At 35.6% G+C, this 144,179-nt stretch overlaps 4 protein-coding genes across 4 annotated transcripts; 2 read left to right on the top strand and 2 right to left on the bottom strand.

Moving 5' to 3' along the window:
* Positions 1 to 38,172: 38,172 nt before the first annotated feature.
* TM9SF3_13 (Transmembrane 9 super member 3) lies at positions 38,173 to 66,679 on the bottom strand. Its single transcript, XM_051217551.1, has 8 exons — positions 66,404 to 66,679; positions 66,230 to 66,365; positions 62,811 to 62,952; positions 57,512 to 57,705; positions 53,849 to 54,306; positions 48,541 to 49,942; positions 43,550 to 43,632; positions 38,173 to 38,257 (listed from the first exon to the last, which is right to left on the bottom strand). The coding sequence occupies exons 1-6, from the start codon at positions 66,574 to 66,576 to the stop codon at positions 49,489 to 49,491; spliced, it is 1,557 nt and encodes a 518-aa protein (XP_051064966.1). The 5' UTR covers positions 66,577 to 66,679; the 3' UTR covers positions 38,173 to 38,257; positions 43,550 to 43,632; positions 48,541 to 49,488.
* Positions 66,680 to 71,189: 4,510 nt separating this feature from the next.
* COX10 (Protoheme IX farnesyltransferase, mitochondrial) lies at positions 71,190 to 87,649 on the top strand. The gene is made up of 8 exons (XM_051217550.1): positions 71,190 to 71,422; positions 71,452 to 71,575; positions 74,712 to 75,309; positions 77,710 to 77,782; positions 79,146 to 79,543; positions 81,565 to 81,635; positions 83,298 to 83,530; positions 86,095 to 87,649. The coding sequence occupies exons 3-8, from the start codon at positions 75,121 to 75,123 to the stop codon at positions 86,520 to 86,522; spliced, it is 1,392 nt and encodes a 463-aa protein (XP_051064965.1). The 5' UTR covers positions 71,190 to 71,422; positions 71,452 to 71,575; positions 74,712 to 75,120; the 3' UTR covers positions 86,523 to 87,649.
* A 3,428-nt stretch (positions 87,650 to 91,077) lies between these two features.
* On the bottom strand, positions 91,078 to 99,421 carry MS3_00009212 (uncharacterized protein; the record flags this gene model as incomplete). The annotated part of the gene is made up of 2 exons (XM_012940697.3): positions 91,078 to 94,167; positions 99,311 to 99,421. The coding sequence occupies 2 exons, from the start codon at positions 99,419 to 99,421 to the stop codon at positions 93,859 to 93,861; spliced, it is 420 nt and encodes a 139-aa protein (XP_012796151.2). The 3' UTR covers positions 91,078 to 93,858.
* A 14,679-nt stretch (positions 99,422 to 114,100) lies between these two features.
* STXBP6 (Syntaxin-binding protein 6) lies at positions 114,101 to 136,542 on the top strand. Its single transcript, XM_051217549.1, has 11 exons — positions 114,101 to 114,315; positions 114,348 to 114,445; positions 114,479 to 114,557; positions 114,593 to 115,908; positions 116,605 to 120,845; positions 121,118 to 121,305; positions 121,928 to 122,194; positions 123,439 to 125,730; positions 128,322 to 128,766; positions 128,887 to 132,225; positions 132,372 to 136,542. The coding sequence occupies exons 8-10, from the start codon at positions 125,553 to 125,555 to the stop codon at positions 129,299 to 129,301; spliced, it is 1,038 nt and encodes a 345-aa protein (XP_051064964.1). The 5' UTR covers positions 114,101 to 114,315; positions 114,348 to 114,445; positions 114,479 to 114,557; positions 114,593 to 115,908; positions 116,605 to 120,845; positions 121,118 to 121,305; positions 121,928 to 122,194; positions 123,439 to 125,552; the 3' UTR covers positions 129,302 to 132,225; positions 132,372 to 136,542.
* The last annotated feature ends 7,637 nt before the right edge of the window (positions 136,543 to 144,179 follow it).

Raw genomic sequence — 144,179 nt, 5'->3', positions numbered from 1 at the left:
ATAGTTGAGATTATGAATCAATTTGAAGCTAGATCACCATGGAAAACCTGGAAGCACTGGACGACCATTTCGTCCCATTGTAGGACTAGCTTCAATTGACTCATGATCTCAACTATTGAAATTACTACAATCTTTACAAAACCCCTTCTGATACTAATCTATAGACATTTTATCTCAACAATTTCAGGTCTATTACATTGACTTTAACTATATATAACTTGTCATTATGAAACGAGGTAAACAACCGAGATTTAAACAAAATAAAACATCATATCTCCACCATCTCAATATCATACTACTGTTTATGTATATAGTTACTATCACATTGTAAATGATAAAGAGAATGTCTAATCAATAAATTTATGATATTTTCTTGTAAAATTATAAAAGTATAATACACAAAAATACTAATGTATTGCAAAACGACGAAAACAACCAACTGGTTTTCTAACCATATCGCAAATGATTGAATGAATGCATTTCTAATGAAATTCGTTGATATTCCTCGTTTCTTTTTGTGTTTACATGAGAAAACCAATGTTATCTGTATTGAGGATGCTAGACCTCCAGAAATTATTAGATAAAACGTCATATTTTTTTGTAATTTTCATTTGAACATTTAAATTTCTCATGTTCATGCCAAAAGCGCTCATTTTTATCTTCCGATTGTATTTCCCACTTGAAAGGACCTTAACTGTCTTTAGTTTGTTTCATCTTCATGTGACGTTTTCCAAGGACATTTTTATACTGTATATATACGTCCGAATTGTGTGCTTGAGGAATATATTTTCCCTCGTCTGAATCTTGTCTTCTTTCTCTAGTTATCAGGGCTGAGGTGCAGTGAGTAGTTTAGCTTGTCCTGTTGTTGTGTTGCTAACTTTCATTCCGTTCACCGGTTTTAGCTGATCTTGTAATCTCTTCAAACGTGACAACATGTCAAATAATTATTTGAAGTAGAACAATTACTGAAATACAGCCGTTCATTAAAGATTTATCTGATAAAATGGTCTGACAGTAAGAAAAACTTGAAACTTAACTTTTTATTTCTTGAAATCCCTCTAGGACACTTCAAATAAGTCTTCAGAAGCTAGAAGCATATTGCAAATGTTTGAATTAGTTAGAGGTGCTCAGAAAATTTCCACATAATTTTATGCAGTGACAGATTATGCTTCCATCATACTAAGTAAACACATTTCACATATTTTCCAGAAGTGTTTATAATTCCAGGGTTACAAACTTTTACATAGTTTTTTTATTTCCTATACATGAAACAACCTTCAAAATAATGCTCCCTTCATAAATCCCGCCGTTTAACTTTTTGTTCAGAGTTCGAGTGTAAAAGATTCCAGGTGGCTGACAAACGGTTACAAATTCACTTTTAAACGCTCAGGTTTCATTGATAATCAAATAAAGCATAAAAATTATTACTAGTTTCTTTAAGGTAGCGTCTACACATGTATGCAATACACTGGAAGATGGTTGAAGTAAATTATAGCGCTAGATACCTGTATTATTATTATCAATTACTTACGAAAACATTCACAGAACTGTAAATCATTCCAACTTATTGCTTTCTAATTCATGACCAATAACCCTTGTGATTATAAATATCATTTGTTGATGGAGTTTTGTTCTCTGAGCTGGGTGGTTTAGTCGTGGGGCTTTCATCGTTCTTCTGAACGACAACATCAGAACAAACTTCAGGTAGAGGTGAGGTGTTCTAATTTTTCCACATATAGTTTAGAGCTTGTCCTGTAGACATCGATTTTTATTGGTTGACCTTAAACGTGTCGAAAAATATCAGCCAAACGTATCATCAGAAACAAAGTCAAGTACAGAAACCAACAAACACCTTAACCTACTATATATACAAGGCATATCAGAAACTACAATGAGATTATCAAAGGCTTTCGGAATATGTGTAGCACACAAGCCAACAAAATCACTACAATCAATCCTATTGAGACCAAGGGACGAAATGACAAAAGAAGAAAAACCGAGCATCATCTAGAAAACAAATTGTGCCAACTGTGAAAAAACTACATTGGACAAAGCGGACGCCCTCTTCATCTTCGTCTGCATGAATATCAAGTAGCGGTCAGACGCCATGACATATCCCCACCTATATCAATGCATGCGGACAACTGCGGACACACATTCGACTGGAAAAATGTGGAGATCTTCAATAGAAGCAATTCTAAAAACAGAAAATTTTCAAAAGCTTATCACTCAGATCAATTAGAAATCAACAAGCACATTGAAATAGACCTAATTTATCAACTAAACAAAAAAATTATGAACAAACATAGGACCAAAAATCAAACCAATAGGAGATACAGACGAAATAAAGAATGACAGGTTTAAGGTCAATAATAACCAATAAAGATCGAGTTCTACAGGACAAGCTCTAAACTATATGTGGAGAAATTAGAACACTTCACCTCTACCTGAAGTTTGTTCTGATGTTGTCGCTCAGAAGAACGATGAAAGCCCCACGATCAAACCACCCAGCTCACAGAACAGACCTTCATCAAAATCATTCACCTGAGCCCCAAATCTTCACCACCATCTCAACATTACTTGTTAATATAACGAATCAGTAATTAAGTAAAAGAACTTCAGTTACACAGTAACACTTTTCTTTCAGATTATAAAATAGTGTTTAGAGAAATTTAGATTTATTTACAAAGTGATAAATGAAACTGGTTACTGACTACTTGGTTAGTAACAAAACAATGAACAAAATAACTCTTTTACATCTCAATGTTTTGTTGTCTGATATCAATTTGTTGATTCAGAAAACTAAGATTGTATGTCTTATTAACCAACAATAAAATTATTGTTGATATATTAATAAACTTTTAAATCACAACACTGCTGTATGATTACGTAGTAGAAACTTATAGATATGAATAATTAAAAGTTATAGAAGACTACTGATCAATTGACCATACTCATGAAATATCTTCTCTTCAGTCAAACAAATAATTTTGTAACGCCAATACTATTCGTAGCAGCGTTACTATCTATTTTCATAAACTCAATAAGATGACCTTTGTATCGTGAACCTTCTATTGGATATTTGGCTTGATAGTATTAAGCTATGAGAAATTATGGTGAGACTATACTCTATGGACGACCTTTGAGAAACGCTAAAATGACCTTGAAAATGCCCATCTACTTACTAGGGTCAAATGACGGTTATAAATTAATGCGAGGAACTACGATTAGGATTTACAGTTGAATGTTAAGTTTAGAAATTATATTCAATGTTTTCATCACGAACTGATGATGCTGAATTGATATTTAGCCAAATGAGTGTATGAATCTCGTGCCAAAATGTAAGACCTGCTACCTTAAATCTGATATGGTTTATCCATAAATTATAGTCTCGCCCTTTCTTGTCCAATTAACTACCTATAATAATTCATGTTATCAGTTCATTCCATTCAAATGAATAAGAATGTCTAATTTTTTTAAATAAATAATTTCAATGTACCAGTAAATGATATGAAATCTTAAATTTTATGGTCATTCTGTCTTTTAAAACAAAAAGCACATTATTTAGCTCAGTAATTTAGATATTAAAATTCGTCATGAATACACTGTATGTTATATCCCGATGAGAATAATGAATGGTAACTGCTGGAATCTATTTCTAGGCTAATACTATACGTATACTTCTATTGTATAATTGTTAAGTAACTAAACTATTCATACTCGTGTTTCTCTTATCATAAGCTTTATTTTGACTTATGAACTATTATTATACGATTTACCATTCATGAATCATTTCCTGTCTGTTAATCTCTAGCTCCCTCATTCACAGCCAAATCTGGCTAATTCTTGTGCAAATGTTGTTTCATATTTTATTGGTACGTTATGGTCGGTTTGATTGGTATATAAACTCAGTATGCTTGAAATATAATGATACATATCTCAGAGGCTGAGACTTGTGTTCTGGACTTAACAGGCAGGGTTAGGCAGGAAGCAGGACCGTTAAAGACACTAGACTGGTCCCATCGATAAATCACTGTTCTCTAATTGGCGGTATCATTATGTTTTACATTAACAGGACATAGGGGACAAGTTATAACACTATTTCTAACAAAATAGTTTGATTGTTTAATGATGTATTGTTATACTCATGAAATACTTTTAAGTAGTATTTCTGTTTTTCAGACCTTTTTTCAGATTAAAAAGAGTGTGAAAGCGTCAAATTATGTACACTTATGATCTCATACAAAGTATAATAATAACAATCTACAACTAGACAAATAAAAATTGACAACCATAAAAGGGTTAGAAGTGATTCTGTTACTTCTGACATGACACTTAAGTGGCTGACAGAATTATAGCGAATTCAGTTATCAATCCTAATGACTCTTAAGTGACGAAAAAGCTGGTTAGCAACGCGAAATGAGTTATCTTCAACAAGAAATTGTAAAGCGGATTTAGTAATTTCGACTATACGAAACAATGAGCGCTTCGGAAACAAACTGTCCATTCACATGACACTAAACTTTGTTAAATAAATGCAGTCACTACTTTTCGAGATTTATCTGAAACGTTTAAACTACATCGTAAGTAATTCATTATGATTTATGGTGATTTATTATTATTATTAGCTTTATTCAATATTATATTTTTGGTACGATATAGAATTCTCAGCGTAAAGTATCTCAACAAGTTTCCGTTTCTTTCTTCTTGGTCGGTCCTGGCGATAAATATTGAGTGATCGCCAGTTAAATGTTAGCAGTCCAGAAATGAACATCTGAATAATGTACATTCTTTTCGTTGTATATCTGATCTACCTGTTCCTACCATCTACATATTTCAACAAGTTATCTATTTCCTATATATAGTATATATGGTAATCTGGAAGACTCATCAATATGAATAAAAACGTAGCCTAAATATTCTTATAGTAAATGACGTCAGTTATCGAATACAACGGTAAAGATTCATACACTCATTTGGCTAAATATCAATTCAGCATCATCAGTTCGTGATGAAAACATTGAATATAATTTCTAAACTTAACATTCAACTGTAAATCCTAATCGTAGTTCCTCGCATTAATTTATAACCGTCATTTGACCCTAGTAAGTAGATGGGTATTTTCAAGGTCATTTTGGCGTTTCTCAAAAGTCATCCTTAAACTATACTATAAACTGGCTTTGATATTGAGAAAGTTTAAGAGATATTCAATAAACTATTGGATGCTGGCTCAGTGAGTTAAGCGTTCGCGCACGAGACTGAAGTCCCTGGGTTCGAATCACGCGAGGAGGATCGTGGATGCACACTGCTAAAGAGTCCCACGATAGGACGAAACGGCCGTCTAGTGCTTCCAAGTTCCTAACATCAATCGGTTCATGATCTCAATCGAAAACTTAATATTTTCCGCAACCGCTATACTGGTAAACATTTAATTGTCAATACCTTTTTTCATATTTCAATTCATTCACTTTATATATGACGCAAATTGTTTGTCATCTCCCTTTTTTTATATCGAAAACAAAGTTTTAATATCAATCAAAGAACACAGATTTAATACTTTCCTTAAAAGATGAAATATGAGTTACTATACGAGTAAATGATAAATTTTAAAGTTAAAACTGTATACGGTAATGGTTTTTCTATGTGAATTAACATTCAAATTATGTAATGAGTTGAATTTATGGTGACCCACATATATCTGACAACTAACAATAGCAGGTAGTAAAAATTTATAAGCTAATAGCCATATTGAAACAATGAAGTCAGTATAATTGTTTGTTAGTTAACTAGAAATATATATACCTTCGTTATGGGATATACAAGCAATAAGAGAAAATTGGGGTATCAAGCACAATGTACTTAAATATATTTAGTTCGTTAATGCGAAATAATCCCAGTAAATATCGCTTCCATAACTAGAAAGTCGTTTGTTACGTTAAACTGATCAATATTAAATTTTCAATGGTTGAGATCATGAGCGAATTGAAGCGAGACCACCATGGAGAACCTGGAAGTACTTGTTGGCCGTTTCGTCCTAGTATGAGACTTTTCAGTAGTGTGAAACCACGATCTCGCTCCCAGCGAGATTTGAACTCAGGACATATCAGTCTTGGTCAGAAGCGCTCAACCATTATACCACTGAGCTGGTCAGCATCCAATAGTGTTAATGTCTAACTTCAACCAGTCCACGTAATTGAGCGACACATCCACCATTGTCATCAATGAGTTACTATCTCATAACTGACCCGGTTGAACTCCACTGGTCACTGCTTTTTACTAGAACTCTAGGAAATACCTCTTGAAGCCATTCACTAGTGAGCATATGTTGATTCATATCAGAAGGGCTTTTGTGGATATCATGACTCATGGTCTCAACCATTGAAATTACTATGATATCCACAAAAACCCCTCTGATATCAATCTTAAATTGCATGGAATGAATATTTCTGCCTTTATTGCTATTCGTTATTCAACATATTAGAAAATATTAAACAATCTCAATGTCTAGGTGTCCATTAAAGGATGGAGATTGGTCAACTAAGTACTGAATGGGGACGACTGAGAAGTAGAATGCACAATTGTCAGTTTGATATATCTGTATAACTACTTATCGAAACTCAGAATGCTTTTACTTCGATATAACTCTCGGTCTCTCTCTCTCTCTCTACTGTCATTCTAAATATCAAGTAATTTAAGTAGAAAATAAAGTTATTATGATCACTGGATAAAGAATAAATTCTGATTAAACGGTCAGATGAGAGACCAGTATGTTATGAATCTAATATCAATAGTTTAGTTTAATGTTTAACAGATGGTTTGGTAACCATTTGATATATAAAATCAAATGAGTTCGCATTTGTTTAACACAGCGTTCTACAAATTTTCGTCAATAATGTTTTTTTTTAATGCATGGATCACAAATTCTGAGACAAGATAACTCACAATGATTTATAGTACTTTAGGAAACTAGATGAAAATTTCCATTACAATTTGTCTAAATATTGTTCAAATCGTGAAAAAGAAATATAAGTTGTTTGGGTAGATCTGTTTTGATTCCTGGCATAATAATAATAAATGAAATCCTACCTCCACAGAATATCTTCGGGGTCTTTGACAGACATATCATATTTATTATATTTATAGATAAATAGTTATTTTTAAGACAACTGCAAATATATATTTTTCTAAATATTCAATATGTATTTTAAACCTTATCTACTATTGAATCCCGAATATTTAGTAACTAAGCTCTTCTTTTAAGGTATTAATCTTTGATATTATATCACATATTCCAATAAATACAATAAATATAAGAAACGTGTTTTTGTGAATATTCTAGTAATTTAATAGTTAAGTTTATGAGTTAATTGAAGCTAAACCAACATAGAAAACCTGCAAATACTTGATGGCCGTTCTGTCCTATTGTAGGACGTCCATGATCTTGCCTATAGGACTCGAATCCGAAATCTGTCGGTCTCGTGCGCAAATGCTTAACCTCTAAACCACTGAGCTGGCATCCAGTGGTATTAATATCTAACTTCAACTAATCCACTTAATAATTTGAAAATATTATAAGATTGTGGAGGAGTTATCTTCATAAACACATTATGTCCACAAAGTACATTCTGTTCTAATTTCTGTATATTGTAGTTAAATTATACAGTAAATCATGTGGATTTATTTGGTACTGTAAATGACAACATAAGAAAAGAATCCATATTTAATTTACTTAACTTATAATAGATCAATGAAGTGTATATTAACGGAGTATTCTCAGATTATGATTGTATTTCTTGGAAAAGCTAACACAGAACTGTAATTATAGCATAAATATTTTTCATAAACCAAATTTGATGGCATTCAAATTGTAGCTCTTTCAGTGAGTATTTTATTTTATAGTGTTGAGCTAAGAGATATTGTTTAAAAGCATATATTTAGTCATTTTAATTGTTGAGTCGGCTTTCCGAGAACTGCAACGGAACCTCCAGAGGCCCTAAAGGAGCCGAAGAGTACTAGCCAATCATAGCATGATAGAGCTCTCTAGAATATCAACGTGGCCTGCTACTACTGGTAAGTAGCATAATATGTCTTTCAGCGGATTTGCCAAAATGTGATGTTGATCTAACAAATGTTAATACCTTTGGAGTAAAGTGCTTTTCGCTTAATTTGCGCCTTTTCTCTCCTGTTCAGGTTGTTGCATGGTTCTAGCTTGCGGGTTACCAGAATAGCTTAGGAATCGAATAAAGCGTTCAAATTAGCAAGACTTATCAGTAATCCTATACCATGAAAACATACCTATGCTGATCGATGAAAAGTAAATTGGTAAACAAAATGTTTTTTATTGGATCACATGTGTTTTTCATCGTGGACAACTGTGCTATCAAAGCAGCAATATTTAGCGTGATATTGAACAATAATAATTAGACTATTACTAAGTTGAAGCTGTAGAAATTGTAATCTTATTATATTCTACGAATACCACAAATAAATGTGCAAATACCAGTAGAAATTCTTAGAAAAATCAACCACACAATAAGACTGAAAGTGATCAACAGATCTCATCATACAGTTATGTACTGCTGTCAACTTTCATTCCACAGAGGGTGATACAGTGTTGATGTAGTATCAACCAGCACAAATTACAAAAGTAAAGCCGTCAAATTCTTTCGTTTATTTCATTGTTGAGTTCCCGAATACAAGTGATTATTATTTAGAGCGATTCTCTAAACTCAAATTTCTGTAGATTGTTTAAATTACTTTCCGGTTAGTAACATTCTTAACACGCGGATCTAAAATTTAATGAAGTACTTACTTACTTACGCCTGTTACTCCTCGTGAAGGAGCATAGGCCGCTCACCAGCATTCTCCATCCAACCCTGTCCTGGGCAATCCTTTCCAGCTCATTCCAGTTGTAATTCATCCTTTTCATATCTGATTCAATTATCCGACGTAATGTGTTCTTAGGCCTTCCTCTTTTCCGCTTCCCTTCAGGATTCCAAGTTAGGGCTTGTCTCGTGATGCAGTTTGACGATTTGCGTAATGTATGTCCTATCCATTTCCATCGTCTTTTCCCAATTTCTTCTTCAGCTGGGAGTTGGTTTGTTCTCTCCCACAGAAGGCTATTGCTGATGTTGAGTATCTTGCGTAGACAGCTATTTATAAATACTTGTACTTTCTTGATTGTGGTTGTTGTAGTTCTCCAAGTTTCAGCTCCGTACAGTAGAACTGCCTTGACGTTCGTATTGAAGATTCTCACTTTGATATTGGTTGAAAGTTGTTTTGAGTCCCATATGTTCTTCAATTGTAGGAATGAGACCCTTGCTTTGCCAATCCTCGCCTTTACGTCTGCATCGGATCCTCCTTGTTCATCGATGATGCTTCCTAGGTATGTGAAGGACTCTACATCTTCCAGAGTTTCGCCATCAAGAGTGATTGGATTGGTGTTTTCCGCTTTGAATTTGAGGACCTTGGTTTTCCCTTTGTGTATGCTGAGGCCTACTGATGCAGAGACTGCTGCTACACTGGCTGTCTTCATCTGCATTTGTTCGTGTGTACGCGATAGGAGGGCTAGGTCATCTGCGAAGTCCAAATAATCTAATTGATTCTGAGCTGTCCATTGTATTCTGTGTTTTCCCTCAGATGTCGAGGTCCTCATAATCCAGTCGACCACTAGAAGAAAAAGGAAGGGAGAGAGTAAACAGCCTTGTCTGACTCCGGTCCTTACTTGGAATGCATCTGTCAGCTGTCCTCCATGCATGACTTTGCATTGTAGTCCTTCGTATGAGTTCCGGATAATATTGACAATCTTCTCAGGAACTCCGTAGTGTCGAAGAAGTTTCCATAACGTCCTCCTATCTACACTGCCTTTTCATAATCAATGAAGTTGATGTACAGTGACGAGATCCACTCAACTGATTGTTCGACGATGATCCGTAGTGTTGCAATTTGGTCTGTGCACGACCGATCCTTACGGAATCCAGCTTGTTGATCTCGAAGTTGGGAGTCTGCTGCATCTTTCATCCGGTTCAGCAACACTCTGTTAAAGACTTTCCCTGGTATTGACAGTAGTGTAATGCCTCTGTAGTTTTCACATTTGCTCAGATCTCCTTTCTTTGGAATCTTGACGAGGTGTCCTTCTTTCCAGTCCATCGGCACTTGTTCCTCCTCCCAAATCTTTTTGAATAGAAGGTGAAGCATGTTTGTAGTCACTTCGATGTCTGACTTCAGTGCTTCAGCTGGTATGGTGTCCGGTCCCGCTGCTTTCCCGTTCTTGATTTGTCTGACGGCCATTCTGACTTATTCCTTCGTTGGTGGGTTGACGTCTATGGGAAGATCTGTGTGTGCTGTTTCGATGTTCGGTGGATTCATTGGAGCCGGCCTATTCAGGAGTTCCTCGAAATATTCTATCCATCTGTTTCGCTGTTGTTGAATTTCAGTGATTAGCTTGCCTTCTTTGTCTTTGACTAGTCTCTCTGGTTTACTGTATTTCCCTACTATTTTCTTCGTTGTATCGTAAAGCTGTTTCATATTTCCTTCTCTAGCAGCTTTTTCTGCCGTCGTTGCTAATTCTTCCACGTATTTCTTCCTGTCGGCTCTAATGCTCCTCTTCACTTGCTTGTTTGCTTCTGTGTATTCAGCTTGTGCTTGGACTTTCTCTGTTCGTGTTCGGTTGTTGTTAATTGCTGTCTTCTTGTTCTTCCTTTCTTTGATCTTGTCCAGTGTTTCTATAGTGATCCACTCCTTATGATGGTGTTTCTTCAGGCCCAGAACCTCTTGACACGTTGAAGTTAATGCTTCTTTGATGCCTCTCCAGTTGTCCTCCATAGTAGTTTCTTCTTCTTTCAGTAGATCCTGTAATGCTTGGAACTTGTTGTTGAGAGCTATCTTGAATTCGTTGATTTTGTTAGTATCTCGAAGGAAGGCTGTATTGAACCTTTGTAGTACTGTTTGTCCAGTTGTCCAGTTCTTCTTTAGCTTCAGTTTTAAATTGGCCACAACTAGATGGTGATCTGAAGCTACGTCAGCTCCTCTCCTGGTTCTCACATCTTCTATTGTCCTTCAGAATTTTTTGTTGATGCAAATATGATCTATTTGGTTTTCTGTGGTATGGTCCGGTGAGATCCATGTAGCCTTGTGTATACGTTTGTGTGGAAATATTGTGCCCCCTATGACCGATTTGTTGAATGCACACAAATTTGCAAATCTTTCTCCATTTTCGTTTCTCTGTCCCAGTCCATATCGTCCCATAATATCTTCATATCCAGTGTTGTCTATTCCAACTTTGGCATTTAGATCTCCCATTAGAATGGTGAGGTGCTTTCTTGGGCATTTCCCTATGATTGACTGCAGCCGCTCGTAGAATTGATCTTTAATGTCGTCGTTGCTATCATTGGTGGGTGCATAACATTGGATAATATTCATTGTGATCCTCTCCTTCTTTGTTTTGAATGGTGCTTTGGTGATTGTGGATCCGTGAGATTCCCATCCTACAAGTGCATTTCGTACTACTTTGGACAGCATTAGAGCGACCCCCTGAGTGTGTGGAGCATTTTCATCTTCGTGACCGGAGTATAGCAGCATCTCTCCCGTAGCTAGCCTTTTCTGTCCAGCTTGGGTCCAGTGGGTTTTTCTGATTCCCAGTATTGCCAAATTGTATCTCCTCATTTCCGTTGCTATTTGACTAATCTTCCCAGTCTCCCACATTGTTCGGACGTTCCATGTACCTAGAAAAATTTTTGCTCTTGTTGTTAGAAGGGGCCGAAGGAACTCGACTTTCACCATGAAGCGTCATAATTCTTCTAAATGAAGACCTTCTAACTCCCAGGGCAGAGTTAAAATGGTTTGAATTATTTTTTCTGGTAAGCGTTTTTTTAGCGAGTTAGTTTTCTACGGGATGGGGACGCTAACCCCATGCCCAACCCTCCTCCTTTAACCGGGCTTGGGACCGGCAGTAACTCTAGAAGAGCTACAGGCGGAGTTAAAATTTAATGAAGTAATCAGCTAATATTAAATAAACTTCTAGTACAAATTTTCAATCGATGTCTATGATATCTGAGGTTGAATCATACAACCAATTCTATTTCCACTACAATTTCTCTTTTAAATACATTGTTTTATGTGATCCAGAATGCGCGTTTAGTCCTAGTGGAGACCACTCCTCTTTTTACTTTGATCTGTAAAACGAATTACAACTAAATTATGATCGCACTGTGTAAATAGTAAATAGTATACAAATAACCCAACATTCTATACGATCACTTCTGTGTAGAAACTCAAACAAAACAATAGTAGAGTTCATGGATACTTAGTGTAATTCTGTCTCGACGTGATTTAATGTGACCGAAGGAATCATCAATCTTAATCTTGACCATCGTATTCTATCAGCAACACTACTCACCATAATAATATATAAGTCAAATTTTTGATTGAAGTAATGAGCTTTCTTAAATGTCGTGCACTCAATCACTATAAATGATTATGCATTACATACTATGTCTTTTACACGTTTCATCTAAATCTGCAAATGTAGGTGACTGAATTCATTTGTTAAATATAACACTATGTGAATCGACTACAATTCTGTCGAAACATTATGAATGATGACTTTATTCAATAAGACTCCATCTGTTGCCTGAAGGCTTTCAATTCGATTCTATTTGCGTGCAGTAACCCCATTCAACTACTGTTCATTGTAATTTACACTTACTCCACTATGTAATTTTCTGTGTGAGTCTAATTGAGCACAAATGAGTTAGAAAACTCATTTGTACTTTTGAATTCATCGAGCACATAAAAGAAGCCAATGTAAGTGACAAAATTATGCTATCTCTGGATATAGAATCATTATTCACTAATGTTCCACTCACAGAGACCATCAATTTTATCTGTAAGTACATAAAAAACGATGAGATAAACATTGGGATACCTGAGGTTTATTTGAAGGAACTATTACTACATTGCACTTGCAATGTACAGTTCACATTCAACGATGTAATTCATAAACAGAAGAATAGTATAGCAATGGGATCCCCGCTTGGTCCATTACTGGCAGATTGCTTCATGGCCAGTTTAGAAAACAACCAACTCAAAAGAATTATAGAAAACCTCCACTTGTATAAAAGGTATGTGGATGATATCTTTATCATTTGTGACAACAAATGTAACTTAAGTGATCTCCCAGAGACATCTAATAATTGTCACCCATCAATAAAATTCACACTTGAAGTTGAAAGCAAACAAAATATTCACTTCCTTGATGTAGATATGACAAGAAAACAAGATGGTACTTTAAAAAGATCTATCTACAGGAAACCCATGTGGAATGGCCAACGACCACATTTCCACAGTTGAGTTCCCATCAGCCAAGAAAACAAACTTAATAATAACTCTCGCCACAAGAATACGAAGAATCTGTAGCCCCAAGGTCGTAGGGGAAGAATTGAGCCTTTTAAAAGAGATACTTATCAAAAACGGATATACTTCTATATTCATTGATAAGAACATGAAGCCGAAAATGCCAAAACCATAAACAAATACAGTAGAAAAGAAAATTTTATACATGAACATCGACTTCAAAGATGATAGAGCCACATATATCTTAAAGAGGAGAATTTCGGATTTCTTAAAAAGAACATTCTTCGCAGCAACATTGCGAATATTATTCTCCACCCGATCACTGTTCGCCAATAATCTGAAAGATAAATAATCGCATCTGACCAACTCAATGTGCATTTACCAAATTACCTACTCTTGTGAAGCTAGGTATATAGGTCGTTCGATGCGTACTTTGTCCAAAAGAATTCAAGAACATTGTTCGGCGTGGCTAAAAAGAGGAGGCAACGGCTCAATAAGAAGTTCTGTAATCGAACACCCTGTGAACACAGGTCACTCAGTCAAGACAGACTCTGCGTTCAAAGTCATCTACAAGGTAAGTAGAAGCCTTCCTAAGACAATTAGACTGCATCTTCTTTGCATTGCCGAGGCAATAGCCATACATTTTGAAAAACCAGAATTATGTGTACAAAAGAGACTGGTACAACCTCTTCTTCTACCATGGTCTTAATGTATTAAAATTTTTCTCTTTCTTCATACTCTTGTTTTCTTACAGTCACTTGCTTCACCTTCCATCTTCCCTTCAAATCTTCTATCCCCAATCGGTTTGTTTTTATTTTCACGATCATTCCGATTACAAATCATCTCTGTTTCAACATTTTATTTTATCATGCTGAGCCATCCTTACCCGATGAATATTTAAGCCATTAACTATCAAACGATTATTAAACTTTCCTTTTTTCTAAAAAAATTTTTCTAATACCTTTGTTTATTTAACCTCACTGTCACCATGTATAACAGGAGTTTATTATCAGTATTATTATCACCCTGTAAAAATAAGTATATATATTTGCGATTGTACAGCTTTGAAAATGAATTCGCCGAAAAGAGAACTTTTCGCTGAACTAATCTTTCTTTCTTATATTTTGTTTCTCGTCAACTCTATTCATAGATTCCTCACCAAATGCACATACACTCCCACTTCTTTGTTACATATATCAACATCATCAAAAGGAGGTTTTGTGTAAATTATAGTAATTTAATAATTGGATTCACGAGTCAAATTAAGCTAGAACATCATGGAAAACCCGCAACCACTAGAAGACCGTCTCGTCCTAGTTTGGGACTCCTCAGCAGTGTGCATCCACAATCTCACCCGCGGGGTTTGAATCCAGAACTCATCGGTTTCGCGCGCGAACGCCTATCCTCTAAACCACTGAGCCTTCATACAACGATGTCGATGTCTAATTTCAACCAATCAACGATATTGCGCGACCACTGGTCACGGCTTCTCACTCGAACTTCAGCAAATACCTCTTAAAATCAGTCACTAGTGAGCACATAATCATTATTATGGTATTCTTACGTTTCATGAAAAAAAATCTTAAAATCACATGATACTACTATGTAATTGGTAAATAGTATTAAAAAGAAAACCACCACATTAATTTTAATTAGTTTTTTTCATAAAGTTCCATATGGTGATAGGACTAGTGGACAATTTTAAATTAACTTCATAATTCTCATCCAATGAAATTAACGGGAAAATTAATGATCAGGAAACTTAAATCTAATCATTGTTTTCAAATGGAGTTAATGAATGGATTTTATTAACTGTTGTTTCAGAAATCGATAGTATCATCACTGTGCAAAGGATCATTATAAATTCGTAACTTGACGTTTTAACGTTTCACCAGAATACGTTTTACAATCATATTCAAACATTTTTCTTACCAGACATTTCATAATGAACATCCCAATTACATGCAAATATTCAATCAAATCTGTGTTACATTACATTCAGGTTTTCACACAACTTACTGCTGATTCGATGGGTTTTAAAGTTACTGACTTTTTTCCCCATTAGATTAATGACTGCTTAAATTGGTAGTGTTCAACAAAACGTTACATTTCTGAAATATGTGTTCAGTAATTACGGTAAAACGACTTGAAAAAGTGTAATATTTATTTTTTAGGTAGGTTCATACATAACATCAACAAATTGTCATGCGTTATTTAAATCACTGGATATTGTAAGGGAAACATTTAAATGGCCTCCTCACATGTTGCAATGATCCAATATATTTACAGTGTATAATAAATTTCCCATACTAATGAAAATATTTTGACAAAGTTAATGTTTTTGAACCGTCATTATGTTAAGTGAAATATGACCTATATGAAAATCGTGAACTGAATGACATTCTTCTGGATGAATTTTTCATATTGGAGCCGAATATGAATGAAATTTCGAAGAGATAGTGTATAGTATATATGGAAGATGAAATCGGTGATACACTGACGTGATCAATTACAATCCTACATATCAATGTGAAGATTCAAAAAACCAATATAAAAATGAATGGTATTTTAATTAGTTTCCCATCGCATCTCTACACTATTATACATATATATTTTCAAAGTTGAATTCACCTGTCGATCTAATCTAGATCATCACTGAACACCAGCAAGCACCGAACGGTCTGAAAATCGAAGTTTTCGCGATCCATTGTTATGTTTCAAAATAATACCAGGATTATATGAGAGTACCCATATAATTTGTAAGTAGTGTGAACACAATCTTATTTTTAAGTACAATTAGTTTCCTTCACAAAATTGATCGAAGTGACTGACATACTATTGGGATAAGTGAACAATTGTAAATAAATATCATAATCCTTACCTACCTAAACTTGAGTTGAATGAAGAGATCAATGAATTGAAATATGATCAGTGCATTTAAAAGGAGCTAATTACCGAATTTTATTGATTTCTGATAAGGAAATGGATAGTACTGATAGTACTGATCCAGGTGATAGGTCCCAGATAGGACGAAACGCACATCCTCAAATTCCACTGCTAGCCTCCATTCATCTCTTATTAAAATGTATGCGATTTATGTGCTCACATTTTTTTAATACGATGATGAAATATTCGTGACTACATCTCGAAGCACTTTATCATAATGTGTTCTTCAAACTATTTTTCATGTTGTTTATCAAACATATCTCTAATATTCCATAACTATGTTTCCACAACTCGCGAAAATTCTGTCGAATATGAACTAAACTATGTCTAATCTCCAAGTAATTCCTTATTGATTGATTGAGTCACATTGAGACAACATTTGATTCTCTTAGTCGATGATACCTTAACTCAAAGTGCTCCAGAGAACGTCGCATTATTGAAATGTGTGTTTATTAACCAAAATATTGAGCGGCGATGCAAAAGTAGAGACGTTTCTTAAGGTATGGTAACAGTCCGCTTAGTAGGCTTCTTCCTGAAATCTAAATGTAAACTTCGTTTATTATTTACATGTGGCGGTAGAGAATTTTGTTAAAAAGTGTCATGTTTCGAAATGTTTTAATTTGTTTACGTTGTATATCTAGAGTAGCAATGAATTTCATGTGCTACGAGAACAGGTTTGAAAGTTTCGTGCATATTTATCGTTTACTTGCAAGCTGGTTGAATAATAAATACAACGGTTCGCCTTTCGGACTAGCCTTTTTGTTCTGGTTCTGAATGTATGTAGAGTATCAAAGATGTATTTGTCAATCAAAGTGTTAATTAAACAAGTTAACCTACTAATGCAGTTACATAGAATTCGTGAATATTGCAGCTCGGTGAAAGATGAAGTCAGACTATAAAATGTTATTTATTTCCGAAAGTTATAGTTCCTAATATTTGCTTCATCCATCGAGGTCTAAAACTTGTTGACTGACAATTATATATTTAAATTGATTTCGCGAGCTTGCTAATGACTATCTGAGAAAAGCTATCTGCACAGTTTCAGAAAGAAACCGTCAACAGTTCAAATCAACCGTAGCATGTATGCAGAAGGTGTGAACTGAAGACAATAAGAGAAGATCGCACGACATTGCAGATTGATCGAAGTTAGACTGGTACACCATTAGATCACTGCTCATTAATCTAGAGCTTAAACGTTCACGCGCTCGATTGAAGGTCCAGTGGTTCAAACGCTGTTCAGTTATCATATGCCTGTTTATCAAAATGCTATTGATCACAGAAATGGCCTATAAAGAGCAGGCTATGAAGTGTTTGTTTTAGTCAGAGTAGTTCTACCTAACTTATCATCTACCCTTGAAGAACATAAAGTCTAATATTACAAACAGTAAGGTGTAATCTAAAGACAGTGTATTAACATTAAATGTAAATGTGTGAAATAAAGAGTGTCTGTTATAGAAGACAACAGGATTGAAGAATTCAGCAAGATTGTTTTTAATTTCTATGTTATGCAAGAAATGAAAACACGATTACATGTAGTGTTTTTATTAGTAATTCACGAAAGAAACTATTGATGACGGAAGTGAAGTGGGATACATAAAGACGAAGATCAACCAGTAGACGGTTACGAAATCATTTCACTTTTATAGCACTGTGTAAATTAGGAATAAAATAATAGTTTTTCAAATGAAATAATATTATAAATTGATTAGAAGTAATTCAATATAATTGGGTATTAGTTAGTTTGTTTCCAACATACTTTTCAATATATAAAATTAAGCTTTTTAATACAACATGGAAACATTCTACAGATCACTTCAGTTCTTATTTTAATGTTGACATTTAACATGATTTCCGCATTACTTTTTCACATCCTAATTTACATACCTGGTAATCCAGGCCCATCAGCTAGTGAAACTGGAAGAAGATGTAATAAATACCAAACCACAATTGATTAGTCTCATTTAAACAGTAAGAAAACTTCTTGAAAATTGAAAAGAAGCATGTAATCAATTGTTACTACTATAAATTTTCAAGGTGCTTCTATGTAGTAAATCATTTACGATTGGTGAGATGAATGGATCGAATGGATGCTTTGTAATAATCTATAGAAATTAATACCTGACAGTGAAGGATGAAAGAGAGATAACAAATATTGACAAACGAATAGAAATTTGACATGTAATAATGAAGATCTATTTGAAGGTTAAATTTCGAATGATATGAACTTACGATTTCTTAAACTAGAAAAAAAAAGAATTTCACATGGTCAGTCTATACACAGTTGTATATAAATAAACTGTGAACCTCAAGCTCTAATCTAAGATTTACATTTTCAACAGTAAACTGAGGTTGAATAGTACTCAATCAATGTAGGACAGTTCAAATTTACCACTTTTTTTCCTTTTGAGGAAATGGAGAACATTTTCGCACATCTGAAAACGACCATACGATACTATAAAATAAACATTCCTAGACGGTTATTACATAACTTGTAGAGGTTATGTCTATTTGAAATCCTTGAAATTGTACGTTTGTTTTCTTGGTTATTGGTCGATTGACGATTCATGAACATCATTCCTCAATTAAATTGTTTATTGGTTAACTAAGTTGATATTTATTTTTCAATTTCACTGTATCTCTGATCTTTGATGTTGTCATTTTCTGATAAACAGTGGAGTGAGAGATCATGATCACCAAAATATTGAACAGATATTTTGAAAACAACCTATCCGTCGTGTCAGTCAGTAGTATAACCACGGACAATGTTATAAGGATTTGAGAAATGAAATTTGACAGAAATATTCATCACCTACTGAGGTTAATAAGAGAATTATTGGAAATCATATTTCAAATTAAATTTCATGTAAATGATTAACAAACGAAGGTTTCCAAAGTATCTTCACAGAGAATGATTTACAGAATCATAAGTTATATTAATGATTGAATATAATGGTGATTAATTACAAAAGTAGCTTACAGCTGTAAAGTTTGGTAGACTAATCAAGTATGTAAAAGAAAACATTATCCTTATAATGAGTATCACTGAAGAAGGAATTTCCAACACCAAATATGCAGTATTCAAATGAATTTCGATTCAACATTCACTCGAATCACAATTGTTTATAAATAAAACTTATATGTATTTCTTTTTTCAGGTATTCAGTATTTGCACCTATTCTCAGTGATGATGTTTAAATACCAAACCTGTGCTCTAAACCTGCGAGCGAGATCATGGATGCACACTGTTGAGGAGTCGCATACTAAGACTAGACCGTCATTCAGGACTTCCAGATCACCCATGGTTGTCTAGCTTTAATCGACTCAATAATTCAGCTTTCAAATTACTACGATCTCCCTCCACAAAACCCCCTTTCTGATGATAAATTTTGATTAGTGGGAATTGATATTTCAGTGTAAAACGTCTACAATGTGGTTTCATACAATTAATATTTTTAGGCTTATCGAAGTGTCCACCAGGGAAATTTTCCAGAAATGTGATTTTTTACACTAGTTTTTCCTATGCTCATCCTCATATACTAAGCATCTGAACTAAATATTTTCACAGTAAAATTCTATCTCATGTTGGATACTGTGAAACTGAACTGCCTTATTCACCAAATTAATAAATGATACCGAAAAATTATGATATAGAAAAAAAAATTCTGAATAATGAGTGACTAATGAAATCAACATACATTGGCAAAGTGAATTATTTTTTCCGAATAAACCTATAAATACACAAAACCAACATTCATTTTTAATTTGAAAGCTTCTAAGAAATAGATGTTAACGTTGTTTCCTGGAACATTTACATATGAAAAACATTTCTAAAATCAAATTTCAGCGTAATTTCCAGTTTGATGAAAGAATGCTACCAGTTTAACGTTTGTCTATACGTGTCCTCAAGGGACATCCTGTATCTGGAGTTTATCATTAGTTTGTAATTTATGGCAGTTTATAATATACTAATGAGATGATAGGGAATACTTCTAGTTAATGATGAGAATATTGAAGTTATTGTTGTCGCCGATCACAACAATATACCACTCTGAAAAGTATCGATTATCAGTTATACATATATGTTTACTGTTTTCTGTGAGTAGGATGCTTTGAACACTCCAGATGATCATAATCATAATGAAACATTTCTACAAACATTAATTAAGATACACTGTTTAATAGTAACATAATCGAAGACCCTGTTGTATGTGATAATATGCATGATTAGAGATTGAATTGGCAGTTATCATTTACTTTTCACATCCCTTATTCTGATAAACAACAAATCAGTGTTTATGTATTGAATCGAACAGCAAGATGTAACCAATCTGAGGCAGTTGAAGAGGATCAAAAATCAATGATTTCCCACCATAATATTGTTTTCACTTTTAGTACATGTTTCATGTTTCATTTGTTCTTCAGTAAAACATTCACCTGGTTGCTAATTAGCATTGAAACGTTATTACATTTTGCCACCCTATTCACACATTCAAATAGTAAATGAAGATAAATGGGTTGATTACAAACCATTTGAATCACAGAGAATTACAAACATCGAGAAACAATCATTCATACACTTACAGAAAATTTTTAGCAAGAATGATGCTTCAGTTGTGTGCAAGTACACCAGATCTGAAAAATCAATTATGTTATTTATATTGAGAAGGAATGTTCCATAAAAACGCAGTCTTTCAATAGTATAAATGAAATAGGGAGGCATCGGTAATACAGATAGATGGATTACGGTGTTAAACCAGATGTATATAAATTTATCTTGGTGGCCCCTATATCTGACTCCAATTGCATTGTATGCTGATTGTCATCAAAATACACCATGTCGGTTATCCTCCAATATTTCGACTTAAAACGCGTTGGTCAATAACGGAATTAAATAAATCTAATACGAGAATGGATTTCTGAATAGATATAATTTGTACACTGACTGATCTGGACAGGCAATCAGAGGAATGAAGTGAATAGAAGCGAGCGAAGCGAAATGACGCTCAGTGGAGAAGGCGTGTGAGCCAACCCGATTTAATCAACCATTAATCGATATGAAGAACTCAACAAAAATTGGTTACAGATATGTAATGAATAAGATAGGAAGCGAACACCGAATAACACTAATACGAAGACAGTCAGGGTTCATAAGTGAACAGTTAGCATGGTCAAAACATGACTTCACAAGAATGGATAAATTGGCCTGTGAAGAAGCTAGAATAAGGTATATGCGCTTAGCATAGTAACCGACACTACAATATTACTGTAATCAATCACTAAGATACTTTCACAAAAAATGAAACAATTTAAAAGCATATTTATAATCAGTAAATTTTAATCTCTTACTTAGAACAACCAATAAAGCTGTCAAATGCAAAACATTCATTGCGCTTGTTACCTTGGAGTACAGACTCCAATATTCCTGTTTTATTTATATACCCTTTTCTCATTCCATATCTAACATTGGTCCAGTAAACAAAGTCAACATTTCTCATAAACATCCAAGTTTGAATACAATACTGCTCAAGCAAACATAAGTAAACACAATTTATTTACAAACACTTTGTGCTTAACGAGAAATAGGAATTTGAAATAACACTTGTGATTGAAGAGATATTGTATCTACTGAATGGATTTGCATTACACGTATCCTTGATATAAACATGAAAATGTTTATCCGACAATAAAGATACAATCTTATTATGTGAATGGAATGATTGCATGTGTTCTAATGTGTGTGTGTGTATGGTAATATTATTATTATTACTATTACTCTTAGCATTACATTGTTGTTACAATTGTGACAAGTGTTCATGGTACATGTTTATGTATCATGTAGATGTATAGAAGATTGTTACATTTTAGCTTACTATTATATCACAAATTATTCACCTGTAATCTTCAATCATCACACCATGTTCTCTTTGATAATCACAAGGAAACTAAATTATTGAAAATACAAACACATACTACTTATAAATATGGTGAAAATAAGAACATAGTGTGATAGATTTCATGTCCATAAGATAGGTAATTCAGATGTGTTTTATGAGGGATATTTGAGAAGTGACCAACCCATTTATTCATATGAATTTCAACAAGAGATTTTGAAGATCCTGTAAACTTTCAGGAAATTGAGTATTACATAGTTCTAAAGCAGAGGGTATACTGTGTGATCAGTAAAACGTGTCGAACATTGTGACATTGTTGGTAGAAAAGTTTAGAAATTTATGCACATTCAGAGTACCTGTTTATAGGAAATTATGTTTCTTCTAATTAACTTGCTTGTTCTGAATTCTGGAAGAAACCATACCATATTGAGAGTACTGATGTACTGTGTAGGATTTGAACTATCTCTAATTACCCTGGATATCATCATAATGCACTTGGTATTGAGTTATGTTTACTAGTGGCCACGTTGCAACTCAACCGATAAAATGTGATCAGTGCTAAGGGACTACACAAGCGTAGAACTAATCACCGTTTAGTGATCAATTGATGTAAGTAATTGGTCTCTGAAGAATGTTGGCCGCAATATGAATACCTCAGTGTTAGTATTTCATACTATACTACAGAGTGACTTTGGTTCCAGTCCACCACAGAACATTAGTTTGTTAAGATATCAGGTATGCCTTGCTGACGCTTGTCAATTATTGTTTCCTGAAGATTACATCTAACCAACTAATAATATCACCCACATCAGCTCCAATGACTGTCCAAGTCACACTTACTTGTCCTAACTCTCCTTAAATAAAAATATTTCAATACGGCCAATTAAAAAATATCATATTGTTGAACATACAAAATGTGGTGTTGGTTTATTTTAATGGTAAAAAGGTACTTGTGGTTGTAAACACCTTGATTGATGAACAAATATGTTTACAGTGATAAAAATCAAACTGACAATGCACTGATTTTATGTTTTGAAATGCTTGTCAGAAAACCACAAATATTGTTCAAGTCAGTCTGTTAAAAGTGGGGTTCAATTGTAAGTGATTGAAAGGTCTAAATTCAACATTTCATTAATTAGTTTTGACCATGTCATTTGTCAAACATTTCTACAACCTTCAGTACCATTATTACTCGTAAACATTCTTTCATTAGATCTTTATTATTATGCAGTTTATTGCTAATTCGATACATAAATATGCTTGTGATTTCTCAGTTAGTTAGGATCTTTTGCAGTCATTATGTGAGTAGTAGAAATGAGTAAGAAATTCGTCACAGTGGGATACGGTCGACTCAGGAAACTATCATTCATTAAACGTGGCGGACACTACTTGTCATAAGGATAATATCAGTTACGTGGGTAAATTACTTGATAGTTGATTTTATGGGTCAATTGAAGCTTGACCAACATGGAAATCGTAGAAGCACTGGACGGCCGTTTCGTCCTCGTATGCGACTCCTCAGCAGTGCGCATCCACGACCTCGCCCCCTGCGAGATTCGAACCCAGGACCTACTGGTTTCGCGCGCGAGCACTTAACCACTAGATCACTGAGCCGGCATCCAACGGTGTTAATGTCTAACTACATTTGTATAGAAAGTTTGTCTTTCACACAGACAAACTGAATAATGTCAAAAGTTTGGATCATTTTTATTTAGCTGTTTCATTATGATAACTAACGCCATACATCAAAATGTTACTACATTCAACATTACATATAGATTACATAAGATTCCATTGTCATATATCATTTAAAATATTTAACAAACTTTTGATTATCATAGACTCTTTTTCATTACTAATTTTACACGTTTCAGGATGTACTAATGATACTGTTAAATGAAGATAATTATTTTATTCATTTCTATGGATGTTCATAATTATGTTCTCTTATTAAGGTCGTTTAACATTAATGTACACTTGTGTTTACTGATAACATTCAATATAATATGATTATTATTCTATTATTTATCATTTAAGTCTCTCTAACTCATATAGGAAAACAGAAAACACATCTCGATTTCAGGATAGTAATGTAAGTATGATAGAGAGGATTTGCAACTCAGGTGGGTGTGTTTTGATGTTGACAAGTTATCGGAATCGGATGATTCCTTTAGTTAAATTGTCCTTCTGAACAGAAATTAAACCAACAAAAGTAATTGGTCACAAATGAGGCTACCAGAGAAAACTGATTTTAGACTCACGAAATAATTAAGAGCTTTAATTCTAATGAAGTAAGAACTATTAATCTTATCCTCAATGGAAATATAAACTGTTCAATTAAACCCTTTGCCTCAGGGAATTGAACGACACTAAAAGCTACAAATTTTCATTACAATCTATCGAGAATAGTTAGAACAACAAATTCTGTAATATTTATGATTGCTCAGTAAGCCTGTGACTACAAATGCGGATAATCATTTTAACAAAAACTGGAGATTAGATTTCGATTATTATTATTATCGTTATTTTTATTAGTTTTATTCAATATTATATTTTTGGTACAACATAGAATTCTCAGCACAAAGTAGTTCAACATGTTTCCGTTTCTTACTTCTTCGTCGATCCTGATGATAAATACTGATTGATCGCCAGTTAGATGTTAACAGTCCAGTCAATCGATATCTAAATAATGTACATTCTTTTCATTGTATATTTCCAGCAACCACGATATCTCTGATTAAACTTTTTGTAACTTGTACAACGAAAGGTTACACACTTTTCATAAACGCACTTGAATAGGTTATGCGATTAATAGACATAATGATGTATTAAAAGAAGCATAACTAGATAACTTGTTGAAATATCTAGATGGCAGGAACAGGTAGCCCCGATGTTCAAGCACGCCGCCATACGTGACTAGGTTGCTTCTATAAACTGACATAAAATGATTAGTTTAAATCTGAATAACTGTATTCAAATAATAAATTAGTCATTTCCCAATTCAATGTAACAGTGCTATTGTTCAAACTTCCTCACATAACCATAATCAATGTTGGGTAAGTTAGTATGTACATACAAATATTACTTTACTAAAGACTTAGTGAATGAAATCTATTCTGTTTGTAATGTTTTAAAACAATGAACAAAGGAACGCATTTATCTGCTGAATACAAGATTATTATCAACAAACAAACATTACTTCAAATCACGTTTCTTATTGATATTCAACAGGTCAAACCACAGGCGAACAGTTTTATGATAAAGTATCTAGACATGCATTTCCTGATTTCATGGTCACTGATATGTGCTTTGCCTTGGTAGTTTCCAACGAACCTGTCAGAAGAGTGTTAATTTCATCATTTTAATTTTTTGTTATTTGACGATTTCTCATTCAGACTAGTTTAACTGAATATAATCTTATTACTTTACTGATAAAATAATAACCGTTGAAACCTATGGTAAATACCACTAAGTCAACGTACATGCAGTCCAGCACGAAGCCAGGTGCATGCTTCATTCTATATTTTTGGGTCATGATAATGATCCTTCCGCAGGTTCACCTACGGAAACCTTGTTACGACCTTTACTTTCTCTAAATATTCAAATGAGGTCATCTTCTCAGCATCAGTCGAGCAGAAAAGCCACTAAAACGACAACAATCCAATGACCTTATTAAACCATTCAATCGGTAGTAGCGACGGGTGGTGATATAAGAACCTTTCATTAGATTCAAACACAATAATATTTCATTCTTAAAGTTAAGATATAGATGGATTTTATGTTTATAGACGCCATCAATTGTTGTATCTGAATGGATAAATAATTAGTGTTTTTCCACAAACTGTACAAGAAAAATATTTGGAAGCAACAAAATAAATAATAAGCTTATCATAGTCAACTACATTTGATCCTGACTTTATTTACATAAGCACATCCACACACAAATGAATGATTAAAAATATCCCTACATTGAATAAACAGTAAATTTGTTGTGTGGTGTGTGCTACTTATATCGACATAAGTGGTATATGACGCTGGACAGGAGCAGAATGTCTGGCAGCAGAAGGTCAAGAAGATCGAGGAGGAAAGAACGGGAACAGAAAGCAATTGGTATGGAAATGCAGGAACAATGAAGTCTGAGACAATTAATGAACATTTTGCAAATGAAGTATTCACTGTATGGTTCTTAGATTTTACTAAGATGTTGTGTAATTTTGTGTTCGAATTCATTCGATTGTCCATACTTGTGTTTTTATTCACTACAGTTGCATAGGAAATATTAATTAAGATTGCTCTACTTAAACACATATTATTACAGTCAAATCAGCTTTATTACTTATCCATTTAATCTCAGAGCTGATCGAAAATAAAACTCAAAAAATTGACACTACATTTCTTGTAGCTGTTTAGAACTCTTTAGTGTGTACTTCCTTAAATCCTAAACAGTATGATTATGAAAGCTTCTTAATTGTTACCAATCGTTTACAATAATGTTTACTTATCCAGTGTGATATGATTGCTTAAATATCTGTCATAAATAGCGAAACATTTAGCAGGATGACGTTTCTTTCGTATTGGGAAACGAATAGAAAGCACAAGTGAAAATGTTATATTTATTGAATAGAAAGAAAAATTCAGCGAATAAAATCTTCTTTTCGACGAAATCATTTACTTAAGCTGCACATTTGTATTCTCAGTTGTTTGGTAAATATATAGAACTATAGAAAGTTATAAAAGATTTTTAATATTAAACAGGGTTTCATAATTATCTTGGGGGTTAGAGAAGAACAAGAGGTGGAAAATAATTTAAGACATGCTTCTATAAATTTATTTGCTCTTGTGGGGCGGGTTATATGGGCCACACAAGCTATCACTTTCCAAAGCTCTTTGAAGCAAATGGTGTAGGATCCGAATCCCATAGTGGAAATCAACTTTGGGATGCAAGTACATCTAGCTAACAAGTTTTAAATAGGATGAAACGTGCGTCCTGGATTCTACTGCTAGTAACCATCCATCTATCAATATTACGCAGATATTTTAAAATGTCACATTTTATCCAAGTACAGTACATACAAGTACTACATACACATACACTGAAGAAAGTAAATCATAATTCTAATTCCTCACACAAGTTTATAACCCTCATTTGGTCCTAGTTATTAGGTGGACACCCTCAAGATCACTGTAGCGTCGCTCGAAGGTCGTCTATAAATTATAGTCTTACCTATTCACCCACCCAGTTTGTTTACATTTATTTAAAATGAATAACAGCCTACAACCTTAGTAAACTTTAAAATATATGATTTATTGAAGTATACATGATTTATGAGCTGAATGAAACAAATTGATGTTTCGCAATAGCATCAAGATATTCCTATCTAACTTATAAACATTAATGACTGACAAAAAAGTGATAAAACATGTGTAAACATATGGTCATTTAACCTGTAATATTCAGGGTTCATTTTGATGTGAAAATCAAAATAATGTCAATCTAATTGATTATAAAATAATCAGAAAGAGAATTTCACAAAGTCAATACAACATGGAACATTTAATGATTGAATTCATGAGTTAATTAAAGCTAGACCATTATGGAAAACCTGGAAGCACTGGACGGCAGTTTCATCCTAGTATAGGAATCCTCGGCAGTGCGCACCCACGATCCCGCTCGTGGGATTCGAACCTAGGATCTATCGGTTTCGTGCGCGAACGCTCAACCCATAAACTTCAAACAAACCACGAAATTGCGTGACCATCTTTCATTGTCTGAGGTAGATTTCTGTCTCTACCTGACATAGATTAGCCCCACTGGTTACAGCTTCCCACTAGAATTCCGAGAATTCCCTCACGAAGCTAGTCAATAATGAGTACATAGTACTTATGGGGTTGTGAAAATTGTTAAGTTTTTGATTGAGATCATGAATTGATTGATGTAAGACTACCACTGAAAACCCGGAAGCACTGAACGGCCGTTTCGTCCTGATATAACACTAATATCAGACTACCACTTATATTCATTTTATTGGCTCATTCTCAAATCCCATCCATCTAAATTAAATGTTCCCCATGGGAATTAAAATGATGCATAAACACAAGGTACGTACATTTAACCATACACGTCACACACACTTCTGAGTTTAAAATCAACTTATTTTGCTCATAAATCCGTAGATAATGTCGTAACATTATCTCAAAACAAAGAATTATTTTAAATTCACTTTGTGTTGTTTCCTTGTATCTTCCCATTGTTATTTAGGACTGCAATTCATCAGTCTCATGTTAGAATATATGCATCCTATGCGGATTGCTCTGATATTGCCTTAAGTCATAAGCTTTATAAGCAAATATGGGTGTTGGCTATCAGTGGAATCCAGTACGCGTGTTTCGTCCTATTTAGGACTCGTCAGTAGGTGGCTGTCAAGAATCAATACCTAAGGGGATAACGTAATGGCGTTTGAAGCGAACGGTACTGGGTTCAAGTCCCAGTGTGAACATCAACTCTGAGATGCAGGTACATCCAGTTGACGAGTCCCAAATAGGACGAGCTACGCGTATCCTGGATTCCACTGCTAACCACTATTCATTTTTGTTTATAGGAAAGCATTTTATTTACATCAATATTGTTTATATCAATATACTTATGCTAAAACATTTAAAAACCTAATATACCTATTGGAATAACAAAACTTTAGTTATCTAGATCTAATTTTTTGACATAATGAAGTTTGATAAACTGTCGTTTAATATTAAATTAGATATCTAAATATTGGACAAGTATCTATAAACAACAAATTTAATTATACTTTTTCAATCTAACTCTCAAAGATTCTACTATATCAGTATCATAAAGGTAAATTAGCTTCGAAAAAGAATTCTTACCAATCTATAGTTTATGATATGGTAATAAAAAAGTTCACAAACTTTTAGGTCCCGATAAACATAATGAATGGTAACTTACGCGATCCATTTATGGGTCAATACTATGCGTATATTTTTATCGTATAATTGTTAAATAACTAAACTATTCATATTCATATTATTATTATTATAAACTTGATTTTATCCTGTGAACCATTATTATACGTCTAACCATTCTTGAATTATGCCCTGTCTATTAGTCACTGCCTCACACATTCACAGCCACATTTGGTCAAATTTTGTACAAATGTTATTTTCTATTTTATGGTACGATGTGGTCTGTTCGATTGGTATATAAACTCAGTATGTTTGAAATATAGTGACTCATATCACAGAGGCTGAGACTGGTGTTCTGGAATAAAGTGGCTGGGCTAGGCGGAAAGCAGGACCAATCAGAAATCTAGGCTGCTCGCACATGTTTTACGCGTCCTTGGTCCGATCGATAATTCGCTGCTTCTGATTGGCGGCTTTGGGCTATAACACAAACATATTACCTTTTAAATGTAGTAATTGTTTTATTTGAATATAAGTATGTTGATATTATTGATAATTCGAATCATGTTTAACAAATCGCCTCCACCCCACTCCCCACAAGTAAAAACTTTTAATTGTTATACTCTTTAAAAAATCACGTAATCAAGATTTGTATTGTATATGTAGACATCTAGAAATAAAATTGATTCATTATAAACTGAACTAAATATTTATTTATCTTTATGAAGTCTGATGCTCATGAGTAATGATCCATTTTGATGGAGTTTTGTTCTCTGAGCTGAATGGTTTGTTCGTGGAGCTTTCATCGTTCTTCTGAACGACATCATCAGCACAAGAATGATGAAAGCTCACGACCAAATCATTCAGCTCAGAGAACAAAACTCCATCAAAATCATCCACCTGAGCTACAAATCTTCTCCATCATCTCAGCAATGATCCATTGTTAATGTATATATTCAAATGATCCGAATCAATCCATTTATCAACTATCTTGTCAAGAACAATTCAGATTGACGTTTACCAGTATGATCTTAATATTTCTTTGTAAGATTTTTACTCACTAGATATTCTATACTGAAATCTTACTTTCAGAAAACGTTTTTATGCTAACTGATATTTAACGTAAGAAATATAACTGAGGTTTCAGTTATTAGTAAATAAGTAAAATCTTCAAAAAAAATCAAATTGGTTAAGAGGCCTACTGATGCAGAGACTGCTGCTACACTGGCTGCCTTTATCTTCATTTGTTCATGTGTATGCGATAGGAGGGCTAGGTCATCTGTGAAGTCCAAATCGTTTAGTTGGTTCCAAGCTGTCCACTGTATCCCGTGTTTCCCCTCAGATATCGAGGCCTTCATAATCCAGTCGACCACCAGAAGAAAGAGGAAGAGAAAGAGCAGACAGCCTTGTCTGAATCCGGTCCTTACTTGCAATGCGTCTGTCAGCTGTCCCCCATGCATGAACTTGCATTGTAGTCCGTCGTATGAGTTCCAGATAATGTTTACAATCTTCTCAGGAACTCCATAGTGTCGAAGAAGTTTCCATAACGTCTATCTACACCGTCAAATGCCTTTTCATAATCAATGAAGTTAATGTACAGTGACGAGTTCCACTCAACTGACTGTTCGACGATCAGTGTGTGTGCAATCGTTTTTATAGCGGTAGTGGATGAGTACTGCTGAGGAGTCCCACAATATGACGAAACGGATGCCCAATGCTTCCAGGTTTTCCACGGTGGTTTAGCTTCAATTGACTCATGATCTCAACTATTGAAATATATATGTCTTTAAAAAAAAAAAAAACTAAATCACAATATTTCAAGATTGCAAATATCACTAGAAGATTATGTGTGTAACAGTCTACATATTGTGATAAGGCAGTATGATAAAAGTAATTTACAAATCAGAAATATTAGAGATTGTTGATAACTTGACAGGTTGGAAGAAGAAATAAAAAATGTGGAGGTGATAATTACAACTGTATAATAATTCTGAAAAACTGTCAAGTAGTTGTAATCACTATTTTTTGATCAGAAGATATGTCAGTTTCATAGCAGAATGATAGGTTATACCTACTGTTATACTCAGACTTCAAACTGCCACTGTAGTGTTTATATTTTGATTCATGCTCTTTGGGCTTCAAACTGTTTATGTAAGTGGATTATTTTCAATGATAATTCTGATCTGCCAACATAAACAGAATGAATGAGATGTTCCTGTATTGAACTGTAAACTGCTTATCACTCTCTTTTTAAAATCAAGCTAATTAATGTTCTAGGATGCGTTGAGAAAACGTTCATCATTTCAAAAAATTTTAGTTGTCTGTATTAAAAAGTAATACTTTATGAAGATGAATTTCTGATACTGGATTGAACAAACACACAGGAAAGGACAACCAATTAATTATTGAACATAAAATTACAGAGTCCCTTCATAAATTGTGAAAACCATACATTAAATACTTCATTTGCAAATCCTCCATCAATTATCTCACTCATCATTGCTATTACAATTACTCTCTATTACCGTTCTCTTCGATTCTATCTTCTTAACCTTCTGCTTCCAGGCATTTCACCTTTGATTGTTGTTATGCACTATAGTTATGTCTGTCGACATGAATAGCATACATCACAATACCAGTAAAATATAGAGGTGTCAACAAAACAATCCGATGAAATAACTTGTTTAATTAAACATCACACTAAATTTATTAACCCATATTCTTCCACAGTTCAAAAATATATCCTGGTTAGTAAATTATATTCTTTAATGATTGAATTCGTGAGTCAACTGAAGCAAGACCACCATGGAAATCCTAAAAGCAGTAGATGGCCGTTTCATTCTAGTATGCGACTCCTTAGCAGTGCGCATCCACGATCCCGCCCCGCGAGATTCGAACCCAGGATTCCCATGGTGGTCTAGCTTCAATTGACTTATGAATTCAATCATTAAATTACTACACTCTCCACAAAAACCCCTCTGATTAAAATTATATTCCCTTACTTTAAATGAACATCCGACTCACACGTCCGCGTCGTGCCTCTTGGATAGTGGGACGGATGATCCATGAACTAACGTGAGCGGTAACCCGGGTGGTAGAGGTCGAGCTAATCACCCACTCTACCGATACCCTCAAACCGATTACGAACTCCACAAAGAAACACAGCACAATTACTCCTGGATGGAAAAACGATTTTAAAAAATTGACAAAAGTGGTGCATGTAATGTACGGGGTTGCTCCTTACAGGGCAAACTCCAACTGGTTGCAAAAACAGCTATTCTAGTCCCAGTAGTTGTGCCGTGCTTCGATGTGGCCTGTTTCTCTCCAGAAGAACCTACTAGGCTTCACCAACTTGTTTGGCTGGAAGGGGGAGGCAACTTTAAATGAACAGTTTAGGCATAAACTAGAAAATTCATGTTTGATTCATATAAACCGAATTAGTCTATACTAAGTAAACAATATTTTACACAAACATCAATGCTCAAGTATATTTTCTCTTGAAAAATATAAAAACATATTCTGTTTATAACGTAATTTGTTTTAAACTCAATTGAATGTAAATAAAAATTTGAAATTTCACGTTTTTAAAGTTGTGAATCCGAGATTTAAGAAACTAAACATCTTGTAGTGTCGGCTACCATGTTAAGCCCATATAACTTATCCCAGCTTTCGGACAGGCCACTTTAACCATTCTTCTTGTGTCATATGTTGATCTTGTTAATTTATTCACTTATCAACCTTGATTGTTTTGAATGAGCATATGTGTGTGTACATCTTATCCTGCTCATTACTGTATGTAGCTTATTTTTGTTCGGCTATTAATATCGTGTAAAGCTTGATTAAATCAAGTTAGCTCACACGCCTTCTCCACTGCGCGTCATTTTTCTTCGCTTCGTCCATCTGATTGTTTGTATAAATGAATCAGTATACAACATATACGTATTCAAACATCACTTCAATCTACATAACTAAGGAAAATTCAACTCCATTTCTACATCATAGGAAAGAAATGTGATTTCACATTTTATCTCAATCTCTATTTACAATCAAGTGTATAGTATAGCAGTCGAATACGATTGATACGTCTTTTTTATTCTAGAATTTACAACTTCATACTAAATGTGGATGGAACAGTCTGACAGAATGTTTTTTATTTAAATAAAATTCAAATGTAAATTTCCACATCCATTCATATCAGTTTGAGCTAAACTGACTTTAACTAATCAAATTACAACAATGCACTATTGACAGCCAATTAACGGACTGTTAAAAACGTCTCAATACTCATTAGCTTCAAGATGTGTTTCTTAGAGTTCTAGTGAATAGATGTGACTAGTGAAGTCAAACCATGTCATTTGTGAGGCAGTTACTCACTGAAGACAATGGTGAACGGTCGTTCAATGTTGTGAATTGGCTGAAGTTACTACATTAACATCACTGGATGCCGACTCAGTGGTCTAGAGATTAAGCGTTCGAGCGCGAGACCGAAGATTCTGAGTTCGAATCCCACGTGCAGGATCGTGGATACTCATTGCTTAGGAGTCTCATATGTGGACGAAACGGCCATCCAGTGCTTCTAGGTTTCCAACGATGGTCTAGCTTAAATCAACTTATGAATTCAAACATTAAAAAGATATATGACTTAATGAAATAAATGAGATGAAAACACGTGGTCACCGAAATGTTCATATGCTCTAATTGCTATTCAAGCTACCTTATTATTATTAAATATTTACTGAGTTGAATCCTATCACATTTATTTGTAATATAAACAATAAAGAGTTTATAGAACAATAATAAAAAACAACCCATCTGTTTTGTTGTCTAGATAGAAATATTACATTTGGTTAAGTGAATATTAGCAGAATACATTCTATTGAATTGTTGTTACATATATGTTAAAATTTTATAGCCTATGTATCAAACATTTTAGCTAACTAATGTTACCACAACTTGTTTACTTGTAATTTTCATTATTTACAACATCAAGTACCCTTTGATCATAGTAAATAAATTAAATTCATTAATAAATATTATTCAACATATACTTACTAGTGACTGACTTCAAGAGGTATTTCTTGAAGTTCTAGTGAGAAGCAGTGACCAGTGGGGTTCAATTGGGTCTGTTGTGAGATAATAACTCACTGATGATAACAGTAGATTGTGGCGCAACTTTTTGAATTGGTTGAAGTTAAATATTAACATCGTTGAATGCTGGCTGTTACAGTGGTCTAGTGGTTAAGGGTTCGCACGCGAGACTGATAGGTCCTGTGTTCGAATCTTGTGGGAGGCGAGATCGTGGATGCTCACTAATAAGGAGTCGGCTAATGGGGTAAAACGGCCATCCAGTGTTTCCGAGTTTTCCATGGTAATCTGGCTTCAACTGACTCATGATCTCAACTATTGAAATAAAGACAACACAAATTATTTGAATCATATGCGAAATTGAAATCACATCATAATAATTTAGTTTAAATGAGAGCAATGTACAGATTTAATGTCTCTATGATATGTCGTTGTGAATATCGTTCTTTTTTTGAGAGAAATCTGAAAACAAATAGAGTTAGGCAATCTTTAAGAGGAAATATCTAGAAAGTCCTTAATGGAATATCGTATGTTCATAATGGTTGAATTTATGACACAGTGTAATTATCATAATTTTGAGGAAATATCCCTCATTTAGTTATCGTTTCATTATAAAATATTAGATAAAAACGAATACTTACCTATATGAAACTATGTTTTGAGAAGTGATCAAAATAGACAACAAAAATAAGTGATATTCTGTTGAGTCGGCTTCCGGAGAACTTCAATGGAGCCTCCAGAGGCCCAAAAGGAGCCGAAGAGTCCTAGCCAATCAGAGTATGATGGAACATTCGAGAATTCCAACGTGGTGTGCTACTATTGGTCGGTAGCATAATATGTCGTTAACGGATTGGCTGAAATATGATGTTGATTTAATAGACGCCAACATCTATAAATACCTATGATTTTCTGTCCATGATGGACCTGGGGATAAAGTATTTCCTTTCACACTTGCGTCTTCTCTCCGGTGTTCAAGTCGCTATGTGGTTCTAGCGTGTGGGCCATCGGAATAGCTTAGGAAATAAATATAGCGTTCAATCGACAAGACTTATCATATTCAGTTTCGGGGTTGTGGAGATTGTTGAATATCATTAAAATCATGAACTGATTTATGATAGGCCATCATTGGAAACCTGGGAGCACTAGAGGGCCATTTCGTTCTAGTATTTGACTCCTCAGAAGTGCACATCTGCATTTGAAATCCGAACCCAGGACCCTTGATCTCGCACGTGAACGATTAAACTATAGATCATTGATCCGGCATCCAACGATGTTAATAGTTAACCAAGTAAAAATGAGAATTTCCCTGATCTTTACTGATTACATCATTGTTTCATTTACTTCACAACAACAAAAATAGAGAATGCAAAGTTGAAAAAATATTTACTATGTTTTCAGGGTACTTATATCATGAAAAATATTTGTAACATAATGATGCTATCGGAATAAGCTGTTTAAAGAGGTAAACCATATTCATAAAGAGAATTCACTTAGTGTTGTTTCCTTGTATCTTCCCATTGTTATTTAAGACTGCAATTGATCAGTCTCATGTTGGCATATATGCATCCTATGCGGATTGCCTCGATATTGCCTTAAGTCACAAGCTTTTTAAGCAAAGATGGATAGTGACTAGCAGTGGAATCCGGGATGCGCGTTTCGTCCTATTTAGGACTCATCAACTGCAGACTGATCAATTCCAGTCTTAAATAACAATGGGAAGATACAAGTAGAACAACACCAAGTGAATTTAAACTTCACCTCATTGCACAAGCAGGTGGCTAATAGGACTCAGTAGGTAAGTGGATAAAATGATGGCGTTTGAAGCGAACGGTACGGAGTTCGAGTCCCAGTGTAAACATCAACTCTGAGATGCAGGTACATCCAGTTGACGAGTCCCAAATAGGACGAGTTACACGTCCTGGTTTCCACTGTTAACCACTATCCATCTCCGCTTAGAATATCTATATTCCCGTGATCGTTTTTGTGCTTGTTACAAATGATTAGTTTATTTTGACATCAATAGCAGTCAACTACAAGCCCATAAAAATAAAATCCGTACCTGTTGTACAAGGCAATGGCTATCGTGATTTATTAGCTCAGTGGGGAACATGCTAGGCGTCTGAAATGTAAGACACTGAATTTGGAGTTTTTGTACGAATATCATTCGCGTACAGTTAATGAATTTCAAATAAGATGGGAGATGTCTTCTTGATTACATGGTTTGTCAAGCTCCAAATTTAGTAGAAACACTCAGTGTTTGAGAATAATTTATTGAAGCCAAATATATGGATAGTGACTGATAAACTTTCCACATGCAAAACATCCTAAGAAAATTCATCCAGGTTTCTTATTCAATGACGTAGAAATGTTTTAAAGCAATAAAAACGTGACAGAAGTCAAAATTTTACTTTCAAAACAGTCAGAGATGGTTATAGATGACTGATCACTTGATAGTGTTTAATGTTACATTTTTATGGTCTTTTAGTTATGATCAAAATTCTATCAATGTAGTTGCTATGTGGCAACTGTTTTAAATTATTCGACATTACTTGCACTGTGTTGAGATGTTATGTGTTAGGAGTTAGTTTACAAGAGATTCTTAGACCTAGGTTTTGTACTATTTGGTACTCATCAACAAGGTATGCCTGTGATCTCGGAAAAACTGACTCTTCCTGTAGGGTGCGAACTATATCCAAGCTTACTTACTTACTTACGCCTGTTACTCCTAATGGAGCATAGGCCGCCGATCAGCATTCTCCAACCCACTCTGTCCTGGGCCTTCTTTTTCAGTTCCATCCAATTCTTGTTCATTTTTCTCATGTCTATTTCTATATCCAAGCACCCAATACTTAAACATAATGCAGTCACCGTTGCGTAGTTAAAACTAGTAGCCACATTGCAACAAGATCAATAGAACTTGATCATCACTAAAAGACTAGACAAGAATGAGATTATTTTCTAATCAGTAATCGGTCAACGCAAACGTCTGCTTTCTACAGAAAATCATCCATAGCATGAATACCCCAGTTGTAATGTTATAGACTAGGTGACCAGAGTGAACCCTGAGATCATCAGTTTCCCCAAGAAATCACGTATGTCTTGTTGTCGTTTATGGAGTTGAAAATCCACTTTTGTCAATGGGTTTTACAAACCATTTTCTCTAGAAATAGCAGTCAAGCAGCCTTTAAATCAAACTTCTAGATTCCGTGCGAAATTGTTGGTAGGCCAAAGGATACATATTCGAGTACAATCAGTGTGATGAATTAGCTAAATAATTCCCCAGGAAAGTAATAAATCAAATTCCTAGGTTCTGAAAAGAAAGACTTGTTTTTATAGTCTATCAATAATTTTACATGCATAGAACATCACTCATGGCCCCTGGTTCACCAGTGACAGTCGGATTTTAGAACCTCGATAGATCCATCGGTTTGGGTCACCAAACAAAACGTGGTAATTTTATCTGACATATACATCAGTATTCCAACTGCATACATCCAGGTTAGTTTTATTGCCATCATGAAAAAAATTTTTTCACAAAGTTGACATTTTAAATTATTATGTTTCTGTTAGGTTCGTTAAGCTTGAATGATACTACTGACTCGGCTTATTCGGAACGGAACAAAAGATCAGTATTCAGAAATTCCACAGGCTATTCTAGTCCGTTGTCCCCAACTCAGCTAACCCGATCAAGAAGTCTTGGTAAGACGTAGAAGTGTATTCTACAGGCAACCAGCAGATACCAGGTCAGGTCAGGTCAATCAGACACACAAGTCAAGCTTATTTATACAAATATTTATAATCGATATTGTCATGGTAAAATGTTTTTAAACATTAATCAATAAGTTCATCAATCGACAGCCATTCAAATATTTAAACATTTGATCGATAAGTTAATCGATAAGATAAAATTACAAAATATGAGTTTTAGGGATCTATCGTCCTCAACAGTTTCTATCAGTAACTGAAGAGCAGTATAAAATGATCAAACAGTAGTCACATCTGACCAATTAATTTCCGTATCGATAGGGGGTTGAAGCTGAAAACTGCGATGATAAAATATGATCGTACTATATAATAAGTAAGTAGTATAATATATAATCTGAATTTATTGACGTGAAGTAGGAAATAGAACAAAACTATGAGTGCATCCGTTGTTTATCAACTTTGACGAAATGAACTTATTTATAGGTATATACTAAAGCAGGTACATAGGAATAAAGGAGTGACTAGTGTCTATATGGTTTGAATGGTTTTTTTCTGGTTAGCGTTTCTTAGCGAGTTAGTTTTCTACGGGATGAGGTCGCTAACCCCATGCTCAACCCTTCTCCTTTATTCGAGCTTGGGACCGGCAGTAGCCTCCGGAGGGTCTCCGGGCGGAGTTGGTGTCGCTGCCAGGATAACAAGGACACAGTGGGTTGGAGAATACTGGTCGGCGGCCTAAGTAAGTAAGTAAGTAATTCAGTAAGTTAGTGTCTATATGCTTTGTTCAACATATTTAAAAGATTCCTCTTTTCAAAATTTACAACACTAAACATAGTTACATTGGGTTGTGTCTGATGAACACAGGTTACAAGCTTTGCATAGAAAGAATATCCTCGATCATTAACAAACTGGATGAATACGTCTAATCGTAATTCTCAGAAGACGTGAAAATTAAAGTTTAACGTTCTGACACATCATATGTCTCATACACATCTGATGTATGCGTGTGAAGATTATAGATTGTGTGCATTTGTAATTGAATCTGAAGTATGAGAAGAAATTTCATTGGTTGTTTATCACCTCGGATTGGAGAAGTTTTGAAGATAAAAGAGAATTCTTATAGATGATATGTGTCAAACACGTCACAGGATGCATCAAATGAAGGTAAATAAACAAAATAAAAATGAATGAATGAATGTTTGTATTATTGTACTGTTCAAGTTAATCGTTCATCATATATTCAGATAAACCAACTGATTTAATGAGATAAGGAGTTCAGGTTCACCAATATGTTTAAGGCTTCAGCTGTTAGTCTCTCCTTGTAAGAACTAAAACCATTTTGTAGGACTTTTGCGCCATTGAAATTATTTGCATAACCCGACTCTGTTGAGTGTAATACTATCGCTGAATAGTTTTCTAGATGATCTGAGGATTTGGGAATACGCTTTAAACATAGTTTGTGTTCCCTCGCCCTCACATTCAGTTGTCGTAATGTTCCATCTACATATATAGCACTACAATGACTACATTTGACCTAATATACACCATTCTGTCGTTCCTTCGTTTGTATTAGATGTTTGCTTCTTACTAGCTAAGATCTTAAGATATTGTTTGTTCGTAAGAACATCCTTAAATTTTTAACATTTAGGATCCTTCTGATCTCTTCTGAAGTTTCTTTACAATGTAAAATCACTAGCATGTTAACCGATTCTTACGGTATTTTCCCTTATCGTTTTGGTCTGTTTTTTTAATTATTCTTTTTATAAACTTTCTAGAATAATTATTCATCATCAAAGTACACATAACTAAATTCATCTACATCAATTGTCCGATAGATGAGTTCTTGAACTCCTTTATCAAATTCTTGGCCACTAAATATAAACGATTAACTTGAACAGTACAATAATACAAACATTCATTTTTATTTTGTTTATTTATCTTTATTTGATGCATCCTGTGACATCTTTGACACATATCATCTATAAGAATTCTCTTTTATCTTCAAAACTTCTCCAATCCGAGGTGATAAACAACCAATGAAATTTCTTCTCATACTTCAGATTCAATTACAAATGCACACAATCTATAATCTTCACACACTTTATTATTATACACCAAATGTCTCAAATACTTACTTTCAACATTGTTAACATGATTAGATAACCGTTTAGTATACAGTGCACTGGACAATCATGTGCCTATTTATTTCCTATAATTTTGATGTTTGATTATATTTCATAGAAAAAGGTTAAACCAGATTACCGGGAGAGATGTTGAATTTACTTAAAAGTCAATCGTTGAGATTTTCCAAATATATATTTTCCTGCCAATTGTCTTACACTAACTCAACGCTCAATTACTATGAAACGATTCATTTAAATTTAGATGAAAATTCTTGTATATAATTTTCGACTAAAATCATGAAGCGATTGATGTTAGACCACCATTGAAAAATTGGAAGCACTAAACGACCGTTTCATCCTATTGTAGGACTCCTCAGCAGTGCGCATCGACGATACCACCTCGCTAGATTTGAACTCAGGGTCTCAGTCTCACGCGCGAACGCTTAACCTCCAAACCATGGAAGTGGTATCCAGTGGTATTATTGTCTAACTTCAACCAAACCACGAAATTGCACGACCATCTTCCATTGTACTGTAGTAGATAGATACCTGTTTCTACCTAAAATAGATTTGCTCCACTGGTCACCGCTTCTCACTAGAACTCCACAAATATGATATAATAAATTACATATAATATAATAATCACAAATATGATATCCAAAATATCATCAAACATTATTACACTTAGATTTCCTGGAACTAGTTCAGTTAATGTTTATTGTAGAAAGCTTAAAACTTATAATTATCTTATCTCCATTCAAATGCCTTTATTCTAAGCATTTACAATGACAATCTTCAACTTGTATAAATCTATATATTACTTTTTTTTTAAAACTCATATCATAAATGTAATCGGTCAATTGTATACCGATTACACTTGAACAATCATAAAACTCAATTCAAACTAGGTACCAATGTAAAATTCGTTTAAAATTGGATCCACGGTTTCAATTCGCAGTTTCTTGCTAAATGTTTATCATATTCTACGTGTAATCGTTTTTCTTTTTCTTTTTCTTTTTTGAGGTGACATTTTACAACATTCACAATTTATATTCGAAATTATAAAAAACAAGGGTAACCTTATTTACCATTGTAAGTGTATATGACATTTTTGGATTGGAATTCCATTATTTCCTTCCCCTCTTTTTTTTGGTTTCCAACGAAAGCACAATTACTTTGCTCTATGGGATTTCATTTTTCATTCTAAAAATGATAAATTATTGTTGAACAAAATAAGTTAATGGATTGTTTGTTTGTTTTTTAATTTATAAAATATGATTCCATTTAATGTTTATTCATTTGGTTCTCATATTGTTCAATGTGGATTCTTTAATCTTCAAGCATATTGACTTTATAAATGTTATAGAATAAGTTAGAAATTGCTATGTGCTACTTATACTGACATAAGTAGTATATTACGCTAGTCAGGAATAGAATGTCTGATAGCAGAAGATCAAGAAGATCGAGAAGGAAAGAGAACGAGAACAGAAAGCACTTGGTATGAAAATGGAGGAACAGTGAAGTGTGAGATGATTGACTGATATTTGCAAAAGGAACAGTCGAATTTGAGACAATGGATCGACATATTTCAAATTGAGTATTTACTCCATAGTTCTTAGATTTTACTAAGATTTTCTGTAATTTCGTGTTCAAACACATTCGATTGTCCCCACTTGTGTTCTCATTCATTACAATAATATTTATATCAGAAAGAAGTTCTATTAGAGAATTCCAGAAATACACGTACACTTTATAACAATCAATTTGTTTTACCTATGTAAGATGGTGAAGTGATTAGTAAAACTATGGTATTCGTGTCAAATCTTCCTTGTAACCATGTCACGTATTGTTACATTATGTATTCAAAAAGAGGTAAGTGAATATTTGATTGTCATTAGTATATATATATATATATATATATATATATATATATATATATATATATATATATCGAGGCAATATGCATAGGATGCACATGTGCTAATATGAGACTGATCATCTGTATTCTTAGACATCAAAGGGAAAATTCAAGTAAACCATACCAAGTGAATTTAAACTTCACCCCATTTCACAAACAAGTAGCTATCAGGACTCAGTAGCTAAGTAGATAACATGATGGCGTTTGAAGTGAACGTTACAGGGGTCGAGTCCCAGTGTGAACGTCAACTCTGAGATGCAGGTACATTCAGCTGACGAGTTCCAAATAGGATGAAACGCGTATCCTGGATTCCATTGCTAACCACTATACATCTTTGCTTATAATTAGTATATATTGCATGGATTGATGATTTGATTGTTCATGTCGTATACTCTTACAACAAATCATCACTTCTAAAATCATTATTAATTTTAACATAGTACTTTATACAATAAATTCAGCTTTCATATCCTCGTAGATACACTTTAAATAAACAAAATAATTAACAAAACTATATGTTATAGTTTGCATTCTAGTCATGCAATAAAATCTTTGTATAATCCACTTAACTATATGACGAAATCAGCTTATTCACTAATGTCAACCGGAATTTTACCTAAAACAATCAATAAATAGTCCAACCCTAATAATTTGTTATAATACAAACTACTGTATGACATTTGTTTGGTTACATTTCATTCTCAACTTCTACACTTACTATATGCTAATATGTGTGATATCTAATGTTATATAACTTCGTCTATGATGATATCGATGTATATATTATGGCTGAAATAGATTAACTCTTGATACGAAATCAATGATGAGGTTTTATGTAAACTGTAAAGTCAAATTATTAGTTGCCTAAAATTCAATCTAAATTCGTCAAAAAGTGGATCTTTTTTTAATGATCATGAGTTTGAATTCCCTGGTAGTACTGAATTAGATTTCTTAAAACTTGCTTCCTGAGAAGGTGGTTCTCAAAAGTATATCCTAAAATTTCTATAAATACTTGCATACTTTTCTTTGTATCATTGTTGATTGATGAGAAAAATACATCTTTTTATTTCTCTGGTCTCTCCGACAGTAAAGAACTGAGTCGAGAATTATTTGAGACTAAGTACAAGTTTGGTTGAAGTGTATTTGAGTTGTGTTCACACACTGTTTACCTCTTTCATTTATTACTATGTCAACGATTCGATTCTAGTTGATAGTATTATCTCATAACAAGTACTATCCAATAAACATAACTAACTCATTAGCAGGAGATATTTTTAATAACACTGTATAATGGCCTAACTGAGACTGAATATGTTTTATACTAAAATCAACTCATTACTTTTAATATTTAGTAGTTAGATAAATGAACAAAAGGTTCATCGTTTAATCTTGTTCTAGATTATGAAACTGTATTGTTGAAGTCTATTTAAGTCGTATGAAACATCTAACTAAATCGTAATATTTGTTCAATTAAGAACCATCTATCATGAAACTGCCTTTATGTATACAAGACAAATTTTCGTTCAATAACCTAAAATACATCGGATTATACTTAATCAACTAACTCTATTATTGAATACAAGAAATATGTTTATGTATCCAACTTTTATTCACACTTTTTTTCTGAGGATTGGTGATAGTAATCGGTTACCAAAATCATGGTACATGCAGCAAAGTTTATATCTTCACAGTGATTGTCCTAAAACATATTATAATTGTAAAAATAAACTCCCTATCGATCACTAGTCATAAAAGTTGCCTTCTTTACTTAAGATAATATATATGTATATACACTAATTTATAAAGATTTCCAAGGTAACCTTTTCAAATTCAGTTTACATAACCTTCACCTCATGTTATTAAACAATTTCCTGATCTTGATCTATAATCTGTAATTACTCTATTGATTCCATATCATGTAAAATTATAGAAAATTTCTAATGGAATAAATATTCTCACTATTTCAACTGATTATTTCATTGTTAATCATTTCAGCTAAATTTTCTGGTAGTTCATGAGTAGAAAATTCAAATAAAGCAGCGAAATGAATGAAATTTTTCATCATTGCAACAGTTCATCATTATCATCATTACAGACGTTAGTCAATTCGATTATCCAGAGTTATATACGGCTTCATTTCATTAATTGATTATGCTTCAAGAACCTTTAACAAGATAACTTACTTAATTCAGTGTTTATTACTTATTATATTTAACTTCAAAAATCATGAATGTTTAGAATTAACTATGAATATGATATAATCAGTCCTACACTCGAACTCTAACTACATATTATCTCCCTTTAACTGAAAACAATCAATGGAAAACCATACCTATCAATGTTTTGGGGAGGTCATATGTATAATTAACTAGATTTTATGGATTCGATTAACACTAGAACTAATAATTTGCAACATTAGATAATAATAATAATGTGGTGTGTGCTACTTGTATTGACATAAGTAGTATGTGACGTTACTCGTGAACAGAAGGTCTGGCAGCACAGACGAGAGGATCGAACAGTAAAGAATGGAAACAGAATGCAATTTGTATGAAAATGCAAGAACAATCAAGTCTGAGTCATTTTGAGACAATCGATGGACATTTTGCAAATTAAGTATTTACTTTATGATTGTTAGATTTTATTAACAAGTCCTGTAGTTGTGTGTTAATTACATTCGATTGTCCCCACTGGTGTTCTTGTTCACTACAATAATAATGATGCATTACAAAGTTTGACGGGATCGCACTTAAAGAGAGTAAGTTATGAGAAATAAAAGCATTAAAATCTTAAGAGTGTGATAGAGAGAGCTACATGCTTTACACAAAATACATCAAGCATCGATTTATCGAGAATGAAATAGTGTACTTTACATTTTTCTTAATATTTACCATTATAAAGTTAATGGCTGGGTTCATCTACTTAGATAAGTTTATCAAAATGAATGAAATCCTATTACTTCTGACTACAAAAGACAAAACTCAACTTCATTTCATCTTCCATTTTAAAAAATGAGAATTTACATGAGATCCAAATAATTAGGCCAGCTATAAATCTATAATTTTAGTTTCATAATGGCAAGAATAAAATAATCATATGTGAGATAGATAATATTATACATCAAAATAATAAGCTTTTACATCGGTTATGGCTTAGACATGTCAAATATATACTACACATAAACTTGAAAGATCTAGTTGAAGGGGGTCGTACACACTGATTTAACTTGTAGTCTGTTTTCATCACAGATTGATATCAGTTAAGGCACCACTGTAAACCAAGGAACACTAGATATCGGTTTCATCCCAATACAAAACTCCTAATCACTATACACTCACAAACTACTAAGGTATCGGACTCAGGGGCTTTGGATCTCTTGGTGAACGTTTAACCTTACTGGGATTGTCAGCGCTCATCGCCTCGGAGTTCCAGACTAATATTTAACAGCTTTCCATTGCTTCCTAGTCCTTAATGATGCCTCCGAGTGAGATCAATTTGTGACGAATATTATCTGCAAAGTTGAAAGATCACTTGAAAAAGAAGTACAATCAATATGATAAAACAAAGTATGTGAATAAAAAGAGTAATAGTAGAAATGCTATATTGGGTTAATTAATAATAGTAATATTAAGAATATTATACGAAGAATGTTGTCAGGGTAAGTATGATAATGATGACAAAAGACTCAAATAAATTGAGAAACATGAATGTGCAAATTAAGAATGGGATAGAGTATCAATAAACATAAAATGGAACTACGGGGTAAAAGTATATAGCCGTGGCATGTAGAAGAAATAAACGAATCGTCGGCCATGGTAAACAAAGGTTGAATATATCTCTCTAAAATACATAAGTTAGACTATCTGGAGTTAATCTCTATGACTTCAGCCATGTAAAGAAGGTGTACTTTTACTCCCTTATGAAAAATTATTTGGAGCTTGATATAAATCTATGGCTTCTATTTTGATATGATGTCCACCACCTACCATGTGAGAAAAAGTAGTCCTATTAATAAATTTCGTCATTCCTTTTTTCAACTATCCCAGTACATTTTCACGAGCACATAATGATGAGACCTTTTAAGAATTATGTTACTAGCTCCATAGTAGTTAGACCGGTATACACACATCTAGGTAACACTCAAATTACTCGATTTAAACGTTCTTCCAATCGATCTTGTAAGTACCCCTTTTGAAATCAAGTTTTAGAACATGGTTTTCTTACAGTGTTAACGTTTACCCCATTTTTCGATTTGGACACATACATTTTAATGAATTATTATCTGGACAACCGTTATTTACTTTTTAATTTATCCCTTTCTTCATCGACACTATCCTCAAAACATATTTAACTAAGTTTAATTTGTACTGAAGAGATAAAAAGCTATAAAAGTGGATCTATTAACTAATCTACCTATTCCTCTTAAGTAGTTCTTTTCTACAGATCTATCCATCCTTCATAAATAGAGAACAACCATGAAAACTGTTGTCTTTTATTCCTCTTCAAAGGTGAATCTAATAGCAGGACGCATGTTATTGAAACTGTTCAATAGCTCGTATTTATTGGCATTACTCTCCCACACATTTAGCATAGTTATCTATGTAGTATTGAAGTTTAATAATAATCGTAGAGCTTGACAATAAAATTGTTTGTTCAAATATTCCTAGTTTTTAAATACTCTGAGAGCTATTGAACAAGCAGAGTTAAACACTATTTCTCGTTGTCAAATCAGTCACAGTACATACAATTACTTACTTATTAAACTGATCAAAATTATATTACCACCGCACTCTTGGGTAATGCAATATGCCTTACCAATTATCAAGTCTTCAATGTAATCAAAAGACTAAACGGTTGTACAAAGCGAACAAATAATAACTCATAGTTCACAGATCAGCTTTTTAAAAAATGCACGGCTTAGTTATCACTAAAATTTCTAGAACCCGTGAAACACGATGATTCCAGTCAAATGTCAGGTGTTTAATGATCTTTAAGATTGTACATTTACAAAGATATTGACGATATCCAATAACCCATACGGCCAAATAATCGATCATATGTTGTAGGAACATTAAATCACTTATCTTCAAGTTAAACAAAAACTTGATGATATTCATTCGGTACTATCGCTTGCAACAATCTCAAACGAAGGACCAATTAAAAATAACATGATAAACGAGCTAATCATGTCTGCCTATTGCACAACTAACTTAACTCATTAGACAAAGTGGGCCTCAACATCCAAGATAATAGTTTTCTACAAATCTATCAATAATAAGTAGACAAAGACGTTCCCAATATTTTTCTAGGCTTTTGTTAACCTTCTAGATACAACTGAGTTTCAAAAATTATTATTTCATACATATTTGTCATTCATTCAGCTACAGCGTAGGACCAGACACATATATGCATCATTCCAAGTTGCAACACCTCATTAACACAACAAAATGAACACCAAATTCATAGTAGTTACTTAAATGATAGTAATATATAAAAGAAAGATTGTGTATAAGCATATAATACAGGAAGAAAGAATTAGTTCGTAGAAATAAAGGTATGAAGCAATTTCAACTCCATAGTTTAAAGAAAAACCGAGTGTATACACTCACGTCATTGTGATCGATTCTCAGCCATATCATCCACAGTCTCCAACCATTGGTTATGATAGTCGCGCGGACCCCAACCAAGTAGTATGCATCTACCAACATCGCTCACACTAAAGTTAGTCACTTCAAGGACTGATGCCACATTTTAGTTTGGCCGCCCCTAACTTTCTTCCAACCATCCCCAACACTAGTCAGCATTGCGCGTCGTGGTAATCGGTGTTCAGGTATATGTAACACGTGGCTCAACCATCTCAGTCGATGAAGATTTACAACCTCATCAACTGATTTACCATCATTCCCTAGTACATATTTAGTGGTAATATATAACGAAATTCACTTATCAGATGAATCTAACAAACAAAGGAACACAATTTTGTAGATTTTTCCCACTTATTCGAATATATTCTATGTACCTTGTATTTAAAAAATGTCATGGTTACGATTCATAAAGGAAATATATTTGATACGAATAGAGAAATAAAGAAGTCATGACGAACAATTTAATGGAATACTGACATTTAGTTTTGTCCATGGTGATTCTCTAAACCACAATTTCCAGTTGATGCATGATTCACTGACCTACCCTTTTCTAGTCTAAAGCTATTGTAGTTTTAACGTAATCTTTTGTACTGCAGAAATTTTTTACCCTGGACATAAATGTATTTTTCTAATTGTTTGTATCTTATAGTTGTGATAGTCATCTCTTTATTCATATATCTTTATACACTAATCTAAATCGGGTTTAATCAGGAATAAATCGAGTAGTGTTCTTTTCTTAACCAATTAGATGACAGAATAGTTTTCATCTCTCTGCTTAAAGCCATTAGTCTCAACTTGGACGTGTATTTCTAGCCTAAAAGTTGAACTAGTTAACCTATAGTGTCAAGGCGTTCATTTAATTAAATCAGGACAAGTTCTCTCTTGTATATTATCGAGTAAACATATCAAAGATGTAACAGTGAATAATAATTTATCACAAATAGAAAACAACCATTTCAAACTTGGTTTAAATCAACATGAAGGAATAATTTACAATGGAAATGTTCTTCTTTTTCCTTTGAAAGCAAACAAACAAAGTCTTGGACAATAAACATCAAGTTTATGACATAAAATATTTTAAAGAATAAACACCAAAACAAAAAAAACGTTTGAATGATTCATTAAATCTCATTCATGTTAATTATTAATAATTTTACAATAACAAATGAATTTAATTAAAAGTTATTTTAAATGGATATGAAATAAAGTTTAGGAAAGATATTGGATTGATAATAATAATAATAATAATAATAATAATAATAATAATAATAATTTTTAATTCGTATTATGTAACACCAGCGCTTGGCAACAATCTCCTTTTATATATTGATTCTTTTCATGGTAACAACATAGAAGAAATTTTATATGATACATTTTATAGTAAATGTACACAGGAATAAACATTTATGAATGTCCTATAAACATATAATCATGATGATGATGAATATTACGTAACAAACAGCTGAATTTATAAACCATATAATGATTAATTGCATATTACAAGAAATAAACCCAACAATATGGATAACATATAACACCTAAATACATTATGTATCTATGAATGTTTAAATGTATATTAAAATTTAAATTGAATAGTTATTTGATGTAAAGTGAACAAACAAATTCATGCAATCCTATCAAAGTTTCGAGTTGGATGAGAGAATGTTGATGAGCGGCCTATGCTCCTCCTCCTCCTCCTCCATAAGGGGGTAAACAAGCGTAAGCAAGTAAATCAATGTTCATTGAATTTATTATAAATAGGCATAGATGTATATATGTATGTAAATGTGTATTTTTGTTTAAATAATAAACAGAAAAGAGGAAATAAATAAACAAATAAATAATAATTCTGTTGTTGTTGTTGTGTTTCTCTCTCTCTCTCTCACACACACATAAAGAACAAATTGAATTTAGCGTAAATTATATGCAAATGTTTCAGTTATAGTAGATGGTAATGGTTTAGCAATGATGATTTCACGTAAACGTTCATTATCCCAGACAGTTCGTTTATTATTGTTATCTATGGAGTTGACAGCAGTATTTATACCAATAGTATGATTAGTATTACAATTATTATTAATATTAACAGATTTAGGAAAATAGCTTGGTGTTAATGATACTGATGATGATAGTGATAATGAGGAATTTTGTTTACTTGATGAATTATTACATTGGATATTTTGTTTATTATTATTATTATTATTATTATTATTATTATTATTATTATTATTATTATTATTATTATTATTAGTGGTAGTAGCAGTAGTAGTAGAAGTAAAAGGTTTAGACCAATTATCCACAGGTATATCATCTGTTTGATCTAATGACAATAAATCGAAATTGTTCAACGCGGCAGCAGAATACCTAACAAGAACACACAAAAAACATCATAAAATGTTGAAGGCAATTAATGAAAATTAGCTTATGTGTCGCTTATTCAACAAACAATTAATATCCTCCCTCTCGAAATGCTTTTACACGGCCACGCGTATACAGCCTCTGCCAGGGAAGTCCTACTCACTGCCTTCTCACACCAGGGGTGTTGTTTTCAAAAATGAGAGGACGAAAAGCGAATGTTCGGCGCTTTAACCGGATTTCAAACCAATGGTGCACATGGGCTCCAGTATCCTGCGGGAACAAATGGCGTATGAACCAATTGTTGGTCACCGGCTACCATGGGACTGCATCTCCTCACGATGCTCCACTGCCTTGTGGGTCAGACCTTTAAGTCAAAGGCTCCGGGTGTGGCTCCCTAAGAAAACCACCTGCTTCGGTCTGGGCACCCGGGCAGTATCACAGCCCACACACACAAATATGGTGTGGCGCATATATATCTGGTGCCCTCTTGTACCAATATTTATGTGTTGAAACAAAATAAATAAAATGAGACTGTTAAATCTAGTCTTTTTAACCTTCATATCAAAAGCAAAACAAAATAATTATATTTGAATTATATGGAATTCAACTAATAATCATAATCATGGGGCCCATTAGTCAATAGTTTCAAGAAGCGGTTTCCAGCGTATTTCTAGTAAGAAACCCCGAGATAGTTGACTACCAATCGGATTGGGAGATGGTTGGGTAAAATCACGACATATTGACTCCATAAACTAACGTTTAAGGCCTCGCTAAGACTCTTGAAAGGTCCTCAGATTGAGTCTTGATAGGATTGCAGACGTGCACTGCTGAGTATTTCCATACTAGGATGAAACATTTGTCGAATGCTTTTCGGTTTATAATGGTTATCTAGTCAAAGTCAATCCACAATCTCTACGAACCTTTAACCATAAAGAGATAACCATTTAAGAGGAACAGAATTAATAACAGTTGACCTCCTAAAAACAATAGACCACAGGCTTAAAATTTGATTCAATTACTTCGATTTAGACAGATATGAAGTATCCCTAACTCTTATTTACACAAACAATATGGCTAAAAGTCCACCACATAAACCGATAAATTTGGTGATTTGCACCTACGAAAAACATTTCTAATATATAGACTTGGAGAAGATCATCATATTCGCGGTTAGATAGTACTTTTACTAATATAATAATTAGAAGCAAGAGACGAATAAACTAACTCCATTTCAACGCAAATTCAGTAAGAATTGCTTTCACATTTGATAGTTTGATTTCAGCAACCTATAAAGTTACGGTGTGTAAAATATAAACAAATAATAGTAGTCATACTCCCATAATGACAGGATTCAGTAAATATCTCATGTGGCTATAACAACAATCAGCATGACGTAATTATATTAATTAGGTAGCCGAGCGGTCGCTTAGTGATTAGGACGTTCAACTTCCGGTTATTATATAACGGGTTCGGACGACGCTCCAACCTACTTCTGTTTGAGAATTAGGTAGTATCACTGTAGCTCAAAGAAAACCGTACATATCGATTGGTGGTGTTGTTTTCTGAGCTAGATACTTTAACTGAGGAGCTTTCATTGTTATTCTGGACATCATTAGAGCTTGATTCACGTAGAGGTGAGCTGTTTAGTTATTCAATAGGTTTCGTATTAATGAAATCAGGAAGAAGTGAAGGAATCACTAAAAACGGAACATTTCAATAAGAAGTAGCCGATAATAGGGCCTATAACGACGATAAAGGTTTCAACAATCAAACTATCCTTTAAGTAAAAACACATAACATCACTAAAAGTATTCATTTGAACAGTTAATCTTCTCCATTACATGTACCCAGTTTCTGACAAACGAGTTTATAATAAATTAATTGATTATCCCTAGTTTAACTATAAACATTTACATATAATGTCTATAAGAGTATTCCAGCTGAAGAGGAAATTAGGAAAAGACATTGGAAGTGGATAGGACATACATTGTGGAAATCATCAAGCTACATCGCAAAGCAAGCGCTAACTTGGAATCCTGAAGGGAGACAGAAAAGAGGAATGTCAAAGAACACACTACGTCGGGAATCAGAAGCATCAAAAGGATTAATAGCAACTGGAAAAGATGACCCAAGACAGAGTTCAATGGAGAATGATGGTGGGCGGTCTATGGTCCTCCATGAGGGTAATGAGTATAAGTAAGTAAGTGTATAAGAATAAGCCGTCATTACTGGAGTTAAACCATGTCGAGTGTAAGATAGTTAACCACCACAAGCAATAGAAAATGGTCGCATAAAATTTTAAATTGATTAGAGTTACACACACAATACTAAACGCCGATTCATTGGCTTATAGATACTGGTTCCAGTAGCCCACAACATGGTCGTGAAACCCACTACCGATGATTCGCACACTAGAATTAAACATTTTTTTCAATGTTTTCTGATTTACAGTGGTTATCTAGCTGATATTCGTTTACAAACTAAACTATAAAACGAATAATCCGGTTTAAATTAGATGATTCAGATAAACAAGTCCTAGTTTTATTCCTTAAAATAATAGAGAAACAAAATATAAATTTGTTGATCATTAGAAAGTATCCCAAATAGCGAATTTATAAACTGACAAGGATAAATAAGCGGATACACGAACATGAATTAATCGTAATTGGTTGACTGGATTGAAGACAAACACACACACCAATTAAAAGGAAATTATGGATGAACATCAGTTTTTCTGATCATCTTTGTTGTTTGATCATTGATTTTCTCTTAATGCAATTATTTGAACTGGTACATCTATTAATAATGTCCATTGATGAAAATATATCTGTGTTGTTGACAAAGTATGAGAATAAGGGAGAATGTTGAAGTTAAATGAGATGCACTAAGTAAATATGGCAAACCAGTTGATAAGATGGTAAGTCTTTAACGATTGAGGTAGTTATAATATAGATTACGTAAGCCTAACAACCACCTACCTTGATAGACGATATTTACTAATGTATTAGGTTTTTAGATAAAAGCTAGGAGTGGCCGAAGCAGGACATACTGTAAGCCTGAGAATCCATTGATTGTTCAATTAAGAGAGCCGTATAGGTGGGTACAAATATGACTAGAGTAAAATCATCGTAATCAGTGGTTGGAGACTTTGGGTGATGTAACCCAGATGCAATCACTTTTAGTGTTTCCTTAGACTGTGGGTTAATAAAAAAATTGGTTGCGTTTTTTTAAGCAATGTGATAACCTGAGTTGAAACATATATGTACCAGATCCTATGCTGTTGATGGGACTAACTCACTGACTGTATCATATGCTAAAAGAGAGCCCGCAAATGTACCATATACAAATGAAATCAAAATTTGGTGGTTGACAGACATAGAATTATCATGAGAATCACAGCTCGACTATTACAAACTAACAAGCCGCCTGATAACACCTTTTTTTAAAGATGACCACATAGACCGAAATGAAAAAATTACAGGCGAACTAATGAGGCATCAAAATGATAATCATGAAGATTTAACCAGTGTAAATTACTACTACTACTAATAATAATATGACAAGAGTTTATAAACAGTAATATCAGTTGCACAATGGATGGGGTGATGCAATCAAATGACATTATTTATAATTTCCTAGAGTGGCTGAATAATTGTTAGAAATAGAATTCGGGATATGCGTTCCGTCTTATTGAGGACTAGTCAGTTAGCTCGACGTATCTGTACCCCAGCGTTAATATTTATGCTGACAATCGAACCCAGTATGTACCTGTCACCTTACACGCCAAAACGTGTCGTCCAAATAAACACTAACGTGTTCAATAAATATGAGGTTATTTGTAATAATTTATTTACAAAGAAAAAACTTCTATCAACAGATAAGATAGTCGATTTAAAACTTTAAAGAACTTACTTAACAACCGATTTCAAGAATTGAGTAGCAGCTCCTAATGGTGAAGATGAAAGTGAACAGATTGATGATTGAGGCGAGAAATCTGAAGAGGAACTTGAACGATTTGGGCTATTATCACCAGATGATCCAACGAGTGATTCTCTTTTCAACGCCGTTGGTATTGTTGTTGGTGTTAATGGTGGTGATGATGATGAAACTGTGAAGCGACCACTTGTTACACCAACAAGTGTTGTTATTAACGGAAAGGAATCATAATGTTGTGATATATTTTCAGGACTAGGTTCAGATGATAATGATGATGAAGAAGAATTAGAAGATAAACTTTCTTGTTTACGACGTGTATTCCCCAATGAACTACCCAAATTGAACCATGATTGAAAAGCTGAACTATCATCCATATTTAGTAAAACATTCTGAACAGTTGTATGATGTGGATGAAATGTTTTTGGAAAAGATGACTGGTAATAAAGAGGAGGAGAGAAAAACAAAAATTAATAGCATCTCCATTAGCAACTCTTAATAACTAAACTATTTAGAATGCAATCAACTGACGTCTAGGATTTTATAAGAATGAAGCTATAAAAAAAACACCCAAACTTATATATATAGTGTTCTAATTACAAGTCCCAATGAACTTGTGATACCTCACTCGTTCACCAGGTACACATTCATTCACTTAGCTTCAGGACACTCTAAGCGTTAGGATGCAAACAAATGTAGGTAGAATGTAGATGGACCATGCGACTTAGTGGTTGAAAGTTAAACGCCATGGCGTCCGGTGGTAGGACTTGAACCCCCGATTACCGGAGAAGCTGACCGGGTCGAAAACTGCGGTACACAAGAAATGTGACTACAAACCGAATACACTTGGTGAATTTTATTTTATTAGAGGGTGGTAGCGTATTAATAAAAGTACTCAGCTTTCAATCAATAGCGCTCCAGGTCAACTCATGCCTTATCTACCAAGGTTCCAAACATGACTTGATCCAAGTCCGAATATGTAAACGCGTTAAGTCCATAAAAATTCAGCTCAAAGACGACAATAACAAGAACCTGTAATAAAACGTATTTTTTTAAAAATCTAATCCAATCTTCAAAACCATCTTCAACTAACTGATATTAATCACTAAATAATACATTTATCGGTCAAATAGAACAAGAAATATGTATATATCTACGTTTAGTAGTCAGACAATAGCTATTCATCATTACTTCTTACCAATAAATCTATGTAGTACAAGTACTAGTAGCTGGATTCATTTAAATATGATGTTGGCAACAAAAAAAAATATCATATTCTTTGCAATAAGAAATTTATTATAATTTTGTAAGGGTGACTTTTATTGTTAGATGTAGAAATTTCATAACAAATCCAAATATTAAGCCATAACGATTCATGAAATTTTTGTGAGAAAGAAAAATTAGACAAAATAAGATGGTGTAGTCGTATGACTTTTATGTTACACACACTGACACGTAAATTGGAAGTATACTTCAAATGATAAACAAAATTATTGTAGCCATGAAAAAAATTATTTTTGTAAAACAAAAACCTCGATACTTTGATCAATATTATAGCTTGAACTTCCTCGATTGATGGGAATTAGTCAAAATTTAATATGACTGCATTTGATAACATTTTCACTTTGGATTATTATTTTTATTATCACTGGGTTTTTTTTTAGATGCTGTGAAACTGCTCGCTTAAAACTAAAAAGGAGATCGAATAGAATACACTGACTAGTAATTAGTTGGAAAGTGTAGCAATAGTTCAGTGGTTAAGGCACTTGACTTTCAGTCACTAAATCACATGTCTGAACCCAGATTCATCTACTTTGGTCTGGGTAACCACGTAGTATAGTTATCCCTCACATATAAAGTGTAGTTTAGACCTAAAAACATGAATTTGTACCTTGGGCAACGAATGAATGACAATGTTATTGTCATTATTTGCAATACTATGGTAACGAATCCTTCGAATTTTCGAAAGAGTTGAATGTATCCAAAAGTTGTTTTAATTGTAATAACTACAGTTGAAGACACTTGATAAAAGTCAAAAATTAGTTGCAGTAGCACAATCGCATTTATGCTTTATCCTCCTCTAAAGTACTGAGCTTAGTACCAATATATGCTCCTATACTTCAACATCTCAAGTTTAAGTTTCCATCCCAAAAGATATGACTATTGCCTTTTCTCATCTTGTTAATTCATACCGGTAGTCTGATGAAACACAGTACAGAAAAAAAAACCAAAACAGCAGAAAGTACATTTGGTCTTTGAGCCTAACCGACACGTGTCACATTATGTTTTGCTTTATTGAAATTTTGTACAATAATAGTCTAGAATGGTACGACAGGAAAACAAACATATCAGCATCGAATTATTATTGTCCAGTTTTATAAAATCGAAATCAAATTTTTTTTATTTTATTTATTAAAATAACCTAGTCAAATTTTTTTGGTAACCTAGATACATAAACTATGAATAAAGCAACCAATCAAAATACAACGTACAAGGTCATAGTCAGTAATGTATAAATACGACAGTTAGGTAATCATAAACTAATATAAAACAGACAGCGACGAAATATTCTAATCATGTGGTTGTTGGCTAACAATGTGAGTCACCTGATTCTAAAATAGTGGTGATATATAAAAGCGATGAACACATGATAAGCGGATTGTCAAACGAATATAATTTACATGAAATGATAACGGAAAAATATTCAAATCAATGGTCATGGTATGAGTAGACAGAAGTAAAACTTCTATTTTAAATTCTGTGTAGTCGTACCAACTATCCATCAAGTGTGTCAAGATAGAGTTACGTGTTGTCTTTGTCTGACTCTATCCAAAACAAACTGGGAGATGTACACTCATTCTTTGGTTAAGTTGCCTGGTAGTACAACTAATATAGCTATCGCCACGGGAGCAGCTGAATTTTAAGATGCGCATTAAGGAGGTAAACTCAAGTAACTTATCCTGGTCTACTAAAAAATTTCAACGCAAGGTTGGCTGTATAAAATGTTCTATTAACTGCTCTAGCTAATTTATCATGCGGGACTGAAAAACAAATCAAGATCCATTATAAACAGAGATGGATGGTGGCTAGCATTCAAAACCAGGTCGCGTGTTTCATCACACTAGAGACTCGTCAGTTGGGTGTACCCAGAGTTAATTTTCACTCCGAGACTCGAACCCAATACTGAGTGCGTTATTCACTTAGCCAGCAAGTCCAGATAGCCCCTGGCTTATGCTATGCGGTGAATTTTAAGTCATTTGTATTGCTTGTTTGAATCTCCACACAGATGTTGAGGACTGTTAGCCACCATCCATCTCCGCTTATAATGCTTGTAACTCAATGGCAATATCGAGACAATCCTTTTTGATGGAGTTTTATTCCCTGAGCTGGATGGTTTGGTCGTGGAGCTTTCATCGTTATTCTGAACGACATCATTAGCACAAGCTTCAGGTAGAAGCGAAGAGTTCGAAGTTCTCCGCACAAGATGCAAATACGCAAATACGTAAATACAAAAGACTGATCAATTGCAGTCCTTAACATATTAATAGGAAGATTCAAACAACCAGTAAATGATGAATTAAGTCAAGATCCTCCAGACAATTTAATCCCATCGAAATAATCATAAGAAAATGAATTACTCACCTCTAAATTTGATGCCAGTAACAATTTTGAGTCGAATAAACTTGGTTCTATTGTCGATTGATTGTTATTTCGTAAAAATTGTAATAAAACATTTAAAATTGAACTGTCACCTTGTGACAGTTTATTTGAACATTTCTTATCTTGATGTTCATCATTAGTAGGACTAGATGGAACAGCCTCAACTTCGACATATTCTAAAATAATAGAATAGAAATACACTATTACTAATTGCTTGTATAGTTGTGACTGACTCAGTGATTTGGAAATTAAAGCTGGTTAGTCACTGAGTAATGACCAATGCCATGTTTGCCTAATCCTCTTGGCAATGATCAGATTCTACCTATCGAGTTGCAGTCTGACCACTGGTCTAAATGACTGGACATCGTGAGCACTATATTGAGATGCTAGGTCAATGGAATTTAATCAATGCTAAAAGACTACACAATAACGACAGTGATCACTACTCAGTGATCAATCACTTGTAAATATCTTATATCTATAAGACGTCAGTCATGGCGAAAATCTCTAAGTGGTAATATCTCAGACTGTGTAATACGGTGATATGAGATAAAATCCGCCAGGAAGCATCACATCCCCCAAGTTTACAAGCACACTTTAGTGACGAGTAAAAAAATAGCACGAAACCCATATGCTCCCTAGTTAAGCATTATAATAATCTGATAGTTGATAATCGAATGTTAAGACGAATGAATTATAGGTATTTAGCTTCTTACAAAAATAAGAAAAACTTGACATTCATAAAACGTTTAATGACTACAGTGAATATATAGAAATTACACATAAGAAGGCTAATAATTTTTTTACATGAAACATTATGCCATGAAACTGTCTAAAATCTGGTCAAGTAATTGACTTTAGCAGGCTACTGTTTAACTGGTAATCAGTCGTATTTTAAGACTACTATCCATGTGGCGTCAGAGATATGAATCAAGATCAAAAGATAACAACTTTGCTATAAATAGTTGCAGTTAAAAAACTGTAGATATTTGGAAGTTCTATAACAATTAATGTGCCAGTACTATATTTCAGATTTTGGACAGCAAATATACACCAAATGACTAACGCATGATATACATCCATCGACAAGAGTGATTATATTTGTTCATTGGACTCAAATTTAACTCGTGTCAAGCACAAGCTTATATACTTTGATTTGAGATATACCCTACTTGTATGACGGCTAACTACGCTGCCACGCTGCTCAAACCGGTTCACATAGAGTGAGATTCCAACATGAAAATTATTGATTGAAAGTCAGGTCCTTTAAACACTAATCTATAGCTCTAGTAAAGTGGAAGAAGTCTTGTAGTGATGAACATCAACTACTTAGTTTAAAATCACTTTGGAACAAGACGAACAAATAATTACTAAATAATATTCAATAAACTCAAATGTCATATGATTCACTATGGACTAAACGACAGTCTTCAAGCACTATTTGTTCAACCTGGCACATTAACTATGATACTGATATACCGAGAACAAAAGAATATTATTATTTTAAAATACATTAAAAACTTCTATCTAAAACAATACTCTATATGACTGACTACTACTACTACTATCACTATATAGATCCATATTAGTAAAATATTCACTGTTATAACACGATATAATGTGTTTCTTATTGGAAGCAATTAATCAGAATAATTTGATTTTCAATTGTTCAATATGAGAAATCGACCAATTAAAGTTCAACATAAACAATAAACAAATAGAACTAGTTTACGGAAATGTGTGGAGTTTTATTACTACTCCATAAACAAAGAACAATCGATAAATTAAACTGCTTGGATTAATAAAAAAAAGACCATTTGACTTTAAATTTCCATTTTGTGTTAAACATGTGACTTTAGCAACAGATCACTTGAAACTTAAACGAGTTTTTAATGTAAACTTTTATCATCATTGGATAGCAGTCAGAAGTGACGTAAGGAAAACTATCTAGGACTCGTCAGTTAACTGGATGTATCTTCATCCCAGTGTTGATGTTTACACAAATATTCAAACTAATAGTTTACGCTTCAAATCCTAATGGATTATCCGTTGAGCTAACAATTCTAGGTAGCCATCAACTTATTTAATAGATATGATGTTTACATCCTCTTGATGATAATGATGCAAAACTCCAGAGTATTCCAGTTTGATAACTATCTCTTTCAATATGAGCAAATCGAAATATTAATTGAGGAAATTTATTTGCAGAATAACAGTATTGAATGTCAACTTCCATTAGCTCTGTTCACATCCATCCAAGATGTATATGGAGAAATTATGCAACACGCATCAATAATTACGTTGAGCAGAAAAAAATGTTATCGAGTTTATGAAAACTACTAAACGCCATAGATCGACACGTAGATAACCACTTTACATTGACGTAATGGACAATCTGGAATATTCCTGGATGCTATAACCATGCTAGGTGAAGGTTGAATAGTCGTTTTAACAGAATACGTTAAAACTCAAAAGGCTGGATATTCATTTACCTTCGTCAGATGAATACGGTCAAGTCTGGCTCTACAACAAACCTGAAATCAGTAAGTAAACACTACAGGCTCCCTTATGAAGTTATGTTATCAATGATCCGTTAGCTAATAAACACTGACTGGGTCAAAAGGACAAGCAAACATATCAGCATGAAATCATACGCAGATATATATCTCAACTGATCACACAACACAAACCAATTCAATAAAATGGATGATTTTAAAATATAAGCTAACAAGGAAACGGAAATAAAAATATCCAGTTTCACAAATTAGACGGTGAGTTTTGAGTAATGTTACCGACTCTCGGGCGTACCAGGGCATTTGGAGGCAATGTTACAGAATAGAATAAAAATGTGTGGGTTGAAGTACTGAAAGACTTTAGTAGATAAACATAAACCAATGTCCTTTAAATTACCTAAAAACCACAAAGTAAGCAAGTTACAGTGTAGAACATATTATAACAAGATGGGAAAGTACAAACTGTGATAAGGAAATTATATAGTTTTTATATGAACAAAATTATAGGAGATTTTGGCGTTAGAATAATAGTAACCGATCGTGTAGATAAAAGATGCGATACAAACTAGTGTATAGTTACCTCTATAATTATATGTGAAAAAACAAGAGCAACACTAGTGTGTCAAATAAAGTCTTGACGTAGGACCATTTCCAATAGGCATTCGAAAATGTCATTCCCCTTTTTTTCTCTTATTTTCGTGTAATAACAACTTTTGACAGATGCACTATTGTTTTGTCAAGTTGTTTGAAACTTACTTACTTACTTACGCCCGTTACTCCTAATGGAGCATAGGCCGCAGACCAGCATTCTCCAACCCACTCTGTCTTGGGCCTTCTTTTCTAGTTCCATCCAATTCTTGTTCATTTTTCTCATGTCTATTTCCATTTCTCGGCGTAATGTGTTCTTTGGTTTTCCTCTTTTCCTTTGGCCTTGAGGATTCCATGTGAGAGCTTGTCTTGTGACGCAGTTGGGTGCTTTCCTCAATGTGTGTCATATCCACATCCAGCACTTCTTCCTGATTTCTTCCTCCGCTGGGATCTGGTTTGTTCTTTCCCATAGTTGGTTGTTGCTAATAGTGTCCGGTCAACGGATCCGAAGTATTTTGCCTAGACAACTGTTAATAAACACCTATATTTTCTGGATGATGGCTTTCGTAGTTCTCCAGGTTTCCGCCCCATACAGTAGAACTGTCTTGACATTTCTATTGAAAATCCTGACCTTTGTGTTGGTTGACAGTTGCTTTGAGTTCCAGATGTTCCTCAGTTGTAAATATGCTGCTCTTGCTTTAAAGATCCGCGCCTTCACATTTGCATCAGATCCACCGTGTTCATCAATGATGCTGCCCAGATATGTAAAGGTTTTTACATCTTCCAAATCGTCTCCAGGCGGAGTTTGTTCGAAACTGGCGAAACCAAAGCTTCTAATATGGTATTTAAAGACTGTTTCTTCATGATTTATCGGTAACGTTTTTTTATTTATGAATTTTAACCGTATACCGACTTTTTATTTCACATTGTAGCTCTCTTAAGTGAAAAAACTTGGAATGATATATCATTATTACAGATTCATTCTTGTGTTTTGATCGGTCAGTTAATTGACTACTTTAGACAAAATATCTATGGCAAAAAAGAATACGAGTGTATATTAACTAACCATTCTGGAATGAATAAACCGGGAACCCTAAATGGTAGCCCGATTGTAATGGTAAAAGGATTCAAAGTAACTCGGATATAATGTATAGCTATGTAAATACAAATCAATAACAACATATAATTTTAGTCAGTCAGCTACAACGTAGGACCAGACACATATATGCATCATTTCAAGTTGCCACACCTCATTAACACAACAAGATGAACACCAAATTCATAGAAGTAGTTACTTCATTGATAGTAATATATAAAAGAAAGATTGTGTATAAGTATATAATACAGGAAGAAAGAATAAATTTGTAGAAATAAAGGTATAAAGCAATTTTAATCTCACAGTTTAAGGGAAGAAAGAGAGTGTGTACACCTACGCCGTTGTGATCGATCCTCAGCCATATCATCCACAGTCTCCAACCATTGGTTATGATAGTCGCGCGGACCCCAACCAAGTAGTATGCATCTACCAACATCGCTCACACTAAAGTTAGTCACTTCAAGGACTGATGCCACATTTTAGTTTGGCCGCCCCTAACTTTCTTCCAACCATCCCCAACACTAGTCAGCATTGAGCGTCGTGGTAATCGGTGTTCAGGTATATGTAACACGTGGCTCAACCATCTCAGTCGATGAAGATTTACAACCTCATCAACTGATTTACCATCGTTCTCTAATACCCTGAGTCTAGCCTCACCATCACTTACCCGGTGATCCAGCAGATGTGAGCAATATTTCTAAGATATTTATGATCAAATACTAGTAAATTACGAGTATCTTTTACCCTTAATGGTCACGTTTTGCAGCCGTAAAGTAGAACAGAACGAACTGTTGCGCAGCATACTTGTCCCTTAATTGACAGATGGATATCTCACCTTCGCCATAGGTGACGTAAGTTGACAAAAGGCAAACGAGATTTTTGAAACACATAGTTTAACTCGTTATATCATTGAAAAATAGGAACGAAAACATAATATCCAATGATTGTGGAGGTCAAAAAGTTCGGCTTAACCAACCAATTGTATATCGACAACCCAATTTATTCATAAGTGCTTTGAATATAGTGCAAATACATGAGATTACATTATATTCAGAAGCGATAAAATTTATTTGTTCAACCTCACCTTTAGTGGAATTGAAATCTGATAATGTAAGTGACTGTGTATTTGAACTGCTTTTCATCCAGTTATCTATATCAGTGAAATCTTCATGAACTGATGGAGTGCTATCAGTTTCCGGTAAACTAAGAATATCTGATTCACAGTTCTAAATAAAGATAAAATGAAACCATTTAGGTCATTAAATAACAACGAAATAAGTGATGTGAAATTTTGATACTAATTAAACACATGTTTAAGCAGCCTACATAACAATGTAAACAGATGGCCCAATGAATAAAGCACTCGATATTCAACTAATTGACAAGAAATCCAAACCTGGTTCTGCTTTATTTGCCCTGACTAACCAGCTAGTACCATCATCCCTCATACGAAAGAGTAGAGTTTAAACCGAGTATATGAACTTGCATGTAGCATGTGAGTTACACTGTGGTAATCTACATAAAAACTAGTTTCATTCATAATTTTAAGATAAGCCATCAGTCGTAGTATTTTATCACTATACAAGTGGAAAATGGCGATTGTCGAAACAAGGAAGCAGATTTATACTAATAATTGATAAGTACAGCTACTCAAAAACCATGTACGCAGTAGTCAATACTGAAGTGTACAGAAAAATAATTATAACCTACAAACGGGAATATAAATAGTGAGGATGGTTTATACTTAAAATGGGATCAATAATTCGAGTGCCTATATTACATAATATAGCATTAGTGGTGTCAATCAGTCATTAACACAATCAACATTGTTGACCCTTAAAACTTCTCGAACAATAAACACATTATAACAACTAGAAACTGGTAGTAGATAAGTGTAATACATGAGCTTACAATGTGTGATACGATCAATAAACAATAACAAGGGAAAAAGATCCATGCATATAAACATCCAAATAAATTCATATACATATACAAGGTTGCCCAATCTCACCATTCCATTTGAACTTTGCCATCAATGATATTCTGGAAACAGCCCTGATGGATGTAAGTAATGGTGGTGTGGATCTGTTGCCTGGAGAAAGACTTCTCGACCTTGAGTATGCGGATGATATTGTCTTACTGTGCGATAATGCCCAAGCCATGCAATCCACACTTAATCAGTTGGCAATCAATGTCCGTAGGTACGGTATGTGCTTTGCCCCTTCGACGTGTAAAGTACTTCTACAGGACTGGCAGGATTCTAATCCTGTATTCACCCTGGATGGTGAGCAAATAGAAGTAGTCGAGAAATTCGTGTACCTAGATAGCTGCATAAGTGCTGGTGGTGGCGTGAGTGATGATATCAATGCACGTATAGTGAAAGCCAGAGCGCCTTATGCCAATCTGGGCCACTTTTGGCGCCTCTGTGATGTTAGTCTGGCTGTAAAATGTCGGATCTACAACGCGTCGATGAGAGCAGTTCTGCTCTATGCTTGTGAAACCTGGCCTCTCCGAGTTGAAGATGTCAGACGACTCTCTGTGTTTGATCATCGTTGTCTCCGAAGGACTGCTGACATCCAGTGGCAACACCATGTCAGTAATCCAGAGGTTCGGCATCGTGTGTTCGGGCACAGAGACGATAATCCAGTTGGTGTCACCATCTTGAAACATCGACTTCGGTGGCTTGGACATGTCCTATGAATGTCATCCCAGAGAATTCCACGTCGTGTATTACTTGCCGATTCTGGGACTGGTTGGAAAAAGAGGAGAGGTGGTCAGTGCATGACATGGTGTCGTGGCATGAAAGAAAGCTGCAAAGGACTGGCTTCTGTTGGTCCTTCACGACTCCCTGGCTGGGGTTCGTGAGATGGTGCGACACAGTGGCTAGAGACGTTATCAGATATGACTCAGAATAGAAGCCAGTGGCGATCCTGCTGTAACCTTCTCTTACTTTCTTCATAAAAAGTGGTTGTGTCTTCCTTAGCTGAAAGATTTCTTCTGATTGTACCTTTCCGTTCCCCCCCATCATTACTATTACTATTACTACACTACCTTACACTAATCTGTTCGTTGTTTTTTTTCTCTTCCCATTCTCATTGTTTTGTGTGGCACATATATATTTGGTGCCCTCTTGTACCAATATTTATGTGTTCAAATAAATAAACAAATACGTGTTTATAAATAATTGTATACATACATATATCTCTAACATACCAGGTTCTAAGACACTTATCTGTAAACTCAATTGAGTATCTTGAGATTTTATACTGCGCAACACTTCCTCTGGGAATAAAATCATTCTCTAAACATAGTTTTTTTAAAGGTTGTACTTAAAACAACTAGGAACGTCCCGGAACTCAGCTTCATAACTGTTGGGACTCCACTTACAAAATCATGATGCACTAAGAGACTTCAAACCAATATGAATATTTTTCACTACATTAACATTCACCTTTATATCTCTTTGACCAGTCACTATAAAAACAGATCATTATTGTTACACTTGCTGCAGAAATATTGAATATCAAATGTACTCAAGAGGTCGAAACTAACGTTCCAAAACTAAAACAGAAGTGTGTTAAGTAAACAACAGAATAAGTTTCTATTTTTCATATCGTGTGGAGGTCTACCACACATACACAGGATAGAACATAAAAAACTGAAATGTGATAAATCAGTGCCTACCTTGTAAGTAGTATTAGCTTTGCCTTCCGGAAAATGTCAAATAAAATGACTACCTACCGTCATCTTTGGTCAACTATCTCAACATATATGACAAACTTTTGAACTATATTATCAAGAGATATGATCCTTACAGTTTTTACTAGCAATCATTACTTATGCGTTGAAGATAAACCAAGAAACAAATGCAAACAAACCTATGTATATGTTTGGAACTTATCTATTTCGCATTACATGCGTTATTATTTCATTTAATTACATACATGAATCAGCCTTTTAAAGGATGTTACTCCACCTTTTTCAAATCTAACTTATGTCACACTTTGCCACGAAGTGGAACAGTCAAGAATCTTCGAGTTGAGCGACCGTGTTTACTAGAGCTCAGATAAAAAGCTGCCTGGGAATCCCTTAAAGTGTAAGGGTACCTCAATTTTCTTAACAAAGGTGACTAAACAATGATGCCATAGATACAAAGCCACTTAATATCATCTCTAGCTATTTGAACTTATCTTTTAGTTTAGTCAGTAACTGATCAACATTATAATAGCCAATGAAACAGCGAGACTAAATATTCTTCAGTTTATACAACTTAATTTTTTTCAAATGACTACCTAGTACAATTTCTAATAACAATTTAGTATATGGAAAGTAACGGTGCTTCATCAAGTCCCTAACAATCTGTGTTGTATGAGCAACTGCTAGGAGCATTACACAAAAGTATACTTATTAACAGTAGATGAACAACTACAAATTATTGTGAAGCAAATGGATTATACCGAAGTTTGCCACCAAAACTACATCGAAAGAGGAATACCGACTTACTTCTAAATTAGATACATCTTTAGATGTTAACAACCTGAGTGTTGGTATAAATGAATGTTCCCCAACTTCTGTGCACTTTGTAGCTAAAGGAGATTTTGCTTTACACTTGATACAAACGTAGCAATTTTTACACAACCTATGAGAATAAACGACGATTTATATTCATTAACTTACAAGCACTGCAGGAACTCATCAGACAATAAATCGCCACAATTGGCACAGACGATAAGACAGTTTGGTTGCGGTTGACTTGAAGGATCGCGCTCCATTTCAGATTCAGAATTACTCAGGATATCCCATGAATCTCCAGAGTCGTTAGACAGGCATTCAATAGACTCATCCCCCATTTTGCAGACTATGCAACTCCAGTAAACTCCTGCAACATAGACCAGCTGATTAGAGATTCGTCTAACTACCCTCCTTCAAAATGCTCGATATACAATCTCGTTGTCACTGACTTATATAAACAAACTGATTTATTTGCTCTCATTTCTTGTTGTTGTTTTAGTACGGCTCCAGGTGTTTGTTGCAGTCTGATAATTGATAGTCCAGCCACTCGACTACACTAATTCCAGTTAGGTAGGTTGTTAATTGTGAATTTGTACATCTGTGGTGGACCAAAATACTTATGGCATCTTCAAATTTATTTAACTGATAATTTGTGAGATGAAATTGAAAGAAGGGGAACAGAGATGATAGGAGAGATATAGACTAGTTGTAGTATGCATTAGTGATAAACGTGATAGATTACCAGACATAAAACAAACTCTGCCAGCCCCAAGTAGTTTTAAATGAATGAGATTTTGCTTAACGGGTCTCCGTATCTAGTAGCAGTGGACCACCGATGACTCTAGGTAAGAACTGGGGTATATTTGATGATAAAAGAGAAAACATATTATTAAATTATAGTGAGATACTGTCCTTACTTCCCAAGAATGTGTCAATTTTTCTCTTAGAGTACTCCCAGAAAGTCGCTTGGACTAGCTCAGCCAACAGATAACTTCAGCATTTAACTAATCTTGGTTAACGTAAGAGTTTAGATAATATTTTATCAACAGTCCTAAGTCTTTTTTAACTTGGGAGACCTCTGTAGGGGAATTATTTATGTTGTATTCTCAGCCTATAACATGTGTCAGATTGGCTAGTTTATACTTTAGAGTGTTGTTGTTGTCCACTCGACTTTTAACTCGATCCAGATCTTCCTAAAGTACAAGTTTATTATCTTGTTTACACACTTCTCTCCAGAGTTTTACATCATCAGCGAAAAGTGACAAATCTGACGATACCTGCTGAGGAAGGTCGTTTACATAAACCAAAGAAAAGAGAGGTCCTAGTATCGAACCCTGAAGGACCCCACTAAGACATTCTAGGGCCTGAAAACGTGAAGTCTATCTTGACTTTAAAAATTCGATTGTTAAGATATGAAGTAAGCCAATCGATTTACTGTGACTTCATACCTAGTTGTTTGGACATATTGATAAGACATATATGAATGACCCTATCAAAAGTTTTTGAAAAGTCAAGGTATATGACATCGACCATCCCCTTGAGGTCAAGGTTGGTTGTCCATCCTTCGACCGCGACCAGAAGTTCGATTATACAAAAGTGACCCTTCCTGAAACCGTGCTGTTGGTGTGAAAAGAAGTTTATGGATAACATGCAGCCACGCAAATCACCGTATATCAGGGACTTCATATTTGTAGACGGTATTGAGAGAAGTGATACCGGCCGGTAGCTTGAAGGTTCATTACGTTGGCCTCCTTTGAATATTTCTGTAATATGAGTAGGCTTCCAATTCCCTGTAACTGTACCTCGATTTGGCGAATGTGAGAACATCAGGCTAAGTGGTTTTGCATCATCTAATACTGAAGTCTGTCTTCTCTTATTGCCTTTACGCATTGGTACTTTACTTGTCTGAACTGTCTGTATGTACTATTGTCATTAGTTTGTTGACATTTCACCCTGTAGTGCTTTTTGCGTCTTAGAATTCAAAGTTTGTGACTCTCAATGACTGATAGTACTTGTAATATTTGAGGACTGGTTGTGTGACAGACTGTTTCGTGGCACATAAGATGGTGTGCAGCAAGAAATCCAAGTGTGTGTACGCATCATATTGAGGCGGATCTTCCCAGCCCACCTACTGCAGATTAACCTGTATCAGTGACACATCTAACAGTTGTAATTCCAACGCCTGTTGTTAGCAGAGTGTTTTAGCTCAGTTTCGCTGATAAAACTGAAGGCTAAGACGGCATGATCAATTTTTCCAGAGGAACCACGAGGTTGTCAATCAGTCATTCTCCGTTGGTTAATATGCAATCTAAGCGTGACGGCGTCTGATTATTTCATGTGACATCATGTGGCCTGTCCAGGTGCATCTGAATTCCAGTTGGTAGCCGACTTCTGTTGGAACGAAACGATTCGCGAATAGCAGCCGCCATTTGAAATATAGAGAGATTATATTAATTAGCCAGGGCTTAGTGTCACCGCCGTTTTTGGCTAGTTGCCCCACCTGTTGAGTTCCTATGTCCGTAAATACCAAGGACGGCTTTATGAATTTTCACTCTAGAATATGATAGTTTGTATAGTCATGGTTCGCGTTTTTTAGAACACCCTGAACGACGATATTTCCTCCGCGACGGAACGTCTCACAAGATTCCCCAGGGATATTCCTGATGGGATTGGGCTCAGAATATGGTATATCAGGTAGTATTCTTACATCGCATTCCGATTTCACCAAGTGACTGGTCAGCAGAACATCCCCAAAATCAGCAGTAATACCGGACACTACACGACGGAGTCTCTAATGGTTTTGGTGCTTGAAATCTTCTCGGGTAAGCTGTATAACCATAAGTAGCTCAGTTTCGGGAAGTTTATGCTTCCTGTTCAACTCTTCTCAGATCATCCTGTCATCTTTGCCCTACAGACTGAAGGGAAGGACAAAGCTTTCATCAGGGTTCATGATTATTAAAGAATCATGTCGAACCGTATTCGATTTCCCAGGTTTTCGAATACAATCAGGTCGAGGTCTTTCTTCGTTTGACAGTTGGATTACGTTTCGGATTCATGTGAACTTTGCTGACTGGTTGGACAATCTAAAAGGTACATTGCAAGGCAAATGCACTAGCTGATCTTTCTATCAGACCTGGGATGTCCGGCATTTTCGACGGTGATACTCGATTCTTTTTAACCCTGTTAGCAGGGGCCTAGTCACACACAGAAGCTAAGCGCTCGCGCTCGAGACCCAAGGCCTGGGTTCTAACCCCGTGTTTGGGGTCGTGAATGCGTACTGCTGGGTAGTCACATAATGAGACGAAACAGCCGCCTAATCCTTCCTGGTTTAGTGGTGAGCTAACATTGATCGATTATTGGTCTCAATCAAAAAGACTTACATAGTGTTTGAGGGCCACAGCTGCATTTAGGGAGTCTGTGCTGAGAGAAACAAGTTTGCCTAGCGAGTTACATACTGTCAGTTTTATGGCGGTGTTGCGTTTCAGCATATCATCACTGGTGTCAGTGAAGTGCACACCGATACTAATTTTGCTGAAGACCCTCTTCTTTGCTTCATTGTGCGTCTTTGTTAATCCGTTTCAGGAGTGCCTTTTTCGAGGCTGTTGAGAGAATTTTTCTCAGGTCTGTCAAGAGAACGATGATATTGCTCAGCGAATCTCCAGCATTCATGTTGCATGTGCCACATACCCATTTTTTATGGAAATTACTAAGTATGTTGTAAGAAGTTACCTTAGGATCTGTGCATACTTCGTGAAATCAACCTTTGTATTTGCCACACTGAACACTACAGGTGACGGCAAAATGACATCCACGTTGCTTATGTGAGTTATGCGTGATCATGGTGAAATATGAGTTGCTAGATAGATACCAGCAAAAGTTTACGATCTCAAACAAAAAACAGTATAGAAGTGAGGATTTAGGGAGATTAGAGTATTTTAACTGTATGAATCCATGAGTCTGAGTCAAACCACCATTGAAAACCTAGGAGCACTGGACGGCCGTTTCGTCCAGCAGTGTTAATGTTGGCTCAGTGGTTTAGAAGTTAAGCGGTCGCAGTCCATGGAAGCGTATATGTCTGTCAAATCTCCTCTTAAAGCCATCTGTTGAGCGAACCATGGTCACTTCGTCTGGGAGAGCATTACAACTGAGGGTAACTTAATGAAAAATATTGAGAACGTACCTGGGTGTTCGCTCTCTAAATTGCAATCTTTCGACGGCTGCCTTGAGGAGCTTGGCGATGATATTCTGGCAGAAGACTCGTTCATTACGCGGGTTAGTGTACTTAATATATTGTATGCTATTGTAAGATCACCTCCTTACTCAACTTCAGTAATAACAGTTGTTAGAGTCTGCCTTCGGAAGATTTGTGTTTTAGCCCTAACACTCACTTGGTTGGCTTCGTGGGATTATGGTCTGGGTTCGTATTAGTGCACTCACAATTCTGCCAGAATAACGGACCTAATCCCAAAATTGCAGATTTGTCATCCAATCTATAAGATCTTACGTGAAAGTCAAACCATAATCTATAACAACTGGTCCTATAGTTGCATTCAGCAATATGATGATTAGCACTTCTGAAAGAAGCATTCTGTCTGGGTATAGAGTAATGTACTTCGCACAAAAAATGTCACGTAGAGTGCCCACATCAGCATGGACGAGCCATATCATGCTGGTAAAGCGTTCCTGCGTTCACCATTTTTCCAACTTTCTCCAAGTGCAAATATCCTGAGTCATTTTGTATATGTCTTCAAGGTTCGGATGGTTGAAAACCAATATTACTACACTATTCTCTGTACCTGGTTCAAGAGATTTATGTCTTTTTTTAGCGAGGAGGCAACTATATTGTGGACTTCGAAGTGGGTCTATGCGTTTGCTTTACAGCCGAATGTCTGACGGGGATTAAAGGGCAGGATTCTACACAGAAACAAATTTAAATACTTATCGGTAAAATTACTAATTATTCCGTTCGATGGTATGTTGGTGTGTCCCCAGAAGCGCCATGTATGAGAGATCCGCCACACGTCTTAAGGTCACATGGTTTTCAAGAAAAATAATAAAATATCAAGCATAAATCAACGTAAAAGTACTAATCGATCTGTTCCTGGGAGCTTCGGCCGTCTTCAGTACCTACAGAATTTGGTTAGCGAATATCAGCAAACTGAAATAACGGAACACAAGGAACAGGTTTGTACTTGTTAGTTTTTATTGCTCAGATTTTAGCCAATCTTGCTAATTTCTGCTACGACTCTCGGAACGGCCCACAACTTCGTCAATTGCGCGTCATTGATCTCTTTTTCGACTGTATCTTAGAACCATCAAGTGCGTGGTTCAAAGCTGGTAAGTCTAATTATATATATATATATATATATATATATATATATTTGTCTAGGATCATCTCAAAATTAGTTTTCTGCTGCCTTTATTTTTATTTTTCCAGTTGAAACTATAATTTACGACCTTTGAGCGACGCTAGTAACTTTGAGCATGTCCACTTACTAACTAGTACTGAGGGCTATAAATCAGTGTGAGGAGTTAGATTTAGGGTTTTCATCACGAACTGACATCAGCTAAAGTTCCAAAACGCTATTTGGCCGAAATGGATGGGCTGCACGCCAAAATTAACACATGTAATCTTATATCTGCTTGGTTCGTCCATAAATTATAGTTTCGCCGTGTTTATATCGATTCGTCTCTAATATGATGGATGAACAAAGATATGCAGGATAAAATAAACCAGGCATGTGCTTGTGTATTCTTATTGATTGATTACATAATCATATAATACTTCGTGTCTACCTAAAATGAGGTAGCCAGGGTATAGTTTTACAGTGGGTATCATATGTTTCATGACAAAAATGTGCTAATGGCTTCATAAAACATGCACTCAGCCGCATTACCATCTTTGTATGCGGTCCTTAACAATACATTTTGAAATCAATTCTCATCTGTTTGCACACTCACATTTGACACATTTATCACAAACGTTCTGTTCAGTTTTCTGACAATGTACCTTCTCCTTTTATCACTATTACCTATTCTAGTCATACCTGTTATCCAGCATGTATTGTAACATCATCTTCAGAACACTTGTTACTCATTGCATCATTTTTAGCCCTCCTATTCCATCTTTCAACGTATCCTGAACTTGCTGCTTTAAAATGTGATACATCAAATGTCTCAGTATAAGCCAAATGGAGGGAATATTCCACTTGAAAGTGGCATATATTGGTAGAAAACGCCTGACTTTTTATGACGAGATCTCAATACAAATCCAAGACGCTCGTCTTTTGGATTGGTCTTGGTCAATGTTGAACAAACGGTAGGAGGTAATTAACCTCGTTGTCTACTTATCTCAGAATCCTCATTAGCCATAATGAATTGGTGCTTAGCGAAATATCAGCACGGTTTCAGAGAGATTGTCTGGATCCTGGGAACTTGCATCACTCGTAGCATAAACAAAGTGTACATCTAACGACCGAAAGTTTAGCATACAGCTCAGCAGTTCACTATATATTATTATATTGCTCTAAATCAGTCTTCAAAAACAGGACATTCGTAAACTACGGGTATTTTCTTCATAAATGTTCTTAGAGCGTTGTGTTGCGCATGGTGGAACCATGGAGCACCGTGTTAACGTTAGATACAGGAGGCTAGGTATGAATGGCAAACCGGTTTTTAAGGCTGTAAATCTTCGTCGAATGTGGCTATTAGGACATGTGTTACGTACGACCAACCACCGTCTACCTCGACCAGGAATGTTTGCTGGCGTAGGGGCACGTCAGAAAAAAATCTTGGAGCGTTTAAACCTAGCACAGCATCAGTCTGTAAAGCCATTAGCTGTTGGCCTATCGCAATGAACCAATCGAGCTATTGTGGTTGGAACAATCGTTCCTCAAGGTTCTACCATGCCAGACAGGTCGGTTGAAGGGAAGTAAAACTAAAAGCAGCAAACCCAAGTTCCGAGTGCGAAGTCGTACTGCTGACAGTACACATGTGTGATGGCAGTAAGGTGTTCCATTCAGACAATCAGCATAACAGCGCTGCTGCCTTCCCACAAGGATGAGTGGAGTTCGAATAGGTCGACCCTAAAAATGTGTATATCGCCTTATCCCACGGATTTCCGTTTCCTGCGGTAATGTCCCAACAAGTACGGAGCTAACACAAAAACTCACGAAAAGGTCGTGTGAGACCGAACTCCGTCTGTCAATTAAGGGACAAGTATGCTGCGCAACAGTTCGTTCTGTTCTACTTTACGGCTGCAAAACGTGACCATTAAGGGTAAAAGATACTCGTAATTTACTAGTATTTGATCATAAATATCTTAGAAATATTGCTCACATCTGCTGGATCACCGGGTAAGTGATGGTGAGGCTAGACTCAGGGTATTAGAGAACGATGGTAAATCAGTTGATGAGGTTGTAAATCTTCATCGACTGAGATGGTTGAGCCACGTGTTACATATACCTGAACACCGATTACCACGACGCTCAATGCTGACTAGTGTTGGGGATGATTGGAAGAAAGTTAGGGGCGGCCAAACTAAAATGTGGCATCAGTCCTTGAAGTGACTAACTTTAGTGTGAGCGATGTTGGTAGATGCATACTACTTGGTTGGGGTCCGCGCGACTATCATAACCAATGGTTGGAGACTGTGGATGATATGGCTGAGGATCGATCACAACGGCGTAGGTGTACACACTCTCTTTCTTCCCTTAAACTGTGAGATTAAAATTGCTTTATACCTTTATTTCTACAAATTTATTCTTTCTTCCTGTATTATATACTTATACACAATCTTTCTTTTATATATTACTATCAATGAAGTAACTACTTCTATGAATTTGGTGTTCATCTTGTTGTGTTAATGAGGTGTGGCAACTTGAAATGATGCATATATGTGTCTGGTCCTACGTTGTAAATGACTGATTGACTGACCAGGCTACTCGGCTGGTGTTCCCATAGTTATTCTAACCAGTGGGTTGAAACTTTGTGTGGAATGGTTTAGAATTCATCTCAATGGTGCAGGTCCATTGACTCTTGTCTTTCCATATATCCTGAGTTTCGGAATTATGTTATCTTCTCCTTTGGCCATGTTTTGTACTTTTATTTTGGCATCTTTTAAGACAGTTAAAATTACTACTTTTGTGTCCACCTGGATAACTTCTCTGTGCTAAGTAGTGTGGCAACTGCACCTATACACATTTATTCTAAGTTCTACGTTGCTTATGTCTGACTAACTACGTAAAGGACTATAGTGTTTAGCTGAATAGGAGAGATAATCTGTATTACTAAAGATGCATTGTAATAGATTTTGCACATATGAACATATGGTTTTTCTCATTTCGCTAACACTCACTAGTAGTAATCATACGCTATTGATGATATAGAATATTCTCATTTTGAAGGAACATTGATATTTAAATAATTCCAGTAAAATTCGTTTTATTTATATTGACATATTTTTGTATTTCAGCCTTCCAATCCGGATCAAATTTGAAAGTTGATGAAGGCGAAGCTCGTCTAGTTGAATTTGCTCTTGGAGGTTTATCTAATCTTTCGGCTTCATCACCTCTAAATCGTCAAGAAATTCTCAATCACATACATTTACCGTGTATTGTAGCTTGTACTACATCTCCAGACTCCACAGTTGTTGTACATTCGCTGACTATTATCATACATTTGTTTACTCGTTGTCCGAATTCAGAAGATTTTATTTCTTTGGGTACTAAGTTTCCTGCTATCATCCAAATAGCTCGTCAGTACTGTGAGTCACGTAATCGGCAGACAGACATTGATCCTCGAATTCCAATTTTATCACAAATACTACTGGAAGACTGTTGTAATTGCAGTTCTTCTCATTAAAACTTTGTTGTTTCATCCAAATGTCCTTCGTAAAGAAATTTCGATGCTTACGAATCACATTATTTCTTAATACTCATCGATCCCTATCTCTCTGCTCACCTACAACGTTTTCAGTACATTCTTATTGTCAGCTGCCTTTAACTACTTTGCCCGAAATTCGTAAGAGAAATTTAAATGAGAAAGTACTATCCACCTGTTCTCAAATTAAGGTAGCTTTAGTTAATACTATATATATCTGATGATAACTTTTTAAATTATCAATTCCAAACACGTTTTTCGTACTTACTGATCTTTAGGTTGTGTGATCTAAAATCCAGATATTCGGCATTGAATCTTGACTGAGTTTCACTTATTACCTGCTTCGGTTTGGGCACACGGACAGTATCACAGCTCCTACACAAATCAAATGAGATTTGTGTGGCGCATATGTATCTAGTGTTCCCCTGTCCAAGTAAATTAGTTGCAAAGTTGTCTTATTTTAAACATATCTCAATAACTTTGGCTTCATCGACTTTCATAAAATTAAGCTATTATTACAACCATGTATAGTCGGAAGTTCGAAGTTATGTCAGAGTTTAATCTTCAAGGTGGATGAGTTTTTTGAAAAACTCTGACTGTGACCCTATTTTTCAGAAAAATGTCGAAAATGTACAACGGGAGATCTTATTCATTTTTCAGAATAATTGCTTCCCAAGTTGTTTTGTGCTGGTACTAGCATACAACGTTCAAGGTGGTATCAGACTATAGTATATATAGTTTAAAATTAAAAATATCACCTGGTAAAGTTTGACTCATTGGCTAAATAAAACCTATTGGATGTGAACGTTGAGAGTGATTCCTCTTCAAGTAAATGATGAGTCCCGTCCGTAGCTACTACATTACTGAAGTGGGGGCTTGCTCATTGTAATTCATTTTACGGCTGGCTTTGAGCAGGTACCCATTAGGCTCTGCTGTTAGGTTCTCAGGTCAAGGTTTTTAATACTAATTCGAATTCATTTCAGGTTTTATTAAGAAATAACCCTTCTGAGTATCAGCAATAGAAAAGCGTCGATTGCTCATGTACTTTCATCAAAACTTATGCCTATTTCTCTCACTATGAGTTCTGGTCGTATCCCATGTTTTGTGTTGTCGACCTCTCTTTCCGGGACCATCTTCCCCTTATGAAGTTGTTGTTTGTAAATGGAGCTCTCAACAATGGTTTCTTTGGTTTTCTCGACCTGTTCCGAACTGCCTATTGAATCCTTCAATGTTCCGACCACAGATCAAGTTAAACAACAGGTCTCACTAGTCAGAATTCGGTTCCACAAATGTATATCTTGTTTTTAAAACACTCATACAAAATCTAAACCCGACTGTTCAATCGGCCTCATATAGCTAATGGGCTAAGTTTGGACTTCTTTTTCTGTGTTTGAAATGGCGACAATAATAGACAGATAGGAATTTTACGTTCCACATTATATTAATCCCTCATCAATATTTAGCAGAGATGTCTCAAAAATTACAAGGAATCTGTCAGGGGATCTTTACCATTATAGATAAATCATAACATCAATAATCACATGATTTGCACTGATAACTATATCAACTTTAAATTTTGTTCAGCTTAAAATTACGTTTTGTACCCAGTATTTTTATCTATACCAATTATTCAAAAGAATTGCAATGTATATTTGAATAGTTTAAAGAGAAAAACGAAGTTGGTCCAGCATAAATGAGATATCCGTCTATCAACTAAGGGACGAGTATATTACAGAGCGGCCTTCCATGTACTAATCTGCAGCCACGAAAAGTGGTTTTTAAAGGAAGGAGACAACCATATACGGCAAGTATTTGGTCATAGTTGTCATTGAAACATTTCTTACCTCTCGCAGAAAAAAATGGAGTGAGCAATGCTGAGGTTAGAAGTAGGACATTAAACAAAGATGTTAAATCGATTGGTGAGGCTGTGAATCTTTGTCGATCTAAGTGAATTAGAGGAGTGTGTAGCGTATACACAACTACTATCTACCTAGACTCTCAATGTTGATTGGGATAGAAGTAGGTTGGAAGAATTCTAGAGGTAATCAGATTATGACATGGAATCAACCCACACAACCATTGACTACTAGTCTAGGATACATCATTAGGTGCGAAATCTCTCATTAGGACCTTAACAATACTCATGGTCAATGATTGGAGACGTTGAATAATATTGTGTAGATGAGGTCTCGTTTGCCTTCATTGTTTTCCTCGAAATTCAGAATTTAGTGTCACTCTTTGACCGTCCATATTGGGACTAACTTCTCTCTTTTGCTTATCAATTTCATCGCTAGCTTTCTTACGTGGTGTGTGGTAAATCGAGCTTAAATATATTCGTGCCACAATTCCCACATTATTAATGATTGAGGTACATCAATCTGTATACTATAGTATGTTGAAATACAATTTATTAAATCAATGATATGCTACAAATCTTGTAATTTGTATAACCATAAAGCATCTTGTCTTTCGCTGAGCATAATTTGCGAATGTCACATAACTACTGAACAAATTTTCCTAGTTCTTATACCATCAGTTTACTTTTAAATTATTAATTACCTCTATGTTTTAATGTATCTCCATTATTCTAGAGTGGTAAACTTGATCTGAATCCACAGTCTGAATCACTACCATATCAGTTACCTGGTTCATTAACTGATCAAAGTAAGCAATACTAAAATAATACGATTTGAAAGTTTTAATTCTACTTAATTTATGTCTATTTTAGCATGCTATCGTTTATTTAATAACGTTTAACGGATCACATATCAAGGAAATTTTAATAATCGTCGATTTTATTATGTTCCTCGCTCATGACGAAACTAGTCAAGACGTAGGATTTAGGACAAATATAACTCATTTGTCAACTACAGGCCTACAACATCCGCTTTGACCACAATTTATGTGGTACCTTGTGATATCCAGCTTAACACATCAGTGTGAATCGGGGATTGAACCCGTAGCTTCTTACAAATTTAAGGTCGTACTACACATTATCACACCAAAATAAATCAAATAAGTTGGAAGAATTATAGTATCGGTAAAAGTAAAAAAAGAAGTAGGCGTTTGAGAGAAGCTGATAAAATATGCTAGCGATTAGCATGAAATAATGTAAAAACTTGAGATTTAGAGTGAGCTAAAGACTAAATATATCTGCAATACTCTTGCTGATGTTTAGTTTGATTACTCAACCTTACAGCTATCTTGTGAACCCTAACCAACAGATCTACGCCCTCTGATATTTTAGCGAACGACAACACAAGTGGGGACAATGAAATGTATTTGAACACAAAATCACAGAATCTCTTAGTAAAATCTGAAAACCATACAGTAAATTATTCATCTGCAAAATGTCAATCAATTGTCTCAGACTTCATTGTTCATTTGTTTCCACACTAATCATTCTCGTTCTCTTTCCCCCGATCTTAACCTTCTACCACCAGGCATCCCACTTTTCATTGATGATACATACTACTTATATCTATCGACATCAGTAGCTCACACCACAATATGACTCATTCCAACACTCATTGAGCCTAAAACAGAAAATGACTTTCTAAACTATATAAGACTGTAGAACATATATATTCACAATTTATCTGCTGAGACAACTAGCTTCTGACAATCTTGGTGTTTGTTGGGACAGTGATAGTTTTTAAATCTAATCAAACATAATTGTTTCGAATACATTTACCATAGCATTGTAAGCTATGTATAAAGTCTCATTTTGTATCTGTCGGTTTTCCACTTTCAACTTTTACTTACTGCCATAAATACTACTGGTATTTATACAGTTTCTTTCCTGTTGTTGGTAGTTCTCTATTATTATAATGTCGAAGTATTTTAGATTGATTCAGTACACACTATTATGCCATGTTTTATATTGTATCTGTCTTTCCTGTAGCCCAATCTTAATATTTGCTGGTGATTTGTTTGCCTAATCAAAATTATAATTATTGATTGTTTAAGGTTTGTTTTATGTTAAAAGAAATATCAGTGTTTTTGGTAATGTATGTTTGTTTACCAGCAGATACAAGTACTGTTGATGTAGAATGTAAAAAACACTTTTGCACAGCTGAAAAATCCCAATCACTTGGAAGCACTTCAATTAATAAATGGGTTTCTAGTCCTCTAGTAACATCGTCATCATCATTCTCACCATCAACACCATGCCCAACTACGGTGGACCTGGTTTTAACTCAACCACCTGCTGTCCTACTTTTCAAACATTATGCATCAATTGCTGCAGGTCTTTCAAAGGCTCGTCTTACAGGTTTAGTTGTTTCAACTGCTTTAGTCGGTTGTGGCTTAGCAGCATCTACTAGTATGGTATCACCTGAATTCCTAGAAAATTGTTATTCGACTACAATTTGTTTAGCTCTTGGAACTACACTAACCAGTTCTGCTGCAAATTCAATCAATCAAGTAAGATATATTTAGTCAAATTCTTTTGTGTTCTTAATAAAAGATCAAAACTTTGTTTTGTGTTTTTAAGTGCTTGAATCTTATCATTAAATTTTTGCCGTTCGAGCAAATCGATCCAAATTTCTACATGATGGAATTAGAGGAACCGGGAAAATCGAAGTGATTATCCTCGCAACTTCATCAGAAAGGTGTATAAAAAGTTGGCACACCAGTACGAAATCATTCACAAGTGACAAATAAGTTACATATGCCCACAGAAAGTGGTGTGGGTTGGTAAACTTGAGGTTAGGAGCACTAAGCATGAACTACCAAAAAGACCACCAGTATATTCAGTAAACGTTCGACAGTGGGATCTGTCTGGGTAGCTAATGTCGTATGGAGAAGGGTTGGTGACGTGATTTGTGAAGCTAATGTCCAAAGGAAATATCTGACTCAATACATGAACCACGTACGACCAGGAGAGCATGCATCAATTAAGGAGTCACCTGAACCCAACCTATCATTGGGTTGCCTTGTTGTTACAGCTAGTCAGGATCAACAAATTCGGAGCAACAGAAACAACAATCAGGTCGTAAAAAGATCTTCAAGAAAACATCGCCTAACCTAACACCTTCAGCTAAATCCGGGAAACCAAATCTATTTTCTGAAGGGAAAGGAGATACATTGAGCCAATCATAAATCAGCCAAATAATAAGTGCACGTGATTAGCCAAGAAATGGTTCCCATTTTTAAGAAATGAGACGTACATCATTAGTGCGTTAGTTTTCTAAAGGACAGACACACGTGAATGGGTGTATATGTCGATTCATTTATTCAGTAAACTTCCTTCCCCGCTTTCACTCTTCCCACCTGAGTAACCAGTTTGTCTCGTATATAAGAAGATTGTATATCGGTATCGAAATCGGACACTGTAAAACGTAGCAAAGATCATCAAATTAGTTCTTAACCTAACTAATTGACATAGTTAAGTCTTTGTATGAGATCTCATTACCCTTGATAAGATCGCTGATTAGACGGGAAGTGTACACTATCGAGGAGTCCCATGTTGGGACGAAACTGCTCTCTAGTGCTTCGTAGTTCTTAATAGTAATCCAACTAAAGTCAACCTGTAACAATTAAAGCCTACAAATTTAGCCAGTTTCCTCAAAACCCGTCCAACTTCTATTTCTAAAACAGTAACTGGATTTCATCCAGGTATATAGTAAGTAAATGAGAACACGCAGTTGGGGACAACCAATTTATTGTCTAATTCAAGATTACACAGTTCTTTGTTAAAATGTGGAAACTATACATCAAATACTTCATTCATAAATCTTCCAATTCTCAATCCCTCTATATTTTCCTTTCTGTTTTCTTCGGCTCATCCACCTCAACTTTTTGACAGTCATCCCATTTCTGATCAGTGTTACATACTACTTATGACTGTCAAAATGCGTAGCGCACACCACATATATATTTAAAACCGGTTCACTAGTTGATTCATTCGCGTTACTTTTCACTTTGTCTACTATTGGCTATTGAACTAGCCATAGAAGACAAATTTTTACCTTTACAGTCGGCAGAAATTTCCCAGTGTTCAGATAGAGCAGTTTGATTTTTTTCTCTCACGATAGGATTGGGTAATCTTGATACTTCTCAGTTGTCAGTATGCAGTGCTGATAACCATCGATATGTTAGGTGGTTGGAAGTGGTCGGAAGGAAACCCTGGCACACCTACGCTTCGTGTTAATTGGCACTCATTGGAAAGGCGTATCTGTATTAGTGAAGGATCTAACGCTCCCATGGTATTTGAATCTGTGTTGTCCAGTTTCATAGTCCAATATATTACCACTAAAAAATTGTTTGATTTCTCAAGTTGTGGATATTATATCTGGGGTTCTTGGTAGAAACTATGACACTCACAATCATATAATCGTATTTGACCACTAAGTGATAATTCTATGATTTATCAGCAAATACTGATGTTCGTTTTTTTTAAGTTAAAATCCATTTTTCTGTTGGATCCATTTCTCGTCCCCCAGATTATCGAAATTCCTTACGACAGCCAAATGACTCGTACACGAAACCGTGTACTCGTTCGTGGTTTAACTACGTGAGTTGATTTCTCCATATTTTTCCAAATTGTATCATATATCGTTTGATAAATGCGAATAAATAGGCTTCTCTGCCTTTCAATGTATAAAATGGATTTCCTCCTCCTCAACACCATTAGTAAATATACCTACTAGAATTTTTTATACTTTGCCTCTAATAGAGTACATACAGATAGTCGTATTAAATGAAAAACTTCAATCCATAAATAGTAAAAGAATGAAAACATCTCGAGGTTATATCACCATGTCCCTGTGATAACCGGTCGATATTGGCGATCAGTTATGATTTCGTGCTGACAAACTCATTCATTGCCGGTCCTACACTAACTATAGACATAAAGATGTTAGTTGATCACCTATCATTTACAATTGCAGATAGTATGGTTGTTGCTGCAGATGATGCATATCAGAACAGACATGTGCTACGTCGAAATCAATACCTAAAAGAGCTAATTTAGTCTGGAATCATGTTCCGGTTGGTCATTATTTGCCTATAATCTAAGTAGGTTGCGGAGACCAGCCTTTTAAATTTTAACGAAGTTGAGAAGACTGTAAAAAGCTTAAGGTTAGAAAAAGTGACAGGACATAATGTTACGATTCCAAAATACTTAAGTGATAGTGATCAGAAATTATATATTTAACCAAACTATTGATTATAAGGATAGGAGATATCATCCTAGCATACCGATCTTCAGCATCGCTCGGTCAGGTTTATCCAAAAGACTTTTGTGATGACTGTGGACAAATCATACTGGTAAGTGATCGCAGGCAATCTTTAGGAGCCCCTGCTCGATCTAGCTTTCGTGTTATTTGTCACTTGGTAAAAAGACATGCCTACTGTTTTCAAGGAAACGAATCCTCCCCTAGTGAATTCAAAATCGCATTACCCATTGTCACCGCCAGAGACGTTACCACGAGGCTGTTCGGATTGTGACTAAACAATAGGGGTGAGATATTCACACTGATTAACCAGATGTCATATCTGTTTAACCTTTTGATGTTAACTGTATTTTATCAGTCAAGTTACAGTAAGAGCATCATTCTAAATGACCTAATATTAGGTGCATTAAGTTTTGATGTTTAGTGTTTGGAAAACCATGCAATTGATTAGTTAGGACATTTATCCGTAAGAGTTTGTATTTTCCCTTTATTGACATTAAAAATTGTAATTAATCAGTTTGTATTCGCATATGTACGTCCTGAACGGATTGACTCGATTTTACGCTTCGTCACATGTTTTATAGAGTACATGGATTCTGGCCATCAAACGAATCTAAAACGTACGCTTCCTCCCACTCGGGGCTCGTCAGCTGAATGTACCTGCAGCCCATTTTTGATGTTCACACTGCGATTGGAACCCGGTACCTTTCTCTTCGAACCCTCAATGTGTTACTCTCTGAGTCCAGACAGTCACTAACTTGAATTTTATTTGTAAGGGCTTGCATTTTCCCGTCCAAGATCACACTTTCATAAAAGCTTATGGGCAAGTGGGGTTACCCTCAGGATGCCCATACCCCAATAACAACCAATCAGTTTCAGTCCTTATAAAAAGTACCATACTTTACTAGGTCATCTTAGTAAATTACTACTTACAAACAACATGAATGTAATTTGAAATTTTCTACTAGTTTTTGTTCCTAAATTCTATTCAAAACTTTTAGACCCGGCAGAGCAGCTCTTTTTGCACTGGCTTGTACTGGATCTGGACTATCACTGCTCTATTTCGGTGTAAACCCTCTTGTTACTTCATTGGCTGCTGTAAATATGTTATTGTATACATGTATATATACACCAATGAAACAGATTAGTCAGGTTAATACATGGGTTGGAGCTTGGGTTGGTGCTATACCTCCATTGATGGGTTGGGCTGCAGCTACTGGACAATTACAGTGTGGTAAGATTATATATATTTATATAGCTGTCATTTGTATAGTCCTTGTCGTCTGTTACACTACTAAAAATACTGACGTTATTTTTCTGCACTGATAATGACCGTAAAGAAGATACAACAATCAAATTAACGTTTTCTTAATTATTAACTTGTCTCCCAGGTACAGATTCGTGTACTTGAATTCGGGGGCTTGTGATACTGTGAGACTGCTCAAGCTGAAAATAGATTTACTAGTATTCGGACATGAAACTTAGTATCTAAAAGTCGAATGGCCCAAGTACAGAGTCATCGCTTCGCTTAACGTTAGTAAGTAATGAAAATGTTTGACAGATAAAACGCCGGTGTTAATACTGTTTCTAGTATAGAAAGAACCTGGATAGTTAATTTTTCACGGATTAATATCTCCTAAAAAGCTACTGAAATTAAGAAAGCTCTAAAAAACTGTTTTGTCTGGCCAGGTGCTTCCAAATACTCTGGTACGGACGAGGGTGAGGGAAGTCTGTTCTCTTCCTTCAAAGTGCTCTCGTATGGCCACGTGTATATAGCCAATGCCAGGGAAGTTCTTACTTACTTACGCCTGTTACTCCTAATGGAGCATAGGCCGCAGACCAGCATTCTCCAACCCACTCTGTCTTGGGCCTTTTCTAATTCCATCCAATTCTTGTTCATTTTTCTCGTGTCTATCTCCACTTCCCGGCGTAATGTGTTCTTTGGTCTTCCTCTTTTCCTTTGGCCTTGAGGATTCCATGTGAGTGCTTGTCTTGTGATGCAGTTGGGTGCTTTCCTAGGGAAGTTTTACTTACTCACTTTTCGCTGCAGGGATATTGTTCACTAAATTGAGAGAACGAAAAGTGAATTTTCAGAGCTTAAACTTTGTTAATAGGTACGAAGGATCCATCCACGGGAGTTGAAAAACCCTGATTGCAAACTAATGCTGCACATGGGCTCCAGGGTCCTGGAGGAACAGACGGTGCATAAACCCATTCTTGGTCACCGGGTACCATGGGACTGCATCTAACGTTGTCCCACCTTCTTGTAGACTAGATCTCTAGGCTAAAGGCTCGGCGAGTGGCCCTCTAAGAAAACCACCTGCTCTAGTTTGGGAACCCGAGCAATATCTCAGCCCACATAGAGTTGGTGATAATTTTTGTGGCACCAACGTTTATATGTTTAAATGAATAAATAAATAATCCATAACCCAACACAACTCGATTTCTAGCTTCATTCAGTTTCCGCCACTGCATCATGCTATTATCCAATGTCATCAGTGGATAATTATTTCATTCTAGTATGGAATCCTGAACTGCGACGAAACTTTCTAAGCGCCACTTGTTTTCACTGATTTTCCGACCAACGTCAGTCGATGGTTGAAACCATTTTTAATTTGTGGAAACTCACACAAACCACTTTTGCAAAAATGATATTTAATGTGGTGAGTGTACATGCTTCTTGTTTAGTGGTGCTATCATATGAACTTTTGATGAAGTTTACTATGTCATTTAGGTTAACGAAGTATTCTGGACCAGTCAAGCAATATCTTCCACAAGATAAATTCTTAGAAACTGCATTTCTTCCTTTGGTGCCATGAACACACTCGCGCTTACCTTGCGTGTTTCAGAGATTGTCTAAAATTGTGGCAGTGAAACATGGCCCGTAAGAGTAGAGGATATTCATAGGCTACTAGTATTCGATCATAAGTGTCTTCGAAACATTGCTCGTATATCCTGGGACCATCGAGTAAGTAATGCAGTTGTTAGGGAACGGGTACTAGGTAAGGATGGCAAATCAATTGATCAAGTGGTGAAACTTCATCAGTTGAAATGGCTGGGACACGTGTTACGTATACCCAACGACCGACTGCCTCGACGAGCGATGTTCAGTGGTATAGGAGTAGGTTGGAAGAAAGCTAGGGGCGGCCAGACCAAAACATGGCACAAGTTCATGAAGTCACTGACAAGTGGATTGAGTCATGTTGGTAGGTGTAGACTACCTGGTTGGGGACCGCGAGATGAAAGCAACCGATGGTTAGAGACCTTGAATCACATGGCTCAAAATCGTTTGCAATGGCGCAGGTGCATCCACTCTTTGTGTTCTCCCAAAGTCTAATCTGATTTCTTCATATCCCTTTTTTCTCTTCCCAAATTTATTTCACTGGATTATAGTCCTTGAATAACATCTTCAAACCCTAATTTTTCTGATTACAGCTTATAATCTTACTACATCTAGCACTACGGGATTTGAATCGACCACTGCATCTCTGTTCTAATGTGGTATGGCAACTCGAACTGATGTACGTACGTACGAAGTTCTACGTTGAGACTGACTGACTAAAATTGTGTATATGTTGGAAAAAACTCAGATATTATAATGACAACACCGTGTTTACTGTTTCCGAAACTGATCGATTTTCATAACTAACCGGGCAATATGTAGCTTAATTATTTAACATCAAGTATTTCCATAATGATGTGCATGTGCTCAGTTTTCTCCCTTCACAACAAACTATAACAGTTTCTGTCCTATTCTATAATTTATTAATATTCTTCACATTTTTTTCTCTTTTTTAGGTTCAATAATCCTAGCATGTTTGTTATATGTGTGGCAATTTCCACACTTTATGGCACTCAGCTGGAATATGCGTAGCGAATATTCCAAAGCTGGTTACGCAATGACATCTATCATCAATCCGGATTTATGCAAGCGAGTTGCTTTACGTTATTCAATAGCATCAAGTTTAGTTTGTTTAGCTGGTGCTGGTTGCAGTGCTCTAAGTTTAGGACCATGGGCTGGTTGTGCATTAGGCATTGGTTCATTGCCAGCTAATATAGGCTTGATTTATTATGCATGGAAATTCGCCAAATCCAATTCAAATGTAGCTGATGGAAGTTCTGCTGCTGCAAGACGTTTATTTCGAGCAACATTATTTCATCTACCTGTAGTTATGATTACTGTGTTATTGGGTTCTTATTGTTCTATCAATTCTGGGCATATGTAGTGATATATCTGTAGGCGATTGGATTAAGTTTATTAATGTATGTACCTAGATATTTTATAACATATTATCGTTTTCGCTTCTTAGTACATTACCTTTAATCAGTCTCGTTTTTGTATCTCCAATTCTCTGAATGTACATGGAGTTTTCTTCACATTAGTTGTATTAGTAATTTTTCCCAACAACAGAATTGTTTATACTGAATGAGTATTTGATTATTTATTTTACTGTAGAGGGTTTTTGGAAATCGTTAAATTTTGTAGTTAACATTACGGATTGTCCTCAGTTAGATAATTATTAAAAATCAGAAAAGTCTGGACATTTGTTTCATCCTAGTATGAAAGTACCCACCATTGTACATCCAAGACCTCGCCGTTTGTCGGACCTAGGAGCTCCAGGTTTTGCGGCGAGTGATTAACTTTTAGATTGCTAGGGCGGAATATAATTATTTATATTTCCAACTGTAATTAGTTCACGATATTGTGCAACCAACTTCTAATTTCACTGGTGGGTAATCGATTCGCATAAATGTCTGGGCTGCACGGATTATGGCTTCTCATGTGCTGATTATTGAGACATTTTCAGAGGAGATTTTCGAACTGACAGTGAGAAGCCGTAACCAGTAGAACTAAACATCTTATTGCACAATGATTCCAAAGCCAATAGATCCGGTGGTCAAGAATAACAAGATGTGAATACTTATTTAGATTACAGGTTTATGTGCCGTAGTGTATAAAATTTAAACTGAACCACCGCAAGAGACGCGAGCACCGCGTACTAAATGTGGTCCGGTGTGGATGCTTGACCGAGCACTTTCAACTAGAGGTGAATCTAGTAAAATTAATAAGGTCAATGTTGCTGAAGAAGGTATTTAAGGATTTATTTACCTTTATAAATACTTAAAAATTATGAGATTATGATGGGCACAAAAATAAATGATCTATCTCACAGTAATTGCTGCAATGGACGATTCAGAACAATATGAAGACTTGACTTATCAAAAACATTCACTGACATATTACTAAGAGATGAAATCGAAAGGAGAAGAAAGTGCGTGTATAATATGACAGATATTACGTGACAAAAAGTGGGACGAACTCACGGGAAAAGAAGCGGGATTGTGCACTAAAAAGAAATGGTCTAGTGATTTGTGAAGGTCGTGACGCCAATAACGATATAGTGGATGAATGACTAATAGAAGTGAATAAATATATAATATTAAATAAATATAATGATCCGAAGAGTTAGTACTTTGATTGTTGTATTCTTATAATAAATCTACAACTTTTGCGGATAATACAACGATAATATGAATGATTTACAAAATTAACGCATAGAAGTAACCGGCACGTAGTTTGAACAGTTCGACTTGAGTGTATTTATGTGTGCTGAATCGAATTCTTTGTCTGCATCGAATTCGATGAGTATGTCATCTGCATCTGTTTTTTTCGAGTTCATATTTCGTCTGAAATCGGGTTTATCACTGCGTCTCTGTTGTTGACTACATGATCAATCAATGACGATGTTCACTAAATACATTCATCCTTAACTTTGTATATCCTCTGTCAACCAATCGCGTAGAAATAAACAACTGGATACGGTATGTATTTAGGACATGCATATTTTAGGCATTTATATGAGTAGGCAAACTGGGCGAAGGATGATAGATATTGAATTAATGTAACTAGGGCAAGCTGTATAAGTCAAATCAGTGGACAGTGGGTAACTTAGTCACTACATAAGGTCATTAGTGTGTGAATTACAGGTAATCAATTAAAGTATAGATAACGGATATACATAAGTCGAGCACAACTAAAAAGTGCTCCAAGTTAACAGTAAATAATTGACAAGTCTATACATATGAAAACATTATTTTATAACCACTATTACGCTACACAAACACCTAGTGAATATCACTAATTCATTGTAAATCGTAAATATATATAGCGTAGAACCATGAAAAATGTCTTCGCTCTATTAGCTGTTAATAAATATAGAAATGGTAATTAGCACTGTATGGAAATAAACATCCATGCATACAATATGCTCAACGAAGTTACAATTACTTACTTACGCCTGTTACTCCTCGTGAAGGAGCATAGGCCGCTCACCAACATTCGCCATCCAACCCTGTCCTGGACAATCCTTTCTAGTTGTTATTCGTCTTTTTCATGTCTGCTTCTATTTCCGGACGTAATGTGTTCTTTGGCCTTCCTCTTTTCAGCTTCCCTTCAGGACTCTAAGTTAGGGCTTGCCTCGTGATGCAGTTTGATGATTTGCGTAATGTATGTCCTCTTCAGCTGGAAGCTGATTTATCTTCTCTCACAGAAGGATGTTGCTGATGGTATCCGGCTAATGGATGTTGAGCATCCTGCGTAGACAGCTATTTATAAATACTTGTACCTTCTTGATGGTGGTTAGCGTTTTTTAGCGAGTTAGTTTTCTACGGGATGGGGTCGCTAACCCCATGCCCAACCCTCCTCCTTTACCCGGGCTTGGGGCTGGCAGTAAATTTACAAGAGCTACAGGCAGAGTTGAAGTTACAATTAAGCACCCCAAAATCACACAACAGTTCTTATTAGTCTGTCACATTAACTCATGACTAAACGTTTACGATCCCCTTGTCTGCCCCTGTTAGCGTATTACAAAATGGTGTTAACTTAGACTGATAAACATTTGTGCTAGATTTTACACTATTTTTTGTCTTTAGATCTAATCTGTTGTAAACTGTGGGACCTAATTCTTTCAGAGTCATTCTTCAATTTAATGTCAAATTATAGATATGAAGAAAGCTCCTTAAAATACAGTTATCATTATCGAAAATATTCATGTAGTTGATAAAATCCAAGTTAGAAACCAATAGACTATCCCCAAATATTGTTAACAGTGAGACTTATTAGTACCACTACTGAATAAATTACATACGTCAGTTTCAAATCTAATAACAAACATATTAAAAATGGATTCAAATACATCCAATCAATGTTCGTTTATAGTAGGGTTTTTTGATAACGTCAATTGAATTAATTATAATCTGTACTGGCCCGATATCGGACTTCAGTTATATCGTATGATGATTGTCATCCAAACATACATGCTAGCTACCCTCGTATATAATTATCAACTTAATTTGAGTTAGAGAATAAGGGATTGAATAAGTCAAGTATGAGAGTGGACTTTGCATACATATATTTCAAACAATCGTTGATATGAACAGACAATCAGAGAAACAGAGTGAAGGAAGCGAAGCAAGACGAAATGAAACGTAGTAGAGCAATGGAGGAGGGTGAACCAACTTAACTTAATCAAGCATGACTCGATATTTACAGTCAAGCAAAAATAAATTACGGACAAATGAATAGGGTAAGTAATTAACACATTACTTACTTACTTACGCCTGTTACTCCTCGTGAAGGAGCATAGGCCGCTCACCAGCATTCTCCATCCAACCCTGTCCTGTGCAATCCTTTCTAGCTCCGTCCAGTTGTAATTCATCCTTTTCATATCTGCTTCTATTATCCGACGCAATGTGTTCTTTGGCCTTCCTCTTTTTCGCTTCCCTTCGGGATTCCAAGTTAGGGCTTGCCTCGTGATTCAGTTTGACGATTTGCGTAATGTATGTCCTATCCATTTCCATCGTCTTTTTCTAATTTCTTCTTCAGCTGGAAGTTGGTTTGTTCTCTCCCACAGAAGGCTATTGCTGATGGTATCCGGCCAATGGATGTTGAGTATCTTGCGTGGACAGCTATTTATAAATACTTGTACTTTCTTGATTGTGGTTGTTGTAGTTCTCCAAGTTTCAGCTCCGTACAGTAGAACTGCCTTGACGTTCGTATTGAAGATTCTCACTTTGATATTGGTTGAAAGTTGCTTTGAGTTCCATATGTTCTTCAATTGTAGGAATGCGACCCTTGCTTTGCCGATCCTCGCCTTTACGTCTGCATCGGATCCTCCTTGTTCATCGATGATGCTTCCCAGGTATGTGAAGGACTCTACATCTTCCAGAGTTTCGCCATCAAGAGTGATTGGATTGGTGTTTTCCGCTTTGAATTTGAGGACCTTGGTTTTCCCTTTGTGTATGCTGAGGCCTACTGATGCAGAGACTGCTGCTACACTGGCTGTCTTCATCTGCATCTGTTTGTGTGTACGTGATAGGAGGGCTAGGTCATCTGCGAAGTCCAAATCGTCTAATTGGTTCTGAGCTGTCCATTGTATTCCGTGTTTTCCTTCAGATGTTGAGGTCTTCATAATCCAGTCGACCACCAGAAGAAAGAGGAAGGGAGAGAGTAGACAGCCTTGTCTGACTCCAGTCCTTACTTGGAATGCATCTGTCAGCTGTCCTCCATGCACTACTTTGCACTGTAGTCCGTCGTATGAGTTCCGGATAATATTGACAATCTTCTCAGGAACTCCGTAGTGTCAAAGAAGTTTCCATAATGTCCTCCTATCTACACTGTCGAATGCCTTTTCATAATCAATGAAGTTGATGTATAGTGATGAGTTCCACTCAACTGATTGTTCGACGATGATCCGTAGTGTTGCAATTTGGTCTGCGCACGACCGATCCTTACGGAATCCAGCTTGTTGATCTCGAAGTTGGGAGTCTACTGCATCCTTCATCCGGTTCAGCAACACTCTGCTGAAGACTTTCCCTGGTATTGACAGTAGTGTAATGCCTCTGTAGTTTTCACATTTGCTCAGATCTCCTTTCTTTGCAATCTTGACGAGGTGTCCTTCTTTCCAGTCCATCCGCTCTTGTTCCTCCTCCCAAATCTTTTTGAATAGAAGATAAAGCATGCTTGTGGTTGCTTCGATGTCTGATTTCAGTGCTTCAGCTGGTATGTTGTCGGGTCCTGCTGCTTTCCCGTTCTTGATTTGTCTGACGGCCATTCTAATTTCTTCCGTAGTTGATCATACAAAAACAGTCAGGATTAATAAGAGAACAAGTGACAAAGTAAAAATGTGGTTTGAGGGGAATGAATAGATCAGTCTGTCCAGAGGCTAGAATAACCCATGTGGTTTGACATAGTACCAGCCCCTACAAATGCATAACATTTGAAGTGTTTTCGTTAAGTAGTGAATCAAATAGATATGAGTCTCTAGAATATGCTAATTGTCATATCCCTTTATCGTTCATAACACTGTACATTAGATGATAAAATGGATGTTCCGGAACCTCGGTAGACTATTTTGGTTGTCATCAAAAACGAAGAATGATTTAAATCTCAAGTAGTGAAATCATAGATGATAAAATGGGTGTTTATGACGAAAAGTCGATTTTTGGTTAGTTCTTCTTTCAAAGGTAGTCCAGTTAGATTGATGGAATCTGTTAGTATACGTATGAAGGGTTACTCTGAATTAAAGTCAGTGACAAAACATTAGAAGAACTACTTACACCTCAAAGTGAATGGGTTCAGTAGTGGGTTTATCATAGAATTTTCGACATTTTTCACAGTATTTAACAAGGATAGTCTGGAAACTGTAAGTGCTGACGAGAAAAGTACTTTATGTTACATATTAATGGAGTAAAACAGCAGAATGTGTTTATCCTCCGCCTATAAAAGTATTGTGTTTTACTTTTTCAAGTTCTTTAGGTTTGTCTACACGAACTTATGGAACCTTAAGAGAATTTATGGAAAACTACTGTTTCAGCTGGGAGCAAGTAATAGATAACAATTTTCTCATAGCTGCACTGATCGGAGCGAACATGAATCACTTACCAGGAACTTTTCAGTCAACTTAAAGCATCCAGACGATTTGACTCATCTAAATGAGTACGTATCTTTTTGAGTAGCTCGAACAATTATATGGAGATAGTACGTATTTCGAGTTAGATTTGATCATTGAAGTCGGATTATTGGCATAAAAAATAATTTCGCCATTGCTTTTGTATGTTACGCGTTATGTTCTTAAAGAAAACACTATTATCTACTAAACAAGCGTGGCTTTTGAACACATTGCAGATTTAGTATGTGCAGACATTGATTATATGCAAAACAAGTGTCTTTAATAATCAATCACAATAATTTACAAATCAAATACTATGCCCGTAACATATTTGAGCCATTATAAATCTGTTAGTAAGGCGCGCCATATACTAGTTTAAAACAGAAATATGAAAGTATTTTTTTATTTGGGTCATATTTATACTGTAGTTTTATAGAATACGTACGTAAGCTTTTCACATCAAAAATAAAGGTGATGAATTCCACTTTAATTTTAAGACAGAAAGACGTTCGGATATAATCAATAGGGCATAGACTACATAAAATTTGATAACAATTTAATGAAGAATGGAAGAGAGGATACTTAAACAAATGAAAATGTCAGTAGATACAACTTAATCAAGGACAATCAATATAAATTTAGTTTAGTTAGTTGCATTTCGCTGTTCACAAGAAATACAACAGTATCTATGTTAGCTATTGTTTTGAGATATGTCTGATAACATCGCAAATTGAGTTGCACAGCCTGTAGGACCAAGTTCAAGGGAGAGACAATGTGCCTTTATGTCATAATTCAACGGAAATACCATTTATTCCACTTGGCTGTGCAAGGGATTGACAGCCTATTTCCTTAGCTTTTGAGTTGATATGTAGGTCGCATCCAAACTGCTAAAGTCGGTGTTCCAAGATTTTAAGAAACCTGACCTTATAATGGTTAAACATAACAGTAAGGACCTTAAAAACTACTTTGTCGGAGTCTCGAACACAATTTCTTGAAGCACAAATAACATCAAAATGAAACGTTCTAATGTTTCAATAACATTTATCTGTTGTTTAGTCTGTTTAAGTGTCAAAAATTGAAGACAGTGATCTGAAAAAGCATGAGTGATCTCACAACAACCGCGTCTGATTTCACATTCAGTAACAACCTCTGAAAGGCAAACTAGATGCCAGTTCTTATACTGTTCTTAAAGGCACACTTTGTGTGAAATTTAATGAGACAACCAAGTCAATCAAGCCAAAGTAGTTCAAGAAAAATCCAAATAAACAACCAACTGATTAGAAAGCGAGTCAGTTAACCACCAAGACTGAAAAAAACTATCTGACGACTAAAGACTGTTTAAACGGGATATAAACGAGTTATAAGGTGAAATAAACACATGACTATAATATAGGTGGCAATGATAGGCATAAAATCTACAGCTAACATGAAATGAATATAGAATGGGACATGTCAAGAATCAAATCATGAAGCACTACCAAGTGATCCTGAGCAAAAATGTATCCAGAAGGTTCTTCTTATGTATCTATATTCAAAACCCACTCAAATGACATAATTAACAGTGAATAGTAAAATTAAAATGCAGGGAAAGAATAATTTCTCATATATTCAATCATTTTTGAAATTTTTCTCGAACTAGATGCTTTACAACGTTCTGAATATGTGGTATAATTAATTTTCTAGCTTCAAGCCACTCTTGCTTTACTTTTTCAGGGTTTTTTATGGAAAAATATTCAATACCATCTTTATAATGAGGAGCAAAAAAGGATTCTTGACTAACAATATTCGATTCATCGTTATCGTTCTCTTGATCTTCAGCCGGTATGTCTTCATTTTCATCTAGTGTCTTCCATTCTTCCAAAACTTGTTCTATTGGAAAGTCAAATTTAAACTGGTTATGATTCATTCGAAACCTAGATTTCTGAAAGCAAAGATAAAACGTGTATTTAATTAGATTACCACTGTAAATAAAACATTCACGAACATGAATACTAAACAATTACCTAATGCAGACTAATTTCACTTTAGGCGGTCACGCTTTGGTAGCATGTTCAATAAGATGGATGCAGAATTATTGCATTAGCGATTCCCTCTCAACGGAAGAGGAGCTGAGAGAGTCGGACATGTACCTTCGATAAGAAGACTAGAATAATAAATTTGTCAACTAAAGATTTTTTAGAATTCTTTAACACATAAGCTGGAAATCGTTAACCTACGCACAAATAATCCCCAGAAAACATTCATTCGAAGTATTTTCGCCTACAGCATGAAGACAGAACTTGCAAGTTTACTTTGTTTAGGACTATTACCAAACGGGGACATCATAGGTATAGGTTTTACAACAACATAAGAAATAAGACTGGTTCTTTATTCACTAGGCAGATAAACATCAGGATTTTTACCACTGTGTCAGTGATAAAGGTCTTGAGACAGTTTTCGACATGGTAAACCTGCATTACTTTCATGATATAGGGAAAAAATGAAGGTAACAGTTTGCACTGACTTTTTATCTCCGTTTCCTGGATACACGCACCAATTTTGTTGAAGGTTACTGTAAGTCTCAATACATGGTGTCATATCTTCGTGGTCCAGATTTTAAAGACATTCCTTCCTCTTCCAATAACCAACAGTTATTATTTCACTTCAGAATTCCACTGATGAAAATTATGCTCCTTAATGACAATATGTGATTTATACGTTTATGTTTTTGAAGTTTCTTAACTATTATCTAAAATTTTCTAAGTAAAATGCTTTTTAAACATACTTATACATATTCAGTTGGATGTGCTGCATCCAAACAAATGAGGAATAAATGGTAAAAGTATGCATGAGTTGGTGATCCGTTTAAAATATGAGACATTTCTAGTCACTATTTACGTCAAATAGTCCACCTCTACACTGCTAATTGTTACCTTGTTTTAGATTGCATTAGAGAATAACTATAATTTTCAGTTGCAAAATAGGAATGTCACTAATACCTTACCGTTTTTAGTATTTTTGTAAACTTATTAAAATTTGTTTAAATAAATGGATTTTCACACATAAACCATTCTTCTAACTTATTTTAACTGCAAAGAAAAGTTGGTTTCTGAGGGAGAGGAAAATTGAACTATTTGGCCTAAATCTAAGAGAGAGGGAAATAATGAGATCAAACTTCAAGCGAAAAGTAGACTACTCGAAGTACACAGAGATGTAAATTGTTTGACACTTCCCCTAGAGGTAGACGTTTGAAGAAAAAGTCTCACTATCCCAACTTTGAGAAAGATTAGACCAGTTTTATGGAAACTTTGCATGAGTCATATTAGAAAATTTGGGCAATGCAACAAAAGACACGCCATTTCTACTAGTCTGGGAGTTTTCCTTGAAATTTCTGATGACTAGTAAGTTCCTATTTCCAAAGGTTATGCCCGTACTGAGGTGAGAGCCTAAAACAACCTTTTTAGGTTATGAGACAATCTAAGTAAAGGCTAATGATACTAAACAGAAGTAGATGGAGCAAAGTTCGTTTAAAACTAAACACTATTCACAACCTGCTATTAAATTATGTTCAACGGCATACTTAATACTTGAACAAGAGGGTGTTACAAACTATAGTAGTCAAACTAGCACCAAGATTTATCTAAAACTTTGAGACACTTAGGCCTACTTTCAGCATCGCTTGTAACTCACTTACAACATCCGTCAGAATCGCATTGAAACCTGGTTTTCTATCACCATAAGTATACGTATCTTCAGATATTCAATAGTTAGCCACAAATGTGGATTTCTACGACGGACATACACCGTAAGTATATTTTAATGCCAACGTAATACTACGAGGTTATCATCCCATTCTAACGTACGTCTATGCTCATTCAATGATATCACTTATCAAGAAGTTTCCCGCTAGAAATAGTTCTAAGTTTAATAAGTCTGCATATTGGTTCAAACTTTTAGATCATGGCAGCACATTTTACAAGTTAGAGTTATCAACGAATTTATCCAGTTATCATATGTAATGGTTTTAAGTTTTATAACACAATTACATTTTCCTTCAGCATCAATCGAAACTCCATATTATTATCAACGACATCGACAGGAAAGATGTGCTCGAATACCAAAGCGACTAACTGTTAAACGAAAAATTATTTATATACAAGGAGGATGTGACGTCAGGAGAAATCATGGGTCGGATTAATCCCGATGCTGACTGCTTTTTGAAAAAATCCAAGGTTTTAAACTGTTGTGGTTAGTTGTGATAAAATAAAACATCCTTTCATATAACTTCCAGTCAGCTGTGGGTTCAAGTGCTGGATTTAATACTATCCTCGGGTAAAATGCCAAAGATGTTATGCAATCGTATCTTTCAATTAAGTTTATGAGGTAAAATGATGATAGCATACAACAAAAACGTTTGACAGAGAAGTAAAAAGAAGCACAATGTTGATGTGTACACTTCCGAGGAGTTGAAGGTTCGATGTACTTTTGTAGATTTCTCATAAATTAACATTTTGAAGGGGTTTTACATAGATCTATTACGCAAGTGTTTGGTGATTTAATGGGACGAAATTTAAGACTGTTAAGATTGACGAATGAAATTTTGATTGATAGATGAATACAATATGATGTAGCCTAGTGGTGGCTACTCATGAGATCTTGTTAATGACTAAGGCCTCCGAATGATTAAAAATAAAAGACCCTTAGCCAGATTAGATTTTCGTGATATAAAATTATGTGCTTAGATACAGAATATGAATACAAAATAAACACGGCCAAATATTTAAGGTGTAGGTTACTCACTACCCAACCAATTAAGACATGAATATTAGGCTTAATCTTTGGGCATCTTATCACAATCTATTCATTTAATAGATTCATATATATCAGGTTTTCGAAAACTGAAGTTTTGTCATCACAAGCAAGTTGTATCGTTTTAATGATCGTAGGTTTCAGGCCTTGAAACAAAATGTTGACAAAACAATGCCAGGCATTGCAGATTTATCTAATCAGAAAAATAATTTGACGGCTTACGTTAAAATCTCATTCATTAAAGTCAAGGGGAAAGTATATAAAACGTGGATTCCCGGCCTTCACAGTTTCCATCTCAGACGCCTGTAGAACCAGGTACATTGGAAGCTGTATTGGGAAATCAAAAATTCCGTGATCAATTTGTAGGTTGCAACAGTTGTTAAGTATGATTAAGGATACAAAAATATCACCGATCATTGAGAATGATCTTCGTGAGTCAGCAAAGTTAGTTTCGGCTTACATAATGACAGACTAACTTGAAATAATTTTAACTCTAGATGGAACAAAAAGCGAGCTGAGTATTGGCAATCACAGATTTTGCAAAATGATTTGAAGTAGGTTAGAATTATATCAAACATTATTGGTTAGATGTGATGTGTTCCAGATTTCAAGGTCACTCTTTGTCTGAGTAAGATATCAAATCGATTCATCAAATGACCATAAGAGCCAGGTCATCTTGTAGTGCAAGAAGTAAAGTAAACAAGCATGGGACAGAAACAAAAGAAAATTCAGGCATAAGTTACTTCGTACGTTTACGTACAAATCACCAATTCCGGTGTATTTTCACTAATTGGCTGGCTTCCTAAATACTAAATAATATCATTATAAGATATCCATTCCATGCAAAATATTTTTACATAAAATTTTGTAGACCATGTCATTTCAAACGTTTACGCCGACTCTTGCTGTATACATGTACTTCGTCAACAAAGCTTAATGACAAGACTTCGATGAGGTTCATCTAATTATGTAGTACTTTTAACTGTTTTTTTTACTTCTTTTTCTACCTGGCTAACCTTTTTAAATGCAAATCGTCCGATTTCCTTATTTAACTACAACCTTTAAAGACAAAATAGGATTTACGCAACATGTTCATAATATTACCAAACTAATCTAACATTTTTTTATTTGTAATGCGTCAGTCTTCTGGATACGGTGGTGAATAAATTAACAGAGTACACAACAATGAACATTATTGTTCTAAAGCAAATAGCTGTTTCTCACATTTGACCATCATTTAGTTTCATTTTCTCTATCCATTGCTGGCAGATGGTAGAAGAAGGCAAATTAATAATCAGTGACAGATAGTGCAATTTTTAGTAATGACCTACTAAATCTACGGACGTAACAATCGACTTGAAAAGGCCACTTCCAATGCCCAATTTATTTCCTCTCAGTTTTCAGTAATAGTAGGTCAGTTAGTGTCTACTAATCTTCTAAGCATTTTCACCCTTGAAAATCTACTGTTCCGTTAAAAGCAATAATCGTTGAGGCTGATATTTGTTTATGATGACGAGCGACCCAGATGTTGACCACTGAATGGAAAATACGGAATATAAATATAATCTTATTAAGAAACAGTTTTTAGACGTTTCAGAAACAGTTTCAAAAGGCCTTAGTTCTGATGATAAGAGAAATATTATGTAACTTGTTATGGTTCGCATCTAACCAGAAGGAAGTTTGTGTACTACTGGGAGATGCAGAGTGTGTGAGTGAGGAGAACTTAAACAAAGAAGAATAAAAAGTGGTCAGTCGACGACTCAGTAAGCGCATACAATACACCTACACTTAACATCCAAAGCAATCAACAAGAATTAGAAATAACACAAGCCTCAGATTAAGACTGTCATGGAATAGGACCTGTAAGTGTATAGTTTTACCCGCTACAGTCTTGACTTTCCGATTGTTATCCAATGTGTGGTAGGCTAACATAAGATGGCCTCCTATAATACGACAAGTAAAATAAAAATAGTCATCCTATTCCTGCTAGCAACCTAGTGTCTGTTTTTGGACCATCTTGGCATGACCTGAAAATCCTGTAGGGCCAGTGAAATGTCACTAGGCCCTAGGTAAATAATCTGGCAGTTGGGTAACTGAATATCAAACCGATCATCGATCCCTGTCAGTGTCAAGGGCGACCAACACGCATCAGTTAATCGTATGCCATGGACTGGCCCATACGGCAGTGGTCTTACCTTCGCTTATATCTACTTAAAATAATATATTTCTGTAATAACGTCCTTTGTGTTGTACAGCCTTCAAAACATCTATAGTACCTTAATACGTCGATGGGGTAATCGACGTAAGGTGCTGATCGCGATTTGTGACTTCAACTGAAGCTGGTTCGCCACACCATTCCCGTCTAACACTAGTAGGCCCCCAATCATTCGTCATAGATAATCTACATTGATGATCTATAATTCACTTAAACATAAGCTAGCTTCTTAGATGTGATATTGGTAGCTTATGAAACTTTGAAACGTTTATCAGTCAGAAAATTCAAAAGCTTTGGTAAGTGACCGTAGAAATGCGACTCTCTGGCGACTTTTACTTTATGACACGCAGTTGTTTCCATATCATGAATTTTTGTCACATAACTTTTGACAGTGGTGTACTGTTGATAAAGAACTCTTTATTATTGCTATTCCTGGCTCGTAATAGTATGTTTTTGGTGGGAGGAGTCTTTTCTGGACATCAAATTTTGAACTATTCAATAGACTTTTCCGAATTCCGCCTGGAGTCTAGCCTTTCAATTTCACCGGATATTTTACCCCAAACACATACATCGCTTTCATGTAAAAAGAATGGTAACAATCTACAGAGATTTTTCATTGCGTTAAAGTTGAGTACGAACTGTGTATGATCTAAGTCGACATCTTATGGAGTGCTATTATGGTATATTTCTATTACGAATTAAGCCCTTTTATTCTGATTCTCTTCCTTATACTGCACAAACTCTATCGATGCAACAGTGTGTTGTGCTTCTGATTTCAAAATTCGAAGGCTTGTTTTTACGTGTTACATGAAATACTTTATCGAATGATTTGCTAAAATCCATGGATTTTACACCTAAAAACAGACAACTATCCCAAGCTGTATAACTTATATTCTTAGACCAGGGACGATCAGCACAAAGTCACGCATATTTTAGTACTGGTAAGAATACTCTAGGGTGAGTGAAATGTCACTGGGCCCTAGCCAAATCATTTTATATTCAGGTTTCTAAATGTCGAATAGTTTACTGATTCTCGTTAAGGCCAGGTAAAACCAACGTTCATCATTCAGTTGCACGCTATGAACTTGCCCATGCAGCGGTGGTCACACGCTGTTCTTGTACCTATTCTTAAAAACACATTTCTATAGTAACGTTACGTTTTAATTATACAGTCATCAAAGTAGCCATGGTACCTGGACATGACGAAAAGTAATTCACGTTTGATGCTAACCTCGAGGTGTGATTTCAAAGTGAGCTAGGGATGATCATGTTATTCCTGACCAACTGGAGTAAGCCACAGATCACCGACACATATCACGTAATTTGGTGAGTTACAGTACAAAAGATTTGATCTCTAGTTGTTAACGAGTGTGAGAATTGAAACTCAGTTATGAATATAAGTAAGGATCAAGTCCAATAGTTGATTTCATGATGCACTGTAAAATAGAGTAAGCTTAATTCCGGATAATAGTGATAACAACGACTTAAATTTCGGGTCCTATTATCTTGATGTTTGACACGTTTCGGTCCCCTACAATCAGATAATTAACTGCATTAATCCACGTGTAGATCTGACTTAGAGGATTTATCCTCAGTATAACTTGGACGACGACGTGTTATCAAAATTATTGTCAAGTCATAACCACAATTACTAATAGATTTTGTTGTCTCACTGTCGCTTGCCCTCGACATACTTGATTGCAGTCGTAAGCTCCTTTCGGTGTATAACGTTATACCTACTACTTGTACATTGAAAACCTTGTCAAAACTAGCATAACTACCGTGTGAGACGTGAGTTTGTAGCAGCCCAATTTAGGTGAATGAAATTAAGCTGAGAATCTCCTATTAGGATCGAAACATTATAGTTAAGATATTTATCTACTTCCTTATTTTTTGTTGGCACTATGTCCCTTTTATCCGATATTGAGTGTTGCATGGTTTTCCTAATTGAAATAAGGCACTCACTCTCCACGAATTCACCCTCATGGCAACAAACCTACTACAACCACCTTAAAGCCTTTCAATATTATATAAACGAGAAGTAAACATAAAACCAATAATTTGAAAGTCATGCGTGTTTTAGTACATGTTTCCACGGAAGCGACCAAGTTCGATGTTGATCCTCTTATAAGTTCATTCGTGACTACGTTCGTTCACAGAGCGCACAGTCAAGGTTTTTGAGAGATTACATCTACAGAGTTAATCTTCCAAACCTCACTATTTCAAATCTTGGATTTCAAGGCTTATCCTCCCAACATTCTGTATCTAGCCTACCTGGAAAGATGAGGATATCTAAGTCGTTAAACATCAATTTTTTCAACATCTTTCAGAACACTGAATGAAACACTACCTCTTCGCATCTGTTCATTTGCCCTCCATATTTTCTCCAGACAATTGAGGAAAGGATACATTTTTTTGCCAATCTTTTGAAATTTACCGTGGATTTTAATAAAGTGAAAATAGATAAGCAACGTAGTTTGCGAAGTATCTGTGAATTTCCTAAAGTTGTTGAAGTCAGTATTACCACAACAAGATGACTTCTCAGTTCACAGTCCCTTTGTCTTGATTGTGTATGGTGCAAGATATTCTGCACGTAAGTCTTACTTCACATTTCTTGCTAGTTGACACTCGTAAGCATGGCGTGTCTGAGATCATGAAAAGACTGATTTAGTGTAGCGGTAAATAAATCCGCAAAATAAATAGCTCTTTAAGTTTTCAACATTGGATGCTGACCATATGTTTCAGTGGACTCATCTAGCTGAAGGCGCTCGGTCATGCATCCGCACCAGATCGCGTGTGGTAACGCTGTGCTCAACATCTACCGCAATCGCTAGCCAGATTAGATCAGAGAATTCCGATATATTGGTTATCGCCAAATACACTCTTCCGATCTCCTTGACTCTGTCTTTTGATTTCTCTTGGTGGGTACGAATTATATTAGGTATTGCTGGTAAAAGCGTTGTCGAACACTGAATACCTGTGTCATCTTCAGTAGCTTTTCGGATTCAGGCCATCATCGCACAACTTCATATTTTCGGTCCTTAAGACAGGTAATTTGGCATCGACTGACCCTATGGGAATGAGACATTTAAACTGGTTGATCGGTAAATAGTGACCACTATTATGTCTATCTAGTCCTTAATGTCAGTTGGTACTAGGTGCATTTTTCCTTATTATTACGATAATTAACTTATTCTATAGTTGTAGTCTTTCCATGATGTTACTACCTTGTAGTTGCATTGTACCCTAACCACACAATCCTCAAAGATGAACACGAGACGACTGAGAAAATAGGTATTCAATATTTAACACGGATCGAAACCCAACGGTGGAGAAGGAGGTAAGAATGAATTCAATTAGTTCATGTTGGTCGAATGGCGTGGCTTGGCCTTGCAGGCGTGATCCAACTTATGTAACAGTCTTTTATCGATATCAAGCATATTGTTTTATCTCCAGAATAAATCTGTTCTTCATCATATATTGATGATTGTTGCCGTACGAATATGTTAGGGTAGATAATGGTGTGACATACACGTAAGATCTTATAGATTAGGCAGTTACATCATGACAAATTTACAACTTTAGGATTAGGTATATTATTAGAGTAGTACTAATATCGAAGTAGACCATAATTCTACAACCCTACCTACCACACCTTACGTGGAAGTCACATTATTATCTACGCTAACCCGTCGTATAGTGACAGTGATTGCTGCTAAGAATTTTTGAAGAATTTGTTAGAAAAAAGAAGAGGTTACATAGAGTGATCACATCTTCATGGGCGAGTCATGCAATATGAATCAAGTGTTCCGTGCTCATCATTTCTGACCTCTGCATGTTAAATGTCAAGTGTAAATCTGCTCAATTATCATTTGTCCAGTTTCACGGACCGTGAGGCTAAAAAACCATTCCTTCTGCATTCTACTCTATTTAAAATAATTACGCACGTTTCTGATTTATGTTTTCAAGACAATTATTCAGTCGTGTTGATATTCATCGTAATTTTTAACTTTCACATGAACCACTACCTAATGATGTATCTACCGCCCTTCATACGATATATTTGGGCTAGGGTGGGTACATGTCATTTTTATAGGTATGATCTACAATTTATAACATTGGTTTGCAGAAACTATGTTTTTCAATGGTAATTTTTAAGAAAACGAAACCAATGTAGATAAAAGACAACACATTCATGTAGATGTTGCAGAGGGTTAATGATAAAGTTTATTTGTTTTAGTATTGCACTATGAGTGCAGTTTTCATAATCTTTTACAAAAGTGGAATCACGTCCATGTCGCACACCAGGTCCGAATTCGGAATTATTATGTTAGAATTCTGGTCCTGCTATGTATTAATACGACACAGCATTTTAAGAGGTTTGTAGTTGTTATAAGGTTGTGATAAGTTACTCATAAACCTGTCATTCAGTTTTGTATCTTGAAAGTTCCAGTTATCTACACTTTTTCATTTATCATTTATTTTGCGTCAGGCAAGATCTCCCCAGCACTCTTAGTGGCATACTGAATAAGCATGAGAAGTCTGTTTGAGCTGATGACTGCATGCCGTATCTTGATTCTCACTAGCCACACGAAGCCCCTATACTGATATCTTGGCACTTAAATATCTCTTAGGTACTGTACTTTTGTTTGGAATGAATGACATACCAGAGTTATTGGCAGATGATGTTGATGCTGTTATCCCATGTGATCACATAACCAACTTATTTGAAGTCGATTTTCTAGGTTTTTGACGGAGTCCACTCAGATTATCAATCCTAAGCAGTGTGATGCATGCTATTTATATTGGTAGATATATACAGTATGTAACACCGACCAGAAGGGGAAGTTCTGTTAAAGCAAGGTTGAGAAAAATGAACCGAATTAAACGGAAAGGGAAACAGAAATAAATTGGGAAATGGAAAAATCATGAGGGATTTAAAGAACAATTGATGAACAACTTGCAAACGAAGCCTTTAGTGTATGGTTTTCACATTTTAGCAGTTTTGTGATTTAGTAATTTTGTTTTAGATAATAAAATTGATTATCTTCACCAGGTCTTCGTTTACCACAGTAGAAGTAGCACAAAACCACAGTAGTTTTAGCAACGCTGTTTGGCGTATGGAAATGTAAAATAACATTTCACCTCGGCAATTTATGATATGGGAATCAGTGAAGGTGATTTAGTCAATCTTCCTTAGACGAAGTATAATTCCGTTTTTCCAGTTGTTTTATAGCACTTGGATTTGTCTTGGCAACATATGCTTCATGTTCGAGATATACATTTGGTGTTTTAAACTCATACAATAAATATAGCATCCTAATAAAATTTTTCTCCGATTTATGTAGGGAATTACATGGTGATTACAAAATGAGGAGACATATATTAGTTGTTGCTCACCTGTTATTTAAGGTCCTGGGGTCATACCTTTTAATGACTCAAAAGTATGTGATAGAACTCGAACAACATTGCGGTAAAACGAATTTTAATGGAACTTTCTCAATACACAATGTAGACTCTCATTTGAGATCAAACGGATAACTACCTTGAATAGACTTTCAAGCCTACCACTGCCATTTTTCTACCGTGATTATTGTTTTTCTTTGCTTAAGTCACACACACGATCATAAAACCCAAACCACTGTTAGAGTCGAGAGCTCATTCCTAGAAATTCAAAAGGAGTGAAAACTTCGAGTTATTTCAAAAAGCACTTCATTTTACCTGCCACTCGTGGAATTCCATCCTACCCTTTCTTGAACAAATCAAAGAAAACAGTCCAAAAATCATAAAACAGATTAGAGAAAACCACGAAACATCTGTCCAAGTAAGAGGTCAATTGATACTCAATTTATGTGGTTATTAAAATCGCACATCTAGGTAAAACTTCAAAAAAAACCAAAATTGAAAACAAAGCGAGTTATAAAAGCCTCATCGAAGACCGAAAATTCAACGGAATATTGATTGGAAATAGTCGAAATTACATGCAAACATATACACAAAACGGTCTGTTATGGTTCTTCTCTACATTTAAGCGAATTCTAGAGAGGAAATTGGATGACCATGTATATATCCGTGGTTTACTATCTGTTATATCCGAGTGGAGATTAAGTTACAGGTAACTTCCGAGGACTATTCATGGACTGATATTCTTATTGTATAACTACTCAACAATTACACTATGTATATTTATATCCCTCTTATGACAAGCTTTATTTTGGCCTATAATTTATTATTGTACGATTTACGGTTCTTAAGTTATGTTCAGTTTACTAACTACTGCCTCCCACATTCACAGCCACTTTTTGGGCTTATTTGTGTACAAATATTATTTCCTATTTTATGGTACGTTGCGGTCTGTGTGATTGATATATAAACTAAGTATGCCTGAAATAAATGATCTGCTCTGATTCTGGTCTGATCTGCTCTGATTCGGAAGCTGGTATCTTGTTCTGGACTCAAGTGGAAGGGCTCGTAGGACATAGGACCAATAAGGACACTAAACTGCCCACACCGGTTAAACGTCATTGGTTGGCCTAGTGTGAAGATTCGTATAAGTCGTATCCGGATTGGTAGATAAGTCGTGTGATCGAAAAGTCAGACATCCAAGGTCATAACAATTGGCGACGGGGTGGAGAAAAGTTTTGAACCCTCAACTTCAAGGTCATAACAATTGGCGACGGGGATTTTGGCAACAAAGAAATAATAATAATACAAGTGGTGACTCAGATTTTGGAAATAAATTAGCTGTATAATTGCCGGTGATTTTTGGAGCTAATATTATTGGCAAAAAAAAAAGTCGATTTCTTTCGAACAGTTGCGGTTAATATTACAGCACCAGCAGAAGATGTTTGCCTTGCAACAAGAGCTATTTATAACAGTTTTGGGCAGACTTTGCATTCAAGCAGAAAATAAGAAATCTATATATCATGCAGATAATGGTGCAGCAATGGACAATTCAGAAGCATATCCTGTGGAGGATTCACATCCCCTTATACCTGAATCAGAACGTAATATTTGTAACGTATCCGGCTCACAGCAAGAAAATACTGTTCTAAATGCTCATGAAGTTGTGACAATACCAGATGATCAAGAACCAGATCCTGTAGATGAAGCCCAGAGTCCAGAATTGAATGAAACGCTACTGGTTCTGTCTAGCTCTGAAAATAAACTCCAGCTCGAACAAAATTGTGATCCACGTGCTATTAGTCGAGAAAGCTGTGGGGACTCGTATTCAGAAAATAACTGGAGCAACACGATGAACCCAATTGTACCAGATGTTACTCGAAATCACCGGAAGACAGAAATTGATATTGAGTCGACTTATCCGATTTCTAATGACAATGTACCAAATATTGGTTCTCAGAATAATACATATAATTTTAATGAAACTTCTTATAACAATGAAGAAAATATGTCGGCTGTTTCAAATGATGGTCAAAAATCTAATTTAATTTTGTTAGGCGTTGACTTTCTTAATGACTCATTATCTACTAACGAGATTCATAATGAATTTGGAAGTAATGACCTCAAGTCGATGGTCGTTCATCATCATCTAGTCATTTTTAGTGGATTCTCCAGTCAATACAAGAAACATGGTTTAAATAAAGTCCTACTAGTTGTAATTTGGAGCCATAAGGACCCAACATTATTTCGAGGAGGAGGAGAATGTCGAGGAATTTAAAGTCACATAATTCTTTTTTTTAATCAGAATCTAAAGTTGGAATTTTCAAAAAAAAAAAGGGGGAGGTGTTATATCCGAGTGGAGATTAAGTTACAGGTAACTTCCGAGGACTATTCATGGACTGATATTCTTATTGTATAACTACTCAACAATTACACTATGTATATTTATATCCCTCTTATGACAAGCTTTATTTTGGCCTATAATTTATTATTGTACGATTTACGGTTCTTAAGTTATGTTCAGTTTACTAACTACTGCCTCCCACATTCACAGCCACTTTTTGGGCTTATTTGTGTACAAATATTATTTCCTATTTTATGGTACGTTGCGGTCTGTGTGATTGATATATAAACTAAGTATGCCTGAAATAAATGATCTGCTCTGATTCTGGTCTGATCTGCTCTGATTCGGAAGCTGGTATCTTGTTCTGGACTCAAGTGGAAGGGCTCGTAGGACATAGGACCAATAAGGACACTAAACTGCCCACACCGGTTAAACGTCATTGGTTGGCCTAGTGTGAAGATTCGTATAAGTCGTATCCGGATTGGTAGATAAGTCGTGTGATCGAAAAGTCAGACATCCAAGGTCATAACAATTGGCGACGGGGTGGAGAAAAGTTTTGAACCCTCAACTTCAAGGTCATAACAATTGGCGACGGGGATTTTGGCAACAAAGAAATAATAATAATACAAGTGGTGACTCAGATTTTGGAAATAAATTAGCTGTATAATTGCCGGTGATTTTTGGAGCTAATATTATTGGCAAAAAAAAAGTCGATTTCTTTCGAACAGTTGCGGTTAATATTACAGCACCAGCAGAAGATGTTTGCCTTGCAACAAGAGCTATTTATAACAGTTTTGGGCAGACTTTGCATTCAAGCAGAAAATAAGAAATCTATATATCATGCAGATAATGGTGCAGCAATGGACAATTCAGAAGCATATCCTGTGGAGGATTCACATCCCCTTATACCTGAATCAGAACGTAATATTTGTAACGTATCCGGCTCACAGCAAGAAAATACTGTTCTAAATGCTCATGAAGTTGTGACAATACCAGATGATCAAGAACCAGATCCTGTAGATGAAGCCCAGAGTCCAGAATTGAATGAAACGCTACTGGTTCTGTCTAGCTCTGAAAATAAACTCCAGCTCGAACAAAATTGTGATCCACGTGCTATTAGTCGAGAAAGCTGTGGGGACTCGTATTCAGAAAATAACTGGAGCAACACGATGAACCCAATTGTACCAGATGTTACTCGAAATCACCGGAAGACAGAAATTGATATTGAGTCGACTTATCCGATTTCTAATGACAATGTACCAAATATTGGTTCTCAGAATAATACATATAATTTTAATGAAACTTCTTATAACAATGAAGAAAATATGTCGGCTGTTTCAAATGATGGTCAAAAATCTAATTTAATTTTGTTAGGCGTTGACTTTCTTAATGACTCATTATCTACTAACGAGATTCATAATGAATTTGGAAGTAATGACCTCAAGTCGATGGTCGTTCATCATCATCTAGTCATTTTTAGTGGATTCTCCAGTCAATACAAGAAACATGGTTTAAATAAAGTCCTACTAGTTGTAATTTGGAGCCATAAGGACCCAACATTATTTCGAGGAGGAGGAGAATGTCGAGGAATTTAAAGTCACATAATTCTTTTTTTTAATCAGAATCTAAAGTTGGAATTTTCAAAAAAAAAAAAAGGGGGAGGTGTTATATCCGAGTGGAGATTAAGTTACAGGTAACTTCCGAGGACTATTCATGGACTGATATTCTTATTGTATAACTACTCAACAATTACACTATGTATATTTATATCCCTCTTATGACAAGCTTTATTTTGGCCTATAATTTATTATTGTACGATTTACGGTTCTTAAGTTATGTTCAGTTTACTAACTACTGCCTCCCACATTCACAGCCACTTTTTGGGCTTATTTGTGTACAAATATTATTTCCTATTTTATGGTACGTTGCGGTCTGTGTGATTGATATATAAACTAAGTATGCCTGAAATAAATGATCTGCTCTGATTCTGGTCTGATCTGCTCTGATTCGGAAGCTGGTATCTTGTTCTGGACTCAAGTGGAAGGGCTCGTAGGACATAGGACCAATAAGGACACTAAACTGCCCACACCGGTTAAACGTCATTGGTTGGCCTAGTGTGAAGATTCGTATAAGTCGTATCCGGATTGGTAGATAAGTCGTGTGATCGAAAAGTCAGACATCCAAGGTCATAACAATTGGCGACGGGGTGGAGAAAAGTTTTGAACCCTCAACTTCAAGGTCATAACAATTGGCGACGGGGATTTTGGCAACAAAGAAATAATAATAATACAAGTGGTGACTCAGATTTTGGAAATAAATTAGCTGTATAATTGCCGGTGATTTTTGGAGCTAATATTATTGGCAAAAAAAAAAGTCGATTTCTTTCGAACAGTTGCGGTTAATATTACAGCACCAGCAGAAGATGTTTGCCTTGCAACAAGAGCTATTTATAACAGTTTTGGGCAGACTTTGCATTCAAGCAGAAAATAAGAAATCTATATATCATGCAGATAATGGTGCAGCAATGGACAATTCAGAAGCATATCCTGTGGAGGATTCACATCCCCTTATACCTGAATCAGAACGTAATATTTGTAACGTATCCGGCTCACAGCAAGAAAATACTGTTCTAAATGCTCATGAAGTTGTGACAATACCAGATGATCAAGAACCAGATCCTGTAGATGAAGCCCAGAGTCCAGAATTGAATGAAACGCTACTGGTTCTGTCTAGCTCTGAAAATAAACTCCAGCTCGAACAAAATTGTGATCCACGTGCTATTAGTCGAGAAAGCTGTGGGGACTCGTATTCAGAAAATAACTGGAGCAACACGATGAACCCAATTGTACCAGATGTTACTCGAAATCACCGGAAGACAGAAATTGATATTGAGTCGACTTATCCGATTTCTAATGACAATGTACCAAATATTGGTTCTCAGAATAATACATATAATTTTAATGAAACTTCTTATAACAATGAAGAAAATATGTCGGCTGTTTCAAATGATGGTCAAAAATCTAATTTAATTTTGTTAGGCGTTGACTTTCTTAATGACTCATTATCTACTAACGAGATTCATAATGAATTTGGAAGTAATGACCTCAAGTCGATGGTCGTTCATCATCATCTAGTCATTTTTAGTGGATTCTCCAGTCAATACAAGAAACATGGTTTAAATAAAGTCCTACTAGTTGTAATTTGGAGCCATAAGGACCCAACATTATTTCGAGGAGGAGGAGAATGTCGAGGAATTTAAAGTCACATAATTCTTTTTTTAATCAGAATCTAAAGTTGGAATTTTCAAAAAAAAAAAGGGGAGGTGTTATATCCGAGTGGAGATTAAGTTACAGGTAACTTCCGAGGACTATTCATGGACTGATATTCTTATTGTATAACTACTCAACAATTACACTATGTATATTTATATCCCTCTTATGACAAGCTTTATTTTGGCCTATAATTTATTATTGTACGATTTACGGTTCTTAAGTTATGTTCAGTTTACTAACTACTGCCTCCCACATTCACAGCCACTTTTTGGGCTTATTTGTGTACAAATATTATTTCCTATTTTATGGTACGTTGCGGTCTGTGTGATTGATATATAAACTAAGTATGCCTGAAATAAATGATCTGCTCTGATTCTGGTCTGATCTGCTCTGATTCGGAAGCTGGTATCTTGTTCTGGACTCAAGTGGAAGGGCTCGTAGGACATAGGACCAATAAGGACACTAAACTGCCCACACCGGTTAAACGTCATTGGTTGGCCTAGTGTGAAGATTCGTATAAGTCGTATCCGGATTGGTAGATAAGTCGTGTGATCGAAAAGTCAGACATCCAAGGTCATAACAATTGGCGACGGGGTGGAGAAAAGTTTTGAACCCTCAACTTCAAGGTCATAACAATTGGCGACGGGGATTTTGGCAACAAAGAAATAATAATAATACAAGTGGTGACTCAGATTTTGGAAATAAATTAGCTGTATAATTGCCGGTGATTTTTGGAGCTAATATTATTGGCAAAAAAAAAAAGTCGATTTCTTTCGAACAGTTGCGGTTAATATTACAGCACCAGCAGAAGATGTTTGCCTTGCAACAAGAGCTATTTATAACAGTTTTGGGCAGACTTTGCATTCAAGCAGAAAATAAGAAATCTATATATCATGCAGATAATGGTGCAGCAATGGACAATTCAGAAGCATATCCTGTGGAGGATTCACATCCCCTTATACCTGAATCAGAACGTAATATTTGTAACGTATCCGGCTCACAGCAAGAAAATACTGTTCTAAATGCTCATGAAGTTGTGACAATACCAGATGATCAAGAACCAGATCCTGTAGATGAAGCCCAGAGTCCAGAATTGAATGAAACGCTACTGGTTCTGTCTAGCTCTGAAAATAAACTCCAGCTCGAACAAAATTGTGATCCACGTGCTATTAGTCGAGAAAGCTGTGGGGACTCGTATTCAGAAAATAACTGGAGCAACACGATGAACCCAATTGTACCAGATGTTACTCGAAATCACCGGAAGACAGAAATTGATATTGAGTCGACTTATCCGATTTCTAATGACAATGTACCAAATATTGGTTCTCAGAATAATACATATAATTTTAATGAAACTTCTTATAACAATGAAGAAAATATGTCGGCTGTTTCAAATGATGGTCAAAAATCTAATTTAATTTTGTTAGGCGTTGACTTTCTTAATGACTCATTATCTACTAACGAGATTCATAATGAATTTGGAAGTAATGACCTCAAGTCGATGGTCGTTCATCATCATCTAGTCATTTTTAGTGGATTCTCCAGTCAATACAAGAAACATGGTTTAAATAAAGTCCTACTAGTTGTAATTTGGAGCCATAAGGACCCAACATTATTTCGAGGAGGAGGAGAATGTCGAGGAATTTAAAGTCACATAATTCTTTTTTTTAATCAGAATCTAAAGTTGGAATTTTCAAAAAAAAAAAAGGGGGAGGTGTTATATCCGAGTGGAGATTAAGTTACAGGTAACTTCCGAGGACTATTCATGGACTGATATTCTTATTGTATAACTACTCAACAATTACACTATGTATATTTATATCCCTCTTATGACAAGCTTTATTTTGGCCTATAATTTATTATTGTACGATTTACGGTTCTTAAGTTATGTTCAGTTTACTAACTACTGCCTCCCACATTCACAGCCACTTTTTGGGCTTATTTGTGTACAAATATTATTTCCTATTTTATGGTACGTTGCGGTCTGTGTGATTGATATATAAACTAAGTATGCCTGAAATAAATGATCTGCTCTGATTCTGGTCTGATCTGCTCTGATTCGGAAGCTGGTATCTTGTTCTGGACTCAAGTGGAAGGGCTCGTAGGACATAGGACCAATAAGGACACTAAACTGCCCACACCGGTTAAACGTCATTGGTTGGCCTAGTGTGAAGATTCGTATAAGTCGTATCCGGATTGGTAGATAAGTCGTGTGATCGAAAAGTCAGACATCCAAGGTCATAACAATTGGCGACGGGGTGGAGAAAAGTTTTGAACCCTCAACTTCAAGGTCATAACACTATCCTTCTTCTGGAACACTGGTTAACTATTCCCACTCACGGAGAATGCTATTTGAAATTGACACCACAGTTTTATTTATTATCATTATTTGCAACACACCATACAACTTATCAGTTGTATTTTTTCATCGGGCATTCGTATATTTTCATCTTCTATGATCATTTAATCAACTCACTAGTAGTGGCTGATCTGTGTCAAAACTACTTAGATTCAATGGTACCTGGATGTGGATCACCTTCATATTAGACAGCGAGCGTAGTGATTGCTTACCAACTGCATTAAGTTACATATATACGTTGGATGATAGGATCCTCCCAGCCTCAACGAAGTTCCAATAAATTCACTGATATATAAACAGTAGTGTCAGATGTGTGAATGAAATAAATTTGATATGGTCGTCTGATTCGACGATCATTTGAGATAGGCATATTGGAGTGTTCTGAAAACTGCATTTTTCTTAATAAGTATCTTCGTTTGAATATTTAGTACTTCCAGTGACGTAATCTGAACGATGGTTGAACTACTACAATGAATTTTCAGAATGGACATCATCATAGTCATAGGTTCCGAGTAGTCATTTCTATTGTAAGAAGCTTGTAGGAATATTACTCACAATGTTCTGTAATGTTGCATTAGATGTCACCAAAGCAACACTGAAATTCCTGGGCTGTTTATATCTCATGTTGATGATCCTACCGTTTGTATAAACAACTTTCAGATGTCTTTGGTTTCATTGTGTGAAGTCGCATACAGTTGGACTCCGTCAAAGGAGACGGATTTAGGTGTACCTCTCTGGTGAAGTCTGACTTTTTTTTACCTATCTCGAAATTCATGAGGAATAATCAGTAGGTTGACAAGAGATTGTCCCTGATGCGATAAGAATTGGGCTCTTTCAAGAGCGTCTCTTGATTTACCTCACACAAATGAACAAAATATTTCATTTCAGTTTTGGTCAGTGCTGAACCCGATTGTTCTACAGGCATTAAACAGTACAGATCGGTTACAGTGGAGCAGTGAAACATTAGTAAGGAGGTGGAACTATGCCCGTCATATGTACGAAAGGGTTCTCCATTGCACAACGTTACAGAACCTTATGTATTTGAGTGAAATCGTGGTTACGTAGATCAAGGTACGAAGGGAAACGACAAAAATATTAGACTGTCAAGGATTAATTCACGAGATGGAATCATAAAGCTCAGCTGTAATCAGTCTCATGAGCCTAAAACATATTTCGGACCATTTTATATACGGAGGGACACCATACATTGTGACTTTTGCTGATCACGTCGTAGAAGGGTAGGTTCAGGTTGAATAGTTTAGATTTTGATGGATGAGCATGCCTAGGCACTAATGCCAGTAGACTGCGGGACTTAGTTCCAGGATTGCCGGTTTATATGCAGAACTCTTGAATTAACTAAACTAATCCTGCCCACACCAGTCGTTAAATATCGATCAATCCTGAATTATTTTATCCAGATTTAATCACAAATAAGTTATTACAATCCATTTTTTCTTCTGGCATTTTCACCATATTTGATTAGCTGCATCAATTTAATAGGTGCCTGGATCCTTGTTTGAAATTTGAATTAGTCATTTCGGTGTTGCTGTCCTCTGTTTTCACAAATGGCACAGAGGATCTTGGAACCATTCAGAAAATTGCCCCATCAATTGCAAAATCTTGAGATTGTTAAGCGAATACATGATTACACACTTGGGAAACATACCGATAGTTACTCTTGTCACCAGGTGAGTTCTTTTTCCAACATTATTTGCAATAGTCGTCTGCTTACGGGTGTCTGGAGTCTCCAAGCGCTTTGGCTTTCGACGAAGTTCTTGGCTTATTAGCTGTAGGAACAAGTAAAGGGGTATTAAAAATGTAGGTTTCGACGAACTCATCTCACATTCCTAGATATGGCTCACCGGGCATTGTTTTCACTGTCCAACGAGAGGGTTCTCCGATCATTTCTCTTTTGTTTTTACCAGGTGAAGTAGGTCCTCTTTACACTGATGTCATACCTTATAGGGGCGGATTGTTTGCGCTTCAACTGACGGAACGTTAGATCTTTTTGAACTAGATTCTAGATGTGGACGATGGTCACCAACTAGCCAAGTAAAAGTTCAGCAAACGTAAGTTAACCAATAGGAAATTTCGTTTTTTAACAAATGGGGATATAGCTGTTAGGTATATGCTAAATGTCAACCTCATTTGGATGGATTCATGCTTTTGCCTAAAACTTCACTCACAGACACGGCAGCCGAACAAGGTAATCTATGCATCTCAAAAACAGTAAGACATTAGATCGCTAAATGTCTTTTCTAAGTAAAATGCACCGCTTTTTACTCTTGAAATCCGCGTACATTTTGCTTAGTGAGGCTTGTTCCAATGACCTGAAGTTTATTTTGATGGATATTACTTCACAAAGTTGTTCATGGGGAGCTCATTGGTCTTGTCGAAAGAATTAGGCATTTCGTATAAACCAGTCTGGCAGGGAATCCAAGTCACTTGACATCCGTTTACAACTGAGTTCGTGCTTTCCACTGGGATGCAATAGTAATTAAAAAATTCGATTTGTCATGTTGGTTACTTGGGAACCTAGACACAATCATCGTTCTATCTCACCGTGTCCAGCTTTAAAATAGAGTTTGGTGAAGAGATTCATGTGGCTAAAATTGTCTCATTTTTTCAGCTGTTATTTCTCACAGGTTGTGTCGTACAGTACCTTCACTTTCTAATATATACGAATGTGAAAATGAATGAGTTTTCAGCATGTAGTTTGGCTAACGTATTAGCAAGATGTCAAACCGTATTGACCTTCCTTGATCTGTATCTGCTGACAGTTGGTTCTAACGAGAATTTATCTTGTCAGGACGTTAATTTGTTAGCTTTGTCGGTGTAATACTTCCCTTATATTTTGTTGAATATAATTTCGACTGAAAGTTAGGAAAGACGGCATATTATTTTTCCGTTGCTATCCACAATCGTATTGTGTGGTCTCGTCCTGTCGTTAGTGTACTTCACAGTATGGCGTACTTGTCGGTTTTCACGTGAATCGCCTTCAGAATTATCAAAAAAGACTCCAACTTATGTTTGTTTTGTTTGAGTGCAAATACGTACCTGTGCATAATAATATATTGAATACTTGCATTGATAAATTAATTTGTATTTATTTACATTCACAGCGGTAAACAAGATCTTATTACATGTATTTGTCTTGGTCATGGTGTTATTTACATTGGTTCTGCAAACGGTACACTGCGTCAAGTTGCGGTCAAAAATGGTCATATGACACTGGGAGATGATACACTCACTGCATGTACAAGTTCAATTATCAGCGACAGGTAATTCCTTTAGTGTTTCCATGCATTGTTATTGGTAACTATCCTTAATTTGCTGTAGGCTGACATCTGTGAATACTTTTTAGCTTAAAATATTAATATTGATGTCTCCAAGTATAGTTAATCAAAACCAGTATGTGAATAGGTCATATTATTCTTTAAGCGTATTCCTATCACCAATGTTACTAGGATTCGTTGTATGCTATTTTTTTGTTTGTTTGGAGATTTTAGTGTGATTTTTGCACACGATTACTCTTTCTCAGTTAATCCGACTCCACTGGGTCAGTTTCTCAATCCATGGTCGAGCCAGTTTAAAAAGTAACTCTAAGTTTGAATCCTAACCGATTAGTTGTAAGGGAAATGCTCACTCCCTTACATCGCTTCGAGGATTAACCTTACTCATTACGAGACGTCAGCAACCATTTGACATTAACCTTTCATGTAGGTTGGAAATATGTATGCCATTGTGATTGTGTAGGTAAACATACCTAATCCACCGTCTGTATATACTACCAACGTGTAGACTTGCAGCCCAACAGAATAAATTTTGGTCTGTCGTCGTCTGATAAGATCCTATAGCTACTTATTATGAACTAATTAGGATCAGGTTTTCAAGCTTGCGTAAATAGCTCAGATTTTATTATTTATAGTGTGATTTGAATGTAGGATTCCTATAATTTGGTATGTTTTGTGTTTTAGTGTCCCCGCAGACAAGCGAGATCAACTTGGGGTAGACTCTCCCATTATATCCCTTGAATTACAACCTCAAGGTAATCATCTACTGATCGCATACGCAGGGGGCTGTGTAGCAGTGGCTATTCCTCAGCCTATTCCATCAGAAAGCGTTACACAACCAGCTGCTCCGGCGGATGTTGTCACTGCTCCTACAGCTCAGGGGGAAGTTGTTACTCCAAATGTTGTTGATGAGTTGGCTCCAACTATTCCCCAAGAAACTCAGGGTGAAGCAACACCAGGTGACAAAACTGAAGTAAATGGAGAGAAGTCTCAGCAAGTTTCAAACGACAGTGCTGTCGAGTCAACTCCTAGTACTCCTGCTAAGGGACATTCGGAGAAGCGATCAACCCTAAAGTTTAAGGCGTTGACACGTAGTTTGAGACCTGATGCGTCTAAAGCAGAGGCAAGTTTCTTCAATGTTTTGTTTATTTAGATTTCAAATATGTTTAGTTAGTGTCCGAAATTGGGCCTAGGCCAATCTTTTCTAAAATCACTTGCTCACACTTCCATTAGTTGCGATGATCGAGATACGCGTTACGTATTCTCAGGCACTCCCTACCTACTACTACTGTTAAAGTAGACTGATGGTCAGTATTTACATCTGCGTCACGTTTTTGTTCGTTTGTTTATATTAAAAGGATTTTTACTTGTTAGATTTAGAGAAATGATTGCTTGGTTTGGTTTTATCACGATCCAGCACCGTTCAAAGAGCTAGGTTTAACAATGCACTGTATTGTTGTGTCATTTTGGGGCGAGTGTTTAGTGTTTATTGGTGACCTCTAAAAGAGCTTGATGACCAATAGTAAATTCCATTGTAGGGTAATCGTAATTTGACACTAACTTCTACATTACTTCATTCTTTGTGGAATGTGAAATTCATGTTTTTACCTTGTATATACTCATTTAGTGTGTCCTTAAGAAACCATCAATGCTAAAGATTTGCTTCCTGTTAAAATATTCTTTATTGTCATTCGATGTGAATGATTTTACTTATTTACTACTGACTTGCTATTGCAGAAAGAAGAACCATCATTACCTGTACCTCCAGCTCCTCGTATCAGTCATTTACTGCTTCGCGACCAACCAGTTGAATGGGCCTCATGGCGTGTTACATCCGTGGACTCTTTATCTACTGAAGTTGTAGTTGCTTATGGTGATGGTGCATTTCAGGTTTGGCCTATTGTTGCAGCTGTTAGTGATCAACCGTTTGAGCCAATCATTGTATCAATGATAGATCCACCAAACACTCCATATGGTAAGCTTTTATTACCAATTATTTTACATCAGAGCTAAGGGTTTAAAAGTTCGAAGGCAATGTTAATCATGTCGATAATCCACATTGTGGTAGGATTCACGATTAAAGCTTTATTACTTAACCAATATGTTATGGCGGTAGGATTTCTCCATTAGTAGTTTGGGGTACACAGTCTGCTGGTTTTCCACTAACCAAGAAGAGAGTAATGGGGGATTATACATAAAAACAATCTAACCCTCCTTACCATAAAACTCTTCACTTTTTTGAAAAGTAAACCAAAATCTTCACTTTCAAGAACTAAGTGCCTAGTATCAAGCAAATCCCCAGTCACGTAAACTATTCCCCCTCTTATTCAGATGTTGATTTCTACGAAAAGAATTCATGTCGTGTATCACACTCACGCAACAATGACGCTCTTACCATTTTTGTCTTCATTGTTTTCTGTCGATAGCACTATTGTGTCCACGGTTTTCACAAATCCCTAATTTTTAACCGTTACTATCGATTTGAGTATGCTAATTACGATGCATAGTTTTCTGGAAATAATCCACACTAACTACGTTTTTTTTTATGAGGGCTTATTTTGACATCTATCTCAGTTCCTTGTATTCAGAGCCTGCAATTATTCATAGGTCCATATCACTTTGCACCATTTACAATTTAATGGTCAGAAATGTACTAAGATGTAATTGGTTGCACGTTTTGTATTTTGGACTCATCATTTAGTCTTCAGTTGTCCGTTTATCACATTACTGTTTCTCAAGCCCCACATTATAGACTATTCTTTACTATTCGTTTTTCATGTATTATATTCAGCTCTTACACTGACGGCTTGATGGTACGGTTGATAATTGGAATCATATACATTTAGCTAAAATCTTTTCCAGTTCCTTAAAAGAAGTTGTGTAGTGGAGAGGATATTGTCGACTCTCATGACATGATTCTTATGTACTACAGTAATATTCGTTCTAGAACTTTTAATCAACTGTACCATGTTATTGACTTGAGAGTCCTTGAATGATTTCGTATCAATATTCTGTCTTTTTCTAAAGGTCCTTTGCCTTGTGGCGCAATAAATAAAATATTGATCAGTCCATCTGCAAAGTAAGTTAAACACTTTTCCAACTTTTTTCCAATATGTAAGCACCGCAATTCAAGTCGTGTTTTATATCCCTAAAAGGTATAAACCATAGGCTATTAGAATTATGAAAAAATTGTCTTGAATAAAGATCCGTGTATAAAATAGAACTAATTCTTATGAACTGTTCATAACAACTGGTAAAAGGATAAAAGGTGGATATGCTTTTGTTCCTGCACTCCATTTTCCTGATTTTAATGTGATAGCTTCACATGGGTTTCATATCTTCCCAATGCGAAATTGGATTCAATCTGCACGACTTTGTCTTAGCTCCAATCATTTGATTATACCTGGTTTTTCATCTGATTTGATAACATTGCTAATGGAAACTAATGACCCTTTAGGACAACTTGGAAACCCCGATTTGCGGTGTATACACAAAAATGTAAATTTAATAAATTATTTTCAACCCATAACATGCCGCTTAGTATCAGCTATGTATCAGAATAAACTTACTACCAAGTACATTTTCATGAAGCCCATGATACTACCTGGTTGGTAGGTGGAGTGGGGTTCGAACCTGAGACTCAGAGGCCGAAAGTTGAGCGCCTTAATCACCAAGCCACTTTTCGACATGTTTTAAAGTCATGGCTCAATGAGTCTAAAAATTTCTATTTACTGGTAGTAATTTGTCTAATACTGACAAAGTACTGTCAATTTACCTCTTAGGGAAGGCTATATTCAATCAGTGGGATATCATGTGGTGCTTTTAATTTGAACATGTGCTCACAGTACAATCTTGTCAATAGATTAATTGTTTATGTGGCTGATAGTCACTTGACTAATATAGGCATATAGTGTAAGTCATCCCGCAAAAACCACTCGGGTTTGCTTATAGATTTGTTTCCTATATTTATACAGGTATTCAAATTGTGAGTGACCAAACGTTTGTCTATCCTATACAAAGTGTAAAGATTTTTGAATTGATTTTCATGATAGTTTTTTATTCATATTTTCATAGTTTATTTAACTGGAAAGGATAGATTTTTGCCTCCTCGTTTATCATAACTGTCATATTAGGTGTTTTATGCCTGCTCCATTCAGTTAACCAGTGATATAAAATATCCAAAAGGTCAAAATGGGAGTAATCAATCGGTTTATATTATGCGTCTTCTCCATTTCGCAGTTATTTATTTCACTGTGAATAGAGCTTGGCCAACATTCCACATCGCTATTGCGTGTTCGATTATAGCCTCTCCCTTTGTGTAGTAGTGGGGCTTGTGTATTGTGGTAACTCAATGGAGCTATATTGACGGAAACATTTGCTTTACAGTCTCGCTACTACTATGCCATGGAGGTCTACTGGAGAGGAATATGATTAGAAGCAATTGCTTACGAAAAGACCATACGTATCCGGTCTCAAGCATTTGTCCTCTAGACTGATCACACTCCCAGGTCGTCAAGACCATCCGTAACCCAGTCTTCTCTTTTAGATCCTTCGAGGTGTATCTTCCCACAGCGTGAGCAGATGAGTAGTGACAACTCCCTTCATATCTGTAACAGCACTGTTGTATTTTTGACGGGGGTTGCGAATCTTTCCAATTTTATAGTCATTTTATGTAGTGTGGACTATAAAAATTGGTTTATAGTTCTATCGTATTGTTAGCTAAATCAATTTTCCATTACTTTCTATTTTTATATTTCCAATTAGTGCCGGTTTACTAACAGTGTTTTGTGGAGGTTTACCACGTCCCCAATTTGAGAATCGTTATGCAGTGTCTGTCTTACAAGATCATGAACATCATGTTTGTTATCAGTTTGGATCAAAGGTTATTGATTTTGTACTTGTACCGAGTGAAGGAAGTGTATCAAGTAAGGTTCTTCGTCTTTTTTAAGAGATTTTTGCGTCCTAAATCATCCTATTACAAAATCATTGTAGAATCATACGTACACCATCTTGATTTTGTGAAAGTCCATATTAATAATGAGTAACATTTAATACTATCTTGTAATATGGGCTTTTCACAATAAATATTTTACATATTAAGTGTAAGTCAAAGATAACTTGGCTACAGCTAGACATTATTTGATTTCTTTTTAAAAATTCCACATTCATTTTTTCTTGTTTTTTCCATTCCTTCCAGATGAAACGGTTTCAGGTGAAGTTGTGACTAAACCTTGTCCACCTAGTTATTCTGCTACATTATTAGTGCTTACTGAACGTGAACTTGTTGCGATTGATTTAACTCAACCCGATTGGCCTGTCTACGATTCACCATTTCTTAATTGTATGGATTTCACTCCGGTTACAGCTATAACTCACATAGGACAGGTTTGTTTTGATATTTTGTTATTGTCCCGTTTTTTCCAGTACATTCTAGTCGTATGTAGATTGACATATTTTTAAAAGTTCATGAGGCAGATTAGCTTATATTATCTCAACTATATATTAATTCTCTAAAATGCAAGTTGGTTGTTTGTTCAGTCAAAATTCATAACATTAAATACCAAATGTGAATGCCTTCTAATTGATTTGGATGTGATAATATTTCATCGAAATTTTGCTACGTGCAGATTGAAATAAGTTGGTTAATTGTGCCGGTGAATACAATGCATCAGTTTTTAAATGATTGAATAACAGTTTTCATATGATACATTTCAATGACATTGTTCTTTTGGTGGTGACACTATGTATTATATGTATTTTGACAGTTTTGACAAAATATCCATATATTGTATCAGATCTCATACGCATTGTTGTACTAGTCTATGCTTTATTATTTATGCAGTACTTAAATCTATGTAGAATATTCAATTCGGGAATCAAAACAATTGTGCTATCTGAAGAGCTATGTAGTTAGTGTGATTAATTAGCATGGTTTTATTGGTAGTTTCATACATTACTTGTACTTAGTAGTAGTATGATTTTCTAAAAATTGTATTTGCTTATCTAGGTTCCACCAGCTCTAATCCATCGGCTACACCAAGCTGCTCAGATAACTTCAGATGATATTACCAACTGTTCATGGCCAATATGGGGCGGGTCTCATAATGGTAACAAGAAAAATTTTGCACAAAATTCTGGAAATGACGTTATCGTCCTTGGACATTCAAATGGATGGGTTACTTTATGGGCAGTTGGTCGAGGAGATACTACAATTCATCTGGGAACTTTACCAACTTCATCTTTGTTTAATTTAACTGATTTGCAAAATGGTCAGGTAGGCAGTCAATCAATACCTACAGTTCTTATGATTTTCTTTCATTACAAAACTTAGTATATACTAGTTCGCTCCCCATTCCAACCATAATTATTTTACGATTAGTCAAAATTCTTTAAAACCAGCATGTTCCTATCGAATTATTAACAATTAATTTGTCCAAAGTTATAAGAAATTTGTACAGACATCGTTTCATCTTTTCTTACGGCTTTTCAGGATCATATGCTTCTGCGATTTCTGAAAAACAAATCAAAGATTGTGTTCTATTGAGCATGTTAATTAGGAGACTATGAATTACTTACCTTAATGTGTATTTTGATTGTTCAGCTAGTTATGAGTTGCGAATTACAAGCGAATCAATGTATTCAGTTTTGTTGTACATGTTGTAACTACATCATAATTTTTCGAATGAGTCTAGTTAACTCCAGAAGATAGTTCTGGAGTGTTCCTCATTTATAGCCATGAAACTAGCCGGGATGGGATTAGCTAATTGATCACAAATGATTTCGGAGCATTACTCACGTATAATGGGATAATGAAGTGAGGAGTGCTAAATAAAGATAATGAATAGGTTGGTTAGGTTGTGAATCTTAATGGAGTTAAATGATCGAGACATGTGTTACCTATGCCAAACCGCCACCTACCTCGATTCACAACGTTGACTAAAATTGGAGTAAGTTGGGAGGAAGTTAAGGGCAGTTAAATTCAGACATAGTTCTAGTTTATAAAATCCTTCATTACGTAACTAAGTTGTGTTGTAAATCCAAATTACACGTTAGCCGTGGTCAGTATTTGGAAACGGGTAAGATGGTTCAGAACCGGTCACAGTGATGCAAATGCATTCACTTTTTATCTTTCCCTGTATTGAGTTTCAGTATTCCTTCACAGACATCTTTTTATTGTTTCCTTGAGAACCATATAATGTTTGATCTTATTATCATTTAGTTTGAATCTTTTGCTATTCATTTTGTTAATTTAAGCTTAATATACTAAGTTGGTTTTGAAACTTTGTATACACAAAGATTTGCTAAAATGCTGTTAACTTAGGACTTATCATAACGACAGCCTACTGTCAATGAGAGCTCCGGAAATCAGGATGTAAATTGTTGGTCGTTTGATGCTTTTATGACTATTCATTAACAAAAGTTAAACATTCCTAGTCGTTAACATTTTACATTGCTAACAGTAACGTTATTACTGTTACATTTACAAAATGATTACTGAAATTTTATTTTAATTTTCAGAAGTGTGGGAATTCGATATTGGAGGAAGAAACGTGGCCACCTTTTCGTCCAGTTGGTTATTGTTCTCGAGCACAACGTCAATCTGTCGAGAATTGTGATCCACGCTTAGCTATTACACAGTTACTTGTTTTACTGGGAAGTCCAATTCGATCAGGTGTTAGCGGTTCAATTGCACCGGATACATTGACACTCGTTGTGGGTGGTGCTGGTGGTCAAGTGAGCCTATGGGTCGCCGGTTCAGAAGGATTTTTGCATTCACCGGAACTTAGTTCTTTTGAGCCTGATGTATTCAGAATATGTGTTAGCCTCATTGATCATTCAGATGAGAATAAATATATTTGGAAAGATGCTTTATCTCTTCGAGTAAGTAGTCCACTTCATTTTTCTGTTGTATGCCAGTGTTTAATGTAAGTGGATATTTGTTTAGATCCACTAAATGATCTGCAATTTTGCCCTACTAGTCATTTCATACTATGAACTTGTAAAACTCCAAAGGGTTACGTTTGTTTGTATTCAAGTGGTTGAGATGATAAAAAATCCGAGCTCATTTTCTTTATCAAAAGCTTATATTTATTGTGGAATTATGACTAGGTGAATTATTGTGTAGAGTTAATACAATTTATTAACTAATGTAAAATTTACCTTTTTTGAATGAAAGTTAGTACTTTGAATAATCCATCTTACACCAAATATGCACAAGTTTTCCTAAAATTTATGACCCCTCGAGCTATTAATTAATACTTTCCTTGTGCTCATAGCTTGATGAGGTGAAACATTATTATTAGTAGTAAATGGTTTCTTTATTATTAATATTCACTTAGTATTGTATGCTTAAATCTTCCCATTGATGTTTAGGACAAGAGGTACACTTTGAATATTTCTCCTTCAATGTATTTCCATATGTACAATCTATTATTCTAATGGCAATGAAAATAGACACTTCGTTCCTTTTCAAATCATCAGATGCTGTCGTAAATTGAACACCAGGGTTAAATTTAAATAAACCATTAAATGGTTTTCTAAATCTTGTTACTGGTTCACCGAAAAATACACCGATCAATATGAACCAATAAAGTAGAGTGTACTGGACAGTTGTTTCTGTTCGTATTTGGGATCGGCAATTCTGCATAGGTTTAAATTCAAGATATTCATATCACGTCGAGCTCAGTACCAATCTTACCACTGATTTGAATTTTATCGGTTCGTGTTTTTCAACCTCTTAATTTATCGTATTACATCACAATTAATCCTGTTGTGCATGTTTCTGATCAACGTTTTATCGATGTGTTGAGGTTTCTTTACAACAATTTTCCTGATTGTGATAACTTAATTTAGTACAACATTTTTATCGTTCTAAATTTCTATGCTAGTGAGTTGGGTAAAATAGAACTAACACGTAACCACCCCAACTCCGTAAATAAGATTTTTATCATTTATCCAATACATTGATATTCTTTTTATACCTGTCGAATGATACAACATTGTTTTGCAAATTTGATGACCTATGCGATCTTTAATTTTGGAAGCATCCTTTGCCATTGTTCTCAATTAAATTGTCATTTACTCACTTTCATGTTAGTGTCTTGTGTACGAATACCTTTATTTTTATTGCTTACAAAGGCGCTAGTCAGTTACTCACTGAGTGTAGTACATTTGTCTAGTCCTACAATTGTATATTTATTTAATCTGAACTAATCACATGTTATTGTGTGCTGATTACAACCACTTGTATGATTTATTTTTCTTTTTAATTTCTAGCCTACCGAAGGTGTCCCTCATTATTGCACACCAACTGGACTAACATTTCATCCATGTCAACTTATTCAATTAAATCCTCCTAGCCAGATTACATCTCTTGCATTGGAGTTGTCTTGGAATCTATTGGCCATCGGTTCTTCACACGGATTTGCTTTGTTAGACTTATTTGATCGTTCTATAATCCATGCTCATTTCACTTACGATTCATCAGGTCCTGCAAAGATTGTTAATGCTGTTGCTAGTAAGTTAATCGTACTGTGATCCAATGGTTTGTGTGATATGTTTGATGTCAAATAATTGTTACTTGTTAGCTCCTATTTTATTCTTGTTTATTTTCAGCTGTACAAAATGTGATAATGGCTCGAGGAAGACAGCTTACATCAACAATGAGACAATCATTTAGACGTTTAAAACACTTTCGTACTTCAACAGCGAGCTCTGAGAAAACTTCGAGCGAACCTATTGCACCAGCTGATGAAAATCAAACAACGCCGCAACAAACCGAAAAGAGTCTTGATGAAACCTCACCTAAAGGTATGTCCTGACTATTGTATAACGTAGTTTTTAAATGCTGTCATTGTGACTATTTTCACATCTAACTGCACAAAATAAGAAGTATGTATGCCATGATTTTTTTCTCAGCAAAAGTTAGTGGTAGTTGAACTGTTTAAGCGTTTGACTCTTAAAAACTTAATCACAGGTCTAGACCTCCATCTACTTCGTTTTGGTCGACCTGTTAATATCATTAGCTTGGAGTGCGCTCCAAAGCCAAATACACTAATTTCTTCTAGGAAATTACGTTAAAAATAATAATGATAACAACTACGGCAAAACAATTTTCCAGTGCATTCAGGTCAGTTATAATCTTCATTAGGATGCTGCCGCAGCTACGCTTAAGTGTTACCGTAAGTAGGATTTCTAGACTTAATTTCTGATTAGCAAACGTCGTTTTTAAAGTGTGAATCAGTCAATCGGCAGTCCACTACAATACAGGACCAGGTACATATATGCATCAGTCTAAGTTGCCAAGTCTCATTAGCACAACAAAATGAACACCAAATTCATAGAAGTAGTTACTTCAATAATGGTGGTAATATATAAAAGAAGGATTGTGTATAAGCATATAATACAGGAAGAGAGAATTAGTTCGTAGAAAGAAAGATAAGAAGCGATTTTAATCTCATAGTTTAAAGGAAAACAGAGAGTGTATACACCTACACCATTGTGATCGATTCTCAGCCATATCATCCACAGTCTCCAACCATTGGTTATGATAGTCGCGCGGACCCCAACCGAGTCGTTTATATCTAGCAACATGGCTCAGACCAGAAGGTGGTGACTTTGTGAACTGATGCCACATTTTAGTTTGACCGCCGCTGACTTTCTTTTAATCGTCTCGAACACTAGTCAGCATTGCGCGTCGTGGTAATCGGTGTTCAGGTATATGTAACACGTGGTCCAACCATCTCAGTCGATGAAGATTTACAACCTCATCAACTGATTTACCATCATTCTCTAATACCCTGCGTCTAACCTCACTATTACTTACCTGGTGATCCATCAGATGTGAGCAATATTTCTAAGATATCTGTGAACAAATACTAGTGACTTACGAGTATATTTTACCCTTAATGGTCACGTTTCGCAGAACGAACTGTTGCGCAGCATACTCGTCCCTTAATTGACAGACGGATGGATATCTCACCTTCATCATGGGTGACGTAGGTTGGCAAATACCAAACGAGCTTCCTGAATCCGTGCAGAGATTTCGTTAGGTATCAACACATTAGGACTGATCAGACTTCAAAGAAAAGCGAAATTGTCGACGTGTTTGACTATTCCACTCCCTATCCTTAGTTCAGGTGTTGACGCAGGCCAGTGTGGAATCAACAATTAGCATTTAGGAGGGGAGAAACGCATCTCGAACATCCTGACATTGTAGCTCGGTGCTATCAAAAGACTGCATTTTATCAGCGTGTTCACCAAACATGACTATGTGGTCTGTGTATTCTGGATGGATAAGTGGACGTTGTGGAAGGAGATTAATTCCTGAAAATGCAGTCGACGAGAATGTTATTTCCAGCACTAGCTCTATGATGAAATTAAGGAGTAACGGATGTAGTGGACATTATTGACGGACACCACGTGAGGTTGCAAAACCAGATAACAGGGTGCGTACATCGAAGCCTTCAATGTTCGGTTCGAAGCGGGGTTTCAGTAGACTTGGGACGGTGTTTCGCGCACTGGAATCGTTGGTCATGGTGACACTTGACGAGGAGGATGTTTAGAGTTGAGAGTCGAGGTAAGAGGAATAATAGGTATTGATGACGGATATTGATTATGAATACAGCGATATTGAGTGCTGTTAGTGATATTAGGGCGGTTACCATTTCCCGGTTGCTCACACCCTGGAAGGGTTCTTCTGGAGGTATCTGGAAAGGAAATCGGATTAGAGGTGGTCTTATTGACCTGAGAATGTGACCACAATGCCCAAAACACAACTGCTTGATTTCGGTCTCACACAAACTTTTTGCGAGCAGTTTTTGTATTAGCTCAATACTTGTTGAGACATTACCACCGGAGACGGAAATCCATGGGATAAGGCGAGATGTGCATTTTTAGGGTCGACATTTTCTAACTCCACTCTTCCTTGTGGGAAGGCGGCAGCGCTGTTATGCTGGTTGTCTGAAGGAAACACCTTACTGTGGTCACACATGTCTACTGTCAACAGTACGACTTCGCCCTCGGACCTTGAGTTTGCTGCTTTTAGTTTTACCGCTTTTCAACCGGACCTACCTGTCATGGTAGAACCTTGAGGAACGATTGTTTGAGCCAGTATAACTTGATTGTTCATCAGGATAGGCATGCCCGACCACTACGTCAAGGTAGCAGCAACGGTCGGGTGTGTGTGAATACTTTTCTTGGTACTTTATTTGTAGTTATTCATTGCGTTAGTATACCTTAGTCTGTGTAGATATTCCTGATCATGCATACATAACTTTACTGTTTCTTACAGTCTGTTAACCTTTTCATCATTATTTTACTTCACAAACTTTAAGCATTTTCAATTCTATGTAAACGCATACTTCACTGAAATGTTACAATTTTTATCAATTGTTTCACAGATGAAATTAAAGAACAAGATCAGCCTGTTGAACCAGGTGAAAAAAAAGAAATCCGAGAAAATGTTGAAGCTGTAGGAGTAACAGAGCAACCAACAACTTCTGTAGAATCTGAAGAACCGAAACAACAATCAATAACGGATAATGCTGAGGTTGATGTTCCTCCTGAACCTATTCAACTTAGCCAAGAGGATATAGTATCATCAGCTGTTCGTTGTCTCCTGTTTTCTGAGACGTATGTTCAAGTGGGAGACCGTGCTCCTTCTGTCTGGGTTGGTACAGCTTCAGGTAAAGTGTTGGCTTTTAATTTGTCATGGAGAGGTGCTGCTGGACCCGTTAAGGCGACATTGTCCAAGGAATTACAATTGCATCATCACTCTCCGATTGTTTCTTTGTATATCATCGATGCAGTTGATCATGGACCAATTATGCATAGCCAAGCTTACAGGTATGTACAGTGTACTCAGTAGCTGTTTCTATTATTTCTACTGTTAGATTTCTTGTTATCTGCACTACTTTACCATTTTCGTCCAATTTTAATAATTTTCTATTTTCAATTTCTATTAAGGAATTCGTGTGTCGAATCAGTTGAAAGTAATGAGAAACAAGAATCTGCTCAACCGTCAGAACCTCCTGCTGAAGTTTCGATGGATGGTGGTAAAGATACTGAAATACCTATTCAATCAACATCAGCCACACAGGATGTGCATCAATTACTTTTGTGCTCTGAGGAACAAGTTAAATTGTTCAGTATACCTTCACTTCGTCCAATTTATAAGCATAAATTTATTGATCGCCTTCGTATGCTTGGTATGTCAGTGACTTCTGGTGCTGGTTCAACTTCTAAACCAGAGAAGGAAGTGGTTGAAGAAGCAGCAGATACAGTTGTTGGCGAGAGCGAGGTAAATATTTCCTTCATTTTCGTGACCTCGTACACAATAGTCCATATTATTTATTGCTTTATTCTATTTTCTGATTTGTGATTTCATGTAACTCTTACCGGGTACATAAGTTAATGCATTGGTTTTTGTGAGGACGGCACCCGAGTGAACTCAAGGAAGCTCAGGAAGAGTCGAAGAAAAGTCAGAAAATTACAAAATTCTTAACAGCTTATTAAACCACGCCAAACCCTATTGTCTCATATGGAAAGTCCCTTGCTGAAGCTATGTTTGGACACTTCAATTTGACCCAAAATTCGGACTTTGATATCAGCATCTTCAGGAGATCGGGGACTACATACAAACGCAAGACGCTTAAACTGGTCTTCTGCCATTATCGATAATTCAAAACACTCACACTCGTGATTTACTATACTAGCTTGTCTCACCCGCTCATCGTTTCCAGCTTTTGCTAACTTGGTAACGAATATCAAACAAAGATGACTGTTCACCAAAGATTTGCTACAAAATTACGTCCGCCACATCAACTGAAAGGTCTCTCACATTCTTGGAATAATTAAATTAGTGTACCGTTCATGTTCAGCTATGCCAAATTTGCGTAGTAGTACTCGGACCTTTGCGGCGTCATCAAATGTTTATTGGTCGACTTCGAATTCTTCTTCCGAACATAGCTTCAGAAGGGGACTTCCCATCTGGGACAATAGGATGGAACGTAGTTCTATAAGCTGTTAAGAATTACATAATTACCTGACTTGTCCCCTCGTTTCCCCCTTTCAGTAATGCTCTTTTAAATGTGTCAACGAAGCTCTCTGCTTGTCCACTTGATTGAGGGTGATAGGGTGGAGAACGTATATGTGTAATTTCATTAGTGCTACAGAAGTGCTTGAATGTCGCTAAAACGAATTGTGAGTCGTTGTCAGTCACCAAAGTCTCCGGGACACCGAAACAGCTAAATAATTCAGATAACTTGCTAAATTGTTTCACTGACTATAGTTTGCCATAGCATAGTTTTGTGGCCATTTCGTGAGTTCATTCACTATGACTAAAAACGTTTGTCATCGTACTGGGGCTGCGAAATCTGCGTGCAGCCTCTCCCAAACACTATTAGGCTTTTCCGTTTTTGTGATTCACACTTATTTGGACTTTCGAATGCTTTCAGGCACGACGAACAATTGCGTCATCTAGTTTCGATATCTTGATCCATTGTAGGCCAGTAAGCATAGCTTTGAGCCAAAGATTTCATCAACATCCCATCCAATCATCTCTCGGAAGAACATTCCAGAATATTGACGTGTAGCTTTCTGATTGGACAAATGCTAAAAACCACTGCATGCGGATTGGATGGGTGTAATGATGATTTCATTTTTACTAAAAGCTTGAGAGTTTTGTACCATATTTGACAGTTTGGAATGACATTCCTTCTCACTTGCGATTTAGAGGGTTTTAACGTTCGAATGCTCAGGTAGTACGCGGTATAGCAAGAATCTAATCTCTAGATATAACAGTTTTGGAGCCATATTGGGAACAGTATCACAATAAATATTATGATTTTTGACTGTTATTTATGAATAGGTTGTATATGTGAACACAAGCCAGATTAATCCCAAACGTGTGACAGGGTTTGGCCTTCAGAATTTTACTTCTGGGTCCGGAGAAAATGCTAAACTCGAATGGAATGCTGTTGCAACGCTACTAGATGGACAGATTGCTGTACTGTCTTTGCCTAACCTTCGTAAAGTATTCAAGGGTGAGTCCACTGGTTAGCACCTTTTTCACTCACTAGATATGTTTATCAGCTGAACGATAATGGTAGAAAAAGTAAGGAATTATTCGGTTGAGTACATTTTATGGAGTGGTAAATTCACGTCATTAATACAAAAGTCAACAAAGATTCCTCAATCGATTGATATCTTTTGGTTATAGTGTATTTTCCGAGCTAGTTAGTCTACTTGCGAGGTTGTCATTGTTGTTCTGGACAACATCATCGCTTACTTCATTTGGTAATGAGCGGTTTAATTGACCCAGAGGTCAATAGAATAAATTACTCGAAAGGCACAAAATGACATAAAGATAATAAAACCCTTGTACACAAGTTGGAAATAACGTTGTCAGAACAAGCTGACTCAAAATTTGTGGAGTAATCAAAATGTTCACTTCTTCTTGGAGTTGGCACTAATAATTTGTTGGACAACAACGAAAATTTTGCGATTGAAAAGATCCTTTACCTTAGTATAATCGGAAATATCGAGTGGGATTACAGATCTCCATGATTTTTGAGTGGTTAATGAAACTGTGCCATCCACGATAGAGCCTTTTTGTTTCATTGAAATCATTAATCAATATAATTGAACCATTGTTTAGATATAATATTATGATTATCGTATACGTATTTTCCAGTTTTTATTTATTGAATTAAGGTTCATAACTATCGGTTTACGTAAAGTTTATTATAAATTCCTTTTTTAGAACGCTGTTATCCTGGTTATCTACCTTCATCTACACTTCCCTGTGTTGCCACGCGTACGTATAACACGCATGTCTTCTGGTCTATAGGATGTCGTCTTTTAGTATCCGAACTCAATCCTATTCCTTTGTTGAATTCATTCGCAACACCAGTTAGTGATGTTATAACAGACGATTTTATTGCAATCCATTTACCCGAATGGGCTAGAACGGCTAGTAAAGATGTATCAGTCGAAAATGAAAATTTAAAAACATCCAACCTGACAAACTTGGTTTCTGAACCTCTCCAGGTATCGTTGTTTGCATATTATATAAGCATTTTCTTTTTCCTACCTTTTCGTCATACATTCACTGTCTACTAATAATTATTAACATTTGTTATTTCAGAGTACTGGGAATATTACCACTGACGAGAAAACAAGTGGTTGCGCACCTGTAGTAGAAGAGGAGATTATACCAACGAATAAGATGAATGATACTATACTAGAGAATGGTCAGAATATTGGTGATGTTACATTGGATTCTATCAAGGAATATTTGAATGGGTAAATTTTAGTATTAAGTTTATTTAATTAATTATAAATCTGTTTTGTATTTATTTTCTTTATATGTTTATACTTGTGATGTAAAATTTTCACTGGATTAGAATGAAATTGTATATTATAACACTTGGTTATTTATTGTTCTTCAGCACTGATGTAACAATGGTTGTAAAAACAACTGAACTGTCTACTGAAAAGCGTACTCTTGTAGAAGGTGGAAAAATTACAACTACCGTTCATGAAGTAGAGAAGGTTGATGGAAAAATTACAAAAGACGATGTTGTTAAGTTTGTCGCTGATGGTGAACCGGAGGTGGTGAGTATTACAGGTCAGTTTCATACAACATGTTAACTTATTGATTTAATACTATTGATGGGGTTAGAAAATTGTGCTTGTGGTTTTAAAATCTCTTTAATTTTCTTGTTGTAGTATCTTAGGTCATAGCGATTGATAATGGTGTTTCTGAAGTATTTTCTGTTTTCATACCCAGCATCTTGTTTTTATTAAATTTCGAGCATTGAATTACCGGTATTATTTTCATAAATTTACAGTGAACGAACTACAACTTTAAACAAATGATCGTCAAGTTATATGTGGTGATAAATTGTACATAATTTAAATTCTGTCACATCGTTTACACTGTTTATGATGTTCAAGCTTTGAGAATTTAATGGTCGAATGTGAAGCAATTATCTATCCATCACAGGCTTGGTGTAAATAAGACGTCAAGTGTTCGTACTCTGGACCGAATGTTCTGCGTTCGATTCACGGTTTTTGGGATCGTGGTTACACACTGTTAAGAAGTCCCACATTAGAACGAGACAACCGTCCAGTGTTTTCAGGTTTATATTGATGGTCTAGCTAAGATATTAGTTCGTGGTTTAAACCACAAAAAGTTTTCTAAATGTTTCACTGCCGAATTTTAAATCACTTTATTGTTTATACTGGGGTGTAATCTACTATTTAGTTTATTGTTTAAATTTTCCTAGAAAAAGCAGATTGTTAAGATTTGTATGGTCACAATATAGTTTTTCCATACATTGAGATCTAATATTCTCTGTCTATTACAGTCGATGGAACCTTGTCTAGATTTAATAATTTTTTTGTTTGCCAACTACATATATTGATTCCTTAAGACACTATTCAATGGAATCCATCTAAACTTTGTTAATTATTCAACCACTCTACTGTGTTGTCCTTTGGGTTCATACAGGAAGTCAATCAGTAACAACGTAGAACTTCGTACGTACGTACATCAGGTCGAGTTGCCATACCACATTAGCACAGAGATGCAGTGGTCGATTCAAATCCCATAGTGATAGAGGTAGTAAGAGTATAAGCAGTAATCGGGAAGATTAGGGTTTGGAGATGTTATTTAAAGAGTATAATACAGTGAAATAAATTTGGGAAGAGAAAAAAGAGACAAGGAGGAATCAGGAGATTAAAATTTGGAAGAACACAAAGAGTGTATGCACCTGCACCATTGCAAACGATTTTGAGCCATGTCATTCAGGGTCTCTAACCATCGGTTGCTATCATCCCGCGGTCCCCAACCAGGTAGTCTACACCTACCAACATGACTCATTCCACTTGTCAGTGACTTCATGAACTTGTGCCATGTTTTGGTCTGGCCGCCCCTAGCTTTCTTCCAACCTACTCCTATACCACTGAACTTCGCTCGTCGAGGCAGTCGGTCGTTGGGTATACGTAACACGTGTCCCAGCCATCTCAACTGATGAAGTTTCACCACTTGATCAATTGATTTGCCATCCTTACCTAGTACCCGTTTCCTAACAACTGTGTTACTTACTCGATGGTCCCAGGATATACGAGCAATGTTTCGAAGACACTTATGATCAAATACTAGTAACCTACGAATATCCTCTACTCTTACCGGCCACGTTTCACTGCCATAAAATAGGACGGAACGAACTGCTGTGCAGTAAACACGTCCTTTGATTGATAGACGGATATCTCGCCTATGCCATAAATGACGCAAGTTGGCAAAAGCTAGTCGAGCCTTCTGTATCCGTGCTGAGATTTCGTCACACACCAAACCACAAGGGCTGATGAGACTTCCAAGATAAGTGAAGTGGTCGACACGCTTAACTACTTCACTCCCTATCATTAGTTCGGGTGTCGATGCAGCCCAATCCTGAAGCAACATTTTGCATTTCGAGAGGGAGAATCGCATCCCGAACATGCATTGTTGCTTAGAGTGGTCAGAAGCCTCTGCATTTTGTCAGCGTCTTCACCAAATAGAACTATGTCATCGTTCATATTCCAAGTCAACAGGAAACTGAAAATGTAAGACCGATTGTGAATTTATAAATAGTATGTTTAGAACCAACAAAGTATATACTTGTGAATATAAGTAGCGTATAAGTAAACTATATTCACTTTTTACATTACACCAAAAATAAAATAAATCCAAACTACTTGGTTGGGGTTCGCCTAATTATTGTAATAAATAATGGTTGAAGATGTTGGATCACTTGACTAAGAATCAGTCGCAGAGATGCAAATACCATTCCCCCCCTTTATTTTCTCGATCTTTCTACTTTTCATTCTTCTTGAATCATTTTTTTTACTACCATTGATACAGTTATTATTTCGAACATTCTCTATGTTTCATGTTATGCTATAGCAGTTTGGACTTATTTTTTTAAAGTTCTATATTGTTCATAACTGACTGAATTTTTTCTTATAAAAAAAGCCATCCCACTAATCTGAACTTGAAATGAAAAGTGTTTTTTTCCTCTGAATTTATATTCCAGTGTTCGTGTTTGTTATCTGGTATTTTGATTGTTAATACTGGGTTGATGTATGTTATTAATTTGAAAGTTTTTCTTTTCTATTGTTCATTTTAGGCACTGTTTAACTAAAGCAAATTATCGGTCGATCACAATTGCCACTGGAATATAATACTTTATCTTTGTCTAATTCAATTTAATATTATTTACTATGTTATCATGACATTATTTTACCATTGTTGATTCTCATTTTCCTCTTCTGCTTAAATTGACTCGTCTTATACCCATGTGTTTGTCCCCCGTGTATCTCGTGTTGCCTCCCTTCGCAATTATCGCTTCTCAAACTGATGATGATGATTAACGGTGCTTTTGTGTCCTAGTCGGTACAATTTACCGGTGGTCATTATTTTTCTTGTTTTATTGCGTGTTGTTTTTGGTCTTTTGTGCCTTTATTTTTAATCAAAGTAAATTTTCTCTCTTCGCTTATCCTTTTTGTCATTTTTCGCCTTTTTTAAAATTTCTCTTATATATGCTGTTCTATTGTTTGATGTCTTTTCATCAACTGTATGAACCGTTTCTCGTTTCTTTCTTGTTATTACTGACATGTTTATGCATTCACATACAATTACAACACATAACTTGACAGCCTATCTGCTCCCGATTTTTGCTAGTCATAACTGCCGTGTTGTGTCAATGTATATCACACTTAACATGTTTTTCAGCTTTGTGTTAAAGTCTGTTCTAGATCATGTGTTTGATGTGCTGACTGGTGTACGCTCAGTTATCTTAAAATCTTTATTCTACCCTTTAAATATACTGAAATCTATTCTCTAAACGTGGAAAATTTCATTAGTATTTTATCCCGTTTTTATCCAGTTACGCAACATCTACATCTTTGTTTGTGTGTTTTGTGTACTCTGGTAACAATGTTTGTACATGTATACCAGCTCATATGCTCCTGTTTGTATAACTTGTTTTGTATACTGTTGACCATCATCAGCACTACTTCTGTATGCTCTATGCACATCATAATTATTTGTTTCTGTTTAACTGATCTCTTGGTATAAAAACAGCACACGTACATATGTCCACACGCAGTCATTATCAATCGCACATATATGCTACACCAGATACTACTTACTACCTAATATGGTGCATATATACGCTTATAAATATGGCACATACATGTTAACGGTAATAATGACCAACCCTAACAATGTTAACAAAATTTACATGTTTTACAAGTTTCTGTTTTGTTTTGCTTCTTTTAATCGTTAAATGTTTCTCATTTTGTTGTTTTTATTTCACTCTAATCATGATAAGTTGCTGGCAAATGTGAACGTATATTCCTTTTATTATCACTACTCAATATTACTATTATCTTATTGTTATTATATCTAAATGCGAATAAACATTTTTCTGTCATATGTGTTTATCGTTTTCAGGTCATTTGGGTACTTGCACAAATTGACTTGTAGGGTATTTGACTTCTACATAAATGTTCAGCTCAATATTGAATTTAAACCATAGTTTTTGGATGTCCGTCTGTTTATCCCTTGGACCAGTGTGCATGTACAGAAATCTAACGCGAATTTTATTTTGTTCGTTACAAGGAATTGAAGTAGACTATGTCATTTCTACTTCTGGATCGATTTCGTGTTATGCATTTGAATCAATGGAATAGGCAACTGACTCAATCTTTTTCGATGTAACACGCATCGAAATAGCGTTCAACCATTTGTAAAATTTGTATACAAACCGGTTTTTTCAATGAAGGTTGGTCATTCTGTTTGTAGGTGTTTGAATCTTCCTGTTGTCGATGTTAAAGACTGTGATTGACCAGTCTCTTTTGGCTATATGTGTGTCCTGAACGGGTTGCCACGATATTATCTTTATTACATAAGGGTTTTCCAGAAAAGTTGGATAGTGACTAGCAGTGTAATCCGGTACGCGCTTTTTGACTTGTTTGAGTCGCAGCTGGATGTACTTGCCTCAGTGTTCATGTTCACTCCTGAACTCAAAAGCAGAACTAGTTGACAAGTTCTAAATAGATCGAAATGCTCATTTTCAGTCCCAGTGTTAGCTACTACCTTACTTTCTATAAGCTAATGATTGTTTGTAGAGTTTCTGTCGAAGTATTGGCGACTTTCACATTAGTTTACATTCAGGTTCTTGTTATTTTAATGATTGTCAAAAGCTCATGTTAAGTTTTTTCGGAATGCCTGCATGGTTTGGTTTCAATATACGAACTCTCGACATATACTAACGCCTGTTCGATATAGCCGTATTACAAAATGTCTTATTTTCCTCGATGGGTTAGTCTTTCTTCTACTTAGCTAACTGTCCTAACTGATTATAAATAATGCGTATAGATTCAATATGGTTTTGTTTGATATCGGAAAAGCGTTAATCTATTCATAACATTTTGTTTATTTTAGCCTAGTCATTTTTTTTATTTTCCATATACTGATTGATTGTTTATTCCGTTATTTTTTTCTAAGTTGAAATTTAATGATCCTGATAATGGACAGTGTGTGCATAGAGGGAGAGTTCTTTGGGAAATAATAGCCTGGATACTTATCTCGAGATCAATACATGTACATATAGTTACGATCTAATAGCACTTGTGAAGCGTTCTGTACATAAGGTATTTTATTTTGATTTCATACTGAAGACCAGTTACTCAGCGACTGACATGTATGTAGTGTGAATTTTTACACATCATATATTCGTGGCTATTATCTATCGGAGGACAATTTATTTACAGTACATTCGACATAAGTATTGGTCACAAGTTTTTACTGGTTGGAATTGTTAAAAGTTGATTGGGTATTACTGTGATATTGTACATAAATCAATGACTTGTGGGTTTGTCATGTGCGTTTTAGATTTATCACTAGGGGAATTTTCTTTCCATTTGCTTACAGAGCTTGTATTTAACTGAAGAAAAATATTTGAAATTATCCAACTAACAACTGATTAGGTCACAATCTATAACGTATTTTAGATTCTGAAAGCGTGTATCACTGAACATCAATACTTCATATGGAGCTACTTTTACTTGTTAGATTTCAACTTTATTATTCTAATGTAAAATGTGAAACTTCGCAACTGAGATGCCCCGAAATTCCTTGGATCGGTTTAGACTGGAGAAAGCGCACACGAGCCGCTTACATACGAACATGCGTTTATATCCTCTGCCAGGGAGGCTCTACCCACTAGCTTTACACGGTGGTATTCATGAATTTGAAAAAAAAAGAAAAGTGAACCTGAATGGTGGATACGAAGGATTAGCAAACGCCGTTTTTAAAGTGTGAATCAGTCAATCGGCAGTCCACTACAATACAGGACCAGGTACATATATGCATCAGTCTAAGTTGCCAAGTCTCATTAGCACAACAAAATGAACACCAAATTCATAGAAGTAGTTACTTCAATAATGGTGGTAATATATAAAAGAAGGATTGTGTATAAGCATATAATACAGGAAGAGAGAATTAGTTCGTAGAAAGAAAGATAAGAAGCGATTTTAATCTCATAGTTTAAAGGAAAACAGAGAGTGTATACACCTACACCATTGTGATCGATTCTCAGCCATATCATCCACAGTCTCCAACCATTGGTTATGATAGTCGCGCGGACCCCAACCGAGTCATTTATATCTAGCAACATGGCTCAGACCAGAAGGTGGTGACTTTGTGAACTGATGCCACATTTTAGTTTGACCGCCGCTGACTTTCTTTTAATCGTCTCGAACACTAGTCAGCATTGCGCGTCGTGGTAATCGGTGTTCAGGTATATGTAACACGTGGTCCAACCATCTCAGTCGATGAAGATTTACAACCTCATCAACTGATTTACCATCATTCTCTAATACCCTGCGTCTAACCTCACTATTACTTACCTGGTGATCCATCAGATGTGAGCAATATTTCTAAGATATCTGTGAACAAATACTAGTGACTTACGAGTATATTTTACCCTTAATGGTCACGTTTCGCAGAACGAACTGTTGCGCAGCATACTCGTCCCTTAATTGACAGACGGATGGATATCTCACCTTCATCATGGGTGACGTAGGTTGGCAAATACCAAACGAGCTTCCTGAATCCGTGCAGAGATTTCGTTAGGTATCAACACATTAGGACTGATCAGACTTCAAAGAAAAGCGAAATTGTCGACGTGTTTGACTATTCCACTCCCTATCCTTAGTTCAGGTGTTGACGCAGGCCAGTGTGGAATCAACAATTAGCATTTAGGAGGGGAGAAACGCATCTCGAACATCCTGACATTGTAGCTCGGTGCTATCAAAAGACTGCATTTTATCAGCGTGTTCACCAAACATGACTATGTGGTCTGTGTATTCTGGATGGATAAGTGGACGTTGTGGAAGGAGATTAATTCCTGAAAATGCAGTCGACGAGAATGTTATTTCCAGCACTAGCTCTATGATGAAATTAAGGAGTAACGGATGTAGTGGACATTATTGACGGACACCACGTGAGGTTGCAAAACGAGATGACATTTCGCCATAAGCTCTGATTTGACTAGTAGTGTTCGAGTAAAGACCTTTCACAAGGTTTATGTACATCTGAGGTAAGCGTTTCAATGACTGACACTGTAACAGAACCTGTCGGTCTACAGAGTTAAATGCTGCTTTTAAGTCAAGAAAAACTATCATTGTGGGACGCCAATAAGCATGTCTGTGTTCTATAACCTGATGAATTATGAATATGTGGTCAGTCCATTAACGACCATGTGTGAAGCCAGTCTGATTTTCTCGTGTTTGCAGTTCACGAGTATTTGTGAGACATCCGATAATTATTGAGGCTGGTATTTTGGATGCTATGTTATTCAAACTAATTCCTCTATTATTATCATAGGGTGATTTCGATCCTTTTTTTATATATTGGTATGATTAGTGATTGCGACCAGTGAGATGGGATTATGTCCATCTCCCAGATTTCTGCCAAAATATTAGTCAACTTATTGCTAAAACTGGACCACCATCCTCAAAGACCTCTGAAACCAATCCATTTGGACCAGCTGCTCTCCCTCGTTTCAGATTAGTTATAGATTTTTGAACTTCAATCGGAGTTGGAGGGCCTACTTGAATGTTTCATTCAGGCTGTTTGGTAATGGTGGGTAGTTGTAGAGTAGCTGAAGGCCAGCTGAACTGCTCCCTCAAATGTTCCGCCCATAGTTCTAAACTTCTGGGCTGAGAGCAGATAAGTGTTATCTTTTTCCGAGGTCGTCTCACTTACACTTGACTTCTTAATTCCAGTTTCTTTTATCCGTCCGAATAGTTATCTGGTGTTACCTACAGCCGCTGCCATTATCATCTCGTTTGCTTTCGTTACGCACCACTGCTCACGGTCGTTCCGCAGACTATTTGTTGACCTACATGTGATTTGTTTTCACTCATCATCGTGTTCAGAGCCTGATGGGATGAGTTTACGAGAATCTATCAGTGCAATAGACTAGGTAGAAATCCACTGGTTTTTCGTAACCCTTTTCCAACGATGACTAATGGTAATATGGTTTATTTGAGTCCACCGTTGGTTTGGTGCAACGGGTCGCCATGTTAAACGATGTCTTTCTCCATGCCTAAAATTGGTGCTTACTAAAAATAAACGATTGTCTGAGCACAGTTGCAGCAGACGGTTACCATTATCTGTTCTCTGAGCCGGAATATCAAAATACCCACCTAAATGTCTTCCTGTTTGGTTTAAGCTACCTGCTTGGCCACTAAAGTTACCTGCTACGTTTCACTCGATTCTCTTTGGATGTATTTGCATCTCAGTGTTGATGTTCACGTCAAAACTCAATCTCAGTACTTTTCGCTCCAAAGATTTTATGTATTATCCATTAAGTTCAATTAGATACTATCTTTTATAACTGGAAAATCCAGAAATCGTTACAAGGAAGATTATTTTTTGTGATTCATTTAAATTTATACTGAGGAAAACGATATATTGTCAGTTTGTGAAAATTGCTCCTTCAGTTACGAATAAATCATTCGATGTAATGTCAAACTGTTTTTGAATTGTTAGAGTAGGGTTATTGAGATTGTTGAATTTCATTGAAATCGCAACTATAACAAACCTGAAAGTGAATGACCATCTCATCCTAGTATGTGGCTCGTCAACAGTGCTGATCTACGAGTCCATGGTCTTTAGCCTCGCGTACAGATGCTTAACCTCCATATCACTGGGCTGTCATCCAACTGTGTTAACTTCAATCAAGCTGAGATATTGCCCAGTCCTCTGCTGTTTCACACTTTGCTTGGTTAAAAATAATTGGTCACTAGAAATTTGTTCACAAAGCCAACGGTCCTGGTTTCTATTTTGACCAAGTCAAGTATTTTCTAACAAGTCTATATATGTATATGTATATGACAGGATATAGTATAATCCGGTCTAAATGGATTTAGACCATCGAATAAATGTACAAAATGTAATTTATTTAAGATTTGTGTAATAAAAAAAGCACAAACAAATATACATGAAACATAACATATTCAATGAGTCATATTCATACTTTAATATAGAATATAAGTTAGAATTATATTAATTGTCTCTTGTCACGTTTCAACGGATAAATAGCATTTCGAACATGGATCATATTTGTATAGTATAAATCTTGTGTATTTAACATTTTATCACTATTTTTGTTTCATAAATATGAGTATAAAAGAGTGAAAATGGTAAGTTGAATCAAGACTTCGAAAGAAATCCCTATATAATTAAGATCTATGATCATTGAATTCATTATAGTTCTTTATTATTTAGGAGTTTCTATCAAAGTCTTGATCCAACTTCCCATTTTCATTCTTTCATACTTTTATTTGAAGGGTAGAACACTTCAAAGAACTCTTGAATCGACCAGCTCCACTGAACCTACCCAATATCGAAGTAGCACCCATGGACCTCCCAATCAATGTTGACCCACCAACAATTGAAGAGATCAGTATGGCCATCATACAGATCAAGAGAGGCAAAGCAGCAGGATCAGACAACATTCCAGCAGAGGCACTGAAAGCAGACGTAGCGGTAACTGCAAAGACACTCAACATTTTCTTCAACAGGATTTGGGATGAAGAACAAGTACCAGCAGACTGGATCAATATACCAAAGAAAAGTGATCTCAGCAAGTGTGATAACTACAGGGGCATCACTCTTCTCTCAATACCATGAAAAGTCTTCAACAGGGTATTGTTAAACAGAATGAAGGAGTCCGTCAACACTCAAATTCGAGACCGACGGGCAGGATTCCGTAAGCATCGATCGTGTGCAGATCAAATCGCAACACTACAGATCATTGTGGAACAATCAATTAAATGGAATTCGTCACACTACATCAACTTCATTGACTACGAGAAAGCATTCGATAGCGTGAACAGGACAACTCTATGGAAATTTCTTCGACACTACGGCGTGCCTGAGAAGATATTCAATATCATACGGAATTCCTATGATGGATTAAACTGCGAAATCGTGCATGGAGGACAGTTGACAGAGGAAGAACAAAGAACACCTTACGCCGAGAAATGGAGACAGACATGAGAAAAATGAACAAAAATTGGATAGAACTGGAAAGGAAGGCCCAGGACAGAGTGGGTTGGAGAATGCTGGTCGGCGACCTATACTCCACTAGGAGTAACAGGAGTAAGTAAGTAATCATTGAATTCACTAAAGAGGAAAGCCTTTTCACTAACATTCCTTTTGCTGTTTATTTATTTTTTTACCGAAATCTCTTTGTTGACTTTTATATTGAAAATAACAAGTTGATATATGTCCAAAACGTATTTTGTAATATACTAATTATCAATATCCCGTTAAATAATAATTTATATTTTTGTTAAATTATAAATCAGAGAGGGGTTTTGTGGATAATATAGTTATTTTAATAGTTGAGATCATGAGTCAATTGAAGCTAGACCTGGAAGCGATGACCAGTGGAGTTCAACCGGGTCTGTTGTGAGATAGTAACTCACTGATGACAATGGTGACGGTGACGCAACTTCGTGGATTGATTGAAGTTAAATATTTAACACCATTAGATTTTGACCAGCTAAGTGGTCTAGACGTTAAGTGTTCGCTCGCGAGACTGACAGGTCCTGGGTTCGAATATCGCGAGGCAGGATCGTGCATGGAACGATCGTCAGTGCTTCCAGGTTTTCCATGGTGATCTAGCTTCGATTGACTCACGAATTCAACTTTTAACATTATAAGTCGATTGTTATTATGATCCATTGTGAAGAATGTTAATTTTCAGATTTCACATTATGGACAAACTTTAAGCTGAAAAATGATTGAGGATTTGTTTCATCCTACTACGGGACTCTTCACTAATGTACACCCGTGATCCCAGGGTGTATGGAAACTTAGGCCTTATAATAATAGTCATCATTTATTTACTAGTGATTATTCTCAGGAGACAATTTCCAAACTTTCTAGTGAGAAGGCATGACCATTGAAGTTTAACCATATCGTTCGTGAAGGTCGCTTAATGTCACGAATTCACTTAAGTTAGAAAATATAATCCACTGTACACCAGCTCAGTGGTATGAATTTTAAGCGTTAACATGAGATTTAAATTTCCTTGATTCGATATCTCCCAAGTTGGAAAGACGATATAATTACCTAATAATTCCTGATTTTTCACTGACTGTTTAATCCAAATCAGTCCGTGATTTGAAACTATAGATTAGTTTGCTAATCATTACTTATATTTGACCTAAGAAAAATCATGTTTTGACTATGTGTTAAGTATGAATCATGTGAATTATGATTCTTCAATCATTTCGAAACGATTATTTATTATTAATGATCGTGATTCATAATCAAACATTCGTAAGCGTCAGTTTACAAAGTTTATTTATTTTGAAACGGATCTATCTAATTTGATTGATAACAGAGCATTGAACAATCTCATGTTGATCAGTTTAGGGGTTGTGGAGCTAGATCACCATAGAAAATCTGGAAGCACTGGACGGCCGTTTCGTCCTAGTATGGAACTCCTCAGCACTGCGCATTCACTCATCTCATGTTTATTTGGTCTTTACTAGTGAATTAACATCACATCACTATTTAATTATTAATTTGAACACATAACTATTGGTAGAAAGTGGCACTGAATACTTATGCTCCATATCATATTCACTATGCTTGCTTCTTATCAATACTTATCATGATACTCCGA

The sequence above is a fragment of the Schistosoma haematobium genome, chromosome 5 (assembly GCF_000699445.3).
Source record: "Schistosoma haematobium chromosome 5, whole genome shotgun sequence".
Classification (NCBI taxonomy): domain Eukaryota; kingdom Metazoa; phylum Platyhelminthes; class Trematoda; order Strigeidida; family Schistosomatidae; genus Schistosoma; species Schistosoma haematobium.
Note: the sequence above shows the minus strand (reverse complement) of the source record. Positions and strands in the feature narration are given on the sequence as shown.

Excerpts from the sequence above, each read along its gene's own strand:
- TM9SF3_13 (XM_051217551.1), bottom strand. The coding sequence starts at position 66,576 with ATGGGGGATGAGTCTATTGAATGCCTGTCTAACGACTCTGGAGATTCA. Across the intron at positions 66,366-66,403 it reads GATGAGTTCCTGCAGTGCTT|GTTGTGTAAAAATTGCTACG; the intron begins GTAAGTTAATGA and ends TTATTCTCATAG. Across the intron at positions 62,953-66,229 it reads AAGATGTATCTAATTTAGAA|AACTGTGAATCAGATATTCT; the intron begins GTAAGTCGGTAT and ends ATCTTTATTTAG.
- STXBP6 (XM_051217549.1), top strand. The coding sequence starts at position 125,553 with ATGGCTCGAGGAAGACAGCTTACATCAACAATGAGACAATCATTTAGA. Across the intron at positions 125,731-128,321 it reads TGATGAAACCTCACCTAAAG|ATGAAATTAAAGAACAAGAT; the intron begins GTATGTCCTGAC and ends ATTGTTTCACAG. Across the intron at positions 128,767-128,886 it reads ATGCATAGCCAAGCTTACAG|GAATTCGTGTGTCGAATCAG; the intron begins GTATGTACAGTG and ends ATTTCTATTAAG.
- COX10 (XM_051217550.1), top strand. The coding sequence starts at position 75,121 with ATGTCCTTCGTAAAGAAATTTCGATGCTTACGAATCACATTATTTCTT. Across the intron at positions 77,783-79,145 it reads TGGTTCATTAACTGATCAAA|CAGATACAAGTACTGTTGAT; the intron begins GTAAGCAATACT and ends TTTGTTTACCAG. Across the intron at positions 79,544-81,564 it reads CTGCAAATTCAATCAATCAA|ATTATCGAAATTCCTTACGA; the intron begins GTAAGATATATT and ends CTCGTCCCCCAG.